Here is a 124,677-nt window from a genome sequence, read left to right as displayed (position 1 = left end):
CAGTGATGATCAGTGTTTTCAGCAAGCCCTTGCCCACAGGAGAAGCCCCACTCAGGGCCTGTTCTTCCTTCCCCCACTTTTACTTAGGAAAGGGCATTTTTCTAAAGCCATAAGGATCAAATCCTGCTGGTCTTGCCTGCTTGGATTCTCAGAATTTCCCCGGGAACCTGCGTGTACCAGGCGTGGAGCTGAGCATGGCTTTCCAAGCAACGCTGCGCAGGAAGGATTTCTTCTCCCAACCTGCAGATATTTGGAATGTCATTATGGGAGGCTGTGGGATCCTGGGGCAGAAGCCAAAACCAGATGTGCCTACAGTTTTTACAGATGGTTTTCTCTCCCTTTTCACAGGCCAGACCAAAACCTCAGCTCTAGTTATTCCAGCTCTCGAGCATTTGAAATCTGGGGCCCACCTTCGCGCTGGGTTATGCAGTTTTGCCCCTTTGAGTCACCAGGCTGTGCGGGATTGGCAAAAGAGTGAGGTGGAAAAAGCCCGCATATTTTTGTATGAAAATTCAGCTACGCTAAGTCAGGAAACCATCTTCTTCAAGAAGCACAGCCTCGCACATTCCTCCTTACACATCTGTAACCATTTGAACACCCACGAAGCATAACCTAAGATTGAAACAGATGCTGATTACACTCATAAGGAAGATAAAAATTCAGGACGCTTGAATTAGTGATGAGTTCTTTGTAAGAGGTGATGTAAAAACTGGCACAGAAACCCTACCAGCTGAGGGAGTATTGTTGGCATCTGTTGAGTAGTAGTCACCACTTGATTACTATTGCACCTTGTATGGGTGTTGTAACTGTTCCTGTAATCTTTTCAGAGGCTTTTTAGTACTTTAGCATCTATTCTTAGATACATTTATGAACATACTGCCCAGATAAAGGGACAGTAGAGCCAATACACAGGCTCTATCTTTACATTTCTGCATTTTCGTTGTGAGGTAGGGGGAAGGACTGTTTTTGAAATGGCCATCTTTGACCATGTCAGGGTATTTATGCATGAGTATGGGATTGTCTATATAGGGACCTACTTTATGTGTCAGCCAGAATACTATAGCAACTCCATTAGCAGAAGTTATTTAAGCCAAACTAGCTATATCCTCTCAGAGGCCAAGAGCTGGACATGGCAATGTGTCTCTTCTCCTGATTGGAACTAGCAAGCTCCAGGGTCAACTCAGAGGTCCCTGGCAGGTGGGTGAAGCTGATTACTTCACACTAAGATACAGCAGAAGGAAAAGCACCAAACCCATGGCAAGCTCCCCATGGTTAACTGAACAGTGTGACTGAATTTCAGTGGGCTTTGGGTTGCACTGTGTCTTCTCACTGCTGGTGCTAGCCATAAATACACAGCAGCTGGCTCGCTAGGGAAATAAAACTGTAGCTCATAAGCCTGTGCTTAAACAGGTTAATGTATGTAGACAATACTGCTCGTATTAGAATTTTCTAGAGATCGAAATATTTCATGCTGTGAAACAGACCAGAAAACAAATTAAAAAGCTATTGAAATTCTTGAAAATGTGGCTGTGGTTAAGAGGTGGCACCTTCTTCAACACATCTGTTTTGTGTATATTTGTGTTCAGAGTTAGATTCACTGACCTGCCTGGAAAGATGTTTTACTCCCGTAAGCAGTGAAAAAACTGACAGAGGTTAACGAGAAGAAAACAGATCCTCCTCGAGCTCATTCAGGTAAATGGAAAGAGGCCAAAGTGTATCTGTTTCAGTGAGAACAGCAGGTTTGGACAGATGCTAAGGAGACCATCATCCTAATGATAGGTGAACATGAAAGTTTCAACTATCTAATCTCATTGAAGTCTGTGGAGCAGGCTGTGGATGTTAGAAGGGAGCTATATGGTTGCACTTAGCATGTTTGATCTGGAAATCACAAATAGACAATAAATATGGGATCCCACACTGCCATTTTTAATGTCACTTTTCAGAGAAAAACTGTGCTTTAACAAGGTTTAAACTGCAGTTTGAATGTTTTCACAAGTGCTTTACAGCGTTGCCACTTTGCCTTTGGGAATTAGTTAAGATATGCTTTGCAGAGCATGGAATCATAGGACAAGGCAGTAAACCCTGTAATAAACACTTGTCCATGCTACAACCAAGCTGTTCTCAGCAGTGTTTAAAAGAACCACGTTTGTGACTACATGCCATAACTGGGAAGAGACACAGCCTGAAATTATTTTTTTAAAATTTAAGTCCCTGTAATTATTCATTATCCATAACATTGTTTACAAGATGTAATAGGAAAAGAAACTGGAAAAAAATAATCAGGATTTGTTCTATTACTAACAAACTTAAAGCGGTGAGTCTAGGCATTAAGTAGTCCATTCCGTGTTACAGGAATGTGTTACTAGCTTGACTATGACTATATGACTAACTTGTTTTTAAAATCATTACAGTGATGCAGAAACAGCTCTCTAGTTAACAGAAATGGTTCACTGCAGTTTGTAACTGCATAAAACTGAGAAAAAGGATCACTTTCATTGGGCAGACTGAAAGTTACTGATACCACATTGCTTTCAATCTGTCATGATGTGCTTTTGGTAGGACATCAGCTTATTGATTCAGTAGTAGTCATATTTCCAGACAGGTATTTATCTTTCCCTGGTTTTTATCCTCACTATTTGTATTGCTGTCCTGGATGTTATGATTGTTATAAATCTATTTTTGTTCCCATTCATCATTATAATCACCGGGTCTATAAATGGCTTTGCTCTTTCAGCCTGTCTGCTATCTGGAAAAACTCACAAGTCCAGACCAGTGAGTTGGTGCTGGCAGGTGAACGCTGTGTAGCTGAGTCATCTCAATATATCAGTGTGATGTTTATTGAGCCCAAGCAACAAACAGTGGGAAGACTGTGGCTTCAGGCTTGGGACTCAAAGTTCACCACACATTGCATCTAGAGAACACTCAGAGCTTCGTCATTAGCAGATTTCTGTCAAACTGAGGGGAGGAGGGATCTCGAAGAGATTGATTGCCTCTGAAAGCAAACGTATTAGTAGTGCAAGAAGGAAACAATCTGGCGTTCTACCATGCTGTTACAGAAGTCCCTTAGAAATTAATCTCTCTGTTTAAATTGTAAAAGCTGATAATCTGAATTATCCTGGGAAAACTTTGAAAACAGGACCTTAAAGAAACCTGATAATCTGCAGATAGTGTAGTGGTGCAGGTAGCAGGAAGGCATGTTTCAGATTTTGCTGAAGTAGGTGAACCCCCCCTGAGATATATCCCCATTCCTTTTCTCTCATATAACTCAGAAACCTTGGGGAAAAGATTTCATGCCAACATATACTGAAGGAAGAGAAAAGGTACTTTAGATAATAATGTTGTCAAAAGAAAACTTATACCTAAGTGGTTATCTTTGTTTTAACTTGTGGCTTGTTTTATCTTGTAAATGGCTTTGCCTCGTTGTTGGGGTTTTTTTGGTTTGTTTTTTTTTTATTATTTTGTAAATCTGAGGCAGATACAAGGTGCTAATATACCAAGAGGAAAACCTCACTTGTCAAACTATGTATCCAGAGAAGGAAAGATGGAGCTTGTCCTATCAAAACAGAACTTGACTTGGATTATAGGATTTGAAGGTTGCAATGGAGGAACTGAAAAATTAGTCACAGAATGTGTATAGAGTTACCAGCCATAAACAATTATATACAAACATCTCCTTCAACTTCAAAGTGAAGAAGGCCATATATTCTTTGCTGTTCGGGCTTGCCTACCTAGGGAATGAAGTCAGCTTGTGAAACTGAAAAGTGCTGGTTCCCTGCGTGGACACTCTTAGCTTGCAGATAACATTATCTTCTCTAGTCCCCTTTCAATGTGGATTCATACCACATCACTCATTTGGATTTGTGATTTTTTCAGGTAGCGTAAGCAACCTGAGCCAGGTAGGATCAGACTCCTAACTTTCAGATAGCTGTAGTTGAGAGTAAGCCCTGTACCTATGTACGGGGGCCACCAAACCACTGCAAGGTAAATGTGCATCCCAGCCTGCTTCACAGTCACTCGGACCTACAGGCAATCAACCATGAGCATAAGGAATGCTGGAGACCTGGGAACAGACAAACAGTGGTTTAATTTAATTATTCCTGCTCAGGCCTTTTTGGCCCTGAATTTCTTCCTAGCTTGATCTCTGTGGCATCAAGAGGGTTCTTGCAATGATTCAGACCCTTCAAACACTCAGAAAGCTCTAAGGTCTTCTGAAAAACTCAGTTGTAAACCCCAACTGTTTGATAAGAAGGAATTCATTGTTCCCAGAATCAACATTTCCAGTTAACACCAGTGCTCCAGAAGCGACAGCACACACTTTACCGAAAGCTACGGAAACTGGAACTGAAACAAGACAAGCTTTAGCCAGTAAGATTTTCTGGCTAACAGGTTTTTCTTTTTTGTCTCTACTAATTTGCTTGCTACTCTGTAATTGAAGGTCACTGGTTAAGGAAAATGGTCCTGTTAGCTCATGAGAAGCAGCTGTAATTTCACTGCTTTCAGTCTGACTTCATTGTGTATATTTGGGTGGTATTAACATAGCACCAATTTTCCCTCCTTCTGGTTTTCCATATACACAAGGATGTCAGGCCAGCAATGATGCCGTCCTTGGCGTTCAGTGAATTTTGCATGGACATCTGAGGTATTTTTGCTGCGTGCTCTGAATTTAAATCCCTCTGATGCAGGGTTCATTCAACTGTGAACCAGCTATTGGCTTGTGCAGCTTGATGGACAGCCTGTAAAATTTACATCCAAATAGTTTCACCACCTGTGGATTGCTAGGCTCTCCCCTTCCAACCAGGAAAGTAATTAAAGGCAGTTATCATGTATGAGAAGAACCTGGCTGCTCCTAGGCACAGGACCTCAGCTGCTTCTTATGGCAGTGAACCTCTGCAGTACAGCAGGGATTTTGCTGAAGAATCTGAAACAGGTGAGATAAGAGACTGGAACCTCACCTGTAGACTTTAGTGAGGGTGAACAGAAAAATCACTATGAAAGAGTGCAGCCTTTTAAGGAAATCAACCAAAATAGGGATATTGGGTATAAAAGCAGTATTTTCCAGCTGCAAATATCCAGCAATTTGTATGTTAGTCCCATAAGGTATGTAGATAACATTAATTTCAGACACACATAGCACTGCTTTTCCCCTTGTTCATAAAAAGTTTCTGACCTCGCCCTCTGGCATATCAGTACCACCCTCCTTTGAATTTCTACAACAGCCTTTCTTTTTCCCACTGAATTGAGTTAAACCATCTTGCCCACACCTTTGAGAAAGACATGGTCTTTTCGCTTCCTAATTATCTTTGTGTTTCTTTTCATGTGGCTTCTGTTTCCTTCACCATGCCATTGAGGCCAGCCTCAGCTTGCCCATTTTCCCACAACCATCTCCCTGTCTTCATCAGTACTGTCCTCTGTTCATAGGTCACCCTTCTTGAATGAAGTTTGAGGACTCTTACTTTCTAATCCATCCATCCTCTCTGGGAGCAATGCACTGCCTGTGAGAGATGAGCGTCTGAGGGGAAGGCCAGTCTAATATAAAGGAAGATTTTTTTAAAAGTGTTCAATATATGTGTGTATACATATTATAAAAAAATAATATACTTCTCTGCCATCTACTTGCTGTACTTCTAAAAACATTTTAAGGTTTAAGAAATATGCTGCCTTGCTCAGACCTTGTGCAGCACCACCCACAAAAAGCCCCACTTATGACCATACACAGAAACAATAGCAATAAAGTAACAAAACCAATAATGAACACCCAACGTTTCCTCCCCAGCACAGCTATCAGAATTTCTTTGAAATTCCTTGTACAATGTCAGCTCTGCAGCTTCTGGCTTCAAAGGAAGTGCAGTAGTGCAAGCCAAGAAAAAAAGGAGGGACCTTTGCGAAGTAACACAGAAGGAATATGCAATTTGTGGATGATGGCAAAAGTCACTGGGAAAGCTTGCCACGTCCCTGCAGAAATAGCACATGCTCATGTACTAAATGCTCTGAAGCACCTTTTAGGTACTTTTGCTTGTGGCCAAACTTCAGGCATAATAAAGCTTTTGTCCTTTTCTTGGCAGAGAAGGTTGAAAACCAAAAAAAAGGAGGGGGGAGAAGGTGGAAGGAATTTCAGCCTTCTCAGGAGATGCATTCCAGCCATTGTGGACTGTGCTACATCCTCCCTGGATGCTCCAGTGCATTCCTTTGTTCCCTCTGACCAGACATATTCTTTTATTTAGTCCATCAGTGCCTTGTAAAGTATGTTTTACCTCCTCGGCAATGTGGAATGCACTGCACAGTCCTTGCCTCCGAGCTCTGGAGTTTCCCCAGATTTAGCATTTTTATCACACACTGCTCTTTACTCATTGTGTTAAAAGAACTATTAATTATCATTATTAATTTCTCTTATTCAGTGCTGAGAAGTGAGCTAAATTAAGCTTTGGTGGAAGCCCAGCTAACTGTCGACTTCATGCATATTTATTCTCCATCACCATATGCACAGCAGGGTGGCACCCTGAGAGCAGCTGCACAAATTCCAGCTCTTCACCCAGCAGGTACCAGGGCTTTTAAAGAGATTGCCCAGAGACAAGGGACTATTGGCCACAAGGGAATGCTATTGATTTAAAGATTTTACGTCTACCGTACAGTGCCTCAGTTAGCACTGAGTGGGCTTGCTGTATTTCGTGCAATGTGGATTTTAAATATTGGACGTTTGACTTCTCTGTGTGTATGTGTGTGTGCAAGATGCACTTCTTCCCTGAATCCACCTTTATTCGCCCTTCTAAAAAATGCTAAGGTTCCCTCTCAGCTGTCTTCTAAGCTTGTCTGTTCCCAGTGTTTCGGGGATTTTGGTTTTGATACTTTCTCTCAACTTTCTAGCCTTTGCTCTTTTTTCTTCTTTTTTTTTTTTTTTTTTCTTTTCCATGGAGGTTACTACACACTTTCATGTTTCTGGAGACACAAGAATTCTTCTGCCTTCCTTCCAGAGTAGGCAATACAGCTTTGTGCTGTGAGATAAATTTGCATATTACCATGTTCCTTTGGAATAAGGATTCAAGAATATCACTACCAGAACAAACATTAAGGAAGGAGCACTAGAGTCAGTGATGGTGGGCCATGAACCAGGCTTGTCTCAGTGAACAAGAAATTAAAGGCTTCTCCCTCCAAGATATTAGCAAGAAGCTCATTTTTTTTAGCAGGAGCAAACCAGAACTTGCTTGATATAGCCACGTGTTGCAGGTGATTGTGTTCACTTGATCTTTCATGAAATTTTGCAATAAGTGTTCCGGCAGCTATGATTTCAAATTGAGAAGATGGAAGCATGGCTCCTTGTCTAGGTCTGCTCTTGGACTGGCTTAGGACTCAAAAGTCTTGAGAAGCAAAAAGTAGGAAGAGAGGAAGTGAAAGTTCACCCTATTAAAAAGGATTAACACAGAAAAGATGAACATACTTTTTCCTATGTAAAAGCAGTAATTGCAAACAAGAAAGGATGATAATAATTTCAAAGTGCCCTTTCCATTAAGGAATTCGGTGCTGCTGCTTTAAATTGTTGATGCTGACTGCACAAGGAAAGCTAACAGCACTCTGATTTGTTGTGAGAACTTCTCCCTAACGTGTAAAAACCTTTCTTATCAGAGAAAGCCTTTCCCTTCTCTGCTTCTGCCATCTTTTTTCATATTGCTATAAAAAGGCTAACAGTAAATGTCAACGAAAATGAAGGCAATGTGGAAACATTGAAACTGCTGCTCTGTTGTTTTTTTTTTTTCCCTGTGAATTCTTTTAAATAATTTTGATCTGCATCCAGAGCAGTTTACGGAGGCACAAAACAGTGCATGTGGAACAGCAGGCAAGAATGTGGAGTGCATACTAATGCACTCAAACACCCTCCCCCAAGCTCTCTAAGCCTGAAAAATCCTTCTGCAGCATAACTACCAGCTCCTGTAGAGCTTGCTTATATCCTCATGGAGGAAAGTCCTTTAGCATTTAATAGAAAATTATTATATCTTTTCATATACTTTTTGAGCTGTTACAATTTAATGCAAAATTATATCCTTGTCATATAGTTGTTTGGAAAAAAAAAAACCCAAACAAACAACAAAAAACCCTACAGATATCACAAATTCTAAAAGGCTTTTAGGGCAGATTTTGCAGGACAATAATATTTTTTATAAGACCTTCCTTAATACCTCTTGTTGAATACAATAGGATTTCTTCACAATAGCAGAATCTTCAACTAGATTTTTACAGATAATTTTACCAGGACACATTTTGGCCCTTTAGTATGAGAAGAGAACAGAAAGGGCCCATCTGTGAAAAACAGAAGAAAATTAAGAAAATAAAACTTGACCTTTTTTTTTCCTCTAAATATAATATCAGTTCTGGAAGCCTAAATACTTAAATTATTTAAACTATTCTGCACAAAATGCCACAAAAGACCTTTCTTTTTTAAAGGCCTAGCTGCAGTCTGACACACAACCCAGAGAAGGCAGCTGAAGCCATTGGGGTGTGCAGGACACAGTTTGGGGCCAGACTGGTATCAGAACGTTTCTTTTTTTCACTAAACCATTAATTTTGTGAAAGGGACTGTGTGATGTGTGGCCTGAAATAGCAGAAGCCCATAATCAGTGACATCCCCTTTTCTGCTCCCTCCACATAATATTTCTCATAAATTGGGCATTCATTTTTACTCCCATTCTGCCTGTAAAATGATTTTACATGTTCAGAGTGGAAATACACTTAGGTAGTCACCCAGAAGAACAGATGTAAAATTTCAGCATAAGTGCATGTTGGATTCCTCTCTTCTGTATAGACTCGAACAACTCCGAGGACAAAGCGGCTTCTGTTCCTGCTCACATGTGGAGTTTGAAGTTGAAAAGGGATGAAAAGCATCACAGTTCCATAACTAAACGCAGCAAATTTACTATTCATGAACCTCGCGTGTGGGTGGCATGGGCTGTTTGCAAATGTTTGCTAAATCGAATGTTCTGCCTCGTGCCCACGGGGACTGGGACTGCCTGGGAGTATGGACGTAAAAGGAGAAGGGAGAAATTTCACATTACTTCCCCCAAGGCCATTGCTCCACAAAAGGATGGGTGGCCCAGTGTAAGGCTCTTGAAAAAGCTGACTTTAGTTCTCTGCTGTGGCACCACCTCGCCCACACACTCCCAGCAAGACATCTATGGTGATCTCAAAGTTATTTTGACTCTGCAAGCAGAGATGAGATCTGACTATGGTGCAAGATGGAGCCTGTCATTTATTTTTACTGCGGGTTTTTATTCTGTTTGGGTATAAAGCCGTAAACTGGGATTGCTAACAGATGAATACCTCAAATTGGGATGCAGTTTGATTCTGCAGTGAGAAGAGCTATGTAATTACCTTGGGTAGGTAACTAAGAAGTGGTGCTGACAGGCATTGGCATTTAGTGTGCTGACTGTGACAGTGGAAAGATTTATTCAAAACAACTGCATCAATTAGAGTCCGTATTTTATTTCACTGCAATATGCTTCTTGGTGTTTTGTTTTGTAGCTTATTTAGCAAAATACGGTCTCTGTTGAATTCATCAGGTGACTGTTAAAATGAGTCAAAATCTATGGCCCTCTACAACAGCATTGCACAGAGGAAAACAAACTAAGGCTAGACATGCAGACGAGAAGGGTGGCAAAGGAGATTCATCAGCTACTCTGGCAACAGCAAAAGCCAGACAGAGATGGTTATCTGTCTGTCTCCCCTCTCCCTGCCACGCAGGGTTAGGCAATGGATTCAGTTTAAGTGTGAATCAGCCTAAGAAAAGTGAATCCTTCCATTTGAAGCAGAACCCAGATGAGGAACCTCTGAGCACTCTTGGGTGGCTTTCCATTGCCCCACAGTGAAGAGCTGGGTTTTTTCCACCCCTTATCTCCATCTCCACATCTCTAAGCAGCTTTGCTGCCTTTCCCTCACCTCACCCCTCCCTCCCCAACCTTACCCCATCCTCTGTACAAAAAGGAAGAGGCATAAAGCTATGCCCTTGCTTGCTGCTACTACTTTACTCATTTTCCTTGCATTTTGTGACGTTTCTTCTGGGTCCTGTCTTGTCTATTTGCATTTTATACTTCCCTGTTTTACACTATTCACAATGGGGCTGTGGCCTCTTGCATGTTACCTGAATAAATAAGATGAAGATAAAGCCACGTGTGTGGCAGTGGCATCCCACACACCAAATAAGAGTGGCAGGCACTATCTTAGACATCAAATCAAAACTTAGGTGTGTGGCAGTGTGCTCCCCCCTGCCCCTTTTCTTATTGCTTAAGCAATAGCCACCAGTAGCAGTCCTGATGGCTGCATCTGGTTTAAGCTGGACTCTGGGGAGGCAGGTATCAACACAATAGCTAAGGGCTATAAATGCTGCTCAACAGCTGAGGGGTAGTTGAGCGTGCAGCAACCAAAATACTGCTGGTATGCAAATATGACTGTAAGTCAGTCATCTTACTCCATATATAGTGGGTAGCCCAGGGCCCGTTGAGCTCTCCTGCATGGCGGTGGGCTGCGTGCCAGGATCTCCCCTTGAGGAGGGAACACCTCTCAAGGTTACTCCTCCAGGCTGAGAGGAACCTTACTGCTTCAGATATGTGGTAAGTGAATAGGGAATAAGAGTGCTGAAAATTTGAAATCATAGCTAGGTGATATAAAGGACTGATTGCGCATATACAATTCTTTAGGCATAAACTGTTGACCAGGCATGGGACTAAGTCTGGATCCAGCCATACCTAAACCCCTCTGAGAATGAGTTTAGAACGCAGCGGGGCCTTTCTGAACCTCACAACTCAACAGGAGGGTGTCCCTGACAGTTTTGTCTGATCCTGTCCTCTATGCAGTAAATACTCAAGTGTACCTTGCCATTTAATCTTGTTAAACCACTGTCACATTTACTGTTGAACTTTGTTAACTCACTGTCATACATTAATAAAATATATTATTATGCACACATGCGAGTGAAGTGCATGACTCCATCCGCAACAGCGCAAGACTCAAATCATGTGCGGATCTCACACACACCAGCTAGTTCCGTTGCGTGCCATGCCCTTGCTCCTGAGATGTATAAGCATGTGTCCAGCTGTAAGTGTGTCAGTAGCCCATGGCTTTGAATAGGGTTACTCACACCATGGAGTACCTTCTCGAACTGGAGCTTCAATATTGTGTTGAAGAGAGAAGGAAGCCTTTAAGATCCATTGAAAAAGTGCTAATACAAACCCCATGTAAAATGTGGGCTAGTCTGAACCAGCTACATTATTTCTTTGAAAAAACATACAGCGGTCTTCCAAAGTTCATTTATTGTTGAATTCATTTTTATACTGGAAGTTACAGGAAATTCAATAATACCTCACATTTTTCTTTGTTATGGAAACAATGTGAAAATATTTCCAGTTAGCAAATGCTAACACATGCTGTAATAGTCTTCAAAACATAACTAGAAAATTAACATTTTTCTTTATGATGGTCCTAATTAAAAATCACAGAGAGACACAACTTCTTTCCCCCTAAACAATGGAAAACCTTTTTAAGTAGTGCATATCAATGAAAGAAAATGCAAGTAGATATAGATCGAATAACATTTTTGTTTCTTTTACCGCCAACCACGGTTGCTTGGGTCATGTCACGCTTTCTGAATCGTCTGCATCTGCCTACCATTGCATTTGTCCCAATGACTTTTCTGTGAAACCACGGTTTGTGGTATCTCCTAAGGGTATTCACAGTGAAAACTTTGTGCATCATTTTAGGGGTGTCGAAATGACTGAAATACAGTGAATAAGAGACATACAGGAATTTCCCTCACCAGCAGGAGATGAAGTAAACAAATCAGAAAATACAATTTCATCACAAACCCATGGAGGTCGGAGTTGGGTCATCATGTCAAGCAGCATAGAGAGAATATCTTGGTTTCCGTGTTCATTAAATACTCCTCTCTGCTGAGACTGAAAGCAAGAATGCTAATTAGCACTTGCCACTCTACATTGGACTGACATTGTGAGTTGTCTAAATATTCATCTGGCTTAAAATCTGTAGTCTCTTGTGACCTAAGTTATTTCTGAAGCAATTATTTATAGGTAAACAATTCTGCTTCCCCCATTCAAAACTCTTTCTCCATCTTGTGCTGTTCTAATTTTGCAAAAAATGCACAGTTAGTTCTTCTAAAAACCCCAGTCGTTTATTGCTACAACAATGTATTTCATGTTACTCAAAGGATCACATGACAGCTGTAAAATTTTGCACTTGGCTAGATTAATCTCATTGGCCAGATTAATGGACTCCAGAGCCAGAGAGTTCATTTTGCTTAGCAAACCTGACTGCTTGTATAATACTGACTTAGAGAAAATCCTGTGGAACTGCATCCCATTTTGATTGTAAAATCACTCCCTGAAACCTTAAGGTGCTCCACTGACTAATTACTAACGGCATAAAAAAATGTGTGGCTTATCTTCCATGTATACATACAGCAACAACTTCTCTTTTTATGCCACGCGGCTCACAGAACACCAGTCCGCTACCTCAGTATTGAACCCAGCAGCTATTGTCCACTTTTTCCAAAGAGACATGTAGTCTGTGTTCAAAGACACAAAGAAGTGGAGAATACACCAGTATTCTTGGTATTTTGTTCCAATGGTTAACCACCACCAAAATTATTTCCTGACTGTTTATTTTCGGTATCTTCTGATTTAAATTATGCAGACAGTTCTTCCTGATGTCATTTTGAACAACTGAAGCCTCAGTCCAACACCTATTTAAATCAAGGGAAACATTCCTATTGATTACAAAGAATATTGAACCAGGCTCTGAATTATATATAACACTTCTCTGTGGTTTATGAGATGAATGTTAAAGAAAGTGTCTCTTAATTTTCCAGCAGAAAGAAAATATGAATGATAGAGAGAATGCTGCCCTCTCATGGTTTTATGGATGAACGTGTTCCCATAATATATTAAAAATACAAAAATTATATTTTTAGGCTGCTACGTGATGATATGTTCTCTTTTATGTATTGCACTGAAAGGCAAACCTGTAACAGGCATCACTCCTGCCATGATAAATTATGTAAAAGCACTGAAAACACAGCCTATTAATGGCAGCCGTGGAGGTAATAAAGCACAAGGAGAAAAGGTGATGCAAGAGACCAGTTTAGGATCACTGTTTTTCAACCAGCTTTGTAAGCCGAAGCTGGCTGGGATGCAGTTGGGTACTCATTTTGTTCCTCCTGCCTGAAACTGTGGAACCTTGCACATTCCCACCATGAGGATGCATCCGTTCTCCAGAAGAAATGTTTCACACACCATGCTTTCCCTCCTGGAGAAGTCCAGGGTGCCACTGGGTAGGAGGTACAAGAAAAAACTTTTCTACTTTAAGAGCAAGTCAGTTCAGCAGCGTGCACCCAAATTACTGGAACCTTTTTCCCCTCCAAGTGAGGGATCTCCTGCACATGCATAAAGGAACAGAAAAAGGTACAAAGTGACTGCAAGCAAACCAGGGCTTCCTACATGTCCTTGGTAGCTGTTGAGCAGTATGAAACGTATCCAACATACCCAACATATCCAGTGTATGCAGGGACCAGGGCAGCTACAGAACTAGCCACAAGGTCAGAGCTGCCGCTGGCCTTCTGTGCCCTCCATGCCCACTCTCTGCCCTGTTGATAATTTGACCTTTGTTGTCTTCATGACCAGTTGAAATTTCACAATGGAAAGCATGACATCAAAGAAGAACCCGTGCGGTGATCTCCCTGGAAAAGGATTCCTGCAGTTTATTCAAAGAAGCCTTCTATTTTTTTGTAAGAACCGAATGTCATACCGTATAACCTCAGACCATGAGCTCAGTCATGTCCCACATTCTGCAGAGTCCTTCATGTACAAAACCATGAAAGAAACCACATCAAGATGTGCAGACCATTGACATTTTCACGTAAACATTACCCACATTTATCTATCACTTCCTTACTAGGAATAACCAAATTCTCTCCTGACTAACTGCTAAACTATGTTGAATTGGAAAAAAATGCATAAAATAACTAGTTACATTTAAACAATTCATAGGCTAGAATAGACCATGAGGTCATTTAGCCTTGTCTCCTGCATAACACGAGTCATTTGATTTCACCTAATTACTGCCAATAAGTTATGTTTGACTATAGCATAATCCTCCAGGAAAGCACTGGTGTGAAAATGTCAAGAAAGAAAATTTCTCTCTTCCTTTGGCAGTTTGTGAAGGTTAAATCTCTCTCATTCTTATGTGTCTGGGTATTTCTCCCTCACTTCTCACTAGAAGATACCTGTCAGCCTTTCAGTCATCAATTTATAGCCTCATTGACAAAGCATATCTTAATTTCACAGATAGATCTTCCCAACAGGTGTTACTCAGAGGATTATTTTTTTTAATGGGGACTTTCTAAAAAAAGAAAAGGCTTCATCTCCAGAGCGGTATTTCTTAATAGTTATGGGCGTAGTCATGACAACATAATGTAAAATAAGCTTCTCGTGTTCCCATGTGGGGTGGCAAACTCCTGAAATTATTGCACTGAAAGGGGAACTTCACCCTTAACACACTGTCATGATATGACTTACTCATTTTCTCAAAATACAACTGGGTAGTTTCAGTCTGGCCATACTAAGACTAAAAAAATGTCTTGGATACGTAATGTGAGTATTGAACACATTTCAAAGTACTTTATTTTGGGGCTGGTTATGACACTGAAGTGGGGTGAATGGCAGCGGAGTAATTCTGGTTTCCAGTCAATCTCAGGGAGGAAAACCTATGACTTCTATCACAGTCAACCAGATATACCCCTCTGAGCACTGGATTTTACTACTCTTGAGTGTCCTAGAGCAAGTGAGATTTCAGGCTTCCCCAGTTACTCGTCTCTCTCCCTGGTGCCAGTGTTGTATATTATGCTATGCAATTTTAAAATGTCAGAATAAAGGTAGAATGCAAATATATTGTAATTTTTTCTCTCCTCCATTTCTCTGTAACAGTTTTCTGAGCTTCAAGAGCCAACTCACACATAAAACCATATTCAAAAAATCGCTTGAACATATCCCTCTGTCCCCTTCCAAAGCAATCGCATCAGAAAAAAACCCCAACAACCAGGATGAGAAAAGCTTACAACTCTTAATATTGCTGTATAGACCAAAACAGGGTAAATACCTGCTTGGTACATGTCTACACAAGAAGAAGATTCAGACTGGCTAAGCAAGCTTACCTCTTCAATCCCTCTCAAAAGACTCAAGTGGAATAGGTGTCTGGCAAAGCTACCAGATAAGGCCCACTTTGGGGAAGATCACAGACCTCAGATTTCCATTCCTTGAAGAGGTCTGATGGTGGCAAACAGAAAGAGATGCACATGTAGAAAATCCGCCGATCCAAAGGGAAATCTTCACAGATTTGCATCCTCTGTGATCCGTATGATGGTGCAAGAGGCTTGTGACTCATTCAGACACACAGCTTGCTAACAAGGCTATCTTGTTACCCACGTACTCTGGGTTGAAATTATAAACGTTTCCCTAATAGAGGGTTACACTGAAATATGACCAGTTTGCATTTCTCATACTACATCGAAGATGCATACAAGCAATGATACAAGTTAAATAATGTTTGTCAAAAACTACCCTGGCATTTTGATTCACCCAATCTGCTGGTAAATGTTCTTTCTTCCTCTCCGCAGCTATGCTAAATACAGTATGGCACATTTTACGTATTTGGGCTTGGAAAGCATTTAATTCTTTACATCATGCATCTTGAGAGTCTTAACCAGAAACATACCTTGCCAAATATCTATATTTATGCCAGTGGCTAAACCTAATGTTACAGGGAACAGCTTCAAAGGACCATGCAATCCTAGCAAATGATATGCAAGCTCTGCAGCCTGAAGCTTTAGAGAAGTGGCTTACGCACAATATTACAGACTCTCCAACTTCAGCATTACATGTAGCCAGGCACGACTGCTACTACCAAAACCCAAGCTGATAAGGACAGTAAATGTTGTTGCTCCACAACATATTTTCAGTCAGTACTGTCCCAGGCCAATAAAGCTTTGGGTCTGTTGCTCTAGATGATGTAGAGTTACCCCTGAAGGGGCTGAAGGGTCGATGCTGTAGAGCTATCCCCCACTGTAGATGAATGTAAGCTCTGAGCTAGAAGGAGTGAAGAGTGGGAAATGGCATTTACTTGCAGGTATCTTTGGGTGCGCTGAGCCCCACCTTCCTGCACTCTTGAGCATGGGAAGCTGCCAGAGAGCCCACGGTGGAGACTGTGTGCCAGTTGTACTAGACTCAGGTGCTCTCACTGTATTTCAGACTTGCTGCTCTTCTCTGTGGAAGTCTGTTTACTAAAGTAGCTGTACAGCTAAACCAGCTCCAGAGCTACAAAAGAGAGACTTACCATCTCCTTTACACATGTTTTGTATTATCTGTGCCTTGGGCTTATTTTTTTATTCATACCTCATTCTGCCTTATTAGCATGGATAAAGTAGATGATTACTACAGAGATTAGAAGATTTTTATTCAGAATCCCTCAAGGGTCATTTTGAGCATTTTCATAGCTATTTATCTACTCAAAACAGAAACCAAATGGACAAATGAAAAAGAGAGCAATGAAGCATTATGCAAAGAAAGGACTGAAAGAACTGGGATGACTTAGTCTGGAGGGGACAAGTCTTCTAAAAACATTAAAAGTAACAGCAAAATTAGTCATTCTCTACCCATATTGAGCACAGAGAAGGAAGAAATCAGGTTAAAGGACAGCAAGAGAAATGTGGGATGCACTCTGGAAAAACACTTTCTGCTTGGAAGTCAGTTAAATACTGGAAGAGAGAACTGTGTGGAGAAGCTATGGCTTCAGTGTCATCAGGGTTGTGTAAGGAGAGGTTAGGTAAACCTTTGTCAGCTACAGTTGATTTTATCTGGAGACAGAAGAAGGTCTCCACTGGCTTCTCAGGGTCCTTTCCAGGGCACAGCCACAGTCCTCCCCCAGTGTCTGCTCCCCATCAACTGACGCTGGACTCACAAGAGCTGCAGTAGGTATGAAAGCCTCAGGAAAGAACCAGGCAACATTTCCGAAAGGTTTAGGGAGAGGCTTTCCAACTACACCTGAAGACTTTAGGCCTATTATACCCGCTGCCACCACACTGGCAGAGAGGTTTAGCAGAGGTGGCGGGATGAAGCTGTGTGGTTAGCAGACATTTGCTGTTGGATGTTTACACCAGCAGACAGGAAACCAAATTAACGGACTCCTGGCAGAGTTACCGGGGCAGAGCTTTTTATTTATCATCCATATAGACATATTGCTGTTTTCTCCCACTAAACTCTGCGTGCCTTTTCCTTCAAATACAGCCCCAGCAGTCTCCTGCAAATTCTTGTCCTTGGCAGCAAAGCTGTGTTGTGTACTAGGAGCACATCAGGAGGGGACACCGTCTGCAAGAGAGCTTGAGCTGGGGATGTTGGTTTCAAAAGGAGATCCGCCCAGGAGCTATTTAAACCTGCCTCTTGTTTTTGCCAGTAACACCAGGAAGAAGGCTTACACACAGAAAATCACTTTCTCCTAATACTGGCCAGAGGCCTTTTTCAGGAAACAGAGAAGAAAAATCTCTCCCGGTAGAGCTCCTTTTCCTGTCTCCCTTGATAGTGCTTGCCTACCAGGCCTACGAAGCAACAAGTAGGTGCAGAACATGTTTGAAATGCTTGATTAGATATGGGGGAAGTAGCAAAGCTCAGATTTTCAAGGACCTTAAAGTGCAGGGCTGAGTTTGATGTCTACCCTCTAGAAGAAAGCAGGGGAGGTATTCATGTCAACCAGGTCAGGAAGTGCAGGGGAATCCACCTGTAGACTCTTGTGGCTATAAAATTAATGTGCTTAAATCCTCCAAGCAGCTTTGCGATGGCAGGGGAGCATCTTCTAATAGACCTTTTGTTCAGGGGAGGCCTTGAGAAGCTGAGAGAAACCCAGATGCACATCTGGAACAACAGTCTTCCCCCTGGCTACACCAGTTCCTTCTGGGGAATCAGGAAGCAAGTTCAAGGATGGTTGGGGCTCTTAAATACAGCACAGTGCTTTTATCTAAGCAAGGCACATTCTCTGCCCATCCCACTGGCAGTATCAGGTACTAAATTTCCCATCAGCCATGTAATATCTGTCATTCTTAGCACCCTGTCAATTTTTCTACTGGCCCTTTTCATCCTTTCCGAGCACTTTAAAGTAAGACTCAGCCTTTTGTTGCAGTCAGATGTCCCTTCCAACCATTTCTAGGATTTATCTCATGTGCGCTGCAGATGTGCTGTAGGCTCTGCTTCAAATCGTGCTTCAAGCACCATTTGTTTTAGTCATTTCTGGGTTAGTCTGTACCTCCCAGCACAGCCTAGTCCAGCCACTTGCACTCCCCACACAAAAGCGACCCACTGTGCCAAGACACTGTCTTCTCCACCCCTTCTCTCCTGGGTGAACTCACTGTCCCCAAATCATTTAATCTTTCCACTTGGCTGTGGGATAGCAGCTGCCTCTTCCAATGAAACTAAAGCCACTGGCAACTAAACCTTCATTCCTGGGAGAAACACCAAGAACAGTCCATCCATCTGTTTCTTGATCTTTTGAGGCTGTTTCTACCAAACAGTCAGAGACGGGAGATGGAAGGAAATGTGTTCAGGATTTCAGTCACAGGAAATTCAGGGGGCAGGCTTGAGGGGAGGGGAGCTAACTCAGGGAGGGAAACAATAAAACATAATGAAATGAAATGAAATGAAATGAAATGAAATGAAATGAAATGAAATGAAATGAAATCAGATGTTCAATGCCAGAATCAGAGTGGCATTTATGAGCATGCAGGAAAATACTAGCGTCCGTGCGGCCTCAATGTTTTGTGAGTGCTATAAAGCTAGCATGGATTCAGTTGGATCTCTAAAATTCTGCCACAGCATGTTATTGCTAATTCTTGAAGATTAAAGCAGCCTCTGGCTCTCCCTCAGTGGGCCAGTACTTAGTGCAGGTTGCCAGAAAATAAACAAGCAGTATTAATTGCCCTCTGTGGTGATGTTTCTTCCAAAAATGGCTGGCACTATCGCTATAGCTATTGCAAGTTCTCGCCAATGGCCACAACTGAGAAGTGGATGGGTAACTGTGGCCTTTCTTTCTGGTTTCCTACATTCACCACAGGTATATTGCACCACAGTGAATTAAGTTATTAAGACTGCACCATATCAAATGTTTCTCTTCAGGCATTCAATATGCACAAGAAAAGTATTAAACAAGGTGTCCCAAGGTTAAACGTTGCCAGTAACTGGTGATTTAAGTTCATTAAATAGTGGAATTCACACTGGAATCACAACAGCCTTCTTCTCTGGGCAAAGTTTTGACTGATGACAGGAGTTTCCAGTAAAGAAACTCAATGGACCTTCAATCTTTCCAGTTGAAGAGTCTTTTAATTGTGAATCAACTTAGAGCTATATTCCATGGAACTGGAGAGACAAACAAATACAAACGATGCATTCCACTCCATTTCAAGGGCAGAGTTTTTTCCTTTTTTTTTTTTTTTTTTTTTTTTTTTAACGAGCAAAGATATCAGCTCACATACAAGTTCTCAGCTTTCCCAGTGTTCTCCATAATACATTCCTTACAGGAAAACCCTGAGTGTGGCCTTGGATTCAGAGTGTTTTATGCTTGTGCTCTTTCCAGTACTCGGGGGGAACAACACATTTCCAAAGCTCCTTCAATATTTAGAGTTAATAACTGGTGCATGAGATCATTGCACACACCCAGCCTTTTCACTTTGAGGCTGGCTATTTGTGTAAGTTCTAATAAAGACAACATGTCTTGCAAACTGCATTGTTTCCAGGCCCAATGGTTGTAATTGTTCACACTTTGGTTAGTACTTTACATATGTTTTCTCTGATCTTTGGACAAAGTGGCAAGAGGATGCTTCAGGTGGTGTGGAATATTGACGTAATTTTCTGATGACAGAAGAAGGGAGGGTTGCGAATGAGATCTGACAGCTCTGAGAAATGATGTGAGTAGAAGGGTGAATATGAATCAAAGTATTGAATTTCCATTGCATTTTATTTAAAATGTGAGGAAGAAAAAAGAAACTGCTGAGACACGTAAGCTGTTAATCATTGCCAACTACGGCACATGCAAAAATACAAAACCACTGCTTTGCATTAGGTTAAAAAAAAAGGTGCAGAGTTTCTCCAGTGTAACCAGTAAAGTTGAGTAAATAATTCATAGGGCACAGCATACTCAGGAAGCTAGTGTGCAGGAGGTTCTGTGAGAATGAACAGCATTACATTATACTCCACTTACGAGATACCTGTATATTCCAGAAGAAGGTTAATCAGGCCCTGTCCCTGGGAATTTCAGCCTAATGATATTTAATAGCTGCCTGAGGGGGACAACAGGGGACAACAGACATGGCAGATCTGATCAGCTCATTTCCTGGTCCTTAGGCTCTGGTTTTGGCTGTGCTAGTTTCTTGTCATTACTGCTGGAGCTAGGATTTGAGCCGAGGGAACTTCTGGAATTCAGTGTTCATAAGTTACATACACAGACTCTTTGCTTTTTGGTAGAATGTCCTTTTCCTGATTCGTGGCTTGAAACCAGTAGTCTAAGTAGCGAGGGGGGGGGAAACGAGGGTGTTATTCCAGCCTCAGCAGGAGCTGCTGCCTCGTACACAGAGAGGCAACGGCTCCCAGCTCTAAACTGTATTCCTCTCACAGCTGAGCACGTTCTGGCTTTGGAGAAGACGATGGAGATCCAGCCCACTGGGCATCACTGGCGGGACTGCGGAGGCACTGCTTTGCTCAGCCGTACCTTGCTTCTGTGCAGAGCAGCCCACCTGGCTGAGGCCACACTGGTGGTCAGAGCGCAGCCTGGAAGCCTCTGATGGACATGTCATTCATTCAGACAGCGGCAGCGTGCCATGCTCCTGTGGACTTGGAGCACTGCTTGGGAGGATTATTCCCTGCTGGAGTGGCATGAGGGTACTTGCAGCAGCAGCTGCTTTAAGCATTTATTTATAATGAGGGCACTGCAGGAGGGCAGCCACAGACTTCTTTGTAGCTGGAGTTTTCTCCAATGGGAGAAACAAATCTCCTAAATCAGAGGAAATGGTTTTTGGTTTCTGTTTGTTCAATTCTCAAACTCCCTCGAGATGTTAAAAAGAGTTACCTAAAATGATCTGCTGTGAAGAGTCAGGTTTTCATATAGATGTTCACCTTTTCCCTTTCCCCACCAATTTTTGTGGCTAAACCTTTGCTCAGAAGAGCAGGCAACCAGAAGGTCTGTTACAAGTCCTCTCTTGCCTACATTGTTTATCATAATGGAGTCAATAGATAGCCAAGACTCTTCTTCTGTTAGAACAAATGTCAGGGGGTTTTCCCTTTTCCCCTTCCAGTGATACAGTGGTTATATTGTGGAACTAGGACTCAAAGGTTTGTTGCTGCAACATTTTCTCTATGTGACCTTGGACAATGTAAGGAGTCACCAAATACCTCTTTTACTACTATCGGGGAAAAAAAACCAAAGAGAAATCCAAACCATCCTTCTCCCAGATTTAATGAAATCAGGTAAAGGAGAACTTTATTTGGGTTCTTATCAGGTCAAGAAAGACTTTTCATCGGCCTGGTTTGGGAGTGGGGTTAAAGGAATTAAAGTAGAATGCTGTTGTGGGGAATTTGAAAAGGTTAAAATTGTCATATATTTATTTTAAAATCATAAAGGTATACACAGGCTCACATACACAATGTCTAGCAAGAAATTCTTATGGTTTAAAAAGTAAAGCCTTTGAAATAAACCCAAATCTCTTGCAGCAAAAGTGAGAAGAATTTTTGTATTCAGCAAAGGAAATACTTCATATGTTTTTCTTTAGTGGAAGCAGCACAAAGAACAATTCGTACTGAATTGAAGTTTTGTGGTGTCTCAACTTTGTTTAAAACACTTTGGAGAGTCCAACTTTACACTGTCTGGTAAAAAATCTATTTTTTCAATCATTTAGCTGACACAGCGTGATCTCCTTTGAAGAATGCAGAACAGCCAGAGCAGTCAAAGAGCAATTTCCTTTAAGACAAGAGCAAGCTTGCTTCTTTCTTGAAAGGCCTCATCCCTTGTTTATTGATACAGAACATTCTTATTCACGTAGATGAACTCTGGGCCTCAGAAGTCTTATAAATACTTTTGTGGTTTAATATCTAAACAAAACGAATGAGTACAACAATTCACACATTCAGTGACAAACCTCCTTTGCAATGAAAAAGACTCCTAGAAGACAAATAAATGCACAATTTTGACTCCAAGTGATGCAGAAAAGCTGCATTTAATCCATACATGCACCTGTGGCTGGATGGGTACCTCCAGTTATTACTTCTACTCACAAGAACCACTCCCTTGGCTGAGCTCAGCATTCAGAAGCCGTTTTCCTGCCTAGGGCTGTTTGGGATTTGTACAAAAGGGAACTGCAGCCATAAATTGCTTGATTCATTGGGTACGCTCACAACAGAAGCAGAGTGCATTCAGACCTGCAGCCACAGCCACCTTCATTTGAAGACAGTGGGAAGAGGTGAGCTACGTAGTAACCCGGAGGTTATGGTACTTGCTCAAGTAGGAGAGTTGGCTTGTGGACCTTCTAGGATAATAGAGCCCAAGTCCACGGCACTTGCTTCCCAGGAGAGAGCCTAACCAGAGGTCACAGGACACTCTTGAGTAAGGAGTACACTGTCCCTTCTCGTTGAGATCCAGTTACCCTGCAACCTGAATTTTATCATAATTCATGATCCCATCATCATGATCCATGAGCCCAGAGAGACAGCAATGAGGAGACCTACAGTTGGTAACTCAGCAGTGAGGGAGCTCTGCTTCTAAAGCAGGGCTCAGATTGCAGGTGTTCAGTATCAAAACACTAAAACTTTTTTTTTTCTTTGGACCCTTTTACCTCATGAAAGAGCGAATCTTCCAGTAGTACTGCTTCTTTGTAACAGATGAAACTGTGCACTGAGTGGAACTAGATTGAAGTGAAGAGCCATTGCAAAGCTTTGAATAAAATTATTCTTTACTCCCCAAAAGTTTTCTTTTCACCTCCCTCCCCAGAAAGATTTAAATTTCCCTTTACTGTTTTTGGGGGTACTTAACAAAAGTCTTAGCCATGGCTGCCGACCACCTATGTGATTTCCCTGTACTAAGTAATTTATAACTAGCCACAGATCTAAGTCATCATGAAGCGTCTAAGAATATAAAAATATAAAATTCGTGGATGCATTGTTCACTTACCATACAACAGTCAAGCATTGCTCCCTGTTATTGCCATCTTATTATTGGGAAAATGCCCAATCCCGCTCATTCTTACAACTCAGCAGGTTCTTTGAAGCCAACAGTGTTTCAATGAGAGATGACTGGCACATTCACTTTTAGGTTTTTGTTAACTAATTTCATGTGACCTTGGCAACAAAATACCTGCTAAATAATTTCACATGACTATGATGATCAACATAGTACCAAAATTTGCAGACAGTGAGCTGGTAGGAATTGCTGGACTAACGGTTGAAACAAAGACGCTCATTCTTTTTCAGGGAAAAAAGGGATACTACTTTGCCGTCCCTCTGGTTTTGCAATAAACTTTTCCATTTGTGCTGTGCTGTTTGCGTCTTCTGCGCTGGTGATGAGCTACATTCAACAGACAACAACAACAACATCCTGAACGTTTCAAGCGGTATTTTATTTTGGTTTAAGTCTATTGAAGTAGATAGTATTAAAGGTGAATGGACAGAAACGAGCATAATACACTGAAGAACCAACTCCTTTGAAAGCAGTGAAGAAACAGAAATTGCCATTAGAAGTACTTTAGTAGCAGGCTGGAAGAAGCATTACAGAAACACACAGAACAAATGGAGAGCTCATTAGAGAGGGACTGCAGTGAGCCAAACAGAAAGGCTGGTTGGGTATTTCCAGCTCCAGCTCCTGAACTTTAGTCGTTCAGGGTACCAGAAGAGTGACTTTTCTGAAGTTCTGTCTATTTTGCTAAAGGATCGTCAAGCTAAGCCTAATTAGCAGATGTTATTAGGAAGGAAGACCACAAGCAAATCCCCATTACATCCGCTCAACCAACAAACCACTTGATACAAACTGACTTCACAAAGAAATGACACCACTTCTGCTATATACCTTCGACCAGAACAATTATGACTACTTAATTTGTCTTTGCATCAGTAATTTCTCATTGTGTTTATGTCCACACATTGCTACTTCCAACAAGACAGTAGCGACAGAGAAGTTCTTTCTAGCCTTGGGGCTGTTTCAAAGACTGGAGTAGTGAGGAACTAATCTCCACTGTCTAGACAGAATTTGGCTTGGAATTTTGGCAATGAGAAATATCATAAACCTGCAATACAGGCTTGGGTGACCTATAAGTAAAAAAATTTGCATTTGGGGATGTAATTTATTCACTTTATTGGTCATTTAGGAAAGGACATAGATTAGAATCACTAACTCATTCCTCAGCTCCTCTTAACAGAAGCTGTTGTTTCTCAGCTTCTGTTTAAAGTAAGCTTTCAGGCTAGAACTTACATGTTTTGTTTCAGTTTCACCCTGTTATGTTTCTCAGAGCTAAGCTAGGGACTGCAGGGAGTACAGCAATAGCTGTCCTTCGGTGGTTAAGAATAAGAGAAGCCTTGGCACCAAAACATCCATCAAAACAGCATTCAGTGATGACAAACAAAAAGGGATCCATTATCTGCTTTCCTGCATATATTACAGACCTTGGACCTCCCTGGTTTTCAAGATCAGAGAGACTTAAATATGTGGCAGGATATGAGGCCATAAGCACTACTCAAACTCTCCATGTAGCACTGAAGCAGGGTTGAGGCAGTACCAAATTTTTTACGCCAGCTTCCTGGGCAGGTGTGCTTTTCACCCTGGCTAAAGGACGTAACATTTGCTTAGCTCCTGACAATTGTGGAATGCATTGCTAACCTCACCACAGCCTGCCACAAATGTGAACGGCAACCTACAGCAGCATGACAAACCTTCCTCCGTGTCTAGCTTTAAGCCTTCTTCTCCTTCAAGCCACATGAGCCTGGCAATCATTCAGTCCCTTACTGTCCCTCACCTGCTTTTTGTGAAAACAATGTAATTTCCATTACTGGCATCCAAAACCCAATGTTAAAAATATAAAAATCAGACGGCTATTCCCTCTTTCTTCATGGGATTTTCCAAGATTGTCTTGGATATATTTAGTATTCATGTGTAATGAGTCAGAGTGTCCACCTGTGGTCTCCATAAACCGATTTTGTAAATAGCATTGACTGATGTGACTCAAAAAAAAAAAAAAAAAACCAAAAAAAAGGGGAAAAAAAAGAGCCAGTTTCTGTTTTCCAGTTTTAGTCTGAATTCAAACACTGTTTGCAGTTCCAAGAACTCTGTGGGTTTCATGCTCTGGGTCAGTGGGTGGGGAATACTGGAAAAGGCACACTCCATCCTGTCCCCTCGTTCCGGTGGGCTGTAGGTCTGCAGAAAGATGACTGTTTCATAGCACAGCAAACAACCTTTTCATTTAGAAACTGTTTAATATGCAACCTGTAGATGAGGCCCTGGCATACATACTTTCCTGTGTTCATTCCTCACTTAAATTTTGCTATTGAAAAACATTGAATTTTGATCCAGCACAAATGAACGCACAAAATGAGCTGTGGTCTGGTTTTTATAGGTGCTGAAAAGAATGGAAGGATGGAAGTCTCACTGACTTTTCAGTAACACTTTGAAGAATATGGGAGAACAACCTGACTTCAGTTCTATGTTATCTAAGCTCATGCTTATGGAGGTGGCCACACTGTGAAGTGACACCTGAACTGTTTAGTTTGGACTGGAGTCACCTGTGCGTGGTGTGAAGCCCTTTGGGGCGATGGTACTTGTCCTCAGTCTTCAGACAGCCAAACTGTGGGTCTGAAATGCTCCTGCGTGAATTGAGAGGGAACTTTGAGGTTTTTTTGCGTGCCAGGGAGAAGTTTTGAGTAGACAGTAAAAGAAGAGGAGGCAGCTAGTATCCTGTTAATAACTGAAGAGTTGTGTTAGCTGAAGCTTAGATTGACCCCCCCTTGGCAGATCAATATCTCAAGTTAAAAGCACCATCATGCATAATGTAGGGATATAATATAGATTTGGGTTTAAAGTCAACTAAAAAAGGATAACTGAAATCAGCTCTGCAATGCGGACAAACCCCATCTCCAGAAAATGTATCCCTGAAATGGGAACTCAGGTTCCATTTTAAAATTTGGCATTTCTTAAGACATTCGTAAGGCTCTTCTTAAGTTCTTGCCTTAAGATCTAGTTTCATCCCCATCCTTCATAATCTTTCCATAAAATGAGCAACTAGACAGCTGTCCTATAGCTGCCAAAGGATTGTATAAAACCAGTCTCAATTAAGAGATTAAAGGGACACATAGAAGTGCACAGGTACATGCATTACAAGGCTGTACATGTTCAAAAATAACTAAGGAAATAAAGTAAAAGGATATGCTTGCTGAGTGCTTAAACAGTCTGTGGAGTTTAGTGGAAGTTTTGGCAAAAGCTAAGGGCAGACTGGCCCCTTACTAAACAGAACTGAATGAAATAACTGCTGAGTATGGCAAGAGCAGCTGTGTTCCTTTTAGGTTTTACATGAAGTGTGTTGTGTTTGGGGCTTAGAAAAAGACTCCTAACTCACAGCACCTGTATCAAAAGGTCCATTAAGACTCACAGAGCTTTTGAACCTGCTCTGAGTTGCAACCTTAATAACACTGCTTCATTTCCCTTCACCACAATTTTATGAAATTTACAGTTAGCACGTTTTCATTATGGAAGTCAGGAAATGTGATACCTTGAAGGATTTTTACATTAATGTTTCCAAAAGATGTGAATCTGGAGCTCAAAGCCAACTTCAAGGCTTGCAAAACCACTTAGGTTGGAATGTATAATATAATAAAAGGCAATAGGCTGCATGACTCTGCCAACCGAAACCATCCAGCACCACACAGATCGATTAGGATGTGATTCTGCCAGGTGCCAACATGTCTTGTGAGTCACTGTGTACTCTCAGCTCTTTGAAATCTCAACAGAACCAAGTCAAAAGACACCCAGTGCTTACTGAGATCAGGTTTCTAACAAATTGGTAAGAGTGTTTTCTGCTATATGCTTTGAATAGAAGAAGAAACTCAAAACACCCACTCTCAGACATCAAAATTAATAAAATTACCAAGGAACTAGCATTTCTTATATCATAATTGATGCAAAGCAAGCAGCCGAGCTAGCAGATAAGATAAGGCATGTTAATTTGGAATTACAGAAGCATTTGATAGCAAGGTGATGGCTAAAGTTCTATCAGCTTTTCCATTATAAGCCACCATAAAAATCCACTGAACGCAGATATTTGCTGCGTGGTTTCTCAGCCTCGGAGTAATTCTAAAATTTGCATTTGATTAAGTAATTTCCACTGAAAAGAAATCAAATCAGTTATTATTAAGGCATTCCAGATAAAAATTCAGCTGAAGTTTGGGAGGATTAAGTTTATTTGTGCTTTTATTACCTAGCAAACTTTGGTCCTTAACATTAATTGCAATGCTTATTATTCCCTAACTGTAGGACAGACCTTCCTTATTTTAAAAATAAATTGCAAAGGAGTAGAGTAATTGCTTATTCTTTATAAGTACGTGCTAAGTGCTCCTGATGTAGATACATGTGGCTGACAATTTTCTGGTAGTGTTCAAATACGCAGTAGAAATAAAATATAATAACTGACTCAAGCCAAGTATGTCTTCTCTGTGGGAATGGCATCTTCTGCCTATTGTACTTCATACTTTTTGGTGCCTGTGATGCTACGTAAAGATTATTTTTATTTACTGACATAGCACAAATTTCCACAGGCTAGCAGTATTCTTGTTTGGATACGATCCCCAGCAGGTTGGGCTCTTTCCAAACAGGAAAGGCACTTCAGCTTTTGTTTCAGCGGCATCCCAGGCTACAAAGGCACAATGCAGAAGCAGCAACTCAGAAATCACTGAAATCCAGCCAGGCCCCCTTGGGCATCAAGCAAAGCCAGTCACCCCTAGAAACACATCAAACACATCAGCTATTGTAACAGTGCCAGCAACCTACACAGACCAAGGGGAAGGAAGTAACGAAGAAAGAACCATAGGCAATTAAAGCAGCCAGAACTTTAAAGTAATTACCCGGTCTGTAATATAGCCAAAAGCCAGGATAGATGCTGCTATCCTTGTGACAAGTGTCATCCAATATTTTACTGAGTGGAGCGGTGAGGACTCAGAGCCTCAGTGCTGGGATTTACCTGCAGGAGAGCCCCCCAGCAGGGCGTGAGTGACTCAGGGTGAAGAATGTCATCTTCTGAATCACAATGCCACTTCCTGTGGCACTTTGTTTTTCCCTCAAAGATTCCCCTGACTGCCTGATACTAGGTAGATTGTAAGATCTTTGGAAAGTTGAATATATATCTAAGATCTCAGACCACGTTTGTGCCCGGTGCAATACAGTCAGCATCCTGGCTTTGCCTCCAGGTTGAAGCTGAACCATTTAATTTCCTCCAGTCCTTATTAAAGGTAGGAATAGTAGGTCTAATTTTAAAATATGCCCTTGTTTTTGTTAAGTGTTGCCTAGCCTTCAGTTTTCTAGTCATTTAAGGAGTAGTCAGTATTTCCATTACAAACTCCTTTTCAGGGATTTATCATTGCCATAAAAACATGGTCTTATGGCAGAAATATACTCTTCACACATATTGTCTGGTGAAGGAAGGTGAGTTTAAGTGTCAAAAATTGCTATACCAGAACAGGACGCAAGGAAAAGGACTAAGGACTTGATTCTGAAAAGAATGTCAAATGCTTGGTTTTAAGCACCTGAGGAGTCTCATTGAGTTCCACAGCTTTGTTTACATTTTTAATAAGCAAGCACGGGGACCAGTGTAATTAATTGTTGTTAAAAACAATTAATAAACAAAATAAATACATAACCAGACACCATACATATGCCTAGGATTCATGCAAGTAAAAGCCACATCTGCCAATAGAAGAAAGGACAAAGATCACAATCCTAACACAGAAAATCATGCTATCTCAGTTGCATAATGAATTTCAGGTGTACTTTGTTCAGCTTTGTACTCTTCGCTCTTGTTCAATTAAACTATAAGAAACGCAAGCGGTTAGGAAAAAGGATTGTCTTCTACCCTTTGAAGGAGATAGGTTTGATAATGCAGCAAGTCTTATGCATCTTCCTTCTACCTGCTCCTAATATCTTACATAGATACAACAGGGAAAAAATAATATATATTACAGTTACTGGAAGAAGACTAATGTGCGACAGAAATAAACTGATGAGTGTTTCTGTAGATAACCAGTTCTGCTACTGAGGCTAGAACTCAGAATTTCTGCAGCAGAAATTGTTCCCTCCTCTTATTAACACACTCAAAAAATGGTATCTCTTTTGTCAAAAGTATTTCTCTACACAAATCTAGCAGGACCACATCTGTACAATCCTGCGATGCAGGTAGAGGCAGACTTAAAGCCTGAAACTATTGTCTTTTGATACATACAGCTACTTACTAGCACATATTTTACTGTGTAGATAGTATGTTAAAGGAAGAGCTGAAACTCATACTTATTAAGAAGATACCTAATGGATATAATAAAATAATGATTTCATCTACTGTAGCTACAAAAATTGTATAAGACATACTAAAAAAATGTAAACATAACAGATACGCAGTATTACTTCAAGATGAAACTAAGAGATGGAATACAGAACAGATAGTGGAAAAAATATTTCCTGAATTTTTACATCATAACTATAGATGTTGCAAGAAGTAGAGATCAGGAGAAATTGATAAAAAAGTGAAGGGAAACCAACAAAGAAAGATCCATTGACAATTTGAACATATTTGCAGAGCTTGTGCCTCTTAATTCTCTACTGCAGTTACCACAAACCCACATCAAATATTCAAAAAAAGTGCCGTACCCAACAGATTTAGTGAGCTGCAGGCCAAAAGCATATGCCTGTGGAAATGAAAGAAGAAGCTTTTTGACGAGCAAGTGTGCCAACATCTTATCATCTCCTCACCTAATGAGTTGAGGTGTAAGCACTGATAAACAATAGCAATCACATCTAAAACAGAAATCCCACTTTCAACAGCATCCATTAAACCACATTTTGACAATAGTTTTCTTTTTTTTCTGTGCAGTCCATCCTATCTATAGAAATACCAGAATAAGAACACCCCTCATTAAAATACATATTACATATTAAAACACTACAGTGCACTTTAATTACCCATTCAGGTGGTTTTAACATTTACTTCCTGAGTGAAAGGAGGTGCAGCGCCTGCAGACAGACCCGCTCCTCTCAGCCCTCCTCATAATGCTGCATCTGTCAGCTCTTGTGCTTCAGTCTCATTCCATGAATTATTTTTAAAAGTGCTCATTTTTAGTGTAAAATCACTATATAACGTGGGAAAGCTGTTACATAACATGGCATGATGAAACTTACCTTCCTTTTTTTTCTTCCCAAGAGAGATAATCCAGATCTTCATATACTGGAACGGCAGCCTTCTGGGAAAAGTGCAGTTTTCTGCAACTCAGCTCCGGACCAAACTGCTCTACAAGTTCGATTTTAGCAGGCTTTGATCAAGCTTACAGAGAGCTTACTGAAGCAATCTTTCTCATATGTTTGGCCTGCAAGGGTTGAAGTTTGTCGTAGTAGTTACGGGCAAATAATTTTGAATCAACTCATAAAAGACCCATAGTGTTAAAAAAGGGAAAGGAAGAGGGAAGGGGAAAGGGAAGGGAAAGGGGAAGGGAAAGGGGAAGGGGAAGGGGAAGGGGAAGGGGAAGGGGAAGGGGAAGGGGAAGGGGAAGGGAAAGGGAAAGGGAAAGGGAAAGGGAAAGGGAAAGGGAAAGGGAAAGGGAAAGGGAAGGCAAAAAGGCAAAGGCAAAGGCACGGAAAGGAAAGGAAAGGAAAGGAAAGGAAAGGAAAGGAAAGGAAAGGAAAGGAAAGGAAAGGAAAGGAAAGGAAAGGAAAGGAAAGGAAAGGAAAGGAAAGAAAAGAAAATGCTGCAAATAACAGAGGTAGCCCCACAGGTCAAACTGTTGGGGACAAGGTATGAAGAAGCTGGCCGTGCACACAGACTGTGATGCTGTGTTTTAACCATATCAGGATTGAATCATATTTTTTCTTTAACATAGAAGCTCGAGAGGCTGAAGAATATCAAATTGAAAACAAATTTATCTAAACCTGCTCTTGTTTCCTATTGGACTCCTAGTTCACTGGACAGTCTACTAGAGGTGTTCAGGGGAAGTGAGAATCACCTGAGCAATTTTTATAGGAGCTTTCCAAGATAGAAGGAGACACCTTAATAACTAATCAATTTTTTTCAGCTCCTGAATGTAAGAGCAAAACAGGTAATAAACCTGACAAGGAAGGGTTGTTCAAGGCTGAAGACATCAACATATCCTTGACACTCTGTGAGATCAGCCAGCCGTGTTACTGGACTGATGATTACAAGGTTTTATTTACCTCAATTAAGTAGAATAATGGTGTCACAGGCTTTCCACCTGCACTTCCTGAGGGGATGTAACTTCAGAGCCAACTTCACTTTAAATGATGGTTTAGTAAAAGTCACACAGAGATTTTATGCATGTGGTACCCATTACACGTACTGGAAGCAGTGCTACCTCTCCTCCATAGTATATGTTTCTCCAAGGAAGGAAACTACCGACTTTAATCTTGTACCAAACATGCCAGCTGAAGGGACTAAAGACACAATTTTTAAGAGTTGCTTTGAAGCATAAGACAAGTGTCTGGGTAAAGCCTCATCCCTTTTACACAGCAAAAATGCAATACCCTGTGTGCTTGGTGTGTATTCTGCCCCCAGTCCCAGGAGTGGATGTATCCCCAGAATAACACAGGGGTGCACTCATTTTGCTGAAATAACAAATAAACCAACTGAGGATACTGTGGTGAACAAAAAACCCCTCCTAACAATTTTCCTTATGGAGGTACTAAGCTGAATCTTTAATACTCAAATATATCAAAATGGTGCTTAGGCACATTTAGTCTGAAAATGTGAAGTGCCATGTGCTGCTTCAGACAAAGAAATATTTTACAGTAATATCTTCTCAAAACTCAAGTAATTTTTAAGCAGTAGTTTATAGTTACTCATATGCCTTTGGGCACTTGCATCAAAAAGTTTTTACTGAGAAGGGGTCAACACACTCAGACCCAGCAAAGCACTGCTGATGCAGAAAAATTTGTCATATTTAGTCAGTGTGTTACAATGAACAAGAGCCATTTGGGATCGGCTGTGTCTCAACAATTCAGCTGCATCTGTTCACCTCCACTGGCACTGCAATACACAGAACGTCAGAAAAAGATTACTTGTGGAAAAGGAAAATAAATTAGTGCTGAAAACTTGTAACATATTGGATTAGTCTTAGGAGTAGACGTCCACATGAAGGAAAATTTATAGGAAAGGGACAATCTGCCGTAAAAGCCTACTTGGTAACTAAGCAAAACACTGAATGTCTGGGTCTGCTTGCGTTATGCAGCAGGTCAGGAACAAAACCCAAAACAAGGTGTAGGTTTGCCAAGCCTCAGCTCAGCAGCCTGGTGCAAGACTCAAAATAAAAATAGTGTCTATAATATTTAGCTTCTTTATGGCAGAAGTTGTTTTTTAAAACTTCGTAATTTGGTTTGGGGGCTGGAGGGGTTACCTTCCTATTGATTTTAAAATATCTGCCAGTTTTCTTATAGTTCTGCTCTACTGTTAAGGACAAAGGGTAAATTTCTGCTTACAGCCCACACATTATTTGCTTTACTCCTTCCTATGCCTTGGCATTTATACTAGCTTCTGATTTAAGTACTCAAAAAGTGACAGGTACATATGAATGGATGAAGCGATCCATTGAGTGCAGTAATGCTGTATTGGTAGCCCAAAAGTCATTCACATTGCTGATCCTTTCAGATTTTTGGACTCAATGGGAGTTTTTCTACACTGGTTATTACTTACCAAAGAAAGAGCATTAAGAGATTGCAACACTGGCAAAATCAAACTTGCAGAAGTTAGGCAATAACAGATTTGCATTTGCCCAGATAGCCTAAATTTTGACACTTTGTGCTCAGGCTAGGCATGAAATGGAGAAGGGCAGGCGTGCAGTGTTGCAGAGTGAAGGATGCTTGGGAAACCCCAGGTTTGGTACTTCCTGATTTCGAAGCGTTGATTTTGTAACCAGATCTAATTTCACATGAATCAGGGCCGTGGGGAAGAAAGAGCCCATGATGAAGGCAATGGCAGACCGTAGCAGAACACACCAGCACCGGGCTGAATTTGGGTTGGCCAGACAGACAAATATCTGGCATTTCCCAACTTCAGAGGACTTGATTTTCCACCTAAAAAAAAAAAAAAAAAAAAAAAAAGTGTGAATTTCAAGTGTGTGTGGCTACTTTACCTTTTAAAGAAAGCCTATCTGTTCACATGCAGCCACCTCTTCATGGGACATCGATGCTGACTCCTTGTGATAGCTACACAGAAGGCAGCTGCTGGAAAAAAACAGATGAATGGTCTCAACTACCAGCCACACACACCTTATTGCCAGTGGAGAGAATTGGTGGGAGAGGGGGTGGAGAGGGCTCCTAGAGTGGGGCAGAGGAGGGAGCCTCCCCCAGCCCCCTTTTCCCAGAGAGCAGCTCCAGCATCCCTGTAACCTTTCCTGCTGTGCTGGCTGCAGTGGAGCTACTGGCATGCCAGCACCAAGTGTGGTGCTGGCAAGCTGCCACAGCATCCCTGAGCTGTGGTAGGGAGAGGTGGGAAACCCCTCTGGAAAAACAATTTTACCAGACAAAAGAAACCTATTTTTTTTCTGCACTAAGAACACCTTCCTTTTTGTCCTGCTGCATACATATCATACGTGCACACTCCTCACATAGCCATATTTCAAAGCCCTGTTGGAAGCACCAAAGATGTTAAAACTTCTCAGGAGATGAAGTAACAAGTGCCTTTTATGCTGAAATGTGTCAGGGCTCTCTGGCATACAGGTAGGCCAGCTGCCACCCCAATGATTAAAGCAATATAAGATACAGCCTCCCACAGAGCATCAGGTTGAAGAAAAATTTCCTCCTGCATTTCCTCCTTTCCTCCAGTGCACACTCACATATGGAGTGCCCAATGCTGCTCCAGGTTACCCCAACAAACGTGCTACCACTGACTTCAAGATGAGAGAAACCCTCAGTAGGTTTCTTATCTGGTCTCCCTGAATAAATCAAAATTTTAAATGTGCAAAGCAAATGCTGAGTGTCTGCCATAGCTATTACAGGAAGAAAAAAAGAATAATGTCACGTAATAGCATGTTTCTCCCGCAAGAAGCTTTGATGTCAGGAAACTACCCAAGTACAACTATTTCTTTAACTTGTTCATCTTTGGGGGTTGCCAGAGGAAGGTCTCTTTTCCCTTCCAGACCACCACAAAGTTGAGACACGGAGAACAAGTGATCGTCCACATGACTCTTCTGTAAAAGTTCTGGATTTTCCAAATGGCCATTTACAGTTAGATGTTTATTCATTTTTCCAGTCAGTAAGCATTACAAAAATAAAGGACAGAAAACCAGAGGTTATGCTAATAGTTCCCAAGTGACTATCAAGAGCGTGCAGTTTCAGTGTCTGATGCAGATGATAGTAGATTTTCTCAGGAAGCTAAGGAAAGACACAGCCCAGCTTTGTGAAATTGCACAGAAGAAAAATTTGCAAAATTTGTACCTGTAAAGCTGTATCAACAACTGAGTTTTAGGTGATTCTTTGAATTATTGGTAACATTCATCACGTTCTCTGACAGACATCCACAGCAATAGTTGTAGCAAGGTAGTGAGGAATTTCCCATCTCAGCTGAAAAGCTCTTAGGTGAGCAAATACAGCTATGACCTAAAACAATTCTTTCAGCTGAAGAAACAGTACCAGATTTCTGCTCTTCTGACACTCAAGACATATTCTATAGTTGAGATCTGACATTTGTATTGTTTTTCTTTTTTGTTAGATTTCCTGTCTTAACTAAGAATCAACCCAAATTACTGAAATTCTGTGTACTTGACTAAATGCTAAGAATGATGGCCCATTTTACTGCTCCCCAGCATGATTCACTGAAGAATCCAATATGTAGCCTTGCTCCAGCAGTGGTGGAACAAATTACACCTTGCTTCCTCGTTGGGATGTTGATAAATAGATAAGCTGTTCATCAGCATTAAATGTAACAACCCTTCTTTGTGATTTCTCCTTTTTGCAAACCTCAGAAACTTCTGAAGGAAATCTAATACAGATCAATGAGCCATACCAAAATGAAAGCACTCATGGACACAAAATTGTATTGCTGGGCAAAAGCACAGAATTGTCTTCAACAGAAACCTTTCTGCATGTCTTACTATCTTTATTATATTATTTTTCATGTGTATTCACCCTGTATTTTTTCTCCTTTCCAAAGTAAGTGAAAAACAATTGCTTGGAATGGAAGGACCTTTAATATGTCCATTCTTACGTTCTTCTACATATACCTGTTCCCATTGTGAGTTTATGTCATTCTGTTGAAGTGAACCTGGTGAAGAGATGGACTGGGCTCTTATATTTAAACACTCAATTTTCCATGCTATGTAATTCACAAAGGATTTTGTATAAAACTCTGGGAAGTTAATGTGATTTTTTTCTATTTCTCTATCACAGACATTTAACTCTTCGTTGTCTTTCTGAATGTTCACCCACAAAAATGTTTCCTTGGAGTCATGCGTTTTCACTCACTTGCATTCAAAGACCCAGTGGAGAAGTTCATTCCAGTTCTGTAGCTTCCTTATATTTTTCTCTTTTCCGTATTTACTCCTTTTCACAGAAAGGTAGCTTGGGATATTCTCTGTTGCTCCCATCTCTTTCCCAATTGCATCATGCGTTCTTCCCAAACTCCTATCACATGCCTTTCTGGTGTAACTAGGTGGGATTAAAAGAGCTACCTGGCTTTCTTATGATCACTCATGGTGGAATTTGTTTCTACCACATATAGGTACAAAGCCAAATGCTTTGCAGAAATCTATTAGAATCAAGTCTCCAGAGTTATGAGATACCACAGCCAAAGGGAAAATACAGCCACAACTTCTTCTGGACCTGAACTGTCCTTGGGAAGAACTGCATAAGTGATTCTGTGGCATCGTGCCTCAACTCCTTAGCTTTGCTAGGCCTAACTGACTCACGCTGGATCATCTCAGCTCTTCTCTGTAACCAGCGCACTGATCGATCTGCAAAACAAATCACTTCCCATGCATAACGGAGGGATGACTCTCTCTCTCTCTGCTTTATCAGGCAAATTGGCTGTCTCATCTAAAAGGTTATTTCTGCAAAATGTTGAAGTTTTGTTGCAAATATCTGAACTCATTTTTTTCTCAAGAAAGATATTAAGTAGCATCAAAAGAGAACAATCCAGGTCACTAAGGACAGTCAGGTAACATCGCAGCCACCTCCCTATATGAAAGACAGTGGTAAGACTTAAAGCCTCCCAACTTAAATAGCTGTGGAGTTTTTCAAGAACACTATATACTGCAACAAGCTAAAACAGTGGACATCAAGATTGTTATCCGATGGAAAGCAAACTAAGTAACATGTATTTCTGTGTGCTGAAAAATTTCACTGGTAAGTACTACACTTCAGGATAAAAGGTGCTCTCTACCATGTCAGCTTTTAGGATATAGGATATAGGATGTAGGGCTAGTTGGCATTTGGGCCTCCAGTTCATAGGAAGTTATAAATTCTTCAGATGCAATTGTTTATTTAAACAGGCACACATATTCAATATACTTTACTAAACAAGCACTGCGGAAGGTCCAGCAGGTTACAAGATGAGGGTAACTAGCCACTGGAACAGGGTAGTTGTGTTTTCACTCACTTTAAGTACTTCAACAGTGATGATACATCTTCCCATCACCACCAGCAGCTGTAAGCAGGAACTGTTCAGTGAAATTCCAAGGCTTATGTTACGGAGGAGGCCAGCTGGGATCATCATAATGATCCCTTCTGGTCTTAAAAGCTCTGAATACCGTATGTAATCCCTGTAATTAATCTAGCTCCATAGGCTTCTGTTTACGAGTTAGTTATTTTGGCTGTCTGTATCAGGAGAAATAACTAGTTGCGGCCAGTCAGGGTTTATTGAAAGTAGGGAATTACTATTTGAGGTGAAGTCTGTTTCTAAAAAGCCTGCTGTATAAGCCTATGCTCTTTGGAAACACCAGAGTTGATCTCTATGACACATCTTATTTGCCGAAAGTTTACGGTAGATTGACTCATGCAGTTTTATGTTGTGCTCTGTTTAAAATACTACTTTTTTTTGGTTGAGTGGTAGCTGTTTCAGTGGTTACCTTTTGGTTTGATGGTTTGTTTTTATAGGGCAGAGAAAGTTTACCCAAATTACGAGCAGTTGCCAGTACTGCCTGAAGAAAAATGTCATCCTGACATTGATTTCTTTGGGGAATGAATCATGCAGCTATATAACTTTTAGCAGTGCCGTCTGTCTAGATTTGTGATCTTTTTTCTTTCTTTTAGTACAAAGTTTGTCACTTGAAACAATGCGTGATGTCTCGTCTTAAGCATATTTATAGTTTTCCCCGTGTTTACTAACAGTTCTGTTCTGTGTGTCACTTGTGTCTGGTACTATGCATCATCAGTAGTTCCATTTCAGTATAGAAACCCATAATTTCACTTTATATTTTGTCCATATGCATCATTTTTGTGGCTATGTTTTATCCATGATGGGGCATTACAAGGAGGTCTTCTTAATGATAGAAACCATAATGTGTCCCAAATATAGCACAGTATGGATAATTGCAGACAGGAGTTCAGGAGTATTTTTGGTTTTGACAATTAATGACTGCCTGCATGAAAGTTTTAATGCATTGCATCACATAAAAAAAAAACAAAAAACAAAAACCAAAAAAACCAGAACACCAACAGAAAACCAATGGCACATTCTTTTGGAGAGTTCCCTTAATCCAAAGAAAATTAAAATGGTCAAATCTTTACATCAGCCCAAGCAGAAAACGTAAGTAATGAATACAGCTTTATGGATTTCTTCAGGTCAGATGCTGCTCATTTGAAATGTTGCACTTAGGAGGAAAGGGCTGAGGAATCCCAGGAGCAGCAGAATCAAAACAGCAGATGTTTCTAGTCTAGTTCTAATCCCATGTAATTAGAATAACAGATAAATCATAAGTTCTTATTTTCTCATCTCTGCTTTCTTTTTAAGTTTGCTTAGTTCTTTTTTTCCCTTGCTCTACTTCTGTGTGCCCCTGTTACTTACTATTTATTAAGTGCTGGCTGATGCAAATCTTTGGAGTTATGAAGCTATCATGTTTGCCATGTTTAGGGGCTCTAGTCAATAAATCTCAGCTCTTGCCCTTTGCTTCCTTGAAAAAGGCAGTTCAGCATTCATTTTGTGCCTCTGTTGCCCTTCCCACCACAACATGGAGAGACACTCACTGAACACGTGCCTGTCTGTATGGCAGAGCATGATGGTGGGAATGGTCATCACATCTGAGGGAGCCAGCACAGAGGACACACTGGCATCCACACATAGGAAAAGTTCACAGTTACTGACTCATCCCCCGCCACAGATCCTCCTTAAAGGAAAACACGTGCTGTCTATGAATCTCCTCCTAGTGTTAACAGGCAGCAATTCACTTTCAGATCAATTAAGTCTAGAAACAATATTAAAAAAAAAAAAAATCATTGAAAAGAGGCCAGCTTCAGCTGGGGAACTGGCATAGGCAGTATCGAGCAGGACGCCAGTCTAAATCCGCTTCCAGTGCTCATCTGTACCCTTGTGGAATTGGCTTCCCACCTCTGTGAGCAGGCACCGTGCCATCCTACTGCACGGGTACTAGGGTGGGCAGCCAAGCAATCCTGTGCACGCACTGACTGTGGGCACAAAGGGCACAAATCCAAGCCCAGGAATGTGGATGCAACAGTATGGCTGGAGCCTCTGCACAGACTCAACAGTTACGGACTGTGTCAGCAGTGTGAAGCTGGAATCACCTCCAAGATCAGCCAAACAGCCTCCTCCACTGTGTGAAGTCATTTTTGTCACCAAGGGATCAGGACATATATTGCACAAGAAAAGAAGAGGGAGGAAAGGAAGGACAAGAGCAACTGGAGATTTCTTAATGATGGGTTGGCATTCAAGCTCTGCCTGCCCTTTGCGTAGTCCTTATTCTTTTGATTAGGTTGTTGGTCTTTGGAAAGAAAACATCCGATCTGTGATGGAGCTCTGTGGATGCTTTGCATGGCAAATCTCTTCTGTGCTGTAAAGCCAAGGACCAGTTAATATTAGAGATAATCTCTTATCAGCTGCACACAAGTTCAGGTTTATTCTTAACTGCTTCTGGCTGGTCATGGCCCAAGGGGTAAAACCTCTCTACCACAGTGTAGGACAAAAACCTACAAGGATCTGCTGTTTCCTCCCAGCACATGCTGCTCTGACCAAACTGCAAGCATCTAGCAGACTGTAGCAATTTCTTGTCCCTTAAACTGAAAGTGACTGTGAATCCCATAATAAAGTTGGAATCTCCAAAACCCTTGGAGAAATGACAATGCTACATAATGTTTTACTGACAGTGTTGGATATAGTCCGATGCTGTCCTTGGAACTGATTTAATGTTACTTCTAAACTCATAAATTCGTCTGAACACTGCTATAAAAGCCCACACATTAAACAAAACCATGCACCCATTCTTGGTGATGAGACATACTGTGCTGATCTATGAGCCTTTCTTCTATACCTATACGTACATTGCTGCAGCCAGAGAGCAGGTAGATTAAAAAGCAAAGCACCCAAGCAGGTGTCACTTCCTATGCGAGGATGAGACAAACAGAAACTTAAAGTCTGGGGGTGTCCTGCCTTGGGGAAAAATGCAGAAAATTCAGTGGTTCCCATCAATGGCAAAGTAATTACTATTCAGAAATCTTTTTATAAGACCTGTAGCTCAATTTTTTCCTTGCCAGGAGTGGCTCAGCAGTAGTTCCAAGTGATGTGAATTACTCCAAATGCTAGGAGTCACAGCAGTCCTTTTATCCAGTCTGTACTAAGTGCTGTACTTATTATGTTAAACCATTGTTAAACTAAAATCCAGCCATAATGACACCACATTGTATACCTAAGCAAGCACCCACAATTCAGAGCCACACATATGAAGTCAGGATTGGAATCCAGCCTTCCAGTTTTCAAATCACAGGCCAAAAGCTCTGGAGGTACTAGCAATCAAAATTCAGCAGAAAAATACCATTACCTTTTATCCTTTTTCATTAATCAAAACCTGAAGTTGCAAAAAGTCCAATTCATTAGCAGGTTATAAAAACCCAAAACAAACAACTTTCTGGGTATAGACTGAGTGAAGGGGTTTTTTTTTCCTTTGGTTTTGTTAGGCTGTCAAGCAGAAAATACACCACCACCATCACCCTCCCTCCCCTTCACTAGCAAACAGTCTGGCAGACAATAACTAGGAAGGTGGGAGAATGAGGTTCAAAACTTTCTTTTTCTTGCCAAAAGGACACCCACACAGACATGAAACAAATGTTACGATACACATTACACAACACTGTGCGTCCCCAAACACCAGGGAAGCAACTCAGGAGGTAAGACAGAGTTCACTGAGCAGGACAGATGTCTTGGGACACATTTAGTAGCAGGGTTCAGGCCGTGATGGAGGCCAGGAGCTCTGAGAGCAGCAAGTGAGCCCCTTCGAAGTGGTCAGCCGCCAATGTCACCACTGGTGGCGTTCAAGAACACAGAAAAGAAAAAGAAAAAAAAAAGTCTGGAATGCCTGTTATAGATTATGCATATATTGTCACATACCTCTGGGCTAGGAAGGAGGTCTGCAAGCTTTCTCTGTTTTCCTGTGGATCCTTCTTTGTTTATTGTGTTCTCTTCTCTCTCATCTTCCTCATACCCTTGCCTTCCATTTTTGCTGGATTAGCTCATAAACATTCCAGGGCAGGTAGATGCCTCCTGATTTGTTGGGGATTCTTTTGCAAAAAGCGCTGAAGAAAGTGCTAAAAGTTGTTTGGTTCTGGCTCTGTTCAGAAAGTGTGCAGCAGAGTTTGAACTGAAAAAGAAGGAAAAAAAAGAGAGAAACTAAGTAATTATAGATCTATATAATCTATAAATATGCAGTTCAACAAAAAGGTCAAATGGGTAATGCAAAGCACAGCAGCTGAATGCTAGGACCAGGAGAATAAGATCTTGTAGGACTTGTTAGTCTTGTGCTTTGAAGTTTTGTTGTTGCTCCGTACAACAAACAGGTTTCATATAAAATCCACAGGTCAGCACATCACCTGGGTACCACTTACTCATTTGCATGTTTTTTCCTGGGCACAAGCTTAGTGTCTGCCATCTCTTGTGACTATGTCTTCCACATATCACACGGCTTTCTCCAAAGAACCACACACAGTTCACCACTTCATGGAAGGGTTGTGAGCGCGCTGGCAAGCAAAGCTCAGCTTTGCACTAATACAAAGCTTCATACATGGCTCTGTCAGTCTGTACTTCAAGGTCAGTAACTTCTCTGTTCTCTTAAAAAATGTTAAAGAGAGCAAGATCAACCTTTTTTGGTTTGTCATGGTGGGGAGTATACATGTTCTCTTGGGGCAAACTGAGCACAACTTTGCTGCTAATCCTTATTATAAACTTAGAAAGCAAACTCAAAAGACTGCTTGCCAGTTCTATTTCAGCTCACAGCACTGTGTTTAGGTCTGTTTCTAAATAGAAATACTTTCATTAACCATGCAGCCCTCTGTTTAATTTCTTAAATGTTTTATTATTTTTTTTAGAGAGGAGCCTCAAACCAGAATGGGAAAGACATAACTGGGCAGGACAGAAGTGATTCCAGGCAGAAGATTACATTTGGTCCCTATTTCTGCAGCCCAAAATAACAACTCTCCAAAGAGCATTGGGGATATTCAAATTCCAGAGCCAGAACTCTAAGCTCCATGGCTCAAGACATGATGTGATCTCTAGGAGGAGAGCGAAGGAGAGCTCTAAAAGACAGAAATGCCTGAGATAAGAATGTAAAAATCCAGGGCTGGGTACATGCCCATAATCTCTCATGTGTAAACAAACAGTTAAATTTGTGACAGGGAGCAGCGTGTTCAGTTTTCTGAAGAAGACATGTTTCCCAGAAGGAATTACATAAATATTTATGAAAATAAAGCAGGAAATATTTTCCCAGGGTAGGACACTGGTCAGCACTGCATCAGGTCAGCAGAAGCCGGGGTTTATTTTGTCAGTCTTCCCCTGGAACTGAATCATTGCCCTCTTGTTTGCAAAAATCTGTTCTGACACAGGAAGAGGCTGCACTTAGATAAACACAGTTACAAACCACACTGAGTATTTCACTTTCTATCACATCTCTGAATGCATATATGAATGCCTTACTTTTTTTGGACAGCTTCTCTGAGTAGCGATTGCATGGAAAACAATAGCAACAGGTATCTTAGGCCTCTGAGGAAGTCCGATGCTGGATGAGTGAAGACAAAGACATCTTCAGTAGAACCAAAAGCCTGCAGGTTAACTGCCAGGGAAGTATTCTTAATGAAAGTATTTACAACAAAAGTGCTTATACACATTCACTGGGAGCCAGTAAATTCTTGCAAAGTGCAAAAGTTAGAAATGCAAAGTTGCAATGCAGTGCTACCTGAGCGAGCAGAAGTTATACGCAGTTGAGGTCTGTTTAAAAAACGGGGTATGGAGTTTAGCACTGCTCCTCATAAAGCATCCAGCAGCTCTTTCAATCTGCGCTCTGCAAACCAAGCTCCTTCCGAGATTTCGGTGCTGACCCGGGCACCAGCTGTCTCCAGATCCCTCCTGCCTTGCAGAACATGCTTCCAGGTGGAATCTGGGTCAGCTTTTCTGTTTAAGCCCTAAAAGCTGAGGGGGATAGGAGTGGGAAAGGAGAGGCAAGAGTATCCCAAGAAGGGGTTGTAAGCTCTAAAGCAGACCTAAGTTTCTGCTAGAGCGTCATCCCTGTGTCAGACCAGGGAACACTCACACCCATCCCTCAAGGTACCCAACTCAACACAGAGTCAAACTCACTAGCAGGAAAGCAGGGAGATAGGGGAAACATATATTTTTACGCTGCTGAGGTTGATAAAGCCCTTCAAATATCCAACAAAAATTACCTAAAATCATTAGAGTCCTACAAGCTGTATTTACTGAACACAGAAGCAAGGAGATTTTGGAGAATTTTGTTCTCAGTTTGGTTCTTGTCAGTAATTTGCAGGCATATCAAGTCTAGTCATTGTTTATATCTTACTCAGAGGAACAACAACTGGTGGAGACTGTGTTTACAGGCTCAAGTATTCACTGCATGGTGTCAAAACCAAAAATGATTCTTTACAAAATAGGCCTAGGATTACTTTCCTCCCTACGCTTAGCAAACTACACGTTACTGCTTTTCCTTTCCATTCTCTCTAAGCTTTGCCACTGCAATTGATGTATCCAATACAATCGGCTGATACCAAGTTGTCATGACCTCTGACACCAGGAGAACAGAAACCATCTAGGATCCCAAAGCAGAGGAATATTGTACAGCTTTTTTCCTTTTACTTCAGATGCCCCCGGATTTATTCAGTACGATACAGTACAGAAAAGGAAAGTTCTCCTTAACACTAAATTTGGGTTAGAAAGGATGCCAGTGGACTGTCAGCACTTCTGGCTGAATCAGACCGTGGTTATAAGCAGGATGTATTAAGCTGGAGTCCAACCACAGGATCTGGGGCTCTACAAATTATTAAAATTGGCTCTAGATCTAGCAGTCTTTTGATGAACACTATTTCAGAATGCTGTCCGTAGTCTTTATAGTTATTGACATTTAACTGCTAATGTCTGAAAATAACCAAGTGGACGTAATACACATGACCAAGGAAGTACTTGTACTCCAAGGAGGCAACGCACTACACAAAGGTTACCTGACTATTGCTCTTCTCAAAGGACCAGAATCCTTCAGGATTTTCTTTTGTGTCTTCTCAGGGTTTCCTTGTAAAGCGTTCATGCCCTAGGAAATATTTGTTTTATGCCTTTTATGTCTGGACAACACTGCCTGGTTTGTTTTTCTCTCTTGCCTACAGACATTTCTCTAAGGCCGATTCAATGAGAATTAACATGCACAATAGGCAATGTGCCTCATTAAATCTCTATCAGCAATGAAGCTGCTTGAAGATTTTTCAATGAAACTGGTTTGATAAATACCGATTTGCCAAAACTCAAGCTTTTTGTGCTAGTATATCAGTTTTGATGGATTGCCTGTTAAAGCAGGTTTCCTAGCTTCAGGACAGGATTTATGGTCCAACATACAGGAAGACATAATCGATTAGCAAACAGCCTTGTAATAAGGCAATATAACCTTAAGGCTGTGGTGCAAACATTGGTTTGAATTAGGCAGAGAAAGAATTTGAATCTGGATTTCCTACATTTTTAGTGCCTTCATTACCGAGCTCCTGGATATATTAAACTTCATTTCTCACTGTGTGTTTAGGGGGTTTGTGACTGTCATGGAAGGAAAAAAAAAAAAGGTATTGACTTCTTTTCTAATGTGGAATAAGAACATTTGTAAATGATCACAGCAATAGTAGCATCAGAAAAATGTTCCCTGCTTAGTCCTGGTCAGTGACTGAAGTGGTTAAACAAATGGTTTCCTCCCTCACTTACACTTACCCCTCTTTATCCCTGATAAATAACAAAGAAGTCACTGTAAGTCTCTCAGTACTGTGGAACAGCTAGCATCATTCACGTCAGTTTGGCAACATTTCCCAAAAAGCCTCCTCCAAAGCTAAGTACACTAGCTTCCCACTCCTACGCTCTCTATTCTTGCTCTTACATTGACCTTCTGCTCACAAAATGGAAAGTGAAGAGAAAAAAAAGATAAATAAAACAGATTTACAGTGTACAAGTCAGAGGCACAGTGCCCAACGCAAATCACAGAGTTTATTGCTGGTACGACTCTATCCATCTATAATCCTGGCTTTCTCTTTCCCCCGCCTCTAGCTGTGGTGTATCCGTTATCAAGGCCACATTTGAGGGTGTTAGTTAGATGACATTCTTTAGGACAAAGACTGCTATTTATTTCTGAAAAGTACTGTATACAGTTTAACAAAAAAGAAAAGTGTTTTGAAAAGTGGGACAGTCTGCGACCAGGCTAGAAAGAAAAAGGGAGAGGAGTGTCTTGACCCCTCTTGGGACTTTGGCCAACATTTCATCCCAGATGAAAGCTTGAAATCAAAGCCTTCCTTCAGCCTTTAAGAAAAGGAATTTGCTTTTACATCAGTGTTGCTACTTATTCTGTCTGCCAAAAGGATGAAACGTTGTACGGCCAGGAACTAATACTATCTTAAATAATGAAGAAAGCATCTCAAAAGCTATGATCATAGGAAATACATTTTTTTGCCTAGAATGGAAAGCAAATGTGCTCTCACATGCTAGCCAGTTCAAAAGCTTAGTTCAGCTTTTCAAGTAGCTGTCTCCTTCATTGTGTGAGAAACCAGAAGTTAATGACATTCCTGAAAAGATTACAAAAAGTTATCTCCCCTTTCTTTTCTGCCAGGCTACCTTGAATGGTCTGCTGTCCTTTGTTACTGTGCCCTCCCTAAGAGAAAGCTAGACTTTTTTCTGGGAAGGGATTTCACACGGATGGATAGCTGTCACAACTCCTTCCAAGAGGGTATACAGCAGTTTTGAGTGCTACCTGTTCCTCTATCCAAGAGGCCTCCTACACCTGGTTTCAGCACCCAACTGAAAACCTGACAGCTACCTCAAGCAGATCTGAACCACCTTCAGCTTCCTGGACAACCCAAGGATGACATTCTTCTGGGACCTATGCTACGCCACTGTCCAGATATATGGCCTCTCCCAACACAGGGGAAAGGTGATATGACAGGAGGTACTGCAGTCAGTCAAGCTCATCCTGCTCTGTGACTTCAATCCTGAAGTCTGTACCGTGTCTACCAACATAATCTGGGCTTGGAGCAATCATTGTGGAGCAATCTGTCAGCACAAAACCATCACTTGTGGGTTTCTGGCTTGAACACCCATTGATAACATCAACTTTCATTTGCTACTCTGGGGACAATGCATACATGGCACCCAAAAGGAGTGAAATAACATCAGTGACTTCCACCCACAGCAGCCTGGCAGTTTGTCTGTTGTCACTAATAGTCTCCTTGGAGGAAAGTTTTTGTGGAAAAGCCTCTCTACATGTTATATGGAGTCTGCATTACTCTTCCAGCACACAACCAAACACAAGTATCCTATAACTAATAAGTACTCACTTGGATGCAATACTGAGGTCTTTTGTCTCTTGAGTAAGCGAAAATCTGGGCATGAAGAGCCAGTGCAGAAAGGAAAAAAAAAAATATTACAAAAGAGATATTCCCATATATTGAAGAAATTTTCCATGCCAAAAGCAGCTAAACATCTCACAGATAAGAGATAAATTGGAATAAACAGCTGTCAGTGTTAAATAAATACCCTGGATAATGTGCAGGACAGAAATAACTACAGCATCATCAAACTCCTTTCTTCACTTTATTTAGCTGTTCTTGCATGTAGCTCCCAATCTTTGCACTGTTTCAGTTAGTGGAGCATTTATTTTTGAGTCAGCTGCATTTGTTAAGACTGTAACAACGAAAGGCATTTCCTGAGAAGCTGCAAGGATGAGCAGCAAGAAAGAACAACAGCTAAGGAAATACGGGATCCTACTAGTGCTTTTTATCTTCCAAGTTCAGATTTTGGGGTTTGATGTTGACAATCGACCTACAACAGATGTCTGCTCGACACACACAATTTTACCTGGACCAAAAGGTGAGGAGTATCAGGTTGCTAATGCTGAGACCAGTACCGATAAAGGCTGATTTTTAAAAATAGAGACATGGAGGGCTTGTGGCATGGGCTGGGGATGAAAGATGTGAATTATTGCAGACTGTACAAACATCTAGAAAAGCGGAACTGTGATGGGGGAAAGTGATGAAGCAAGACTTAAATTTGCTTTTCTTTAGTTTCAGCAACTATACGCTCATATATGTTAGACATGTCCTTTTGCATCTTTCTCCAGGCACATAAATCTCTTCTTGTATTCATCACACAAACAGTACAGCTAGCAGCCACAAATTGAGTGACTTTGTCTAAAAATAGGCACCTATTGTGAACTGTGAACAGTTCACTTTGCACCTACAGGTAGGGAGAGATATGCTATATTTAAAATGACTGAACTGTCATTATTTCCAAATGTTTACTTGTAAACACAGCTCTGCTGCATTCATCAGACCTGATCCAGCAGCTGTTGTTGAATTAAACAGGACCTTCGCTACAGATTTCAGCAAGAACTAGATCAGCTCTGGCATGTGCAGGTCTTTTATCTTCAAAACAATTTGCAAATATCTGAAACCAAATTTTCTGCATTAACTTACTTTTTGTGTAACACAACTAACGTTAATGGAACTGCCTGGAGGGTATCTTGGCCAAAAATTAGGTCCTTGATGCACAAACCTATCTTGCAGTGACGGACCTAAAATACATATTCCACACCATGGCTATTGCAGTTTGAACTATTGCTTTCTTTTTAGTAATTTATTGTAATTTTTCTATAGGCTACAGACCGAGAGAAAAAAATGCAACTGATTTAAATTTTAAGCAGAAAAAAGATTACCAAGTCAAAAGCACTGCTACAGATTCATTTGTTTTTATGATGGATTATTCAAATGCATGTTGCTTAAAGGACCATTTTTAATCAGCAAGTTAATTCCTTTATGATTACAATCCAAGCTTAAACTTTTGCTGCCACAGCATAAATGCAGAGAGATGTAATGATCCCCAAGGGAGCTAGTGGGAGTTTGTTTAGTTAGTATCTGAATAATGGCAGGCTGGAGAACAAAGTTTGACAGAATTGTGTTTAACAAGTCACAAGGCTAATGAGGTGGTCTGGTGACAACACAAGACTAGCTGAGACTCCAGCTGGTTTCTGTGGTCTAGCTTGTAGAGGGAGCATTTAAAGGTTAAGTATTATGGTTCTTTGCAAGTGTGATCCTGAGAAAGTCAGGATTTAGTCATTACCAGTCAGTCCTGCTGCCTCCTGGCTTACACCAACACACGAGAGGAGCCAAACAGTATATTGGCACGGTCCTCACTACTACTTTAAAATTAGATTACCATGCTCAAGGTCCACAATTGGTAAAAGGAGTATCAAGAAAATCACCTCCAAATTACTGGCTCACATCCATTGCAGGTCATCAAATACATTTTGCAGTCTATGGTGATACATTTCTATAGACTAATTTCAGTTCCTAGCAGCTGAGTTCATCCGGGACAGTTGTTTTGAATGCCAGTCAGATGGGCAATTAAAGACTTGAGCAGGCTGAGTTAACTACCCTGTTACTCCCCAGGCATCCCTTGCTTTCAAGGATGAGGCATGTTGACCTAATATGGCAGAAGAAAGTCTGCTCTGCTGCCAGTTTTCCTCTATCTATCTTATGTCTGTGGACTCAGAACACATGGTCCCCAGTTTACAATCACACCACAGCCACAGGCAATATTCTGCTGCTCAAACTTTAATATCAATAATGGACAAGCCTCTGACTTTTGTTACTGTAGTTTTATTTTCTGTGCTACATCTGTTGTGGCCCTTTGTCCACCATTCTCCCCAAAATGGCTTTTGATCTGCACAAGTTTCTATCCCTCATCGCCATCCACTCAGCATCTTCAGCTATGGTAGAGCACAGTGGTGCTCCCACAAGACAGAGGTGCTGAGCTTGCACAGTATGTTGGCCAGCTTCTTAGCACCATAGGTAACAGATTCCTGTTGTGGCAACTTCCTCCTTTCATATGAACATGGAAGTGTCTAATGGGCCAAAGGAACTAGAAGTGCAAGGAATTAAAAGGTATTCAATAGCTGTAAGACTTCCTACACCTCACCTATCCCAGTGCAAGGCACAAGTTGTCCTGTAGGCTAGATCTAATCCGTGGGCTACCAGTGGGATGGTTCCTGGTGCTGTATGGCAGCCATACTGCTGTTTCCATCACACAGTGCAATGGAGAGGAGAAAGCTGAGAGAGAAATGAGGTTGTCTGGAGAGGCTCAGAATTTATAAACTGCACTGTTTCTTGCACTGCTGGAGGTCGGATTTCTCCATTATGTAGGCATTCACAGTTGCTACAGAAGCAAACACTCAACTCTCTGCATGCTGCCCCTGAAACTCACCTGTTCAGAAAGGGTCATTACTGTTGCGGAGAACTGACCGCTTACTTGTACAAGCCACAGGTAATTTGTCCAAGTTAATTTGTGCAAGCCAAATTCTTTTCTCCTTCAAAAATATACTCTTTGTTATGCTCACACCTGAGATGTCACAAGAGAAGTATGATATGAGTGATGGGATGAAAAGAAAGGGTAATTCCAGGCTGCCTATCAGGAAAGTCTTCAAATCAGTTGTGACAGTCCCATCAATTGCCAAAAAAGCATGAGGCAAAACCAGAGGCCGTTCTGTATAACACAAAGAGATAGAAAATACTCTGGAAAGATGTAGTCTCCAAGGAACAGAAGGAATGCAGTAATGGTCCTGTTAGCCTTTTGCACTGTCTGTTGCAATGATAGAAGTCAGTGTGAATTAAACTGCTCGGCGTTAGATATGAATAGGAGTTGGAGTCTGACCTCTGGTGGTTCTGCATGATGCTAGCCAGGTGCCTTGCAATCCCCTGCATCTACCTGCTGTTTTTCTATCACTGGTGCAAGCAAATGAAAGCTGAAGTCTGTTTGTAAAGAATTATGCAAGTAAATTTTCTAAAGGGCACTCCAGAAAAAGGGAAAAAGTAGAACAAGAGAAAAGCAAAAGCTGGCACTCCTTTCTGAGCTTCCTTTTCTAGGTGATGCTCAGGTTTCTTCTCAGAAAGTGGGGATTATGTTAATGAATACAGCCCTAGTGCAATAGCTGTCTTGTTCTACCTTCCTGAAAAAGCTTTTGAGGTACACAGTAGTCTGGCTTCAATAGAAGTTAAAAATTGAAATGTGTGAGGAATTTTATAGGACCCTTATTGAAATACCCTAGGAAACAAAAAATTTAAAATTAAAAAAACACACATGTTTTGGACCAAAACAGATTTTCAGTATTCATAAGTAGTGACTCTTTGTGTTTGATCTGAGATGTTTAGGGACAACTTGGTCTTAGCTGGACTGCTATGGCACAGGACCTCTAAAAACTTACATTAGGTAATACTGATCCACAGCTGAGTAACTAAGGCAATAAGGGCCAAGTTCTGTACCCCACTGACTTCTTGGACCCGAAGAGAACCAGATCAAGCATAAAAATACCCAATTAATTTCTCAGAGCAGCCAAGTGCTTGGCATAGCAACATTAGTCATGTCCCTACCACTTACTTTCTACCCTTCCAAGCCTGGAAGCAGGCTGGTCTGTTGCTGCTGCAGAGAGAGGACCTGGGACTATGGGGAGGCAGCAGATAATGCAGTGAGAGCAAAAGCACAAGTTGTTGGTCCATGTCCTGGCAGTGGCAGGAACACCAGGTGCTGCTCCCCTGGGATTTGCCTTCGACTGGTGTTCTGGCTCTGTCCTTTCTTCTAGCCTGCTCTTGCCTGGAGACTGCAAGCTCTGTTTTGTCTAACCTGCAAAGGAAGCTTTAAGTGAGCTGTTGACATAGATGAGATGGGTCTGACCTGCTCTGCATAAATCAATAAGCAACAACATGAGGGCAGAAATACGCAGAGGGCACAAAACTTTGACTCATAAACTCCTATTAAAAGCATGAGCAGGATGAAAAGATGACTGTGGTGGGGGCTGGCTCTGCAGAAGCTGATTTCATGTGGATTCATGGAAGCTCAGTGCTTAAGAAGCCTGGCTCTAGATCTTGCTGTCACAGGTCTCAGCTTATTTCCTTTGAAATCCAGACACAGGAACTTCAAAGGTCTTGAATCAGATCCAGGTTGAGAAACTGGAATGAGATGAAATCTGAAGAATGCCGGGAGTTTCCCATAGCAATTTAGATGTAGAACGTTTCCTTATTATTATTTCTGACAAATGATGCTTATAAACTCTGTGACATTGGCTGGTGCCTCAAAATAGCATTTACTGTGGTCTCCAGTATAGCTGTCCATCTCTCAGCTTTAATTGTGCTTACGCAATTCCACTCCTGGAAAATCTCAAACTCTCTCAGAAACCAGATATGCTGTTATCCGCATTTCCTTCTGAAAATATAAAATGCCTTACCACATCCTATAAGCTGTTCAAACCTATAACTAAACTTCCCTCTTAGCGCCTCATGTTTGATCTGAAGAGCCCTTTAATTTCAACATAAAATTCTATTTTTCATGGCTTTTAGACTTCTTCATTTTAGCAAACATTAAGTTTCTGAAGTTTATCAGCCTGAACTACAAAGCATGTATGTGGGGACTTAAATACACAAATTCAAAGATACTGGGTCAGTACTTCTTACCAGTGTCAGTCTGATTCCTCACTGAAGCCACTGTATTCCACAGGTCTCTGAGATCATGTCAGAATGGCAGGGGAACAGGCTGGGAAAATTAAATCAGGCAGATCTAGTCAAAGGAGACTCAGGAATAATTTAAACTATTTCTGTGTTACTAAAAAGATAACGTATGTCCCAGTCATGCACAAAGGCCCACACTTTCGAACAGTACAAGTCAGCAGAGCTTCAGTGAGCCTAGTGAAGGCTTGGGTCTGGCTCACACAATGCAACAGGAGAAGAGGGTGTTTCTACCGAAGTCAATGGATGTTCGTAAGTGGAAAGCAGAAAAGTGAGCAGGGAATCCATTTATTTTTGAAGACCCTTTCTATTTCATCAGGGAAGGGTTCCTGTTGTCTAATTTGGAGCCGGGTGAAGACAGACATTCCAAGAACGGTGCAGTCTGTGGGAGCCCGAGCCCTGCATATTCCTGCAGGACACCTGGGACAGTGACTAGTTGCAGTTGCACACTACAGCTGCATTCATCTGTCAGGTGTACAGATGTACACACGTCATCAACACTTCTGCTAAAAAGGGAGGCCCAGCATCTTCTTCCCTCGCTCTGACCACGCGGTTCTACCTTCACCTTGTGCTGCCTCAGCTGTTTACTCATCAGACTTTTCCCTGAGCTGATTAGCTCACTCACTAAAAATGTGTATTCGCTTTATTGATATATTCCTCTGTTTAGTGAGCTGAATTCCTTCAACAGAGAGTCAGAAGAGTGCTCAACATCAGGCAGAGGGGAAGGAGGCACGCAGGCCAGTGCTGAGGGCCGAAGGGGGGAAGGACAGGGAAGAGGACATCATGTCAGAGAGGCAGAAAATGTCAAGAAACGCTGTCCTCCCTAGCCACGTATAGCTTGAAAGCAAGAATCCCCACTGCCACAGGAAATTTCCTAAGGATCTCAAAGACACTGAAAGTGAAATTAGAGGGAATCGTAAGGCTTTCCATTGATGTAGCTGTGACGCGCTTGTACACTGGAAAGACAAACTGGGCTGTATTTGCTTATTTCTTGGAGTCCGTGACTCCCTCTGGTGACAAAACCTCTCAACAGAGACTGCATGCGCAAATGCTGCAAAGGTTCCCCGTGCTCAGGGTCACTCAGTGTCTGTAGGCTGCAGAGCTAATTCTCCAGCTGTCTTCCAGGAGGGCAAGGGATTCGGTTGCTCCTGGAGGGTTCTCAAGGCTTCAGAATGGTGCACATCTCCTTATCCCTTTAGTTTAACACCCAGGACAGGCAGAAGTCACCTACACTCTTCACATGCTGTCTGTAGAGGTGGGGAGGGTCCCCACGCCAGTTCAGGTGGAACTATGAGCATGGAACATGGAGCTCAGCAGGACTGTCCCCTGCAAGATCAAGAAGGTAAAACTGCATAACAGATTCCATACAAAGCCTTTGTGGTGGGACATTGGCTAAGCCTAGGAATGCTAAATGCATCCAAGGCAAGCAGTGCAAAGCATCCATGTGCATACTGATCAAAATTCAACATCCTTCCCCCCTCTCACAGCAAGTAAGTCATGCCCCCAGGGCTTCTCAAGGACTTTTTGGCTGCTGGTGGCTTTTTTCAATTCTGAATATGCCCAGCATAAGTGATGTTTCTATTATTTGAAAGCTGGGTATGCCCTAGAGGGTGGAGGAAGGTATACCTGCAAAAGAGAGGCTGAGAGAGCATTAAGATTTCTGTAGTATTTTTGGTCAGGGGACAGGAACTGGAGCTGACATGAGGCCATGACTTGCCAGCACACCTGATGAAGCGCCTCAATAAAACCCTGTGTGGACCCTGGGGAGTCTCTCAGCAGACGTCCGAGTGAAGAACACGTGCATAAACCCAGCTAGAAGTCTTCTCCCAGCTTCAGCCTTTAGGCTACCTGCAGACATGCTCTCACTCTGATGCAGGGCTGTCTCTATAGATAAATGTGGACTACATAATCCCCAGGGATTACACCCTGCTTCTCTAAGAACCAGGGTCAGCCCTTGAACACAAGACTTGGAGAGTCACTAAATATATGTGAAAAATTTAACCTGAAAACTTCCTTAACTGGTGAATACAAACCGGATAAATTGCCTACAAAAGATTCATCAGGGAAAGCTAAGTCACTTGAAGGTCAGTAAATTCTTACTAATTATATCCTTACCAAATGTAACCTCTCAAAACTGTGTTATTTAGTGAAACTCCTAAAAAGGCAGAACCCCTTTCAACCACCTAAAAATCCTGCTGATTATTAGACCTTCAGCATTTTCCTGAGCTTGTTTATAGGAGAAGGAAGGAGTGGAGTTCCCTCTCAATTACAATTAGAATTTTCTAATGGCTGCGAAAGTCATTTACTGCTTATGGCTTCTGCTTTCTTTCTGTCTTGCACAGTCCCAAGCTGGAGAAGTCTAATCATTTATTGTTGCATGTGTTCATTTTAATAGTCTGGTATTTTAAATCTGTAACACAGAAGTGAATCAGCTTGAGGGAATACTAATAAGGTTGAGAAATGGTCTTGCTTCAGCTACTGGGTCCAAGTGCTTCACCCATGCTTCAAATGCCACTGCAGTGCATTATCTGACATCCTTGCAACCACAGTTTTAAGGTGACGATCTGCTAATTAGGTTAAAACTTAACCTGACACTGCCTCAAGTGTGAAGCAGCACAAAGGAGAGGTTAACATCTAGGTATAGACTACAAGCATATGAAGTCAGGGATCAGAAGGGGTTTTTCTGCAAGAAATCTCACGTTGCACAAAGCACAGTACTACAAAATTCAAAAACACATTACAGAGTACTGACAGGATTTAGATTTTTTTTTTTTTCTGGTACAGTACAAAAAAAGTGCCTGATACAGTGGGATTACCTGTCCACGTGAAGTCACACAGGAAAGGGAGCGATACTTCTAAATTAGAAATGAAGCCAGCTCAACCCCTGCCCAAAACAAAGTCGACCACCCCCTCACAAGCCCTCCACAAGCCCTCCTACCTGGTTGCAAATCATAGCGAGACCACACGGGGGGAGCATAACCCAAGGGTTCACGTGTCCTGCCCAAATTTGAGAGCACTGTAAGCAACACCTAAAGGAGCATTTATAATTCTACCACTGTATTAGCAAGCACTGGGCTTAATCCAGTCTTAAATTAACAATGAGATGGTACCACTAATTAATACTGTATTTCTACCCTTGCTTTGTAATGGCCTACCCATTCTCAGGTGCCGTATGGGGAGAAGGGCAGGATTTCCCGCCCTTACAGACACACAAATTATCATTCTTCCCATTTTCCTATGTAAAGAACCTACGGCAGAGTGTAGCCAAGATGAAACAGGTGGTAGGTCTTACTTCCCTCTCCCTTAGGCTTTTAGAGGGCTTGAGTAAAAACTGGGACTACATGACATATTAGCTATAAAAGTTGAGACACTCCCTAATCTCTCAACGCGTCCAGAACAAACTTTCCCACACCTTTTACCCCTCTCACCTGTCGGTGCTCAGTCTGATGGCCTATACAGGGCAACCCAGCTTCATCTCCAGCAGCCCCGTGTGTGAAAAGCTTGTTCTAAAGTCTCAGAAAAAAGCCACTTCAGTGGCTCGAAATGTTGAAAGTGAGATTGGAGGAAAACATCTTTGGCAAGTAATCACAGCTTCTCCACTTGCATATTGACTTTCTTTCCTGGGATCTATTTCTAAGATTAACTGCCTAAGCAATGCTTCTTGCAAAAAAAACCAAAAAAAAAACCCAACCAACCAAACAAAAAAAGCATCTTTCCCACACAGAGATTTTCCTTCTGCAGCAAACAGTTTCTCTAGAGCCTTTAACCCAACAGAGCAGTCTGCAAGCCACAAAGAATGGAACCAGCTGGTTTGAGAGGTGACGAGGACTGCCAGGGTTACAAGCCCTGGTTTGGAAGGTCAGTAGGAATCTGGTTTGCTCTCCTGTGTGACGCAGGCCAGAGAAACTCCCTCAGCGTTTCTACACCAGACACAGAGTTACAGCGTATCTTACACAAAGGAATTTATTGCATGAGACAAGGTTGGACATGAAAAGCCTCCTACGTCCCCCTCCCCTGCCAGAGAGTGCAGTCCAATTGTTAAATATCCCCATGTTGCATTTCTTAGTCAGGACCCATCCAGCTTTTCCAGCCTTTGAATCACACCCTTCTTCCTTTCTGTTATCACAAATTTCCGCCCTGTACAGGTCTGCAGACTGTGATCAGATCAGCTCTTAACCTTCTGCTGGAATTTCATTTCTCAAGCCCTTTGTCAGACTCTGGGAATCTTTTCTGAATTTCTGAACTACTGAGAAATTACTTTTGCACTTTTCTCAAGGGTTTCATAGATGGGTTTGGAAAGGACAATTTCTTGGTTTACCAGTTGTAAATGTTGTTAGCACTAAGGTCAACAGCAAAATTAAACTGCACGTTCCCTGGCTCTGCTGTTTGATGATCTGTAGACAAGAACCCAGTACAAGCAGGCATCCTTCCACCAGCTCCAGGCTCAGCCCTGCAGCTTCAGCTGCATATCTAAGGAGCTTGGCATTTGGAAATATATAGTGATTTTTCCAGTATTTTAAGAACCAGTGAAAATAGAGATGTTTAAAATTTGTATTGCTGACTGCTTATAGCCTTTTCTCTTCCTACTTTGTCCTGTAGCAGACGGTGTTAAAAACAAACAGGGTGCCTGATGGAGCCAGCATACACACCGTGTCATGCTTCCTCCCGGTCCATCCCTCTAGCAAATGCCTCCTCCCCCAACAGTTCAGCCCTTTATTTTCCTCAGTTTGCAACACTGGCCACTCTGCCGAGAGGGCATCCTGACTAACGGGGCCACTCTGCCTTCCACCACAGAGTCCCAACACTGAAGTTTTTTTCAGGGTACAGGCACAGACTCAGCCCAGTCCATGTAACTGACATGGAAAGGAGCCGAACAGCTAATACTTCATTTTATATGCTGCAATTCATACACATCATTTCTCATCTGTCATCACCCCACAGAAGAGCCCACAATTGATGCACATCACTTCTCATCTGTCATCACCCCACAGAAGAGCCCACAATACGCTACAGCCCTGTGGCTACAGCAGTAGGAGAAGGTACATCAGGAATCAGTGGGCAGTATTTTTCTGAAAATAAGAATGAGACTCAATGAAACTATCAGTCTTCAAGCAACCATGGGAAGCTATTTTCTTCACCAGCACATAATCAAATCATTGACCTCTTTGCCACAGGATATTTATTCAAGGGGCCAAAAATATAAATGGGTTTAAAAGGCACAAGACTCATCTGTGCAGGGAAGAATCACTAGTGGCTGTTCATGAGTGGTCTAGATGCAGTGCTTGGCTCAGGCAAGCCCTTCAGGCCCTTAAACCACTGCATGGGTCATAGTCACCTTCAGCACACCCAGTTCCCTGAACACCTTCTGCCCAGGCTGGAGGCACCATCCTCAGGGAGACAGGTTACTGGTCTTGTCACATAACGTTCAGGCCTCACTTCTCTTTTGCTGACATCCAGGCAGTCTTCCCTCCCTTGGGCCTCCGATACGCTGAACTGCATGCAGCCTTTTCTCCCCTTCTGGGCTGCAGGCACAGACACAACTGGCTGCCACTCACACGTGAGAACCTGGCTTGGCCAAGTGACCGTGGCACTGCTTCCCACTGCACCGCAAGGTTTATTGCAGGCAAGGGCAGGGAATGGGGGGAGAGGGAGCAGGGGACAGAGAGCCCGTGGAAGGCTGCTTGTATTCAGTGATGGTCACTTGGTGCAGAGGGGTGCAAAGGTGGTTGTCCCCCACCCTCAGTATTTGTCTGAAAAAAAAATGAGGAAAGATGTTCTTGGGATTTGACTAAAAATGAAGAAGTACAAGGTAAGAAAATCAACTCCAGTTATGCCTCCAATTTCCTGCAATAATGTGAAGCAAAATTGTATGCTACCAAAGGAAGGAGATAACATTTCTTTCCTACTAATTGCTGTCTTGCTCCTTTGGACTGTAAGTTGTTCAGCAAGACTGTCTCTTACAACAGTAACTATATAGTGCTGTACAGGAACCTGTGATACAGGGTCTTGATCTCATCTGGAGAAATCTCTGTACTACTGTAATAAATGCAATGATTTTACCTCTTACAGATACTCTGTATCTCATTTTCAAAATAAAGCATTGGAGTAATTGCAAAACACGCTGGTTATATCAACATATAAATGTCACTTGTCAAAAACTAAAGGCAAGACTTCTGCCATACTAAGGCCTATGTTAAGAACTATTTCAACATATTTACATTCCTGCATTCCAAAAGCATCTGCATACCTTGAACACAGAGTCACCACGAAGAGAGTTACCAGAAACAATTAATAAATTCCTATTGGTTGCCCTGGCAGTTCGTCTTTGTGCGAACAGGTTTTCCAACAGAGAAAGACTGGCTTATTTATCTGCTTTATAGCTAATATGTCTTAAAAGGTGGGACTAGAAATTTGTGTTGTACAATTCTCATATTGGAATAGCCACTCCAAAAGGAAAGGTTTTAGCTTTCCCTAATGACAGTCAGATTCATCAGCTCTTCTCTGGAAATTTATCCTATGGTTACTGTGCCATCAACGTGAAATACAAAGAAATTATTAGGGAAAAAAAAAAAAATGTTAAATTTACTTTAAGGATGGATAGTTGCACTTACTGCACTGAGAGAAACATACCATGATGCTTTATTCTTCTTTTTTTTGGAAGGTGATGAAGGTGAAAAAGGAGATAGAGGAGAAGTGGGTAAACAAGGCAAGGTTGGACCAAAAGGACCAAAAGGTATTTATAACCATTTGTTGGCTGCTGCTAGTATATGAATGCCTTTATACACAACTGTACTGGTGCACAGGATCAGTTTAATGCTTTTCATTCCTGTTGCACCAGTGGATTTCACAATCTTGTCAAACATTAATCAGTAAACCTAACAATACTTGGAGAGCTTGGTGCAATTCCTACTGATATGGTAATACAGCTATATATGGCAATAAATTCAAAGAGTCATGTAATAAACCAGTACATGCACTGCTGCTCTCTCAAGTGGCTGTCATGAGTGTGACCCAGAATGCCCAGATCGTATGTATAATCATTATCCAAATCATATGTATAATCAGCAAGATTACTGTTCTCTTACTGAAATGATCCTTTAGTTGAAACTGAATTTTGAGGGTTATTTCCTAGTAATAGATCAGGATGCTCAATAAAATTCAGTCTCAGTTGTCCTTGTTTTGCAGAAAAGCAAACAGAGGCATATACTCTGACACAAGGTTTCTCTGATCAAACAGCATCTAAGCTGAGAACAAGGAGTTGTAGATGTCTTGGGACTCAGCTCTATTAAACCTATCCCCTGTCCATAGTGTGAGCTGGGCAGAGCATTCGGAAGCACTAGATGTGATGGTGTCAGCCTTGTTTGCATACTCTAATTCAAAAGCTTGATTTATCATTAGAATTTAATGATCATGCATATCCATGGTCTTTCTTCCCTGATAGTGGTTTCAGGCTAATCAGAAAAGTTTTTTATAGTTTTATAGAAACTTTAAAATCGCCCTGTTATTATTGTTATAATAATTAAAAAAATATCCATTTTTAAATACATTCCTATGATTTTGCTTCTTACCTTAAAAAGAAGATCAGGTAAGATACAAGGAAATGGGGTAACCAACCATTTATGAATCATCTTAGTGATTTTAAATTCAGTGTGGAAACTAAGATTCCCTAAATTGGGCTGTCATCATTAGCCAACTATTTTAGAACTTAAACTTTGGTGCTCTGAGGACTGGGAAAGCACATACAGCAAAACAAGTAGCTCCCTGTTTGCAGTCCTGCTTTGAGAATGATTTCCAGCAAAGCTGTGAGGACTTTACCTCAAGTCAAAAAGGAAAGGCTTTTGTCTGGGGTGGAGAAAAAAACACCCAAATAAAACCTGCTGTTGGCCTGGTTTGGCTGTGAAGTAAAATCAGTATTTGAATACTCACTAACAGTTTTAGTTTGCATTTTCTGTAAGAAAACATGACGGTTTGGGGCATTTGAACAGGCAGCTCAGTTATGAAGGTGCCTTGCAATGTCCTACTGTTGTATCCTACAGTAGCAGAGACCTGCGCTGTCCTCCAAACGCCCTCGGGGCTCCACTCATTTCAACTTTGCCACACATGCAGACTGGCCACGCTCAGGAAAAATAGCAGCAGTAGAGACCTAAATAGTGCCTTGGGAAAGAAATGACAGAAAGCATCCATACTCTTTTCCTCTTTATTTCTTCTCTTAGGAAACAAAGGACCTGTGGGGGATGTTGGTGACCAGGGAATGCTTGGAAAAATTGGTCCAATTGGTGGAAAGGGTAAGCTCTGGTCTGGGAATTTTCTTGTTTTTTCCCTCAAAGTAAATATGTATTTTGTGAGAGTTCCAGGTATGGAGTAATACCAAATAACAGCTGTGACCAGTGCTCTCCAAATACAGTTATGCCTAAAGATTGGTGACGAGAGCTGAGATATTCTTGTTTTATTTCCCACATGCAATATATCCGACTTACTTGGCTAAAATAATTTGCTTTATGAGTTAAGAAGTCAATCCTCTTTAATGGTAAAAGAGGAAGGAAGAAATCTCACCCTTGTGGAGTAAATCCTCTGAATGATCTAAAAGGGCAAGCCCAATTCAAGTCTCTGCTTTGGATGCTGAAGGCCTAAGTCAATATTCTGCTGCTGCTCAGGATGCTACACCTTGTCTCCTGCCCTGCTGTGCGACACGTGAGCAAGTAATGCACAGGACAGCTTAGTAAGGAAAGGATTTTAGGAGTTATAAGAAAGCATTCAACATAACCAGGGATGACAACTACTTGCAAATCAAGGTAGACCCCAAGACTACCTGGACAATAATTTAATGAAATTATGCTCCAGTTGTCTGAGAAGAAGCTCAGGCATTCCTTACCAGTATTCCTAAAGAGTTGCTTAAGAAGAAATACTACTTCTGCCAGAAGGAGACCTGTCTTGAAAGCTGAGCAGGGACTCCACCATCCCCAGGGGAACTCTGTGGTCTCTAACCAGCACATCAATCCAGGTATGAGGGTGAGCAGGTGGAACAATCTGGGGAGCTTCTCAAGCCAATGTTTTTAATAAACCTTTGATGGCCTTTAGCCAGCCTCCGTGTCAGAGAAGAACAAAAGAATTTGGCCTGAGGGACTAATTTTCAGAAGTACCTAGACAAATGAAAACACAGATAGCTATCTCCTAAGATGTCTTCAGTCTCCAAAGGAGACTAGAATTTAAGAATCCCACAAATTTGTTATCTTTACCTGTAAGTAAACCAATGCCCTGAGCCTTCAAATCAAGCTCTCTTTCAACCTGAACGTATACTTTATTGTCTCCTAGTTTTCCTCATTTTCTTTCTTTTTTTCTGCAGAAGCAAAAGTCACTAAGTCACTGCTTAAACCTACCATTAAAATTTAAGTTCTTAATGAAGCAGCCCTGAAATTTCAGCTTGTAAGTGTGCAGTGTCAAGCAATGCCAATTAAAATGTCTTTTAAAACCCACAACCATATAAAGGAAAAAGCACATCAAAAAATAGCCATCAACAAGGCAGAGCAAACATTAGTATTTTTGACCTCTGAAGGTTTTAATTCATAAAAGAACAGCTGACATGAATTTCAGAAAAAGTCCAGCTGTTCCTGACCCAAATTACAGCTGAGATTTTTTAAAAAGCTAGTCACCTCCACTTATCTAGTAGCACAGCTTGGAGCAGTATTTCTACCATTTTTACGATTTACAGAAGAGGAAAGCAGTTGGATGAAAATAAATCGCATTTCCATGAACTATATCTGAAATTAAATGCTGCTCCTTACTGACCTTATTTTGTGCAGGTGCTAAGTGCTGCCCACACGCACAATCTGTTGCACACATGAATTCAGTGGCTTAGTGCACATCACCCTCATGTGTTGCCTCAGCCCATCACGGAGCTACTGAACGCAGGGAAGGGCTCTGTCCTGCAAGGCAATGAGAGAACCCAGGTCTCACCTTTCAGATTTCTTGAGTGCTTTCGGCCTCTCTGGATCATTTTGCAGTTTATATTTAAAGTAAGTGGTACCAGGAACCAGCAGCACGCAAGATGCCTGTGTTATCAGCGAGTTAGCTATTAAAGGGTTCTCCTTATTTCCGTACAACAGAATTAATCACGGTTTGTTTGACTTGGCACATCTACCAGTACAGTACATGAGGGAAGCACACCGTTAATATATTATTAAACAGGTTTTTCAAATAAGCTCCCCTGACATGTGCACTGTCTGAGATCTGAGAATATATTTTCCTCTTTATTCAGGTGACAAAGGAGCCAAAGGCTTATCGGGGGTTTCTGGAAAAAAGGGAAGAGCAGGTATGCTATGTATCTTTCTCTGCAGAATGCTCAAGTCTGCTGGGTCTTTGATTTCAGGATTGGCTTGTCTTGAGTTTCAGCAGATTTTGAGGCCAATGGAAAAATTTAAGAATAGATGAAATGAACAGGAAGAGACTGAAAAAGTTTTGTTCAGCAAAATGAAGGCTTGGGTAGGGATATGACTGATGCCTATGAATATGCCAACATGCACAAAATATGGAGAAGAGTCACCTAAACTAATAGCAATGTTTAATACCATAAAAACTAACACATACACAGGCCAGCAGTACATTTACACTAGAAACTAGAAAAAAGTGTCTGAATACCAAAGGCATGAAGTCCTTTATGAGTTTCCTAATAGGAGCATGGGGACGAAAAAATAAGTGATTTTAGATAAAGCATAATCTATTGTCAAAGGAATGCAATGCATTTTCTTACAGGAGGAGAATTTGGACCTGATGATCCAGAAAGTTCTTCTCAGTCCTAATAACCTTGAATGTTTTCCCACCTTGAAAATACAGCTGTGTTCATTTTTAAGAGATTTCATATGCAATGCCCATTTGGTTCTTAATGGGAAATCATTCACAACTTATTTTCTTCCTGAGGATAACAGAGGAACAAACAAAACCTATACCAAGCCAAATTTCAGTTTACCAACAAATATATAACTGAGACTTCAGTACTTGAAAGTTATTGATTATTTGAATTGGTATTGACTGTTACCGCTGTACCACAGCTGAGTGCAGCAATTCACTAACATAGCCTTTCTACCAAAGTTTTGCCAATCCCACCTCTATGCATACTCACAAAACTCCTTCACCGAGAAAGCAGCAGTTCCCCATTTCATGGATGCTGTTGTTTCTATTAGAAGGCCAGGGAACCTGTGCTGTTTACAGATACAAAGGTATCCCTTCGGCATTCAGATGTAACACTGTAGTGATCACCATGACAAGTCACACCTCTGCAGCTAGATGGAATCAATAATGATGAAAGGGTCAGAGGATGTGCAAATCCCATACTGATATGGGTGGAAAGAAGATAGCTAACACTTCTATCCATGTTTTTAAAAGCAGGGATTCTTAAGCCAATTAGCAAGGGAGTGTACAGAGCCGAAATATTAAGGGGGTTAAATGAACAGAAGTATGGCCAGCGGGGCGGGGTGAGACTGGCTCTCCGCAAATGGAGTGGAGGTCTTCAGAAGGTTTGGAAGTGAGCTACAGATGACTCTCCAAGCACAAGCACAAATGCTTCTAAACAGATAAGTCCTCTATCCCTTGTATTGCACCAGGCACGGTCTGTGACTGTGGAAGATACCGCAGAGTTGTTGGACAACTGAATATCAATGTTGCTCGTCTTAACACGTCCATCAAGTTTGTGAAGAACGGTAAGGATCCTTATATATTTGATGTGATTTATTTGGTTCCTATAACATTTATCATTGCTATTCTTCTACCATTGCTGCTCTATGGCCACATCCACAGGTGACCCAAAGAGAGGGTCCCACTGTGTGAGGCACTCTGAATTATTATTATACCTGTAAGGATATCAGCAGCAGATGACTAAAAGCAAAACCAATACAGAAATTACCAACAGCACAACAGAAAGAATCATGAAAAGCACAAGGCATGGCTCACTAACTGCCTCTGCACCATCAGCCTGCTCAGGCTCAACAGCCACTCAGGCAGTGAAACAGAGAGGTTTGTGCCAATCTGCTCCAGACAGGCAGGAAAAGCAAGAGTAACCTCTTGATGTTTCTGCTGCACAGGAAGGCTGCAGACACAGTACTCCTAGTGCTCCCCTCAGTGCAAGCATCATTTTGCTGTAACAAGGGACCGACACTCAAAGATGTGGGTTATAAGAAGCCACATTTGCAGGCAGCACTGTCAGGCAGACCATGTAAACTGCCCCCACTTGAAAGGAAGGAAGTATATTTCCTGGCATAGCAGAGATTTTGAGAAGGCTTCACCCCTGCTTCTAAGACTAGGTCTGCATCAGTAAATAAAACATGTTTGAGACTTTTCTCTGGCACTGTGGGCAACCAGCACAGAACAGCCCGCATCTGTGTTACAAATCCTACAAAACTGAATGCCATAGCACCAGGAGCGTCCCTTTACTAACTCCTAAACTATTCCTGAGGTAACTCCTGAATTGTTTGGGAGAGTGTTAATCGCTCCAGGCCAAAGCTCTGCTCAGGACCATCAGCAATCCATCAGCAGGGACAATCAACTTCCAGCTGTCCAGGCTGCTCCCGGGTGCTGCTTGATTCGCTGGGATATACACTGGTTCAGAAGTTTGCCTTTTAAACCTGCTGAGCAGCCACAGTTTTCTTCCTAGTCAATGCCACTTAATGGCTATAGCTGCTCTGAATATCAGAGCTGTATTTAAAATGTCTTATTTTAGCAGTCACATTAACTTTCCTCTATATGGAAAAGGCCTGAAAAATGATCTTTATCCTGCATTTCTATCCCAGGGCACTCTTTCACAATTTGTATTCAAAAACATGCAATGTAGGTGATCCAGAGTTAGACATTGCTATTTGACCATTCAGCATGCCTTGATTTGATTAGTACTAGATATCCATGAAGTAAAATTTAAGTGTCACAGTAGACACACGCCAATCAAGACTGAATAGTTCTTGTCCGAACGTGTGCAAGGTGCCTTTCAGTCCCATTCCTATCATCAGTTCCTGATCATGTCCTCATCGTTCATCACAAATTCGAAGGTGGGAATACTTTTCCTCTCTCTCTTTAATTAGTTAGAATGTAGAAATCATCTCATTGTTATATTGGAACAGAAGCACTTTCAATAACCGTTGACATGCCGTTAAGCAAATTTTTTTCCCCTTTAAAGTTATAGCAGGTATCAGGGAGACAGACGAAAAATTCTATTACATCGTGAAAGAAGAGAAGAATTACAGAGAAGCCTTGATCCACTGCAGGGACAGAGGAGGAACACTGGCCATGCCTAAAGATGAGGCAACCAATGCCCTGATCGCTGACTACATTTCCAACAGTGGCCTCTTCCGAGCCTTCATTGGGCTGAACGACATGGAAAAAGAAGGACAGTTTGTGTACGCAGACAACAGCCCGCTGCAGAACTACAGTAACTGGAAGGAAGGGGAGCCTCACGACCCAGCTGGCCGCGAGGACTGTGTGGAAATGCTCAGCACAGGAGAGTGGAATGACTCTGAGTGCCAAGTCACCATCTACTTCGTCTGTGAATTCCTCAAGAAGAGGAAATAAAAATGCCGCAGAATATGCGTGGCACCTGCTGTACATACAATAACCCTCCTCATTCATCCACTGTAGGGAGAGCAGACAACCAGGGACAGGGCTCAATCCAGCCTTCACTTCACTGGGTTAAGCAAGAGTAACTACTGTCAAGATGACAGTGACCATAAAGTCAGCACAGGTCTGCAGAAGGCATCCAGCTGGTTGGGAATTTTTAATTTCTATGTGGAATTTAAGGTGGGCATTTCTATGTGTAATTTAGGGACAAATTTAGAGCATGCAGAGGTGAATATGATTTCATTAATGCCAGAAATAGTAACCACTGGTGTATTAAGTTACTGATGTGCTTTGCAAAATTCACAGATGGGAAGAGTGTGATCTTTACTCATCTCTGACCTGCACAGAAGTCCCAGTATTTCCTTGGTGACTTCAGAACTGGGAGAACAGATTTGCAGTTTCTCTTAAAAATATCCTTCTTTTGCTAGAATCATATAGTAATTTAAGTTGGAAGGAGTCTCTGGAGGTCATCTGGTTGAATTGCCCATGCAAAGCAGGGCCAACTGCAAATTTTTATTAGAATTTTTTATACTCTTCTTAATTTGACTGTGCAATTATGTTGCCCGACATGCAGGGGAGGACTTGCTTATCTCTGCTTCCAACTGTCATCCATCAGGCTGATCTGAGGTGTGAGGAATTAACTTAGCAATCTGCATGCAAGCCTGCACAACTTGTAGGCAACCCAAGAAGAGATGGAACAGTTCTAGTCTCCGATGGCCCCCAAAATCTGTGAAAAACGTAGAAAACTCTAGCCCAAAGAGAACGATGGAAAGGAAGCAACACCACTGCTGTAGGCTGTAAACAGGCACACATAGTATCAGCTATACCAACGTGCATTGCCGGTTTAACAAGTGATTCTAGGAACATGTTATCCCCCTAACTCAGTAGCCAGTTCAACCACACCTGAATCTGGGGGATATTTAGGGGGATAAAGGCTGTTCTATAGCTTCTTCCTATGTTGCAAAGGTGTGGGAGAGCAACTTAGTCATGCACTTTAGTGGGACTCTCCACAAATGATGAGCAGTAAGTGTGAAGGCGTTGCTGTCAGTGCCTGGCTACTCATATCTCCATGTCAGTATGCCCATAATGGATCATATTTTCCTATCTTTGATAATACTGAAGAGGCTCTTTCTTCAAACACAGCAACCATTTTGCCTTCAGAAGCGAGCCTGTTCTTAGTCATGGTTCACCTTTCCTCACAGCAGAGGGTTACACAGTCAAGGGAAACCCCAGGGCCCCTGCAATGAAGGTCTATAGATTTTGTTTCCTACGTGACACTAAAAATGAAGGAATGATATCTGGAGGCTAAGGAGAATGCTAGACACTAGGCACAGTGCAGCGATTTAGCCTGCAGATCACTCTGAGCACCAGTTGCACGTAGTCTTCATCTGGGTATACAGAGAGGTGGCCATGCCACCAGCTCGTAATGCAGAGGGTCAGCTCCAAGCCTCCCTTCTACTGCTGTGTACAACACTGCAAAGGGAACTACACATCCGTCATACTTCCTCAGCCTCACCCTCAACAAGAAAATCCTCCAAACCATTTAGCTGGTTGTTAGTTTGACTCCAAGCTAATCTCTGAGCAATGACCAGTGCAGGAGCACCCCAGGACACTCTTGTGACTCAGAACCACTCTTGTAATCCAGTTTCTCTGCCATTTGTTCCTCCAGAAAACCACCTGTTGCTACCAGCAGATTACCTGTGTAGTTACACTCCTTCCTGGAAACTGTTCAGACCCGTGAATGAAGGGGTGGGACCACATTTCTTTTCATTGCTCCCCTGCTATGCTATGAGAGTATTTGGGCAAACAGGTTCACTTAGCACAAATAACTCATCCTGAATTGTTCCCTTCCTGGGAATTGATACTCCCCAAAACTAAGCAGAGTTACACTTTTTAGGATCTATAGTAATAAACTCAATTAAGCTAAACACTTTGGGTTTAGAATCATTAATGGGTTATGATAAAGAATTAATGACTAATTCAAGGCAAGGTTTCTTGAGCAAAAGTAATGCCTTTTAGAAGTTCAAGCCCAGGGCTGCTAGCCTCACTCACAGCAGGTCAAGTCCTTACTAGTCATGCAGAAGTGGCATAGTAACTTCCCTGTGGGTAGGCACAATCACACTGATACATTCTCCACACCTCATCTTTACTTCTAACCCAAAAAGTCACCAAAACATGCTTGCCAGACTGGGGGTTCAAACTTGGGAAACCTTCTGGCCATGCTGAGACCACTGGCTAACAAAATCCAGAGATGTCTTTAAAGCTATAGCCATCACGAACAGGCCATTTTCCTGTTCTTTAGGAGGAATCCAGAGCTGAGAGAAGGTGAAAGAGGAGCAATACATTGCTGCAGGATCAAGCTCTGCCTGAGATTGGATCAGGTTCTCTCCTTCATGTACAAAATAAGGGAATACCTATCTAAACTGAAACTCTGATACTTTTAGGAGACTGTGAGTTATAAGTAATCCTGGAGTATCCTCCATGTATGGGAAAGAGTGACTGTGGCAGCCTCTGGCTGTATGGCTGAGGGAAGCAAGCAAGGAACTTGTGCTGGGTTTCTGCAATAGAAAGGCCAGAACTGCCCAGTTCCTCCATCCTCCTCCTCTCCTACCACACCAGCTTTGTCCTTTTTAAAATAGAAAAAAATTCAATAAAACTAACCCTCATACCCACTACGTATTCACATAACATTGGGCAAGGCTATACCAGTTGAAGCAAGTAGACCTGGCGTGGCTGTTCCTTTGCTAACTACAGAAGGGGGACAGCAGGGCAGAGGAGCACAGCACAGATGTTCAAGCTAGCCAGGCTGAAGTGTGATCAGCTGCTTGTGCAACCCGTTCCTGCAGCACTGGGTCCCAGTTAATAACTTTTGCCAAGAAGCCTAACTCATAGGCCAAGCCAAACAATAAAAGGCTGTCCCACACAGGAAACCTGGCAGGTAGGTCCACACAGCCCTGCACTGCGCCATGCGGACGCAGGCTTGAGCCTGCACTAACTCAAATATTATAGCTGTATTTTGCAGAAAAAAAAATAATGCTTGTTATAATTAAGAATGTGGACTATATCACAGGTTTCGCTGCTAGCCAATGGAAATTCAGTGTGGTGGGTAAAGTACCTTAGGTTTCTACGTGAAGTGGATGGAGCCAGGAGCACAGGAAATGGTGCCTGACTATTCAGGATTTATGGTCTGTTAGAGCTTGACACCTAAATCATTTTACCCAATCCCAATATTATTTTTCCCCACGTTTTTCTTTTCATTATTCACAGGCTGAACCTTTCATGTTTTAATTTATGCCTGCTGTTTCTTGTCCTCCCAGCAATTACCACTGTGAAGAACCTGGCTTTCTCTTCTTCAAGACTCCCTCGTAGGTCCTGGCAGGCAGCTATCAGGTCCACCTAAAGCCACCTCCTCTCCAGGCTGAACAAATCCAGTCCTTTAGCTCCTTCTCACATGGCTCCAACTCCACCCATCTCAGAGGCCCTTAGCTGAGCACGGCTCCAAATTTTCAACACCTTTCCTGTACTGGGCGGGGAGGGGGGCTCAAAAGGACACGGTGTCTAGATGTAGTCTAACAAGTGCTGAGCAGGAGCACAATCCCTTTCCTCAAGCTCCTGGCTGTGCTCCCACTAATGCAGTGAGGATGCTGTTGCCAGGGCACACTCCTGATGCATGGGCAGTGTGCTGTCTGACAGGACTCTCCAGAACCTCCTCAGTAAAGCCAGTCAGCCCCAGCATGTACTGGTGCAAGGATTCGGCATTCCTGGATGAGAGAAACTTTGCATTTGTCCTTGTTGAATTTCATAAGGTTCCTGTTGGCCCATTCCTCCAGCTTGCCTAGGTCCCTCTGTGTGGCAGCCCTGCCCACAGCATATCCGCTCCTCCCTCCAATTTGGTGTCATCTGTAAACTGGAGGAAAGTGGACTTCATCAGTTCCTCGATGTAATTGGTAAAAGTGTTACAAAGGACAGCCCCAGGATCTGGACCCCTGTAGCACTCTACTTGTTCTCTACCCAGAGGAAAACTCATTAACCATTCTCTGAGCCCAACCATCAACCAATTTTCACCCATCCTAACTTGGATGCAAGAATGTTGCTGGAGACAGTGGCAAAAGCCTTGCTAAATTTGAGGTAAATGACATCTGCTCTTCCCTCATCCACAAATCCAGTCATTCTTTCATAAACACAATCAGGTTGTCAGACATGATTTACCCTTAGTAAATCCATGCTGATTGTTCCCAATCACCTTCTTCTTCATATGCCCAGAAACATGCTCCAAGAGGACTCACTCCTCTAAGCTCCATGAGCACCAACACAATGCTGATCAGTTTTAGTTCCTTAGATTGCCTCTGGCCTTTTTGAAAAAGGGTGTAACATTTACCTGTTTCCAGCCTTTAGGAACATTCCATGATCTCCATAACCTTTCCAATGTGATTGAGTGGGCCTGCAGAGACATCAAACCAGTTTTCTTGGCACCTTGGATGTGGTCTGTTTGGTCCCATGGAGTTTTCTGGTCAAACTCTCTCAAGTAATCTGTGACTGAACATTCACATGCTGCTGGTAGTTCTCTTTGAACCCTTCCCTGAAGCACACAGGAATAGGATAGCTTGTTGGTAAAGATGGCAAAGAAACCTTAGAATACCTCAGCTTTATCTGTGTCTGCTATTACTACGTCACCTGCTCCATTCAGCAATGATTCCATGTTTTCCTTGCTCAGCCTTTTTATACTAACACAGCAGTGGAAGCTCTTCTTGTTGCACTTCCCGTGCAAGGCTCAAGTGCATTTAGGCTTTGGATCTCCTGCAGCTACCCCTACAAACTCAGGCAATGTTTTGAAATTATTTCACTGTAGTCCATCCCTGCTTCCATCTCCTTTATGCTGCCTTTTTGCATCGGAGCTCCACCAAGCTCCCTGTTTAGCCAATGCCACTCTGCTGATACACCTGGCTGTAGATGTACAGTGAACACAAGACAGCTGCCTAAGACCTTGCTACATCACAGCAGGAACACTTCAGCATGCTTCCTGCCTCCTGGACAGCCAGGATTTTATGATCTTCTATATTCTGAAGATTGCCACAGTGCAAGCATTACCATCTTGCTCTCCCCAGGTCTAGAACGTGCATAAGGCACAGACACCTGTGGTAAATCTAATGTTTTAAAAACTAATTCTAATAAAACCAATCACATAATCAATATATCCCGTTAAGAATATATTTTCCTCAAGCATTTCAAACAATTTCACATGGGCATTAAGCAGATACACTTCTTTCACTGCCTTTGGTCTGTTCAATCACTTTGAAAAAATGCATAGTTCAGCACCTAGAGCAATGGAGTGCCACATTCTTGACCACAGCTATAAGAATACACAAGCATGTCTATTTAGTTTCACATAAATCTGAAATGGCACATTGCAGCTGTAGTTCAACTGGCTGAAATGGCTATTAAGAGATGCAATTTGACACTGTTTGATGATAAAAATAGTAAATGTGCCATAGAGAGAGGGATTAATTTGTGGTTATTTGGAAAGCACTGCTCTAGATTGTCTTGCTCTAATCCGTTTGAACGGGTACAAAACACATGAATTGCCATTTCCTTTTTCCCCCTCTCTTATTTATTGAAGTTGTATGTAACCTATTCAACACGTGTAAGAAAGAATGAGCAAGATCAAAGCAGTAGCTTAATCTGGGTTGCTTTTATGCTTGGGTAGTAAGGGAGAACAGCAAATTGTAAAAGCATTCTCTGCCTACCTGCCGGGTGCAGCGCGCCTGACTGCAGCCCCAGGGCCCCACCCGCGCCTGCCCTGGAAAGGTTTCTGCATGCAATGTTTCAACACCGGGAGGAAAAGTTTCACTCGATTTTCATGAGGTGGGTGGGACCAGGAACTCGCATGGCCCTGTTCTGCAGATAGCAGTAGCTGCCTACCGAAGCATAGTCACTAAGTACACAAAACTCTCACTGGCCGGAAAGCGTGTGTGATCAAGTGCATTTCTGAGTTCTGAATCCCCAAGACCCTTAACATCCTCAGTGCTATACCTATGCTTAAATCCCGTGGAAGTCCTGTGCCTAATCAAGTGAAGATCTACAGATGCTGGGGCAGCAGAGGGGCTGTAGGTATCCCCATTGGTGTGATGCAGTACAGCATGGGAGCGTCTGCAGAGCCATGACCTCCTCGTATGATGCAATTTAACTATGGTCTTCCCTTTTGCTGCATTTGTCTTTGCGTATGTGTTTTACGAAACAGAAATAACTTTTCAAAAGTAACCAGATTCCAACTATTACTTTGGTCTCCTTATTGCAGACATAGTTCAAGCCTTAAGAGTACAACAAATAGAAGTAATGTCCTTTTGGAAACAGATTTCAGCCATGAATCCCCGGGTCTTTTTCCCCCCTTACTACATGTTTCAAGCCTTTGCTATCTTATTAACCTCTCAGCAGTGAATTGTCTAGCAAGAGATGCCAATTTTCCCAACTTCATACAATAGGAGTCTTTATATCAGTTGCCTCACAACATTCCCTGAACACGTGGGGCACTCTACCGTGCGGAGGGAGGAAGGCACAACAATGAAGAGCAGTCAGTTAGTAAGAGATTAAGTAAAACTGTGCACAAAAATGTGAATACAGAGTTGGCGGATGCTTAGCATGTGAACTGAGGAATTTATTTCCCACTGTGAGCCAGTTTCTAGGTCTTGAAAATACTTTAAAGCTTGTCAGAGGAAATCTGAAAGGTTGTCAGTAGATGAAAAAAGAAATCTCAATTCCATAACTCAGGAATCCCAGAGCTTCCTGCAAGTTCACATATGTAAGACAGAGAACTTTCTCAGGACCCGAGGAAGTAGAAATACATTTTTGACAAAACCAAGGACAATTAGAAGTCTTTCCTTATGAAAGGCACAATTTTTACATCCCTAGTTTCTCATGTGTGAACGTTTTCCAACATAGGCACATACAGGGGACCCACTAAAGTTTAAGCAAGGAATGCTATGACTGCACTGCACTGTTTTCTCCTTGGTCAGGACAGTGTGTGACAAATGGTAGTGACTGTGCATGCCATGCCATGCCATGCCACTAAAAGACACTCATAAAAGAGAAAATAAGATGATAATGATAATAGTAGTAATAGTAATAATAATAATGATCGAAGAATAACTTTACATCAAAACTATCCAAGTAGCCATGAAACTGGGAAGCAGAGGAGGGAAGGTTATGGAATAAAGACAGGTATCCTTGCTTATCCTATTCAGTTGTTCTAACTACATACTTAGCTTCTGAGGATTCAGGCTTTGGTTCCTCCCAACACACAAGGATCTGATTCATAACTTAGAGCTGTCAAACTGCATATGCTATCATCAGTCCCTATATTCATCCCCTTTTGGTCGCTGCAGACAGGTAATTTTCTCTGTGCATGGAGAAGGGTATTAGCTAGTTCCTATTCCAGTGGAGGTGAGGCTTACTAGAAAAGCGGGAAATGAGGACCAACTGCTTGTATTCTTAGCAAAAAAATGGGAAAGAGAGATTTGGAAAAGGTTGAAGAGAGCCCCTCGGAAGCACAGCCCTGCATTGATCCATCTGGAAGACCATGGGGAAAGGAGCTGGAGAATGTTTTGTAGAAACAAATTTGAAAATAAAGATTTCCTACAGAAAAGCCAGACCGGGACATGCAAGGGAAGGAAAAAGGTTGTTTAGTTTGAGGTAAAGTGTGCCATTCAGTGTTGGGCACCCAAAACATGGGTAGACATTCCACTGATCACCTGAAGAACTGTTTCTGTGGAGCTGGAAGGATTCTGGGCAGAAGACAATAAGTTCAGCATGGGGGAAGCTGAGGAGAGCTTTCTGCCTGCCATAGACCCAAGAAGGAAGGAAGGTCTTATATTTGCTTTGTGTTTACCTTACCACAGACCACGTGAGAATGTGACTCAGGTTCAGAGATACCACTCGCACTACTGACCAGCACAAGAGGCTGGGAAGCTCAGAAGTCTCTGGAAGGCTAGGGCAGGCTGATACAGCTTCAAGCCTGGATGGGTGTGCCCTAGGAACTTACTCTGCTAGCCTTTGACAGAAAGAAGAATACAGACTTGGAGGGCAAAGAAAAAGAGGTGTAACAACATTTCTCATTCCCTGTATCAAACATCTTGGAACCAAGTACGTATGTATATGGCATACACAATTTCTTCAAGTTACGTTGAGCCAGTCCCTTCAATCAACCAGTCTAGGCTTTCATTTGACTCATTTTAAGCACCCTTTATATTTACTTCCAAATCACTGCAGAAAACACTGAATTTTTTTGGTACAGGGCTTTCTCAACCTAACTTTAGTTATCTGCAAGGCAGATGTCCACATCAGGCCCAGCCACCATAAACTTCCTTTGCAGTCAAGAAGCAGATACAAATGATTCATATGATCTATTTTCAGACACCTACTGGAGTACAAAATAAATCATTCCTCAGATGTGGCTATTTCTTTCCTGCTTGTAGTGGAGGGTCTAGCCAGGTAGCTCAGAGGTACACGTAGGCATTTAGTCAGCTGAATCCCATCCTGGTTTCTTTCACCATGCACCAGAAACCCGAAGGACTTCACATGAAGTTAATTATTTCTTTCCAAGTATAGCTAGATGTAGAAGTGTATGAACACAACATTAGCCCTGTACACCAAATTACATCTTCAAAGTACTCTATAAACACTAACTACACAGCAATTAGACTATCCTATTAGTAAAATAACGCACAGGATACTGACCTATTTATTCTTTTGCTATTATGTAAAATTAATGAGCTGCATTTTTTGACCACTGATTCATCCTTCTTCCAAATAGCTGTGGATTAAAATTTAAGCTACTTAAATACCTCCACGAATTACTGGTAGGGAGAAAATGGCAAGACAAGTATTTGAAATGCACTGCTACAGATTGTAAACACTCAGAAGGATATGTGAACATAAGGTACCACTCTGAATCAGATTCAAGAATATAAGAATGATTTTGTTTAAGGGAGGCTGCTATTTTAGGTTTGTTTGGTTTTATTTTTTAATTACTGCCTTGTAAATAAACTAAAAAATTTTCCTGGTAGCTAATTCATTATCCCTTTCCCTCCCTTCATCCAGCATCTCTGAGAACAGTGTGCACATCCACTGGGAGGAGTTATTTACTGTAGAGGGTGACTCACTACGTAAGAGGAGCATGTACAAGAAGTGGAAAGATTTCAGGAAACAAAGCCCAAAGTCAGACACTAATGAACACAAACTGTTAGCATCTGTGAATTAATTAAAATATTCATTAACATTATCTGTGTGAGTAAATTCTGCAGCTGTCACTTGAAAGTAATGAAATGAAAGTGACATATTTGGTCTTTAACTTATTTTTCATAGTCTATAAATGACATCCTAGCAGAGAGCGTCTCAGTGTGAGGACAGCACAAAGCACTTCAGCTTTCTTAATGATTCATAACTTAAAGGATGCTAGTAGAATCAGATTGTTTTCTACCACGAAATTGCATACATACTGTGTGTAATACTTATTTCTTCATGAAGGACGCCAGGCTAACAGGAATGCAGCTTAACTGGTTTAGGATTTATGAAAGAAAGAAAAAAACCCCTCACACCTATTTGCTTTCCTATGAATCAAAACCTACTTGATGCTTAAACTTACCAAAACTTTGTGAAAAAAACTGAGGCTGGGTGCAGTAGGAATTGAGTAGTTGATAATAGGCCTGAAGAAATACATTCATAGTAATCCCCTGATTATAAACACTTGTCAGTTCATCGCATTTGCAGCTGAGATTCCTCCAGCCTCTTCCCCAGAATGAGAATCCCTGATGCAGGTGGGAGTAACCACAAACCTTCCCAAACTCAGGGTCTTTTCAAATAAGATACTGTTCTCATCTGTTACACTAACTTCTGATGTTGCTTCAACACCTGGTAACAGAAGTAACAGAAACAGTTACTATTTGGAATTTGCCACCTGCATCAGGGATGGTTTTCAGAGGATGTAAACACATCAGCAGGCAGCATTCTCAGTCTGACACTGAAAACCGTGCATTAGAAATAGGTTTTGTGCTCTGTAAAGGGCACCCAGCTCCTGCAAATGCCTAACTCCCTATGGGAGTGCCCTATGGGAGTTTTACCATTGCAGAGGACAGGCAAGCTCATATCTAAAGTTCAAGGTTACAGAGCATGCATTTGTGCTCACTCTAAGTAACAAAAAATGAGACAAATGCTGATATATCATGACATATTCATCTTTATTGAGACCCTTGGAGTTCTCCTTGATGTAAAACGCTGTAAACTTAATGCAAGAAAACGCACTCCAGATACTAATTTCCCTAAAATCACCTATACATAAGAACATTTGAACACCTCTTTATGAACAATCTGAATTTCATAATTAAATCAATTTTCTTTCAGTAGGAATAGATAACTGTGATGATCTGATTTTTCCCTTTACTTAATATGGACACAGCAGCATACAGTGTCCAGAGGTGCAGAAGCATGGCTCAGACCACGTGAAGGCTTCTAGAGGCTGCATCAGAATTTCATCTAAGAAAAATCATGATAATGGCTTTCCATCTATCACCTTGAAAGGGAAGCAACGTCCATGTACTGTACATTCCATAAAGAAGATCAAACATGGCAGTGTATCTGGCTCATAAGTTTTGTGTTTATTTTTAAACTGATCTGTTAGTACTGAAAATTAATTAATTTCAGCACAAGCCTAATCAATCAAAGAGAAAAAAGGAACGATTTTGCCTTGGTCTGACCTACCCTGTACCCTCACTTTCACTAGCTTTAATGCAAAGGAGGCAGAGTGAAACCATGGCTGGGGGAATAGGATCATTTCATTTGGCAGCGGCAGCTCAGTTACACTGGCTTATGTGCAGCTTGAACTACCACAAGAAAGTTCATGATCGTCAGAGGCATATGATTCTCGGAGGCTGGGGTCAAAGACAGTTTTGAGATGAAGCACAGTCAGTAAAAGGATTACAGGTTTGCCAGTGATTCAGTTGTTGAAAAGCTCCCTCTCAGACCTATAGATCCAGTAGTTAATGTAAGTAGCAACAGAAGCCAGTAGAGTAAGACCCAGCTATTTTAAACAAACTGAAACTAACTACAAATATAGAGGTTACTTACGAATCCCTCAATGATGCTCATACTTAGTATCAAATAACTCTTTACCATGCTACTAACAGTCATCAGGTAAAGGCCTATTGATGTGTATATATTCTAACACTAAGATAAATCCTTTTTATTTACAGAGGAATAAATTCATAGTGCTTTGACATCTACAGGCTCACTCCTTTTGCAGCAGTGTTTTTATGCTATTTCAAAACCTTACAGAGCTTTTTTATACAAGCTTATTTTAACATGTCTCTCTGCTGCTCCTTCCTGAATTCATTCATCATAAAATGAAGCCACCATTGTCTTTTGCTTAATTATCCTTTGCCTTCTATTGGATTTTTAGCCAGGAATTTGCTCAATAAAACAAACAGTCCCCCAAAAGCAAACAAACTGCAACTGAGGAAAAAAAAGTGACTCCCAGTCAGCACTGATAGTTCATCAAAGCAATAATTATACACTCCTGACCAACAAGAGGTAAGTTCAGAGGCCAGTGCATTATAATTAAACATTAGTACATCAAGCCTTCACTGATGACAAAGTGAGAAGAGCCCCACGCTGCCAGCAGTATTACTGGCATGGCACTGTGTTGCATCCAGCTTGGCAGCACTTAGGCAGCATATCCTCCTCTCCCACTGCTGAATTCAGTGTATTCCACTGTAACCAGCTAACCTGTTCCTCTTCTACACCATGGAGCAGGAGGGAGACAGGGAAGAAAAAACATAAAGTACTGCTGCAGTGCTGTTTGTCTACTTGTTTCGCTGGGCAATTCTTAAACGAGCTTTAAACAGCCAGTGCCATTCACTCATCCCTCACCTACAAGAATGTTATGCTCCAGTTTGCACCTCCGACACGTTCCCATTCCCTGCTGAGGACGACCCACGCAACTCATTTTTTCTGCTGGCTCATCTATACCAAGAGCAGCACATTGACTTCTTGAAATATTTTCCCACTTGGTAACTTTGCTCTGCTCTGTCATGCCCCTTTCTACCCACCTAGCCTACTGCACCATGTGAGTTCAGGATCCTCCTCTCTACAATGAGATTTTGCATTTTTACCTTTGCTGCACCCTCACACATATCAAAGGAACTTCTCAGTGTAAATGAAAGGAGAACTGGTCCTTTGACTCCATGTTATACTATACTGCTAGAGAACTGCAGTGCAACAAATTTGTGTCAGCATCCTTACGAACATGGAAACGATGTTACCGGGCAGGTCAGAGATCTCATTCTGTTCTCAGTAACAGCAGCCTGCTCCACCAAGCAGGGTCTCTGGCTCAATGCCTGCCTCTTGGCTGTGTGGTGCCTGTGTGAAAGGACCCTCAAATTCCCTCACCCAGGCAAGTAAGGATTCCCGGCTTTAAAAGGCTTCCTGAGACCGAGCCTCTCACAGCTCTGGGCACAGAAGACACTTCTGCGAGCAGAGGCCATATCCAGAGTACCACCGCAGCCTTAAAGCCAGACAGAAATCGTTGCTTAGAGCAGCTCGGAGACTGCTTTAAGCTGCTCTGGGAACTGGTTTGGTAACTAGCCATCCCTGGGACCAGTGGACCAAAATGGTGGCACATTTATCTTCATATCTTTCCAGCAGGCATCTTAAGCTCAGTTTAACTCGATCAAATGAGTGATTTCAACAGGGTTTTTTTCCCCTTAGTTTGATGGTGCAAAAAGGGACAGCATGCAATCAAAAGCCTGGCCTTGCCTGTTAAAATAAAAACTGTCATGCTGCCTCCCAAGAAACCTCCCAGCAATGTGGTGGTATTTGCACACTAATTCGTAATATGCACTGGTCCAACTATGACATTAAAGTTCTGTTACCACTGAGTAAATACACTATACAAATGACGCTCAAGGGTTTCCTTATCATTCATCTTATGTAAACCAGTTTTATGCCTACTTAATTTCACTGGCTAAAGGGGAATGACTCCTGAGTTTGCACCAGTATGTGATCAGAATCCTGTGCAATTTCCAGAAGCATGTTAAATCAGTTCATCCATAAAGAGAACAGTCTGCATTTTATACAACCAACTTTGGGCTTTCTATTTTTGATATATAACTAACTAAGGGATAAAAGAGTCTGTTTTCTTTCTTAAGAAAGAGCAGCTTTGCAAATACATTAAAAAAAAAAAAAGCCACAGAGGGCTTTTGAGGGCAAGTTCCTCCAGATCAAGAAAGTAACTGGAAGAAAGCGGCAGATCCTGATACAATCGGAAAAACCTTGCTCAGCTCTGCTCTGGCTTAGGAAGATCTGTTTGTGCAGATCTGCCTGTGGGTAAACAGAGCCACATGGGTAGAGAATAGGGTTACTTTCATTTATTTTTTTAAACTTTCCAGCCCTTTGGCTATTTTGGCAGACCGCCCTTGTGCACACTACAACACAAGACATGAGATCGGCAGAGTTACACATGCTTCCAGAGGTGCTTCTGATAATGCACTTAGATAAGGTGTTAAGGCCATGAATACTTTTATTGGCATTACTTACATCTATTACTCTAGCATCCTTAAAAATCTTCAGCTCTTCCAGAAGTGACACGCCACAGGTCACAAAAGGTAGTCTGAGTCTTGCAATATAGGACTAGCTATATAAGTAATTTTCATTTCCAGCATGATGTATGTCTATGTTTTTTCAAAGTATCAATTTATTTCTTCTAATCCCTAATCTTATATGTTACGGTTAACAGCTGACTACAGATTTTCATAATCTAATGCGTTTTTCTAATGGTTGGTCAATTGGGGGAGGGGGAGAATTGCAATATTCAAAATTTCTATATATATTAAAGATATGCACATATTACTTCACTACACTTGGAACTTACATTATTTATAGTTCTGTGACAATGCCAACTTTACATTAGGCTGCCATAAACATAAGAACACGAAGGGGAAGGAGTTTGGACTTTATGTAACTGTTATTTAAGAGAATTTTTTAGTCCTTTTGGTTGTATAGACAGACAGTCTAGTATGTACAGTGAATATACTTCTGTTTACTTGTTGACTCGTGGATTTGAAGCAGCAACATTAGTTTACCCTGTAACATGCCAAGATGCAATTAGTTACACAAAAATGCTATTAAAAAGCAATCCAAAACAAACATGTCCTTTTGCCATGGAAACTGAAAAATGCAGTCCTGATACTAATCTCTTAAAGAATCCAGATTTTTAAAGATTCAAACAGTATATATATCAGTATACAAAGAATCCCACATGGCATTGTAGCACATCCTGCCCGAGCACAGTAAAACCAACTTAAACAGCTACTTTCATTTAAATGACTAGGATTTAGGGAAAAGTACTGCCATAAATTTGTTGTGTCTATGTATATCTAGCAGTGAAATTTATACTTCATTGTGAAAACCTACTAAAATTCAAGAAAATTGGTGTTAAAAGGAATGTGCAGGTTAAAATGAATGGTATTTACAAGCAAGAAAAAAATGACTGCACAAGGTATGCAATTACCAGTAAAATCCAGTGCTGCTGGAGATTAATTGTAGGGCTGGATAATAAAACTGGAAATGTTTATGACAAGTGTTATTTGTACTTCCTCTGTATAAGATAAGGATAATGATATTTCTTGTTCAGACTCATAAACTGATCAACCCGGTTTTCTACCCGCTCAGATTTCTCCCTCTTCAGGGCAGTCTCAACAGATTTAGGGCCAGACAGTGAAATTAGTTGGACATATGGTCTCCAGAATGCAACCCCAAGAACAAACCACCAACACCTAATCACTTAGTCAGAACCCCATTCCCTTCCAAAACACACCCAAATCAGGATCTGTAGGCACGCATCTCCAGACCCGGCAGCCCTTCCCTGAAGATAAATGGACAGGACACAAGGTTCTTTTAAAATAGGTCTAGAGGAGGAATATTATCTCATCTGATAACTGATGGGGTAAAGCTCTCAGAAAAGGGGGGAGGGCTTGGCTCAGTGCTTTCCTAAGCCTAATGAGAATTCAATCCCACATCTCCCACATCTTAAAGACTGCAAGAGGCATCCAGCTACAAGGGGTGTAGGGATGAGGAGAGCACAAGAAAGAATGCAAACCGTTGCTTCTTCTTCCTTTAGATGCCATGATTTTGAAGCTAAGCAGCTGCTACTGCATTTTAGAAGCATCCCAAACCTGTTCATGTACTAGGCACGCTGGAAGCATGGATGAGTTGTGTTTAGAGGAGCCAACTGCTCCCCACCTAGACCTTGGATCGGGGTGGGGAAGACAGGCATCTCAGGCTGAGGCATTTCTTGTCACCACAAAAGCACAACTGAGAAACGTCAAACATCTAAAAATAAAGGAATACAATGGTAACACCCAAGCTGGTTCTGCCTCCAGAGCAGCTGCATACACTTGCATGAAACCTTCTTAAAATGTAATCTTTAAAAATTGAGCTGCGTATGTTGAGGATAAACACCCAGCAACACTGCATGGGATAACACTGGGTGAAACTGTGCCTAGTCATCCCTCATCCTGAGCTGCAAAGGGAGAAACTAACCGAACTGCTGGATGATACCACAATCCTTCATCTGGGGAAGATAAATTATACTCAGAAGTACAAGAAAATGCATGATAAGCGGTCTGACGAACATAGAGCTTTCTGGACCCTCACCTACCCAAAACTTTTACATCAAACAAGCATTTTCCATTACTTTTAAGTAGGTGCGTAGGGTTGAGTTAGACCGAACAAAAAGAAGATCACAAATGAACGTTTTTGGTATTTTGAATAGGCAAACTAGTTACGTTTCTCAAAAAAAAAAAAAAAGAAGAAAAAAAAAAAGGGCAACCTCGTAATTTTGAAGCCACAAATATCTGTAACCAGAAAGTAAATAACAACCTTTTGCAAACCGGCGTTAGGAAATAACGCCCAGAGCGCGGCTGGATCTGACTCAGGGCCGGGGAACGCGGGGCACCGCCGCGCTGCTGGGGCAGCCCCGGCCGCACACAGCGCGGCCCCTCCGGCCGCCGGGAGGCCCGGGCCAGGCCTCAGCGTCCCGCAGCCCGCCCCGCCACCGGGCACCGACACCGACCGGGAGAAACCACCCCCGCCCGCCCAGCGCCGCCGCGGCCTCCGTCCTGGGCGGCCCGGGGCCCGGTGAAGCGGCGCAGTCCCGGCCCCGGCACCTCGGCGGTGGCCGCCCAAGCCCGGGCGAGGCGAGGCGGCGGGGCGGGCCCGGCGGCGGGGCGGGCAGGAGGGAGGCGGCCGGGGCGGCGCGCACCTGCTCCCTCCTTCACCCTCCTCCTCCTCCTCGCCCACCTGGCCGCGGCTCGGCCGTCCCCGCCGCGCTCGGCAGCAGCAGCCGCCGCCGCGGCCACAAGCAACATGTTGCCCAGCGGAGCGTCGTCCATGCCACCGCCTCCCAACCCCGCCGCCTACTTCCCGCCTCCTCGGGTCACTTTGCCCTCCGGCCTGGACATCCTGCGCACCTACTCGGGAGCCGTCATCTTCCTGGAGATCGTGAGTGCCGGGGGTGGGGGGCGGCCACCGGCCTGCCCGCGCTTTCGCCTCCCCTCAGCGCCCCGCTGCCCCGCTCCTTCCCGTCCCGCCGCGGCGGCGGTGCCCGGGCCGGGGGCGGCGAGGTGCCTCCGCCCGGGGACGGCCGAGAAACCGCCCCGCGTCGCCCGCGCTTCTCACCTGCCATTTTGAGAGCGAGGAAGGTGCGGGCGGCCGAGGCTGCGGCAGAGGCGAGGGAGCCCTCCGAGCGGCCCCGGCGCCGGTGTCGGTGCGGGCAGGGCAGCGGGACCGGTCCCCGCTCCCCCCGGCCTGCCCCGGCACTGCCCCCGGCGACACCGGGAGGCCCGCAGGGACGGGTCTCACGGGGGGTGTTTAAGCTGTCGAGCATTTGAGCCACATGGAATCCCAGACCCCCAAACCCACACCGTGGAGAGTTACGCAGGTTTTTACCCGTATGCCTGTTACGGGCGCTATGCAAACTCCTACAAGTACGTCTAATGCCGTGTGCGTGTAAGACCTTTGAGCTACGGCTGGGTGTGAGGCGCTGCAGGGCCGTGGTGCAAATGAATAGGAGGAAAAAACCCAACACCTTGACAGAACTCATCTGATTTTATTAATTTAGTTTATTTTTTTTTCCCTGGGGTCAGAGCAGGATACTGCTTGGGTCCCCAGGCTCTGAGATGGATCCCAACCTGCAAGCTGTAAAACTGCACCTGAGCAAAACACTCAGAACACAAGCCCGGGCACTGAATCAGGCCCTGAGTCAGTAGGGACAAAAGGTTAATTAGGTTGGCCAACCTGTTACACATCTGACAGCCGAGCTGAAATGGACAGGCGTAGTATAAGGGAAATGGCACGACAGTGGGTGCTGAGATTAGAGCAGTCTCTGTGGTAGATTTCTAAATTTAAAGAAGCCTTCAAAGTTGCGCATTCAGAATACTGGAAACAATTCACGTGTCTCTGCTTTTTGTTTAACAGACACTTTCTGCTATCCCTTCTGCTTCCTCACTGCCCATCACTATCTGGTCTCTGAGCAACAGATTTGCACCTGCAGTCTTGTGAAACTAGAGAAAGTTTGGTTCTTCACAACAGCTAAAAAAGGAACCCTAGAGAACAACTTGAAGGCTAATACATAAACCCTTGGGAGCTTTGAACTGAGACTAGCAATGCATCTTTACATATATGCTGCTGCAATGTAACACAAGAGAGGAACCAACTAATGTTATAGCAGGCATCTTTTGAAAGGTATCTCTCATCCAACCTTGATTCAAACGAAAGTTCTCTGAATCTGGAAATGTTACCTCTAACTTTGTAGTTGTAAATCTGTAGGATTTAAAGAGGAAAGTTGTAACTTGCCTTGAAATTGATTGTAGCTGTCACTACACAGCAGGTTGGATTATTAAGATAAATCTTTCTGTGAGAAATGAGCATATTTCAGATGGCAATTACAAATTTCTCCAGTTATCCTTTTTTATAAAGAGGCAGGATTCGAAGGGAGAACTAGTACCCTTCCTTAGGTCAAGAGCTGTTTAAAGTAGGCAAGCCTTAGAGTATGTAAATTCTCCATCAGCCTATCATAGAACAACATCCTCACCACTCATTCACTGCAATCAGTATGCTGAAAAGAAAATTGGCGGTGCTGAATTCTTCCCTGGGTTATGAATTCTGGAAAGCTGTGTGTTTTTCTAGACATTACAACATAATTTACAACTCACCTTATTCTGTATTCTAGTTTTCTTTTTTACTTTATTGCTTAATCTCTTCTCTTTCAGCTTTCTATTACAAATGCATTGAAAAAGAGGATGTAGTTTAATCTCTTTTCTGTATCCCATCTGATTAGGACTACAAAACTAAACAGTATGAGATTGAATCCAAATCTGGTGTACATCCTTGTCATGCTAACTTCAGTGTGTCTATATAGAGATTCGTATCTGTGTGTCTGAACAATGTTTTCAGATTTCTTATATTTCCCTCAAAATGAAAGCAAGAGTAAAATTTGCACCAGCAGAATGCAAGTCACCTGGGTTTGTAAATCCCGTTTTCAAGACTATTTTAAGAGCCCTTAATAATTTCAGAGTGGCTTCATCTTACCACCACTTAGTGCCTATCATTTCTGAGAACGGCACTTGGGCTCTCTGAGTACTTTTGAAGTGTTTCCTCTTGGTTCCTAAAAGTAATCTGAGGACATGTTGATGTATATTAGTTCTTAGACAGAAAGGACTGCATAAAAGTAATCTTCCAGTTCATCATCTGTATTCCTTTCTTGCAGCTATTTGGAACGATAGTCTGGATTTTGGTAGCTTCTACTGGAGTTCCGCTGCTGCTGCTGCAGGGATGGGTAATGTTTGTAGCAGTGACTGCGTGGTTCCTGTCCATTGTGTTCCTGTGTGTGTTCCTCTTTGGTTATGCAAATAGAATTGCTGTCAACTGGAACCAAACAGTAAGATTTTTTTTCTTTATTTAAGGATTCCCTTTGTTTTATAAATGGAAGATCATTTCATGAGTACTGATCCTAAGTCTTAATGTCTGGCCTTCTGTTTTAGCAGAAAGTTTTTCAAAACAGAGGAATTCAAAACTGGAAAAAGAGGGAGTAGGACTACAAGGATGACAGAGGAAAATACAGGACCTCTTTTACAATGGAGTCTGAAAGAGCACAGCTTTTTAAACTGTTTGAAGGAGCATACTTGTCCTCTATGAGCCCATAAAATGCATGAGCAGTAGGAAGAGGACTAGTTTAACACGGCATGACAACAAATTGATTTAAATGGCCAGAAGTAATTGTGGACTGGAAAATGGAAAATACTTTCTGACTATTAGACAAGTGGTAGTAACACCCTGAGAATAATGCGGGGTAGAAAGATACATCTAATATTGTAAAGGAGGTGATAACATTCGTGAACCCATTGTGTGATGTGGTTGTCTGAGATAGCATGGACTGGAATAAGTCACCCAGGCAGTCTCCTCCAGTTCCTAAGAAAGTCTTCTGCTGACCTTTGGGTCAATTCCTTAAAGCTAGGGCAGCATTGGTGAGTGACTGTTAGACCTTAGGTGGTCAAAGACAACATAACCTGCAGTATGATATCGGTTAACATTTTTTTTAGGAGACTTAAGATTTATCTTTCTTAGAGGAAAAACTAGAGAAGAGACTACAGGTATCATTATGCACTGCTCAGCATTTCTTCATTGTGGAGACAAGACTTGATTTTTGCTGTAATGGATTGTTATGGCTTGTGCCGATAGTTCTCAGACTATACCTTCCCATTAAAACAGGGAAGCGGTTGGCTCCAGTTTTTACCGACCACATAGATACCTCAGGTTATTGACTGCTATTATGTATCCCTTTGTTGTTATTAACTGGTTTTTACCTTGAGTTTCTAGCACTCAAGTAGTTACTCTCTTATTAATAAGAGATGCCAAAACTGTGATCAGAATGGGAATTCCCCAAAAAATTCCGAAAGGACTGGAACTTCTAAAATACAAAAGTATGGCTGTTTAGAACTGCTGATCACCTTCACCTTCCTCCTGTGTGGCTTAGTTTTCCTATTGACACTTCTTGATCATAGCTGGAATTGTGTGTTTCAGTATCAACATCTGCAATTATTTCTCTGTTCACGTTACTCATGGACAGTCCCTTAAAACAAAAGGTCTTTAAAGCAAATCATAGAGCTTCATGGGTCTGGGGCTCTTAACTGGTAACTTCAAAGCCCATCAGTGTTAACAGACTGGATTTTATTAAAACAAACTTTAGTACTTTTGATAGCAAATACACATCCATACAGTGTCAGCTTTTCAGCACAATACAGGCAGTAATTAGGCTAATAACGAATTACAATTACAGAGACCTTTACAGGAATTTATGCTGTGACATCCTCGCAAGTTATGATGCAACAAAGCCCTTGAGCATGTGCATAACTTAAGTAAATTAATAGTGTCCTGGGTTTCATTGAAACTGCCAATTTACAATCACGCATCTATTTAAGTGTCGCTGGGTGAGGGCATAGCCTTTTATAGATTGAAAATGCTACACAAATGTTCATCTTACAACAAATTTGTGAATGTGTCTTACACATTGGCTACTTGATGCTGGCAGTGATTTGTTGTACTGTTAATTTCGTCCCCTTGTATGTGAGAAATTACTGAAACACTTTATGTCAGGAAGTTGCTACATGACTTGTATAAAAGCTGCATCTGTGGGACTCTGCAACTTAATCTAAATAACTCTCATAACTAAGTCAACATTTTAAATAAATTCAGAGTGAATCATTTGATCTCTAACATGGTAGCTGAAATCCAGCCCCTTCAGCCATCAACAAAGCTAAGATCATTTGACCTATTTTCAGGTACCCAAATGTTCTGTAACCTGTTGGGACTAAACTCTTCAGCTGCACTTCACAAGGATTTTTTACCTTCTGTTGTAAATAAATACTAGAAACACTAGAACTATTTTTATTAGTATAAAATAGTGTACCTGTTTGTTTTAATATGGCATGTATTTAGGTAAATACACTGGTTTTGCTATTTCTTAAACAAAATAGAACTCGGAAGCTACAGGTCATTAGATTGGGTCAAAAATGGGAAGTCATGGTTTAGTTATATTGGAGTACTGTAGCTTCATGTAAAGATTCATGAAGAAGTGTGGTTTAAGACTCCAGGAGTTTAAATGTAAGTTTGCAAAATAGGATTGGGTTCTGACAGTCCTGCATTTAGTAATACCTTATGTCACAAGTAGCTCCATTGATCCTAATACTGATACTTCAAAAGTAAGATGCCACACAGATCGGGGGTGGAAATATGGGCCTTATGGAGGTACATCACTCTGTGCATCACTGTATTAAACCAGACGGTATGACAAATACTGTCCTTTACAGCCTGACTCACAACACACTCATTTACAAATTAGATGTAAACTAACATATCATGCACATCTGGTAGTGTTTTACAGATACTTTGTATGAGATTTCAATGATAATACAAGTGTGGAGGCAAGGGAGAGTCAGGCACCATGCTAGCAATTACTAAAAACCAAAAAAACCTTCCTCATAAGATGTTGGGTTTTTTGGTCGCAGAAACATGAAATCTTACTGATACTACATAGCTTCACTGTAATTACTGCCAGGAGAAAGAAATTAAAGGGTCTGGCAGGAGAATGAAGGAAATGAAAAAGTTTGTCTTCTGAAAATATCTCTCCTGTATGTAGTAAGCACAGTCTTCCTCATGGAGCTATTTTGCTCCTTTGTGAGCTGTGGTGCCAAAAGCATACAGCTGGTAACGCTGGCATAGTTGCATGCTTGGTATTTAGCAGCCCAAGAATAATGGATGTCCTTGATTATTCATGGGTTTGTGCAGACCTTTCAAGTTGCTGGAATCCTGTGTTATGAAATGTCAGGCCATGATATGGGGTCCAGTATTCGTCACACAGCGAACACACACCTGCATGCAGTCTGATGTGGTGTGCGTAGGTGGCAGCATGAAAGCTGTGCGTGTCCATCTGCCAGCTCAAGTGAGCAGGGGTAAGCCACAACAGCTAAGTGTCTGGTGGGGAAGTGCCTCCCCCAGCTGCAGCAGAGCACTGCAGCTTCTGTGATGCTTCAGCACTCTTGTGCTGGAGTAGGTCCCTACTATTTTTTTCTATGACATACAGGCATTACAGCAGAGCTGGTGACTGAGGGAATGTTTCTTACACCCAAAACTTGAGATCTGGCAAGCTTAGCCCATAAAAGCTATCCAGCTAGGCTAGGAAGGTACCCTCTGCCCCCTTCTCAGTTCTGTGGATGTCAGTGGGGCCTCCTGGTGTTACTCCAAGAGGAAGTAACTGTTTTTAAAAAATGGAAAAAACCCCAAACCAACAACCCAGCCAGAAAGGAAAACCAAAAGCTGGGAATTACTGCAGGTGTTTTGCCAAAACTGGCAAAACTGTTTTGCCAAAACTGGATTCCCAGTAATTGGGAGTCATTAAGAAAAGCTGTACACTCTGTGACCTAATCACAAATGATCAAATGATTCTTAATTAAGAGAAAATTGTTTCCTGATCTGAGTGGAATGGGAAACTGTAGTAACAGCATATATCATAACTTATAAAAACTGAACAGGGTGTGATTTAAGTAGCTTTAGCTGCTATCAGATACAGAAAAACTGATGAGTTGGGAAAGAAAATTCTTTAAACAAAAATAAAACCTCGCATTTCCAAAGACACAGTTCTGTAAACAGGGAATGCAACCCATTCTCACTTCCATATCAGACAGTCAATAGCTAGTGCATACGAATGCTGTCTGCTGTTAGGATGGACTCATACGTGGTGTACCCTGGGTTCTCACTCTTGGCATTCTGGTATTCCATTATGTTCAAGTGAATTAAAAGCACATAAATAATTCCTTAGTGCTGGAGGCAGAATATGCAATGTGGATGTCACCAAAAAGCATGCATATACTTCTGTATAATTTTAAAAATTGTGTCTATGGCTTTTGCAGACCTGCATAGGTATAGGCAGAAAGTATATGTTGTATAGACTCAGGAACTGAGTGCAGTGCAAATGTCAGCTTTGCAGACTCAACAACAGAAAGAGATGTTGGAAGAATATTTAAAGTATTTTAAAACTGCACTGGAACATGTCTTGGCTCTTGCTGTGTGGAACACTGGACTCTGAAATACAACCCCCAGTAAGATTTAGGCACCAGAGCTGCTTTTTCATGTGCTCCAGTAATAGAATCCAGAAATAAGAGTTAGATGTTTAAACCTTGTGTTCAGCTAGCATTCACCACAGAGGAGGGAATCGCCTGGAGAAGGCCAGGAGAGAAGCATATTTAAAGTGAATCCTAACTCCTGTCCTCTCAAGTGTCAGGCATTTTATTCCACAGTATCATGAAGTACTTCCAAATTACTGTATTTTGGGCAGAGCCAAGTCAGAGAGAGTTCTCAAGAAATGCCTCAGTTCTTGGATTCTGATTGTATCATGAAGTAAACTTCAGCTGTGTCAAGGCTGAGGTGTTTCTAGGCATGTACAGAAGCAAAATTTAAACGTGGAGGGGGGACTTCTGGACCTTAGGTTATAGCTGAGAAGGGATTTGGGGGACTGCAAGCTTGTATTATACTGCTTAAATTGTGATAAGATTGGCCTGCATGTCCCTTCTTTTTTATCTAAGCCGCATGAAGGGAGAGCAATGTAAACTCTAACGGCTTTGAAGTGATCTACAGGGTCAGCATATGTGCATATAGGTGAGCACATGCCTCTTAATCTGAAAGACTACAGGGTTTGGGGAGAGTTGCCCTTCATCACTGATTATGTTAGTGAGTTGCTTATAATTGCAAGCAACTGTGAAAACATGTGCAGGTTAAGCTTTGCATGGATTTAACACTGCTTATCTCAAATTACCGTTATCGGTGCTCATTTCATGTTTCAGTGCTTGGTTTCATTTGTACTGAGACTGGAAGAATTAGATACGTATTGCAGCCCAGACTGATTCTGTTGTTTGCTTTTCAGGATTTTCTTTTCCATGGGACAACTTTTGTCTTTTATTTTGGAGCTTTTCTACTGCAAGCAGCAACTACATCTCTACATTACTTTCCCCGCAAATTCAATTCCACCACACAAGAGAAGCTTCTAGCTGATCATGAATATAACATAAGCATAGCAGCCTCGGTATGTATTTCATACATTTATATCTGAGAAACAGAAGTCTGTTGTAAACTTTTGTAGCCAGCCATTTAACTTGGGAACTTAATAGCAAGCTGGAATAGAAGGAGAAGTTGTGAGAGAAAGGATTGTCTTTGAGTGTGTCTAACAGTGACGTGCAAAAAATACTGGAATAAGCTAATGCTAATGTGGTAGGTGCTCAGTTGCCTGTCTTCGCTGCTGTGTTTTAAATATATGATCACTACAGCTTATAATTTTCAGACGAGGTATTTTGTAAAAGCAATGTTGGTTATTAGAATAGAAGGAAAAGATAGTAACTGGGCCTTCATCAAAGCATCAGGTGTGAATTTCATGCTTGTGCTCAAACTTTCAGTTACTTTTTTAATACTATTTAGATAGTCCTGAACATGCCACGGGGAAAAAACACTTGGACTAGCTCCTTGTGAAGTTCCAGATATGTCATTTATTACATCAGGCGTAAATATCTGTAAGGGCCCTGTTGTCTATTATGGCAAGGATTAGAGTGCTTTAATTGATAGCCTAAGCTCAGACTGCATTTTTCTCACTCACTGTAGTTGCATCATCACTAAGTCATTGCATCTGGTGATGTGGGTGTGCATAGCTGTGTAAGAAAGTACACCAGCCTCTAGCTTTCTCCCAGGCTGGACTCCTGAAGGGCAAGTAGAGGTGTGCCAGTAAGCTTCACTTAAAGAACTGAAGCTACTGTTCTTATTTTTTTGTACCATACAGAGGGTCTTGCATACCCCAGGGAACTGTACTTATTTATTAAACTTCTAAAGCCTTCTGAGGGTATCTGTTGTCCTTAAAACTAAATACACCATAAATATTGTGCAGTACAACACATTCAGTTAATCGTAAGATAAAAACAGATGAACATAAGGTGTAAAGTTCACATTCTTTCTGCAAGAGGAGAATAAAAAGGAAAGGTCCTTTCAGTCTCTGAAGGGGTGAGGTGGGCATGGCAGTCTCCAGGCCCAGAGTGCCTCACCGTTACCCTCTTGCCAGTAACACACTTGAGCACATCTGAACCCTGTATGGGCCCATATGGCACAAGGACAGAGGTGGTGTCTCATACCTGTGCCTGAACTAAGGGAGGGCTTTAAACTAAGCAGGTGTCTAAGATTCTACCCTTAAGTGTAGCTCTTCAGTTCTTGTTCAATGTTTTCAGATCCCAGTGAATATATGGTCATTTTGTCTGACAGCAGGATGCCGAGGACTCCAAGAGACCTTTCCTCCCTCCATACTGTTTTTCCAAGGGAGCATTCAGTTCTTCAAGCCTCTCAAATCCCTGTCAAGATAGGGGAGGTGGAGACTTTTGTAATTTGCCTCAGTATTTTTCATTAAGAGATGCTGGGAAATGGTGAATCAGATAACTGAGTCTTTAGTGCCTTTGCATTGTTTCCGAAAGTATGTAATTATAAAGTCAGGACATACAGAAAAAAATTGTAATCCTTTGAAACACTTGATTAAAACAGTCCTGTGACCTACATGGAAAAAAATAAAAGGTTTCTAATATTTTGTCTTTTAAAATTACTTTTATATACTGTGATTAAAAATATATATGTTCATTTTATATGGGTGATAGTTCCACAGTGTAGCATCTTTTCAAAGCTTTCATTGTGAAATTAACACTTGTATAGAAAGCCAGGGATAGGTTTTTACGACATGATTGAATTTGTATGTTCTAAGAGACAGAATCCATTGTTAACACTGGACAATATGAGAAACTTTTTTTCAGCAATTCAGTTTCTCATTTCTTCCTTCTGGTTTATGTTATATATTCAAGTTTGCTGTGGCATGACCTTCAATTCAAGTCTATTCAGTTCAGTTCTTGAACAATAGCAACTTCCTGTCATTTCTCTGGAAGTTGTTCTAATGGCTGGTTATCTGGTCAAGGAGGCCAGATTTGAAGCTGTTTCTGTGTTTCTGCAAGTAGAAGAGTTCTGCTGTTTGGAGGGATGTGTTGTCTTAGTTGTTTGCTGGTAAAGGCATTAACTTGGAAACAAATCCAAGATTAATGTTTGATCAGTCTAGATAAGAGGAAACTGAAATACCCAGTGTACATACATATGATTACTTTGTACCGTAACTCATGCAGACATTCTGCTTCATACTGTATTTCAAAACGTCTTCTGAAGCAGGCAAGTAAGTGAAAAGCAGTAACGTGGTGTTATAACAGAGAGGTTCATGAGAAAACTTAAGGGGATCCAAAACCTATCTTTACCTTAAGCATTTTGGCCGGGGGAGGTAGCTTTTGAATCATTTGTGTTCCTGTATTCATTTAGAATAGGAAAAAAAAAGTAGAACAATATAATGTGTGATTCACTTTTTCCTTGTTTCTTCTTTTTATTCCTGCTCCTTTTTTAGATTTTTGCCTTTGCAACAGCTGTTTGTTACGGTTGCAGTACAGCCCTGGCATTAAGAAGATGGAGGCTATAGCAGTTGAAGAAAGGTTAATGCCTGAGTGTTCTACTTCAGGTCAAATTAAGTGCTACATGTCTGTTTTACTGTAATCTAATTCAAAAAAGACTTTTTGTTTTTTGCTTAAACTCTATTTTAAAGTGCTGAAATAACCCCTAACCAGAATTTCCTTAACAGATAACAAGTTTCCATCTCTTCCCTTTCTAATTTTTAATTTTATTTTGTACTCATTAGAAGCATACTCATTGTATGGTGTTACGGAGTTCAGGCATAAACAAATGTGTCATTAGCAGATAACAGAATTCTAGTGCTAAATCAGAAGAGGAAGAAGATGGAAACTAAACCAGCACGTTAACTGCACAGACAGCTAAAAAGCTCCCCTCCATTAACTCCTGGGATTGGGCCTTAAGTGTTTTGCAGCTTACAGTGCATTCCACACAGGTAGAACCTTGAGGGTACGGAGAAGACTCCTCCTGGTTTTAATGTGTGCTGCTCCTTGCAATGATCAGAGCCCAGGCTGACCAAATTTGTGATACCAACTTAGTATATATATTATTAACTTTGATGTACAGAGAAAATATTTTAAATATCCATCCAGTGAAATCTTTTGATACTCTTTTATAGCCATATCCAGCTATGGTCATCTGATCCTTAAAGCTTACTGTATTCTTTAGTAGGTGGAAACTGTTTGGGACTGTCAGTCAGTAGTTCATTAGTTTTAGGAATTCAGCTTAATCAGATCTATTTATACTGCAAAACAAAACAGTGCATTTGTGTTATGTGTGTATATACATGGTATATTTTTGTTTAACAGGAATATTTGCACTGGTTTAATTTGTAGAAGTACAGCGTTGGTTTTGTTAACTTCAGGTGCTGCATGTTACTTATTATGTGAGTCAATAGCATTTGAATTGAGTACCAAATGGTGAATAACATCTGACCTCAATTCTTGCGGTATGTTATTTGTTGCATTCTAAACATGCAGTGTTGTAAACGTGTTTTTATTTGGACAGATGCCTATGCAACATATTGCTGAAAGCAGTGGAATGCAAAGCAGTCCACCCACTATGGAGTCTGCTTTTGGCACAAATGAAGTTTAATTGAGCCTCTCCTGAATAACCCTGTTGTATAATGACACGCAATATATATAGAAAATTAATGTAACAAAACTAAATGACAGCATTGCGCTCTGCTCCCTAACACTTGTGCCATTATGCAGATGGTGAAACTTTTTTTTATAATGCTAGGAAATAGTTTTTCGCTCTTGTGAATAGTGCCAAATTGATAACCTGGGAGAATAAAGGCTCTCTGTCATTTGTAAAACAACTTGCCAGTGCAGCTGCATATTCTGCAGAGACCAGCAGTGGGTTGGGTAAGGGAAGACAGGACTTTCTTCATTCCCAGGCCTACTCATTCTCCTTGAGCCAACGAGGGTGTCTACTATGAAGGTTACTTTATCAAACTTGTCAGGTACAAGGATCTGTGAGAGCCAGCCACCCTCAGCAGTGCCCTGCAGTCCCTGCTGACCCAGGACAGGTTCTTAGGGATGACACAGCAGTGAGTAGCCGCCCTTCTGACTACTGGAACCACTTGGTCATCCTGAATTACTGCAATGGGATGTTTTCTTATATCTTGTTTCCTGAAATTTTTATCTTCCAAAGATTTTGTACTCTGGCTAATTATTTTTTTTCTAATTCTCTATTTGCATTGAAACTCACTTTGTGAACTTTTTATCGGGAGCCATATACTTTTAAAAATACTTCATACTGTATGAAATACATTTACACTGGAGTATATGGATGAAAGTATGTAACAAAGACTTATGCTAAGCAGCATTAAAATTACTTAATATATTTATGGCAGTAGTCTGTTTATTAATTCTGTCTTTGGAAAGTAACTACCTTGCAACTTGGACTGACCTGATGCTAGACATAAAATTAAAGCTAAGATTTCTTGACAAGGCACAAGTACATTGGTGATAGCTTTATAGCCATTTGCCATGTGACACAGCATGAATATTAGTGAGGAGAAGAGTAAGGTTGGCTGGGACAACGTTGCAAGTGGGTGCTAATCTTTGGTGTGTTTTTTCCTTCATCCTGCAACCTGCATATGCACTGCACACCACAGGCTATGCATGCTACAGCTACAGTCTCTGCAGCCAGCTGGGATGGTGGGCGAAAGATCTTAATCTTTTGCCTGTTTAAACCTACAGAGTATGAATCTCACACATGGTGTCAATTAAAAAGCTGTCCAAGTTTAGAGGTGTAAAGATCATGATTGATGGGCGCTGTTCAAGTCTCTTAATCTACTTGTGGAAGTCCAGATAGCAGTGTGGTTAGCACAGCATGGAAACTGTTTGTATAGTGAGGAAAGGCTGAACTTTCCCTCTTCAGTATCAAAGACAAACAAAGGGCAGAGAGGAGATAAAGGTAAAGACTACAGTAATGGAGAACAGCTTTCACAGCTAAAAAGGAGTGAAAGAATGGAAATTTTCTGTTAGTATGCAAGGAGTTTGCAGTACTTGGAGGAAGATCTAAGGAAGGACACACCAGAACAAGCAGTTACATTCTTTCAAAAAAAAAAAAAAAAAAACAAGAAAGGAAAGGAAAGGTGGGACTCAGAAATGGTATGTGCAGGCTAGGATGTCCGTATGCAAATACTGATACAGGAATAACACGTAATTCTTGTGATAGGTATTACAGGTGATACATGCAAGCTGGTTCTAATAAATATCACTCTTCCCTGTACAAAAATTCCCCCAAGCCTATGACCTTGAAGAACACAAGCTTGGACCTCTTCAAAGAATGGAAGGGGCAAGGGAAGACATAGGGAGATAATCTATCTCAATGAATTTAAGGTAAAAGGAATGAGACCACAGATGCCAAATAGCGTTTTCATCAAACACCTCTGATATGAAGCTGCAGCACAGGAGTATCTAAGGTACCATGCAGGTCCCTGCTTTTAGGATCAGAGAATATTTCATGGGGTTTTTGAGTACCGTTGTGTAGTAGCTGCTGGTAAATAAGCTCTCTCTAAGGAGACTTTCCTTAAAGGATGCAGAGAGAAGCAACAGTCTGTTGCTTATTGCGAAAGAGAAATGAAAGTGCACATTTTAGAAAGCTAGAACTTTCTCAGAAAATATGCACAGCAAGTGCTTCACTGAAGTCCTGACACTGCTTCTGTCCTACTGAATGCCTGGAAATAACCCAAAGTGACACAGGTCTTGAAGTAATTATTGATATATACAGGATCTGTCCATTCAGGTGGTTGTGATTTCTCTGGCTGTGTACATTGGTTATAGCCCCTGATGTGAGTGAAGTTATGCCACTATAAAATGCTGTCATAAAATGCAGTTGTAAAACACAGCTGTAAAAGGTGAGAGAGGCAGAGCCAGTGATTGCAGAAATCTGTGCCCTTCATAGAAAGTTAAAGAAAAAAGTACTGGATAATCACTAGACCGGTGTCGTCTTTCTCTTCGGCTTCCAAAACGAGATGATGACAATGCTGACTCCTGTTGCACTTTCTCTAATCATTGTATTTTTGCATTTGCTTGATAACTTTAAGCAAAGATTGATATTCATCATTTTCCTATCTGAATTTGAAAAAAGAAAGAGAGCTTGAAACTCAGCTAGCTTGTTTGTTCCAGTTTTACATATATACTGTGAAACTACTCTCCCAATGCATCTCACACTCCATTGCCAGGCTGTCCAGTTTGTACAGAAAGGCTTCCTAGGTCTTGTCTGTGGTAACGGTGAACCACAAGTTCTCAAACTGAGGTGCAAATAGCTCATTGCTCTTTTCAGTCTTACAAAAAGAAAAACTTCAAAGGGAGAGCATGTTGTATTTCTTCTTAGCTGTATTTTGTACCATTGGTCGTGATTCATTGGTCTTTGTTGAGACACAAAACCATCAGAAGCCAAAGCAAATCTGATGTATTGAAATCAGTAAACAGCAAAGGAAAGTATTTAATTTTTTTTTAGAAGTTGAGTTCAGCATGACTATTCCTCTTTCTCCCACTGGATTAAGTGTCTTTTCATCCCTTACCGTGTTTATCTAAACTCCCTTCTAACCTGAGCATCTCAGAATCTACTGTATTTATCCTTAAGGTGCTCCTGGAAAGAGTAGTGCTGTTCTCATTTCACAGGTGGGTGACTCAGACATAGACACTAAGCATTGCTTGCTGAAGGCCTTGCACAGGGGATCTGTGGTGGAGCAAGAAAAGGAAACCTGTTTTTTTCAAGTGAGATGTCAGTGCTGTGCTCAGCAGCCTGTACTGCTGGCTGCACTGAGCAGGAAGGGGAGCCGTATAGCGTGGATTGTATGTGACCTGTTCCACTTCTGTCTCTGTCATGGCAGGATTACTCTGGCAATTAGTAACACGGGGTTAAAAGGTAGAATGATGCTTTGTGAACGATTATGAGTCAAAGGGAGGTTTAACATGCCAAATTGTCATTCCTAGATCAAACATTGTAGTTTCTGGGTGTTCTGACCTTGAATTTTGATTATCCAATTGTAAATAGGCTACGCAGAGTTCCTGCTTGAGGTGTTGATCTACTTGCTTCATTTTAATAGAGGAAACAGCTCACCAGGATCTGCAGGTTTCAGCTGCTTCCTCCTATACAATGTGTTTCAGCCCCAAATTCTTGGCGTTAGCAAAGTATTACCTGTCATAAGCCTGCCAGGGCACAGGTTTTTTTTCAGTTCAGAAACTTGAGCTAAGTTTTGGCAACTAACTTGTCAAGCTATCTTTCAAGGGAACACAATGATCAAGTCAGATTATGTCTAGGTGTGGTTTTAACACCTTTCTTGCTGTGGCATTATTGCAAATATCTATAAGGATTCTGGATTTTGGGGACAAAATATTAATACGCTTATGTCCAGCATATTCAGTATCAGACTTAACTGTGCCTGGCTCCAGAGGGGCTCCTCATGCAAGGACTCAGCCTGTGGGATCCATGCCTGATTGCAGCATTACTAGTAATTTAAAAGAATTACTGAATATTTTAATCTCATCCACAAACCTTTTCCTGGTCATCTCAGCAAGGTGTGGCCTATGTCACTGGACCCAGTGGTGTGGCACAAGAAAAAGCAGACCAGAAAAAGTCCAGAGGCGTTCCTTGCAGCGAAAAGCATCCTTCTGCACTCCTCTCTCTGCAGGGCTGGGACCTCACGCAGACCCCTTGCCCTGTAGAAAAGTGCTGGGGCTTCCTAGTGATGCGATTCCATGCTTGGGTAGTTCTACTCGCAGTGCCCATGAATGATTGCCTTTTAATATTACTTTATTACGGGTGTCATTTTAGGTTCAATAAGATTTATGAGACAAACCGATGAGGCAAAAAGTGTTTTGTTTCTATAAACACTTTGCTGCCTCTTTTTTGTCCCACACAAAGATCATAGCCATTTTTCTTTGTGATTACTTCTCAAGTGGAAAACATACTTCAGCATAAATTAATAGTGTAATTGATGATATCATAGATCTTACTGTTCCCAACTTGCATGACCTGGAAGTATTTCCAGACTCCTGGGTCCAGGTGAACATCGCAGCTAGGTCACAGCCACAGTAAGACCTAAACACACATCTTCTCCCTGCCTTTTCCCTGTATTTGGAAAGAAAGGGAGCTGCAGCATGATCTGGACAGGCTGGACAACCCAGAAAGCAATGTGGTGTATTGGGTATGATTCACTGTTCAGTCACACTAATGGGCACAGATGGGCTCAAGATGGTTCCACCAAGATAACATACAAAGTTATGGCAAATGGGGAAATGGAGTGGGAAGCCTACTGATTAGAAAAGGAGATTAAGACTATAGTGCTTGGTTGTATTTGTCCCCTGTATAAAATCTGGCATTGAATCTAGCACTTTACTCCTTAATATACCTGTTTTTCAAACTAAATAACTTGGCCTGGGGTCTGAAGCCCTGGGAAACCTGTAGGGCCAGCTCAGAGCCTTGGGCTGTTAGAATAAGAGGCAAGGTGAATCATCAGCAGATGCTTTAACCCAAGACTCTGGAGCAGAGGAGAACGGGAAGTGTTCTCCACTTCCCAGGTCCACTCCCCAACTTGGTACCAGCTCTAAGAGTTGGAAGAAGGCCAGGAGTAGTTCTCTTCCTCTCCATTCCCTGGCTCCAATCACCATGGGCCCTGGATGAGCTGGGGGACAAAAAGGAAGACTCGGACAGAAATGCCATCTGAGTTCTGAGACATGCTCGACCTACCCAAAGCAGTGACAGCTGTTCCTGGGCCAAGTCCAAGGTTCAGTCCTTGACCTACAGTAAAAGGTAAATCTATCCAGTAATTAAGTTGTCAAACAACAAGCCCGAGTTTTAGCTGGAGCAAATGTTCTTAGAAAAAGACAGAGCTACCTTAGAAATTTCATGATGAACGAGAGGCCAAATTTTTCATCTAGTTATATAAATGCAACTTCTTTTGAGGTCCAGTCGCCAGTGAGGAATTTCACTAATGGAAGTAGGAACAGAATTTTCCCTTAGAGAGGGAATAGAGCTGACCTTTGAAACACGGTATTACAAATTCCTTGGCCTTGTGTCATTTGCTTTTTCTCCCAAGGATCCTGCTGCTGGGATAAGTTACTGCTGGAATAGCTGCTGCCAATAAGGGAAAAATAGCCTTCGTGGCCATGGCAGACTTAGAAAGTGTGAAGAATCCAAGATAAAAATCCAGCCCTTGTAGAATCTCATTATTCTGGGGGACCTGACTCATGGGTTGTGGATGCTTTAGGGCTGGCAATGCTGGACAGGGTATGTGAGGTGCCACATCACATAGAACTCCCAAGATGAAGAGCTGCTACAATATCACCAAGTCATAGAATCATAGATTCATTTAGGCTGGAAAAGACTTTTAAGATCATCGAGTCCAATAACCCGGGACCACCAAGTCCACCACTAAACCATGTCCCTAAGTGCCACATCTAGGCATTTTTTAAACACCTCCAGGGGTGGTGATTCCACCACCTCCCTGGGCAGCCTGTTCCAATGCTTGACCACCCTTTCAGTGAAGAAATTATTCCCAATATCCAATCTAAACCTCCCCTGGTGCACCTTGAGGCCATTTCCTCTTGCCCCATCACTTGTTACTTGGGAAAAGAGACCGACCCCCACCTGCCTACAGCCCCCTCTCGGGGAGCTGCAGAGAGCGACAAGGTCCCCCCTCAGCCTCCTTTTCTCCAGGCTGAACACCCCCAGCTCCCTCAGCCGCTCCCCATCAGACTTGTGCCCCAGCCCCTTCCCCAGCCCCGTTGCCCATCTCTGGATACGCTCCAGGCCCTCCGTGTCCCTCCTGCAGTGAGGGGCCCAGAACCGAACACGGGTCTCTCAGAGATGCGGGCACCTCAGCTGGCCGAAGCGATACCAGGAGGGGAGACCCCTGGGGCATTCCCCTCCCTCCCGCTCCCCGCGGCGGTGACGCGGCAGCCCCGCTCCGGAGGGCGCGTTACCCGCCGCCCGTGGCGAGGCCAGCCGGCACCAGCAGATGGCGCCACAACCGCGGGTTGCGCCGCGGCCGGCCCGTGCCTCAGCCCGCCACTCCCCGCAGCTCCCCCGGCTGCCCTGAAGGGACCCGCCGTACCTGCTGTCGTTCCACTGCCAGCAGGCCTGGCGCCTCCGGGCGGCCTCCATGCATTACCGATTTCATATCCCTCAGGAACGACCCCAGGACACCACTACAGAGCAAAGTCCCTTTCCTGAGGAGCTGAGGCAGCTGGAGGCGATTGCCTTCCCTCTTCTCCCTGCAGGACACAGTGGGCTTTATTGACCTCTATAAATCATTTGTGACTGAAATCCATGGAGCTCCAATAGGCTGGAGGAGCAGAAAGCAGCCTTTGAGCCTTAAGGGGATTTTGGAGGGACTTCTTTTCCCTAGGGAGTTATAAATGTTAACCAAGTCAACTCATCTAAAATGGCCACCAAACCAGCTCACACCACAGGGTCACTGCAGATCACACCAGGCTGTCTCAGGCGGTCAGATTCTGTGCAGGACTTCACCAAACTGCGTTGGCTCAAAGGTGGCAGATAAACTGCAATATAGATAAAGCCCGGGCAATGAATCTAGGAAAAAATTATCTATATCAGACTTGGAACTGAGAGTTACAACTGAGGAAAGAGATCTCTGAGCCACTGCTGATGGTTCTCTGAAATCATGAGCTCAGTATGCCATGGCAAACAAAGCGCAACAAAATGTTGGAACTTGTAAGAAAGTTATTAAGAACAGGACAGAGGGTGTAATGTTGCTGCTGCATTAAAAATAAAAAAAAAAAACCAAAAACTGGTGCATTCTTGTAGTAGATTTAAAGGGCAGCAAAAAAGGTTGAGGTGTCGAAGCTGCTGCCTTACGAAGCCTGAAAACACTGGCACTCTGCTCCAGATCGAAGGAGGCGATGGAGTGATGTAATTGTGATTTATAGTACGATGAATGTGCTGGTTAAAACAAGCATACAACTGTTGCTTACAGGAACCTGGTATGGGATCTAGGGGGTGCTTGAGGCAACTAGAAAAGATTCATTTAAAAGAAATAAAAGATAGTACTTGCTTGCACAGTGGGTAGTGAACCTCTGGAGCTTGCCAACACAGGAGCTTCTGGAGGCAGACGGTATTAGCATGTTCAAAAAGGGATTAGACACATTAATAGGTTTTTATGCTTAAAGGATGAGGCAGGAACATACTGTCTTGTATCCCTAATCCAACAGTTGTAAATTAGGGGAACTAACTGTGACTAGTTAGGGAAACTAGTTGTGACCAGGGGAAAGGGCTGTAATAACAACCAGCCTCACATGTTCTTCCTAAACAGCATATCCTCTTGGCACCGTTGGAAACAGGGCAGCGGGCTGGACGGCTCATTGCTGGGGCCCACAGGCCATCTCTTACATGCAGCTTGTGACTTCTTGCAAACAGCAAAGTTCCCCTGCCTCACCTACACTCTCAGTCCTTGCTGCCTCACTGAAATGCTGAGTTCACCCCGAGGCTGACACCTGAGGCCTGCCGATAGTTTAAAATCAAGCCAGCCAAAATAAGATTTTTTAGGAAAAGGTACAACTTGTATGTCCTAGCATAAACAGAGCTGCTTGATTCAGTACAAATGAATAACAGTGTTGGCTCCTGGTCCTTCACAAGGCAATGGAAGAACAAGAGGTAAAATCAGGTCATGCTTTTATACACCATTTTGGGAACAGTAAATGGATAAATACAAGATGCCAGAGTCAGCTGAGAAAGTCCTACCTTAGCCTTTAGTACTGCTCTTCAGACTTTCCCCAAACACATTTTTTCAGCAGTGACAAGCTGAAAGCCAACTGTCAAAATGAAGTATACGTACAAGGTTATTGAAAAAGAAGATTCACAAAATTTTCTAATTATCTCCTAGATACTTTCTGTCCTGTTTTTTTTCTTCCCCAGTTCATTACATTTTCTCCCACTGTTCTGTGAGGGCTGGGCTGCCAGGATGCACATGCTCATGCATGCAAACACACACACGCACACTACCTCATCTCACTCACAGTTTTCATCATCTAATTCCCTTCCCAGTCTCTCATAGCATCCTGGTTCAACCATTCCCTCTGCTCCATTTTTTTTTTTCAATACCATCCTAGTTTTCTCAGTGTAGTGTTTTCAGTCCCACTGTGCCTTGCTGGTGTTTTATCCCTGCCTCTTCTCACAGTCCTCATGCCATTTTTTATTCTTCCCTGTTGTCAGCCTTAACCAACTCATTGCTTGTGCTAGATGGAAGACAGCGATGTAGTCCTCTGAGTGTCTTGAGCAGGGCTGTGGGACTTCAGGCAAGCGAGGAGTTACACTCCTCTGCTGGGCATGCCACTAGTGCTGAGTGTTGAGCGAGGGGCCCGGAGGTGGTCAGGTGCCTGCCTTTCCCTCACAAAACACACAGCAGCTTAGTAATATGGTTAGTTACAGGATTTTTTTTTTGCTATAGGTGAAGCAGTTTTTCCCAGTTGCTCTATTGGAAAGGATGGAATGACTTCTGATGAAACCTTTCCCAGACAGTTCAGCAGAAAACAAGCAACCAGCATGCAGAATGTCAGCCTCATTGGTTTAAAATCTAGCAAATCATAAGCAACTGAAAAAGCCTTTCAAAGGAAAGTGTTAAGTTTCCTTAATGGCAGGCAAGGCTTCCTGCTCTAGCCATAGCATCTTTAACCCTTCACACCAAACGTGTCCCTCTGACACCAAAGGAAGGCTGCCTTTTTAGGAAAAAATTTCAGCTGTATGATCATCGCTGAAAAATGCTTGTATTGTTATGACCAAATTTTCTCAATTACAGTCTAAATGACATTTTCCTGAAGTAAATGAGAATGCGGTTTGCTTTTCAGACTGTCTGAGTGAGAGAAGTATTTGCCACTTTTAAAGTCCCCTCCTTCGCTGAGCATATGTACCGCTTTCCTGGAGGTCTGAAGCTGAGGACCTCTTTTCCTTCTGCTGTAGGGCAGTGCTCTTGGCTTTCCCAGCTGTGCCAGCTCATGTCAGTTGGTCTTTAACAAAGGTTCTTTTGTAACCTTTATGCTTTATTTTTCTTTACCCAGCAGCCTCCGTGATGGTAAGGGAAAACTCTGATGATAACACCAGTAGCTCTCTGAGAGAGGTACAAGCATATGGGGACAGGTGGAAGGAACAGACTTCCAGCACCTTGTTTCAGACAGGTTCACAATAACACGCTTCCCTCAGAGTATCTTTTACTTGAATATGCATTAAAGGGTAGCAAGCAGCCATATTCCATATAACTCTGGGTATTCAGCACAGAGGCTGCACAGCTTCCTGGATTGCCTTTGACAGGAGTCAAAGCTGACCTGGAAAGCTTTCCATTTTCCAGCCTCTGGCTTTAGCAGTAATGTCACGTAAATCCAAAGGGAGACAAGTGACCTTCTAGCTCATGCTATTGTGCTAGTAACACACATAAACAAAGCCTGTAGCTAGAGGGGGAAGAATTTCACCGAAAACAAGGTCTGCAAAGTCCTTTTCTTTTTACCTTTTTGTATAACACTCCTGTGATAAAAGCTGTCCCCTGAGTGGCTTGTTCTTCTTTCATCTAAGGGGTTTAAACTCCCTTCTCCCGCTGTCAAAAGAGATCCCTAAACACCACACCCTCATCAAGGCTGAAACTCCTCCCAAACACACAGGCTGAAGTTGTTCCATAATGAATAAAGGGGTGTTACATTCACATGGCAAGAGCCATCAATAAACTTCAGGTGACGACCATTTTCCCATCGTGTCCTTGCCTTCCATTACCAAACAGCTACAGAATACCCCTGACAGGCTACAGGTTAAAATTTTGATAGCTGTAGAACATGATCAAATTTTTGGACTATGATATCATTACAGGCGCCCATAGCTACTATCAGCCTGGATGAATTTCCCACTCTTCTCACAGCAACGTGGTGTGCTGAGATCTGTCCCCAGGTGCAGTCTCAGGTGAGCCTGTTTCCGACAGCAATTTTGGATGTCCCCAGCCTGGCTGCATGCCCCATCCTGGCCCACTGGCCCCACCGAGGGTACCTGTCCTGGAGGGATCTGGCAGCTCTCTCATGGACGTGGGCAGGGTGTACTGAGCAGCACATCCAACAGAAAGGGGAAAAAAGGATTTAAAGTATTTCCTATCTTTAGCATTTAAAAAATACCGACTGTTCCAGTGTAATAGTGTGCCCCTTGTGGCTTACTTTACAGCTCAGTCCAGCTCTCTCCTTTGATGTTTTGCCCACATTATAATAAACTTCACCAAAGAAAAGGAAAACAGCTTGTCTCTGTGAGAGCCATGAACGAATGAGTTGGAAATGTGAACTGAACTGAAGCTGTACCGTGTTTTTTTCAGCTGTAGATTCTTTTATATAAAGTGGCTTAAAAGGATACTGTAAAATTCAACCAAAGAGAGTGATGGTCAGCCTCTCTGGAATTTGCCTGGGTAGAAAATGTTGTGTTTATGAGCAGTTTTGGTAAATTACTAAATTTTAGTAACTGCAGAAATGGGAAAAATACTTTCTTCAGAGCTAGGTGTCTAAGTTTTTTCTTCTCTCCAGACCCCTGGTTTCAACTAGTTTCAGTATCAAAGAAACCAAACTGAAATATGAAAAATGTGACTTCTGGGAAATAATCAGTTGTGGGAAGAGCAGAACTCAGGTCTGAGAACTGTAATTGGAAAATAATAATTTCTCTAAGACTCACTAAAATGTATGGCTAAATCCCCAGTGCCCTTTAAGTTAAAAGGGAAGTGTTCTGTCTAATCTATCCTGAACAGCAGGAGATTTTTTTCCTCTCACTCTGTTCATTCATTTCTGTTTGTATCATTCCTGGAAAGGGACTTCTTTTTTAGATATCTTCTAATTTTGTGGTGGGGATTGTGGATTTTGGCAAAGTGCCAAAGTTGAAAGACTTTCAAGACTGAAAGTTTCTAAGAAAGAAATTATGTCAGATAGACTCTCTTACCTCATATGACACTTGGCCTGAGATTTACTGCTGCTTTTTTCTAGGATACTGGAAGAAAGCTATGCTGCCACTAGGAGAGCAGACTGTAGTTCATCTTTCAAGTACTCCTTCACAGGTTTTATCCACAAAGGAACAGAAAACTTTACCAAGAAAGTGTAGTGCATCAGCGGTAGCAACATGCCACATGAGTTAAATTTGGGGCATATTTTTTAAACCATGTATGTGATGTGAAAGTCTAAAAATCCCGTTGCTTTTTTAAGTCAGGAAGGGCCAGCTCCCCAGAGGCCTGCATTATGACTACTGTGCACGTTGCCATACCTAAATATGGGTGCTCAGCACTCAAACTGGAGTTTCCTGACTTGATTCTGAATGAGAGGGCAGGTAAGGTGTCTCAGTGCATGGCAAGGAGACACTGCCGTACTTATAGCTAATTTGCATTTCATTTTCAAGGTGCCATGTGACAAAATACACTGGAAAAGGGTCCAGGAGACGAGGAAGCATGTTATCAAATGACTTAAAAGGCAATTGCTGCTAATTATGCTTCCCTTTCAATTCCTATGTTGAACAGCCCTGTGCAGTATTTCACTTTAATCTCAAGGGGAGTTCCTATAGCACAAGGCACTGTGCTCGCCATAGTGCTTTACTCTCATCACAGCCCTGGTTGCAAGCAAGGACAGTGCATATATTGCTATGCCCGGGGCAACGGTCCCCACGCCCTCACTGACATCCATCAGTGATGCTGAGGTGCAGCTTAGTAGGCAATACCCTGGTTTGCTCTCCCTGTTGGCATCTGGTCTAGCTTTTGAATTTCATGTGGTTTTGAGCAGTACTGGAAGACCTGGAGTGGAGAACCATGCTAAATGAGGCAAGCTCTTCCCTCAAGCTCTTGCAGAACGCACCAGCAGAGAATTACATTGTAATGTGCAACAATGTGTGGGATATACTCGCAGCCATCCCTTATGGGGAACAATTCTTTCAAGACAAGACCCCAACTCGGAGGCTACCTGCAGTGAGTTGTAAGACCTGCTGTGAGTAGTTTGACACTACCAAGCAAGGCACAAGCTATTTATTCACCTTCTTCACTTAATAAGGACATGCTGTTGTATATACTGAACTCATGCCTGCCCCGTTGCTCTGTGGATGGACTCTATTTGTTGACTCACTAGGAAGAAGACCATGAAATACGGAAGGACTATCTTGGAGGATGTCTGCGTGCTCTCTGACCTCATGGGGATGAGAAGAAGCTCCTTCCATAGAGTGTGCTGCATTCTATCGCTGACACCACATTGCTCTTTTGCAGAGTATTCAGTGATGATCCCAGTAGTGATCCTTTCGTGATTTTTAGTTGAGCAAAATTCCCATTGTACAGTCAGCCTTTAGACATTTCAGGGGAAAATCTTTTATTATTAGGGACAGAAATTGGGTATGCAAATCCATTCATTAATATACTCTGGCTTTTCCAAAGCATCTCCCCATGTAGTTTAATCAGAAGCCACGTGAGGGAAAGAGGGCTAGAAAAGTGCATTTCCGTAAGGGTTTTATGATTTTTCTGCTCTAAGGCTCAGCACTTATATGATGTAAATCTCTGCAATATCACATCACTCTGGAATGCCAAAAAGGTGTCATTCATGGTCACTTTGACTCTCTGATGCTCCAGGACACTGAGTGTCCCAGAATGAAAAGCAGAACTGAGATGCCAATGGCAAAGGCTCCAGCACAGGTGTCTCAGGAAGGCTACAGTCGTGCCTCTGCAAGAAGTCTTCCTGATGAAGCTAAGTACAAGTCGGTTTGGCTAGCAGGTGTGAAATTTCACCACAGAAATATATGCAGGAATAAAATGCAAGCCTCTGGCAAGTCATTTTTGTATAATTTCCTTGCCAAGTGCTCACACTGGCGCTTACACCAACAACTCTGCATGCAAGTCGGTACAAAACTGACTCCCAGTTCCAATATCATTCCGTCCCCACATGGCTTTTGCTGAAATCACCTTACACTTCACGGTTCCTTAGTATTAAGCACAGTAGTTACAGCTGACAAAACCTAAGATCTGTAGAGGCCCTAAGCTAAAACACCAGACCAGATCTACACAAACTGAACCAACGCTGCCCAGGAGCGGTGACTCTCCCAGCACATCATCACAGCACGCGTGGGTGTTCCCCTTGCAGGGTGGGTCTGAGCTGGGACTGGAAGAGGGTCAGGATTTGCTATTTGGTCAAAAGCAATGTTCCAGAGGGCTGCTAAGAAAGGTACCAGATGTGTCCTACATGGATAGCGTAGCTAAGGACTTCAAAACCAAGAGACAGCAGGACACAGTGTCCAATAGCCTCACACGAAGTCCTTGGCATTTGCTAATGTCTTTAGAGGGTACTGTGAAGAAAATCATCTAGGGAAGTAGATTGATGGCAAGAGGCTATCACTTACAGTTTATTTTTCAGTAAGGTTTCATCCTCCATCCTATTCCTGTGCCTAAAGAGTTTAATTTTTATTTTTTTTAATTTGAGTGCTTAGCCAGTATTTGGAGCCACAAAGGTCATTCCCTTAGAATAAGAAATCGTTAATAAGATTCAAGTATGCACTTAGAAAAATAAAGTGTATTTATAAGAAAGCTTTTAAAAATGTATTTTCACTAAACTCACAAATGAACCACAGCAGCCAACTACCCTCACCAAAATCTGCCCCACAGCAAGCTCTGCACTCAAAAGCCTGCACCTCTGCCTCTTTCCTCCTCTCCTGCCCTTTACTACTCGTGGCCCAGTGACTAGCTGCCTGTCTCAAATGTGCCAGTTACACTTCTACTGCCTTCAAAATGCAACATCTCAAAGAGCCTGTCTGACACGTGCAAGGTGCAGTTCTCAGTCTCCTCCCCTGCTAGTTATCGCCATGGGCCCCTGGGGTCTTGCTTGGGTCCACTCTGCCTTACCATTTGCAGTGTCACTCAAGGTGGACCCCGCACTGTGGGGGGCCACTTTGAGGGGGACACCGCTCCTACTGTCAGCCCTAAGCATACTAGGGGGAGAAAAGGCTATTGGTCCCCCTGCAAGAGTCTGGAGACTTCTGTCAAGGAGCCTGTGAAGTGTTATTTGATCCCTAGAGTCACAGAGTATGGATGCATGTCCTAAGTGTCTTGCCTCCAGGCTGATCATTTTGGAAAACAATCACAGCTTGGCTGGATTTTTAACACCTTTGTTAACAACTTAGTAGGATGATGGGACAGAGTGTACCCTCAGCAAGTTTGCACATGATACAAAACTGGGAGGACTGGCTGATGTCCCAGAGGATCACGTTACCATCTAGAGGGACCTGGACAGGCTGGACAGTTGGTCTGACAAGAGCCTCATGTGGTTCAACAAAGGGAAATGAAAAGTCCTGTCCCCAGGGAGGAATAATCCCAAGCACCTGTACACTCTGGTGGCCAACTGGCTGGAAAGCAAGCTATGCAGAAAAGACTCTGGGGGTCTTGGTGGACACCAAGGCATGCCCCATCATTGGAAGTGTTCAAGGTCTGGTTGGATGGGGCTTTGAGCAACCTGATCTAGTAAAGGATGTCCCTGCCCATGTCAGGGAGTGCTGGACTGCATGGTCTTAAAAGGTCCCTCCCAACCCAAAGTGTTCTATGGGTTTACGATTCTATGAGCCAACAATGATGTGCTCTTGCAGCAAAGAAGGTCAACAGCCTCCTGGACTGCACTGGGCAGAGCATTGCCAACAGGTTCAGGGAGGTGATCCTTCCCCTTTGGTCAGCCTTGGTGAGGCAGATCTTGGTACTGCTTCCAGTGCTGGGCTCTCCAGTACAAGAAAGACACGAACATATTGAAGTGAGTCCCAGTAAGGGGACATGAAGATGATTAAGGGCTTGGAGCATCTGGCACCCGGGGAGACAACAAGAGCTAGGACTGTTCAGCCAGGAGAAGAGAAGGTGCAAGGGGATTTCATCAATACCTGATGGGGAAAGTAAAAAACACAGAGCCATGCTCTTCTCAGCAGTGCCCAGTAACAGCACAAGAGGCAATGGACACAAACTGAAATACAATAATTCCATTATACAATAATTCCATTTAAAGTAAAAACCCTACTTTTTCCTAGTGTGAAAGTAGTCAAACACTGGAACAGATCACCCAGAGAAGCTCCATCCTTGGAGATATCCAAAACCCAGCTAGATACAGCCCTGAGCATCCTGCTCCAGCTGACCCTGCTTTAAGCAGGGTGGTTAGACCATGGATCCATAGTTCCCTACCAAGCTCAACTATTCCACGATTCTGTGACTTCGGCAGCATAGGCAAAGCAAACCTTGACAGCAGAAAGGCCTAAATGAGACCTGACTTACACTTAGATGGACTTCCTTCAGGCATCTAAGGAGCAGAGCAAGTTGCTTTGTCAGCTCAGTTGATTCTCCAGCAGCAAATCATCTTAACAGCAGTACTTGTGTAGCAGTGTCTCAAGGTAGGCACAACAGAATGAGAAGCCACTGCTCAGCACTTCAAGGCAAAAATTTTAAACTTGCTGAAGATGCTATGAATCACAGAAATACAGAATGGTTGAGGTGGGAGGGGACCTCCTGAGATTGTCTAGAGAATTCCTTTTCTCTGCACACTTGCAGCCAGTTCAACATGTTAGATGCACTGTATATGCACTGTCACAGGCAATGAGACTTGTCTCATCACAGCAAGATCCTCTCTGCAAAGCCCATGGACTGCTGGATGCAGCTTTGCGTCTGGACGCTAACAGAGATCTCCCAGCCATGTGTCCTACTGTTGCCCTCAGGCCGCTTTGCAAGTCATATTGATTTCAACTGATTCATCTTTCTTTGAGTATTTTTGGGGAGTTATTTCTCTCAGTTTTTCCAAATCTCTACCATGGAGGGGTTTTCCTCCCTTTTTTTGTCAAGTTGGGATTGTATCACTGATAATAATATATCTCTCCTGGTCTTTGATCAGATGGCTTTTCTTTATGTGTAAGCATTTAATCTTTTGCAGTAACTACAAAGTAAGTACTCAGAGGATTTGTGTTGATGTCCAATAAAGAAGTGGTGTTTAATGAAAGGAAAACACTGAACCACATTTTCTATATTCTGACTTCCAGGGAGTTAGGGCAACAGGAATGTTTAACCTTTTTCTTTAGTCATACGGAGTCTGATCCAGTTCTCCCTGAGGAACATCGTAGTCTTTCCACTGACTTTCATATGTCTGGAGCACATACACAGCGTACGCAGTGCATCTCCACCACATCAATAACTCATGGAATGCTCTTCTGACCTTTAAAGAGTATATGGTACATTTTATAGATATATATACCCACACGTATATAAAAGGAGTACAATTTTACTGCCATGGCTAGGCATAAAAGTAATCATTAGGAAGTCTTACCTTGTACCTTGTGCTTACTCCAATACTGAAGTCTACAGCAAAATATGAATGTGGAGGAATGAAGGGAAGCCATTATTACTTTTTCTATGAAAATGCTATTTTTATTAAAAGCAGAAGGTGAGCTGAAGGCACCAGTCCTCTTTAAAATAACTTGGGGTTTAGCATCAATAACGGAAATATATACACTGTGGCTGGGATATGTCTAGCACCTCTCCCATCTTTTCTGACTGTCCATAAATAAAAATTTTAAGGCCAATGAATATAATCAATGAATGATCTTAATATTCTGCTCTCAAATTGTTTCCATTTCACAGGAAGTTCAAGTTTCCTTCAGTAAATGGTTCATACTTTCCCATGCATTCTTACATTCTAGTAAAATCTATTTTATATGGATTAAGGCTTAGTTTATTTATTGGGGAAGAACAGGAATGCCACAGAATAATCAAGAATGTTATATTTTTAAGGTTACATTTCATAAAAATAAGTTAGCAACTTTTTTTTGCCTGCTGTTTTGCAGTGCATCACTGCTTTCAGTTTCTTGGGTAGATAGTGCTAATTTCCTAAACACAGGTTTAGACTAGCTGAAATGCAAGTCTGAGATCAGAAGTGATGACAAACCTTTGCAACCGCCAAGTCCCCCACCATTTTCCATGGAGCTCTGGAAGGGGCAGCAAGTCCCTGTGCAAGGATCAGACCCCAGTACTGGATCCTCGATTGCTCCAGGCAGGCAGAATTTACCAGCTGGTATCCCAAACAGTGGAAGTCTGGCACATTTTCCGGCTCTTTCATAGTGTCACAACCTGGAACCTCAAGAACTGAAAAACAGTGGGAAAACCAGGACATGTCAACTGCTCCTAATGAATCTGGTTTACTAGGTGTAAAGAAAAACATCACCTTTTTTTATAAAACCACGTAGTTATTTTTCTGAGAACAAATGTTCTCAACAAATTAAACACCTTCTACTTTACAAGGAACACAAACCTCTGTTCATTGTAAATACAGTATGTCCTGCTAAAATACTGAAAGAGTTAAAACCCTAAGTGTTCCTGCAGGAGTTAACTCTAAATATTAAAGAGCTGGAATTTTCCATGATCGTTTTATAAAAACTTCACCAGTATCTGTAATGAGCCCTTTATCACTAATTTACTTCAAATGCTTGCTGGCTTTTGGGTACTGGCTCTAGGAAAATCCTCCACTCACTCTTGCCATTTTCTTTCCACTAGTCTAGAGGAATGTTTGTTAACAGTCCTTCCTCACCTACTCACCATGTATCACAAATATGTAATACTTTATCCTGGATTCTGGTTAAGTGCTCAGTACACAAACTCCAAGCCATCAGCCAGGTGCTTGACAAGGCTGGAAGAGGAAACAAACAGCTCCCACCTATGGGTCCAGGGATTTAAAGCAGAGGTAGGGTGGGTGGTGGAGCCATTTACAACTGTCCCTTGGGTCCTGCCCTGGAAGAAGGATCTGCTGAATGGTCAGAGCTGGCAAAAGCCACTGGGAGAGGCAGCTATGGAAAAGTGCTTAAATTCATGTATCGCACAGGTTCCCTGGCCATGGACTTGTTGTGGAGGAGACAGGAAGATGGAACTAGTTACTGGAAAGTGTTCCAAAAATGCAGCAGGTGGAATACTTATTTTTTACATACACACACACACACATATATGCATACATATAACCCCAGCACTGTGGAAGCCTACTGCCAACATCTTAAACAAGGGAATTCCCAGTAAATATCCATCTGTTTTTACCCAGGATGTTTGGGAGACTGCAGATGACTTCCATGTCATCTGAATGCTGTCTCACTTCTGTCCCCAAGCAGGGAGGTGATCTTACCTGCACAAAGCACATCACTTCATGTTTTGTTCCTGGAAGACAGACCAGGGATATGGGTGAAGCAAAGCCACGCTTGGCTTGCTTACCCTAAACCTGGGGAAGATGACACTTTGGGGCAAAAAGAGGAGTATTCTTGTCATCCACTTCTGGGAATTTTCTTTAAGATTTCTCCCATTTTTTGTGACCTGGTCTAGTCCAAGAATAAGAAAGAAAGAAAGAAAGAAATGTGCTCCTTGGGACTATTTCAGTAATACCTAGCGATAAGTTGTCTCTGGCAGAGATTATTTCAGCAGGATCCAGAGAGGATTTAAAATCCAAACAGAGACAGGAAAGCAGCCCAGCACTCCATTTGAATTGGTGGCAGAATTAAGTCAAGTGTCTCAACAGCACCCGAGATCTTCCGCCAAATATTTCTAAGATGGCATTTTAAACTGGAATTATACGGTGGCTGCTCCTTTTGAGAGCCTGCAGGGACATAAAGGAGCATAAGCTACAGAGACGCTTTCCTGTACTGTTTCTCCAAACCTCAATAGTACGCAATGAAGGAGGAGAGAGCAGGGGAGGCATAACTGTCCTCTCAGCTCCTTGTTTGCTGGTAAAGGATCTATGGCAGTAGGTGCAGTCTCGACCCTGCTTCCAGGTTTTTGGCCATGAAAGTAAGTCAGAATGACAGGAGAATAAGCTTGCTACACACCCATAAGAGCTTGAGCAAATGGCTCCTGTTGCGGGATCCTTAGGGAAAGTGAAGTTATGGGCCAGCTCACAGCCTATGCCTAAAGGCAGAAGCTGGCTTTGCAGAGTTTTCTGTCATCATCTTTTCAAAATCTGGCTCCTGTTTTTGTGTCCAGGTAATGCATCTTGCAAATCTATCACACGTGCTGTGAAAGACAGATATAGGTGTGGTTGTACATGTGGATTTCTGCAGGTACAGCTGAAGGCATGCTGTCACTTCTGACTTTTTGCTCCCAACCCTGGCAGAACTCCTTCCAGCTACAGCCCATGTAATTTGAGGCATGAAAAACAGAGTCTCTAATTAAGAAAGCACTGAAAACACAGGTTTCTAGATTGGATGCTTATCAGTTATACACCAGGCTCCCTCTACCAGCAGAATCATGTTGCTAATCTATTTGTAGAACTTGATTTATGAAAATTAAGACGACAGCCAAATTATGTCAACTTATGGCAAAAAACATGTATTTTTATTTCAGTTCAGATTCCAAAAGGTTATTTTCTTTCTCATAAGACTATTTTTAATGGTAGAACATATGTGTACCCTACCTAGCCCTGCATGGAATGCCAGGACAGCTGAAAGCACTGCCATTATCTGATCCACCAAAAGGTCAAGCAAAAAAATACACGGTGCTCGCTGATATTTATTTGCCATTTCTAAACCTGGACAGAGCCAGGGTATCACAGTGATTTCTCTTAGCACTGTGTGCAGAAAACCATGTTTCCTATTCCATCTCTGTCTTCATATCTGCCTCAGTGTTAGCTGGAAGATCCTGGTGTCATCTGCTGGTAAACCGAATTCTGTTAAAACTACAAATATTAAATGAAATGAATCTTGACAGTCTACATTCTTACTGTTTCTTCTACCATTTCCTTAAACACAAAGCACTTGAGGTTGTGAATAGCCACAGACATATTTATTACATATATTCTGTTGTGTAAGAGAAGTCATAAGGCTGGGCTTTAGGCCAAACTCAACGCCCATCATCATTATTTACCCTCAGGAGTATTTCAGAGTTATTTCTGAGATAATTCATTGAATTCTTTTAGGTGAGAGAGTCCCAGGCTGTTTGCTCAGCTTTCAGGTGTATTCAAGGTAATGGACATCAGCCTTTTGGTGCACCCTTCCTCTGTGGTTTTCCCTCTGCAGTGATACCACGTGGCTGACAGCAGACAGAAAAGTCACCCACTGAAGAGGACAAATGAGGAAATCTTTCTTAGGACATCTGCCTGACACCCAGCGCTCAGATACATAGACTGCTGAAGCCTCCGTTCAAGTTTCCTACGTTTCATAAAGCCAGATGAAATCAAAAGCAGTGTACGTAGACAAAAATATGTGTAACCATATATACACATAAATATATAAGAATCTGTAGTTCTTGGAAGCACAGTGAGCTATAGGCTTGTTTCAAGACTGGATAGCAGAGGTATAATGTTGATGTAGGCATGAGAAGAACTCCTCTAAATACATGCTGCATCTGACCTTTTGGACCAAGGGAGATGTTACCAGAAAACCCATTTATAACAGACATTGGGAAGGGGAGGTACTCTAAGCTCTGTAATGTGTGTTATTTCAAAATTCCAGACCACTTTCCAATAGTAATGAAACAAGACCAGTGATGGCACCTGTGCATTTATTATTTTATCCACATACGTACATTTCTTTAGCTAGTCAAAGTAGTATTTTGTTAAATTAATTTGGTTCTGCTATCACATTCCTTTACACAGTTAGACATTGCTCCTGAAAATGGCTCCATCTTGGGCTCTCCATCCTCAGAAGGAAAAAAATGAGGTTCTACAATACACCAGCAACCACAAACTAGAGCCGGGGCCTGCTTCTGCTACTTGAAGATGTTTAAAACCTAAGGAATGTAACTGTGTGCCCAAAACAGATTAATAATTGTGCAAGACAGAAGCAAGGGAGGATCAGCCAGGGTTGTGACTGACTACAGGAACCTGGGACCCTGCTACCTATCAGCAGCATAAGGGCTCAGTGATTGCAAAACTACAGTTCTAGAAAGCTTATTTTAGTTACCGGTTTCATGTGGCTCTTGTCACTGATGAGGCTTGAAAGCAAGGACAGTTATAGAGAAAATAGCAAGATGCATTTTATGTTATGGTCAAGTGTTTTTATATTTTGGTGAGTAACGTTTTCTTCCCAAATCCAGCGATTAATTAGTAAATAAATATACATTCTTAATTTCAGAGTCTAAGAACCACAAATTCCTCTAAACCAATGAAACCTGCTCCTGCTTGCCTGGAGGCTTAACATTTTCTATTTCAAAAGCTGGATTTTACAGACCAAATCTCGGAATTTTTGTGTGCTCATATTAATCTATCACATTGCAAATTTAATCATGCACCTGTCTCTGAGAAGACTGAAGAAATTCTTATAATAGTTCTCCACATTATAATAGTTTTCCATATTCCTGGTTCCCCTCTTGCCAGAAGTATTGGCTAACAAACTGTGTATACAGCAGTTCTCAGAAAAATACAGTAGCTAACTATAAACCTCCAGGAGTTGAACGGTTTTAACATTTAAACTTCTCTGTATTATTCAAATTCCAACATGATTTTCATTCCAATTTCTTTCTCACTTTGATCTTCAATATCTGATCCCACTGAAGTGACTTTGAAAGATACCACACTGACATTTTGACACATTGGCATGCTAGAAGAAAGAGGAATGAAAGCCTATTGTCTTACGGAGGAAGAAGTAAAAGTACTGATTTAATTTTATTTTTTTATTATTGCAGCAAATAGCTAGAGGGGGGGATAGACACAATTCATCAGCACTTAATTTAAATTGCTGTATCTTCATTTTTCTATGTGAACTGGTACATGTTTATTCCTGTAGGTATGCAGACTGCATACTTATCGCCGAAAACTTCAGAAATATGTGGGTGTAGTCAACGTCTGTGATTGCTTTTGCTGAATGTTCTGGACTGTCACAATCTTCTGATAATAGAGGCAAAGGGAAATACCTTCCACAATGTATGTAATGCAAGAAATGCACGGTTATAAAACATTCAATTTTTGCTTGTCTCATCTTTTCCATTTTTAAAATCCTAAATAAATATTAACTGTTTAATCCTACCAGCGCTTCCTTGAAGAAAGGAAGTAAAAGCTTTACCTCGATTGCACAGATGGGAAGACTGAGACAGAAATGTAGCATATCACAAAATATACCTCTAATTCCCAAGTCAGAAATTTGTATCATTTATCCTGAATACTCAGCAGAGTGGTCAAAATGGACCCGTGTATTTTAGGAATGTCATAATGACTCTTCATAGAGATATACCAGCATTTTTCATGCAAAGCAAATAGAATGGAATAAAAGTTCATCAGGGCTCATTGCCATAGATACATTCACCCTTTGGAATATTAAGTATATTATGCACTGCTTCTCAAGTCTGTGTCACCTCTGGCTTATGCAGTCAGTTTGCAGTTCTGATTCAATCATCTTGCAGGCCATTTTTATTTATGACTTGACATGGAAAACTTCTTGCTCCATTTATGAGCTACCTGTGGAGCACTATTTCAACTAGTTTTACTTAGATGATACTTTATCCAACAGAGAACAAAGCCTTAGATCAACTTGGTGGCCAGCCTGGGGCTACTCCCTTATGTCTCACTTTTTAGATCATTACTGACATAATACAGAAGCAGGAGGTGGATTATTTTGCCCTTGACACCCCTGTACATTATTGCTGAATATTCTTTGCAATGTGGACTTCTAAGAACAAGGAGCTGGTTGTGTAGGACAGGTGAGTCCCTTGTGTGCCCTCCCACTGCATGCCCAAGCTCTTCTGTGGTGCGTACATCTCTGCCGGTGCCTCTGATCAGGGCACCACTCTGAACTGGATATGCTGAATAATTTACCAGTCAGGAGAGTGCTGTCTGTTCCAACTGCTGTACAACTAATTATGAACAGATGACATGCACAGGTGCTCAGCTACCAGCAGTAGAGGTCTTTTAAGCACAGGGAAGGGTCTGTGAACTCATAAAATCATAAAGGCCGGAAAGGAAGGTTACAATCTCTGTCTAGCCCAGTCTCCTGTATGTTGCAAGTACAGTTTTTTTCCAAACATTATTTACATCATACTGTAAGTGCTGGTAGAGCATGTGAAGGTGAAGCTAATCCATTTGCCTCCCTATCCTCATTTGGCCAAGATCCACCATCCCCAGAGTACTCAAGGAACAATTAACAGTGAGAGGTATCTCTGGATCTGCCTGTATCCTTCTGCTCTGCTCAGGAAGGGGCCAGGGCTGGAATTTTGCTTGGATCTCAAGGCAAGCTGAAGATGTTGTCCCTGCCATCCTCGTAGCCTGAGTCTGTCCACAGCCAGAATTCAGGCAACCACACTGACTACACAACCGTGAGCCACGCACAGCTAAAATGCCACAGGTTGGCAGCCTGTGGCTAACATCATGGCTTTGAAAGAGGTGGTGCAGGACTAACCTCAGATTCTTATCACTTTGCTGTCTCCTGGCCTCCTTCACCTTCCACTGACACTCATTCATCTGCCTGCCGGATTCACTCCAGAAACACTGAATTGTGGCAAACTGAATTCATTGCTCATTTACTTCTTGTCACCTGTTTTTCCTTAGAAATGCAACTAATATGAAGTGTGTGAACAGAGGTTCATGTCCTGCTTAAATTCATGGGTGAAGTTTGCTAACCTTGAGTCAGACATGATGAGACCCATCGTATTTCCCCTAGAAAGAGAAAAACCCCAGAGTTTGAAGTCTGGTGTTACAAATATGGCCAGAGTGAGATTTTGAAATTCTGTCAGCTTCATTTTAAGCAGTTAAGATCTACTGTTATTGTGGTTTGAAGGTAAACTTCATGGCAAACATCCTTAAATTAATTTGGATATGAATTTAGACATACAGTTACACACACCTATTTTTAAGGACAAGGATATTGATCTTGGCAAGGCAATAAATTCCAGTAATATCTCTCTGCAGAATAAAGCCAAAACAATTCAAACCCATGTATTTTTTTGTCTTCACAACAGTTTGCCAAAACCATCATTTTGTTGGCCACATAATTCTGATTTATATTCAACAAGAGTAGTAAAAAGCTTTTATAGAGGAGACAGCCAGAGTGACATTTTCCTATAAATCACAATGATTTTTACTGCCACAAGATCCCACGGCTCGACTTCAAATACAACTGTGCTGTAAACTGTGTGGATGAAGCTGCATTCCTTCTGAATGAGAACCATGTTTCCCTTTCTCAGTGAGTGACTCCACATTCCTATTAGTCTCTAGCAGATAAAAACAATATCCAAACAAAAGCAGTTTTCAGAGCTGGTAGAGCAGCAGTGGGAAAGCATGTTCAAAGTGGGTGTCACTCTATACCATATCGTTCTTTAAATAAATAAATAAATAGATGAAAGCAGATAGGCAAGGTGCATACTGGACAGTAAGTTCTTATTCTCATGTTTCTGTTGGTTGCAATTTTGGGGAGTATGTTTTCCTGCCAGTAGAGTATGGAAGAATATAACTAGAACCAGAACAACATTTAACTACTGACCTGGAACATAACACTCCTGAGCTTCTATGTAATCCTCAAGGCACTTTAATCAGGTAAAGGGAATTGGGAAATACTGGTATGGTATTCACTTCTTAACCTAGCAAAGGAAAAGGATTGTTTAAATTAAAATTAAAAATGAAATTAAAATAAAAATTAAAAAAACCTGTTATATATTGTTAGGCATTTATTTCCCATGAAATGCTGACATTTCTGTTCCACAGCCCTTTTATTTTCTTATTTGGGAACCATACCCACCAAAACCAGGTGTATGGAGCAGGGTCAAGGATGCAGCATTCTGATCTGACTTTACATTAGATTTAGGCAAATGTTTATCCCCCAGGCTTAGGATATGCTCCTAATGTGCCAAAATCTCATTGAGACCTGTGATGAGTCTGCAGCCGTATCCAAAACAGAACCTGAAAATGATTTTATTGTACTCCGTCATGTAACCTTCATTTCCTAAGTCTATACACATCGCCTGAACTCAGGTGACAAAGGTTCCTGCACCTAGATTATATGTTTCTCAGGACTCCAACTCACTTCTGAGGCCACACATTCAACTTGGCTTTGATTCCATTCTGTGCCAGGATAAGACGTGGGTATCCACATCCATCACCCCACCTCATTTCCAGGATGTGGAAGCCAAAGTGCCCATGCTGGAAGACAGGCAGCAGGTTCACTCTCCCTCCACACCAGAGTCCAGGACCGCACAAACAGCAGCCTCCCTCCAGAGCTCCAGGCAAATGCAGTTTTATCACAATTTCCCCCACTTGCTTCTTTCCCCCCATAGCCACAGTTCTGGGACAGCTGGCTTCAAGGGACCATTTGCTAATCAGTATGGTCAAGTGAAAACATGAATCTAAAAGACACAGGTATAAGAAGGCAACAAATAAATGCATTTTCTAGTGACAATTCAAAAGCCACTTACATGGTTGATGGTGCATGGATCGTGTTTATTTATAATGTTATCTAGAGGACAGCAGTCCTGAATCTCCTCTTCACAGCACAGTCTTCATCCCAGCCTCTCTCCAGAACACAGTCAGATGAAAATGGGAATTCTGTGGGAGTCCAAGCTCAGGATCCTCCAAAAACCTCTGTATAAATGGAAGAATGTTCAGATTTAAATCTCTAGTTGTAGGCCATTTTGGGGTGGGGAGGAAAGGCACTTATACTAGAGTGCTAATAAAAATATAACAGTTGTAAATTGCCGGCATATGTAGAAGGTTGTTTTTCCACAGCTCTTTAAAAATAAGAGCCATTTTCCCTGCTCATGCAAAGATTATCATTGCTATATATAAGCAGAGATAAGAGGCTTTTTATGACATGCACCTCAGTACGAAATAATATTCCCCTTTCCCTTTTCAAAGAATTTGTTTTCCACTTCTATGACTATAAATGCATCAGAATCGGGAAATCCTGCAAGCTAAACCACCCTTGTGGGAGCCAAGAAAATAAACCTCTTTACAATAGAGCTATGGACATTGGGCTGGCAGCATGGCCAGATGGAAAACGTGCAGCTGCCTCAGTCACCTGTGGGGCATACTCTGAGCTTTCCACATAGCCCTTCTATCTCTCGTTTGCTTTGAAAAAATAGAAAGTTACGAAATATTAATTATGGTAGCCATGGAGGAATGTGAAAAGGTTCAGGTTCAGCTTGCACAGACCTGCTGAAGAGTGGTTGCTTCTTACCCCTCAGACCATGGCCAGATCACTAGGAAATAATTCTCCCCTGCGGATTAAAAAAACCAGATTGTATTGCTTTTACCTCTGCTTTTACCTCTACTTAGTAAAGTCAGCCCTTCCTAAGTGCCCTTCTCTAATCCAGAAGGCCAAATTAGGATGGCGTGAGGCAGCACGGCAGGGGTCAGTGCTGTGGCAGAGCCTCGTGGTGTACCCAGCCCCTTCTCTCAGCTGCAATTCCTGGCTCCCTCAAGTCCCAGTGATTTCAGAGAGATTTCCTTTCCCTGGTTCCCTTTTCCACAATGCCCACCGCAAGCTGCTTGCCCTTTCCTGCTGAGAGTTTGGGTTCTGCCCTCACTCCTACAGCTTTTTGAAGGTGCTTCTCCTCCACATGGGCTGGGGAAAGCAAGCCCGGGCAGCGTGTGCCAAGCCACTTCAGCGAGTCAGGGACACGTTTGGCTTCTTCAGCTACAGAAACTCCGCATGCTCTCCATTGCATGGAATCAGCCAATGCAATCAGCAACCTTACATAGTCATTTTGGGTTTTTTCTGACATTGAAACACTAAGAAGTACAAATGACTCTGAAACAAGCATGTTTTGGAGACAGTACCTAAGAAAATGGACAAATTGGGACTGCTTTTATTTTGAAACAGTCGTGATCGTGTTCCTTCTACTGATTTTTTCTTAACATCTTCAAGTAGTTCTGGTTAAATAAGACTTCCTCAAAGTAATTTTCTTTCCTTCTACCCTCCACTACCTGTAAAGATAGCAAAATTCAGGCCAGCATTAGGATACTGAACACAGAGTCCTGGCAACAGAATAAAGGTCCTATTCCCCCTCAGACAGTCTGGAAGCAAAGCAATATTGTTTGGCTGTTCCTGTACCTCCCGTTCTCAAGGTTAGTTGGTGCAGAGGAAGAATTACATTTGGATCAGAGGTGCAGGTTAATCAATAGAAAATTGAAAATGGACGCTTGCAGTACCACTGGTAGACAGAAATCCAAACTGATTTTATCATACAGGTCTGGGGTGGAAACAGTGTGAGTGTAAGAACTTGAAAAGAAACATCAGTGAGGGACTGAAAGGAAATCATTACTCTAAACCTAGAATCAAAGCCTGTGGTGCCTTACCTGGGGCCTGATTTGCATTATGAAAGCTTCAGAGGGTGACCTCAAGAGCTGCTCTTCTACAGCGGGGAAGATGAAGACAGAAGTAGTTTTCTGAGGTTGATATCTGTTACTGGGATCCAGTTTTGGGGCCCCCAACACAAGAAAGACATTGGCAAACTGGAGCGAGTTCAGTCGAGAGCCACCAAGATGGTTAAGGCAGGAGCACTTGTCCTTGGGGAGGAGCTGAGGGAGCTGGGCTCATTCAGTGTGGAGAAGGGATGGCTTTGGGGGGACTTAACAGCCGCCCCCAGTCAGTGCCCATGAGAAGCCCATCAAGAATATAGGGAGCCAGGCTCTTCACAGCTGTGCCTCGTGGGTGGATGACAGACTGGGCGTAAGCTGGAGGAGGAGAGGTTTGGACCTTTGGACTTTTCCTCCTGAGGGCAGTCAGGCACTGGAGCAGATGACCCAGAGGCTCTGCAGTCTCCATCTTGGGGGGTGGGGGGTGGAGGTGGGTTTCAGTCCTGACTGGGCTTGCTCAAAGCCTTCAGCAATCCAGTCTGACCTCAGAGCTAACCCTGCTTTGAGCAGGAGGCTGAGATAGAGACCTCCTGAGTTCCTTTCCAATGTGAATTTTCCTATGATCCTATGATTTATTACATATTTCCCAAACTATATGTTTGATAGAGCAGATAATAGTCTTGCCTAATCTTTTAAAACTCTGTTTACAGAAACAAATGTCACCTACTGTGTCCAGCAAATTCCTTCTTCTGACTGCTGAAATTTGCTGGTGTCTCATTTATTATGGTGATTTTTATGATTTGGCACCACTTTCACAAAAACCATTCAGAAGCCATTTCGTATCAAAGCAGGCAATCATACACAGTCGCTTCAATTGGAAACCACAGGTCATTATGATCTATAATAGCCATCATGTGGCTATTCTCTGATTTTTGTGAATAAGAAATGAAAATTTAAATAGTCACCACCAAGTATTTAGACTCCACATCCAATTAAATGACACTTCTGTTTTATTGAGTATAGCTTACTTGATGGTATTAAAGAGTTTTAAACTAACTTTTCAAAGACTAGTGGACAATTTATCACCAGAAATATGGGCAAATACGCTGATGCCAAGAAATGCTCCCAAAGTATTAAGCTGTTCTGAATAATATTTCAATACAATTGAAGCTGCTGTTTTCATGTCCCTGAAACAGCAAAACCAGAAATATTTGCAAGCTGTTTTGACATTCTTGAACACACCATTAAGCAAAAATAAAAGAGGTTGTCATAGCTGCTGTGTCATAATGGAATGAGTTCGTCTCTCTTCAAACTGGTAGTGGCATTTTGCTAGTCAGAACATCAGGAAAAAATATTAAAATCAGAGCCAGAAAAAAAAGAAAAGACTCACAAGACAGTATAAATCATCTTTTGTTTTATCTTAGTTCAAGACTTATTCCTTTTTTTCTTTCAATCTTTTAGTCAATCTTTGAAATAAAGGCAGGGAAATAAGATCCAAACTAACGAAGATTAGTTACATAACAAAAGAAAATTATTGTAGTTATTATTTCCCTGTCTTGTACAGCTTGTCAAGAGAATAATCAGTAAAGCAAAGTTTACTTTCAGTACTTTAAACTGAGTTTCCATTCTGTACATTACCTGCCTCTGTTTCTGGACCTCATCAGAAGCACATCAGGTGCATTGGCCACTATGGCCTTAAGTTGCAAGTACCTTGTGCCCCCGTCTCTTTATGGATTATGTATATCTAGAGATTAATACTCATAACTGAAATTTAAATCTATAGGAGGGAATGATTTTGATTACATTATTGATATAATGTTGTTTAGCACTGGATTTCTCAATAGAATTTGCTAAATGGTAAATTGTAATAAATAAAAAGTTAATCCCAAGAACAAGATTATGTCTGATATTAATAACCAATGACATGGAAGCAGCTAAAAAGATGCATCCTTAGCATCTTTAATTACACGTATCTTCAAGGCTAAGATACTTATTTCACCGTCATGATTTCTGTCATCATAATTCTATAACCAATGTGGAATGAAACAGTTCTGCAGAAGTTACTATGCACAGAAGACAATACCTTTCCAGAGACAGATTTCTCAAAAAAACATCTGCTACTCATAATGTTCACTCAATAATGTTAGAATTGCAGCAGCAGCAGCACACCTGTAAGTACAGCTGTTGCTAGAGAGACAGCTGGCAGACAGGGTAGAAAAAAGTACAAAATTTATCTTTTGGTTATATCAGAAGACAGGTTTTAATACATTACATATAAAACGAGAGAAAATCCTAGCTCAGAGATCAGTTTGAGGTACTAGGCTTTTAAATTTCTTCATTATGTATAATACATAATGTATGCATTCTCAGAGTTATATAGACACAGAAGAAATTGTCCCCGTCTTGCTCCTTCCAGCTTGTGGATGGATAATAAGAAGCAGTGCACAGAAACATCCTTTGAATTCAGTTAGCGTATTGATGTGATAAGAATTCTCATAAATATGCCCTCAAATGGGCATTGGTCTATCACAACTGAGAGAACAGACAAGCCTAGCATGAAATTCTTCAAAAGAATACACTCTATTTGCTTTCATCCAACACTGAACAAGATCTACGGCATTTACAGCACTGAGGATGAGTTTTTCAACAGGCAGCGTTTTGGCCAAAACTGGGGAGAGAAAGCAGGCACTGCAAAATTTGAGAGCATGGATCAGTGCTCTGAGCAGGAGGCAGACACAGTGATTGCATGTATGACAACTGAAGGCTTAGTGCTTGGAGATAGTGTCACATCCCCTTGAGAAAAATCAACAAGTACAACATTTGTAGCTTGGTTTTATGTTTCCAAGTATCTTTGCCACAGAGCTCAACATTTGTGGACAAACATCAGTTGCTTACACCTCAGTTACAAGAATAAAAATCTACCTCTCTCAAGTCCCTTTCTTTTCCTGGACTTTCACGGCAGTGATGTTACAGATCCTCTCTCCTTTAGTCTTTCACACTTTGGACATTAAAGGGGTTAGAAAAATATGCAACAACCTAATATTTATCCTCATTTGATTTCCCTGTATTTCCTCAGTTTACTTTCCATTTTATTTCTGCACTTAACCTGCCATAACTGTTTAAGAATTTATTGCAGTGAATGGGAAATTCTTTCTCTGGTTACAACTTCAAAAATATGATCAAGCTGTAAGAAAGACAGTGTCTGAGCACAAGGGTGGAAAGGGCTGAGGAGATAAATGCCTATTATGGCTGGTTTCTAAAGACCACTGCTGACAGCAATTCCACAGTTTTACTCGGGCAATCTGTCCCAATGCTTCACAATCCTTCCCTTTAAAAAATGTATACAATGTTAAGCCAGAATCTTTCACACTGTGATTTAGGCTGATCATTTCTTGCCCTGTTCACTAGAGATACGACCTTAGTCTTTGGAACTTACTTAAACATGCTTGGAAGACCGTTGACATACCTCCACATTCATCCTTGTCTGTCTTTGGTTAAGAACCCCAAACAAGTCATCCTGTACTTCATACATCTTTTTTTCTAGCCCTCTGATAAATCCGTGCTGCTCTGAACTTCCTCCAGTTATCTCTACATTTCTTCAAAGGCGGTGCCCAACACCAGACACTGTATGCCCCCTGCTTAACAGGGTACCTGGTTCATTGTATTTTGGAGACCACATCTTTGTTTATACATCTCAGAATGAAGTTGGCCTTCTCCCGACACCATGACACTTTTAGGTCCTGTTCATTTTGGACATCTTTTAGTTTTTCAAAGATCAACCACCTATCCAACTGTTCCTAGATTTATGCACTTGGTTGCTCCTGACAATGAGCTACACTGATTCCATTGAATTTTAGACCATCATTTTTTATGATTTCTCCAATTTTTCACAATTTCTTTGAATCTTTATCCTGTCCTCCAGCATTCCTGAAGTCTCTCCCAGCTGCTTATCTTTGGCGAGTTTAATACTACAGTTCTCTGCTCCATCACTTAAATAATGTATTCCAGTATTGAAGATTTCTCTCAACATGCTGATACTTTCTCTTGGGATTCCAGCTCTGCCCTGTATGTAGGCATAACAGTTTCAGCAAGATTACATCTTCCTAGCTTGCTTGTCATTAATACAATTCAAATTGTCTCAGAGTTAGCATGTTATCTTTTGCTTCACTCATCCAGAATGACTTCTTCAGTGCAGAAGGAAATT

At 42.0% G+C, this 124,677-nt stretch overlaps 2 protein-coding genes and 1 long non-coding RNA gene across 7 annotated transcripts; 2 read left to right on the top strand and 1 right to left on the bottom strand.

Annotated features, from left to right (window-relative positions):
- Positions 1–23,670: 23,670 nt before the first annotated feature.
- Positions 23,671–79,741, bottom strand: LOC119144189. Of its 5 annotated transcripts, none has more exons than XR_005102985.1 (6): positions 69,521–79,741; positions 51,496–51,574; positions 40,868–41,117; positions 33,011–33,390; positions 30,493–30,677; positions 23,671–28,048 (listed from the first exon to the last, which is right to left on the bottom strand). It is a non-coding gene; the product is annotated as an uncharacterized LOC119144189 (long non-coding RNA). The 5 variants fall into 5 exon arrangements; XR_005102984.1 differs by having other exon boundaries at positions 23,671–30,677; positions 69,521–69,721; positions 70,887–79,741; XR_005102986.1 differs by having other exon boundaries at positions 23,671–30,677; positions 69,521–69,678; positions 70,887–79,741.
- COLEC10 (collectin subfamily member 10) lies at positions 46,426–67,070 on the top strand. Its single transcript, XM_037379176.1, has 6 exons — positions 46,426–46,864; positions 58,208–58,279; positions 59,760–59,831; positions 61,802–61,855; positions 63,144–63,239; positions 64,706–67,070. Exons 1-6 carry the CDS (start codon positions 46,717–46,719, stop codon positions 65,095–65,097), a joined length of 834 nt encoding a protein of 277 aa, XP_037235073.1. The 5' UTR covers positions 46,426–46,716; the 3' UTR covers positions 65,098–67,070.
- A 1,691-nt stretch (positions 79,742–81,432) lies between the features above and the next one.
- On the top strand, positions 81,433–93,613 carry MAL2 (mal, T cell differentiation protein 2). Its single transcript, XM_037380990.1, has 4 exons — positions 81,433–81,687; positions 83,954–84,124; positions 89,162–89,320; positions 91,703–93,613. Exons 1-4 carry the CDS (start codon positions 81,553–81,555, stop codon positions 91,772–91,774), a joined length of 537 nt encoding a protein of 178 aa, XP_037236887.1. The 5' UTR covers positions 81,433–81,552; the 3' UTR covers positions 91,775–93,613.
- Positions 93,614–124,677: the final 31,064 nt, after the last annotated feature.

Source organism: Falco rusticolus, chromosome 3, assembly GCF_015220075.1.
Source record: "Falco rusticolus isolate bFalRus1 chromosome 3, bFalRus1.pri, whole genome shotgun sequence".
Classification (NCBI taxonomy): Eukaryota; Metazoa; Chordata; class Aves; order Falconiformes; family Falconidae; genus Falco; species Falco rusticolus.
The sequence above is the reverse complement of the archived record's forward strand: the minus strand, read 5'-3'. Positions and strand labels throughout refer to the sequence as shown.

What these genes read in the sequence shown, in the direction of transcription:
- MAL2 (XM_037380990.1), top strand. Translation starts at nt 81,553, where the DNA reads ATGTTGCCCAGCGGAGCGTCGTCCATGCCACCGCCTCCCAACCCCGCC. An exon ending in CTGTCAACTGGAACCAAACA is followed by an intron (nt 84,125 to 89,161) that starts GTAAGATTTTTT and finishes TTTGCTTTTCAG; the next exon opens with GATTTTCTTTTCCATGGGAC. An exon ending in ACATAAGCATAGCAGCCTCG is followed by an intron (nt 89,321 to 91,702) that starts GTATGTATTTCA and finishes CTCCTTTTTTAG; the next exon opens with ATTTTTGCCTTTGCAACAGC.
- COLEC10 (XM_037379176.1), top strand. Translation starts at nt 46,717, where the DNA reads ATGAGCAGCAAGAAAGAACAACAGCTAAGGAAATACGGGATCCTACTA. An exon ending in TGGTCCAATTGGTGGAAAGG is followed by an intron (nt 59,832 to 61,801) that starts GTAAGCTCTGGT and finishes CTCTTTATTCAG; the next exon opens with GTGACAAAGGAGCCAAAGGC. An exon ending in TGGAAAAAAGGGAAGAGCAG is followed by an intron (nt 61,856 to 63,143) that starts GTATGCTATGTA and finishes GTATTGCACCAG; the next exon opens with GCACGGTCTGTGACTGTGGA.